This window comes from Siphateles boraxobius, unplaced genomic scaffold (genome assembly GCF_051911475.1).
Source record: "Siphateles boraxobius isolate OS27281-9 unplaced genomic scaffold, OSU_SipBor_1 9, whole genome shotgun sequence".
NCBI classification, from domain to species: Eukaryota; Metazoa; Chordata; class Actinopteri; order Cypriniformes; family Leuciscidae; genus Siphateles; species Siphateles boraxobius.
This window is the reverse complement of record NW_027509219.1, coordinates 24,413,874-24,535,769: the sequence shown is the minus strand read 5'-3', so window position 1 is coordinate 24,535,769 and position 121,896 is coordinate 24,413,874. Positions and strand designations below refer to the sequence as shown.

At 39.2% G+C, this 121,896-nt stretch overlaps 6 protein-coding genes across 16 annotated transcripts; 5 read left to right on the top strand and 1 right to left on the bottom strand.

The window, feature by feature from the left end:
• The first annotated feature begins 670 nt into the window (after positions 1 to 670).
• Positions 671 to 37,557, top strand: itpr3 (inositol 1,4,5-trisphosphate receptor, type 3). 5 transcript variants are annotated; one of them, XM_077222993.1, is made up of 58 exons: positions 671 to 1,086; positions 2,217 to 2,287; positions 3,249 to 3,370; positions 3,574 to 3,660; positions 8,207 to 8,365; positions 9,243 to 9,341; positions 9,611 to 9,694; positions 9,930 to 10,076; positions 10,547 to 10,642; positions 10,728 to 10,766; positions 10,882 to 11,021; positions 11,134 to 11,233; positions 11,882 to 12,042; positions 12,205 to 12,346; positions 12,464 to 12,625; positions 12,788 to 12,960; positions 16,912 to 17,031; positions 17,112 to 17,294; positions 17,499 to 17,750; positions 18,376 to 18,520; positions 18,763 to 18,907; positions 19,251 to 19,444; positions 19,523 to 19,643; positions 20,183 to 20,237; positions 20,338 to 20,503; positions 20,783 to 20,950; positions 21,037 to 21,114; positions 21,908 to 22,027; positions 22,124 to 22,246; positions 22,349 to 22,549; positions 22,839 to 23,090; positions 23,314 to 23,439; positions 23,523 to 23,648; positions 24,706 to 24,826; positions 25,013 to 25,194; positions 25,512 to 25,660; positions 25,776 to 25,884; positions 26,768 to 26,855; positions 27,075 to 27,250; positions 27,346 to 27,508; positions 27,610 to 27,758; positions 28,213 to 28,413; positions 29,493 to 29,603; positions 29,690 to 29,785; positions 29,867 to 29,968; positions 30,318 to 30,404; positions 30,510 to 30,590; positions 31,827 to 32,019; positions 32,136 to 32,258; positions 32,424 to 32,596; positions 32,689 to 32,853; positions 34,052 to 34,241; positions 34,403 to 34,483; positions 34,576 to 34,697; positions 34,784 to 34,949; positions 35,590 to 35,750; positions 35,953 to 36,114; positions 36,223 to 37,557. In XM_077222993.1, exons 1-58 carry the CDS (start codon positions 995 to 997, stop codon positions 36,343 to 36,345), a joined length of 7,923 nt encoding a protein of 2,640 aa, XP_077079108.1. In that variant the 5' UTR covers positions 671 to 994; the 3' UTR covers positions 36,346 to 37,557. The 5 variants fall into 5 exon arrangements, 4 of the variants coding, with proteins under 4 accessions (XP_077079108.1, XP_077079107.1, XP_077079106.1 ...); XM_077222992.1 differs by having other exon boundaries at positions 34,400 to 34,483; XM_077222991.1 differs by having other exon boundaries at positions 19,523 to 19,647; positions 20,175 to 20,237.
• A 183-nt stretch (positions 37,558 to 37,740) lies between these two features.
• alas2 (aminolevulinate, delta-, synthase 2) lies at positions 37,741 to 44,387 on the top strand. The gene is made up of 11 exons (XM_077222999.1): positions 37,741 to 37,916; positions 38,815 to 38,976; positions 39,145 to 39,315; positions 40,095 to 40,172; positions 40,542 to 40,764; positions 41,035 to 41,219; positions 41,407 to 41,586; positions 42,316 to 42,480; positions 42,603 to 42,871; positions 43,007 to 43,169; positions 43,702 to 44,387. The coding sequence occupies exons 2-11, from the start codon at positions 38,826 to 38,828 to the stop codon at positions 43,866 to 43,868; spliced, it is 1,752 nt and encodes a 583-aa protein (XP_077079114.1). The 5' UTR covers positions 37,741 to 37,916; positions 38,815 to 38,825; the 3' UTR covers positions 43,869 to 44,387.
• Positions 44,388 to 44,709: 322 nt separating this feature from the next.
• Positions 44,710 to 47,791, bottom strand: ela2l (elastase 2 like). The gene is made up of 8 exons (XM_077223002.1): positions 47,647 to 47,791; positions 47,327 to 47,415; positions 46,661 to 46,758; positions 46,139 to 46,261; positions 45,915 to 46,051; positions 45,653 to 45,798; positions 44,937 to 45,089; positions 44,710 to 44,814 (listed from the first exon to the last, which is right to left on the bottom strand). Exons 1-8 carry the CDS (start codon positions 47,681 to 47,683, stop codon positions 44,797 to 44,799), a joined length of 801 nt encoding a protein of 266 aa, XP_077079117.1. The 5' UTR covers positions 47,684 to 47,791; the 3' UTR covers positions 44,710 to 44,796.
• Positions 47,792 to 52,036: 4,245 nt separating this feature from the next.
• ela2 (elastase 2) lies at positions 52,037 to 54,645 on the top strand. Its single transcript, XM_077223001.1, has 8 exons — positions 52,037 to 52,158; positions 52,278 to 52,366; positions 52,530 to 52,627; positions 52,771 to 52,893; positions 53,810 to 53,946; positions 54,034 to 54,179; positions 54,314 to 54,466; positions 54,586 to 54,645. Exons 1-8 carry the CDS (start codon positions 52,086 to 52,088, stop codon positions 54,601 to 54,603), a joined length of 837 nt encoding a protein of 278 aa, XP_077079116.1. The 5' UTR covers positions 52,037 to 52,085; the 3' UTR covers positions 54,604 to 54,645.
• A 1,008-nt stretch (positions 54,646 to 55,653) lies between these two features.
• fhad1 (forkhead-associated (FHA) phosphopeptide binding domain 1) lies at positions 55,654 to 68,575 on the top strand. Of its 7 annotated transcripts, none has more exons than XM_077222997.1 (28): positions 55,654 to 56,214; positions 56,367 to 56,468; positions 56,652 to 56,858; positions 57,114 to 57,273; positions 57,374 to 57,468; positions 57,563 to 57,793; positions 58,488 to 58,611; positions 59,295 to 59,425; positions 59,533 to 59,601; positions 60,067 to 60,174; positions 60,249 to 60,314; positions 60,878 to 61,030; positions 61,146 to 61,341; positions 61,501 to 61,571; positions 61,661 to 61,753; positions 62,027 to 62,116; positions 62,557 to 62,908; positions 63,240 to 63,339; positions 64,267 to 64,373; positions 64,450 to 64,609; positions 64,782 to 64,875; positions 65,605 to 65,755; positions 65,876 to 65,958; positions 66,187 to 66,282; positions 66,418 to 66,644; positions 67,207 to 67,346; positions 67,719 to 67,798; positions 68,290 to 68,575. In XM_077222997.1, exons 2-28 carry the CDS (start codon positions 56,373 to 56,375, stop codon positions 68,467 to 68,469), a joined length of 3,660 nt encoding a protein of 1,219 aa, XP_077079112.1. In that variant the 5' UTR covers positions 55,654 to 56,214; positions 56,367 to 56,372; the 3' UTR covers positions 68,470 to 68,575. The 7 variants fall into 7 exon arrangements, 4 of the variants coding, with proteins under 4 accessions (XP_077079112.1, XP_077079111.1, XP_077079110.1 ...); XM_077222996.1 differs by having other exon boundaries at positions 67,207 to 67,354; positions 67,718 to 67,798; XM_077222995.1 differs by having other exon boundaries at positions 67,207 to 67,375; positions 67,718 to 67,798.
• An 11,392-nt stretch (positions 68,576 to 79,967) lies between these two features.
• Positions 79,968 to 85,440, top strand: LOC143732054 (transmembrane protein 26). Its single transcript, XM_077222730.1, has 3 exons — positions 79,968 to 80,161; positions 83,570 to 83,714; positions 84,778 to 85,440. Exons 1-3 carry the CDS (start codon positions 79,968 to 79,970, stop codon positions 85,438 to 85,440), a joined length of 1,002 nt encoding a protein of 333 aa, XP_077078845.1.
• The last annotated feature ends 36,456 nt before the right edge of the window (positions 85,441 to 121,896 follow it).

Genomic DNA, 121,896 nt, shown 5'->3' with positions numbered 1-121,896 from the left:
GAACATCTCCGGGTAGAGCATCACATGTTGCCAACCTGCCAACTCTCATAATTAAGGTTATGACATGGCGTGAACGCAGCATAAGCTCATTGTTTTGGTTCAGTAGGAACTATAAAAGGCGACTGCTGTTTGTTTTTGGCGCTCGGTGGCTGGCTGTCTGTCTGCATACGGAATGTGCTGATGACATGTGATGAAATTCACATGTTGACAGACAGGTAGGGCATCCTATCGGACCGAATGCAATGATTGGATGAACATTGTTTTGGTCCTGAGACATACACAGAAGATATATGTAGGTGGCAAAATGTTTTAAAATTTACACCATTGCTATCAGGATGTGAATAGTTTCAACCAGTATAACAAAAAAGTGTTTATAAGATAAATTGCCTACCCTACCTAAGTCTGTGCTTCAAAGCATTAAAGATTTAAACAGTTTAAATGTTGGAAATGTCATTTTCAGGTCTATATCAAAAAGTGGTTGGCTGCGAACAATAATGACAATAATAAGCTATTAATAAATTGATATATAATAAAGTTCTCTACATAGCAATCTCATTCATTGTTTTATTTCGGAGCTTTCTCTTTCTGTCAAGTCGCTCGCTTGCAGTGCCGAGAGGGTGTTAGCGAGTCTCGCTCTTCCACGCAGTGCCCTCCCCTACAGGCGTGTTTTGACTTGACAAAGTTGCGCGTGCTTCCTGGTTTGAAGCACTATGACCTCGTCCTCAGGTACGCTGCAAAACTCCAAAACAACTCACTTCTACTTGTCGGACTTCTGTGCTCTACATTCCCAGTGGCACATCCAACCAGGGATTAAACTTTTGCAGTTTTTTTTCCTTTGCTTGTTTCTCAACTCTACCGAGATGCATTTATACTTCAACTGTGGGTGAAGCTCGTGCCTACACCCGCTGTATCAGGAAGAGTCTGTAAGAAAAGTGTCCGGCTTCTTAAGATCAAACTGAAGCATCCATACTGCAGCGTGCTTTAAATAGCAAAGATGTCTGATTCAGCGTCCAGTTTTCTGCATATAGGGGACATTGTCTCGCTGTATGCAGAAGGAACTGTCAATGGTTTTATAAGTACACTGGGGTAAGTGTATTTCATTGACGTCTCTGTCTTCCTGCCTGCCTTCACCTCAGCCCAAGACCCTGCACCAAACACAGTTTATATGTTCATCTATAATGCAGTAAACCATAGCCAACAATTAGAAATTTAATTTCACGTCAATCTATTTGTTTGTTAAATATAATTGTGTTTCTAGTCTTGAGATTGCAAGCTTTGTTCTTTTTCTCTGCTAGTTGGTTGTAGTGTGGCTTACTTTTACACTTCGCTTTGATGTGTTTGAGTTTATGGTTTGCAAAGAGAAAGAGCTGCACACAGGTGTACAGTTAAGTTACAGAGTAAGTTAACAGCCTAGATTGTGAATCATATATTCAATTCAATTCAAATTTATTTGAATAGCGCTTTTCACAAATCATATTGTTTCAAAGCAGCTTCACAGAAAGTGCATCACCTATATATATAAGCACAATTTTGAATTTAAATATACAATGAAGCCTGTTAGCCATGGAAAGGAAAACACCTTGTTTAGTGTTATTCTCATTGTATGAACTTTTCAGCCCAAACCTTTACTGTTGTTTTAATGTCAGGGGAAAATACCACCCCTGTTTTGGATACAAGCCAGATGCAAAAAACAAATAGATGGAGACAGAATGGAGCAGATTAAATAGATGGAGCAAATGTTATGCAGGAATGGCTCTTTGAAACCGCATTCAGAGGCGTCCAGGGTTTTTCCTTGGGCTATTTCAGCCATTCTGTTTGATAGGCTCACTGAGTGTCTTATTGAACTGGCCTGGCAACCTAAACATGTTTTAGCCTGTTTCTTTTTAACCCTCAAAGGCTGCTATAGTTACAGTAGATGCAGGTTACCCTTGGGATATTGCCAAATTTAATGGATATATAATATAATTAGACCTTTAAAGCAACTTGGCAGAGCGTTTGGACTTTATAATTTAAAATATTTAGCAGGATGTCTTCCACAAGTGTCTAGAAACAAGGACATTCACACTCCAGGACAGGAATGAAGCTTTTTTAGAATTTGTGATCCATAATTCTTTATGACCACTGATACTGACGTGCCTCATAAAGGCTTTTGAAGTATTGTTTTATTGAGATGACTCTCTCTCTGTGTGTGTGTGTGTGTTTGTTTACCTTCCCAGGCTGGTGGATGACCGTTGTGTCGTGGAGCCAGCTAGTGGAGATCTAGACAACCCTCCCAAAAAATTCAGAGGTATTTTATAATTTTTTTAAATAATCGTTCACACAGCTTAATGTACCTCTAGAAAAATTATTGCATAGCTCTTTGGAAGTCTTGATTCTGATTGGTCAGTTGCACATACTACCATTGATTGATAGCTAGAAGTTTGAGCCTTTGAGGTGTCTCCTGAGAGACATTAAAAAGAGTAAGACATGTTTTTTTTTAGCTAAATATGCTAGCCAACTTGTATCTATAAAAAATTAGATTGCAGAATATTAATAATAATGATATATAAAGGAATATTGTAATATTATTGCAGTGTTTTTCAACTCAAATCAATATTTATGTACATGTTTTATTTTGATACAATTTATAATGTACTTATATTATTATATAGTTTAGTAAAAATTTGAATAAGCTTTTATTTTTATATTTTAAATTTGGTTTAATTTTTTGTAATTTTATGTTCTATTTCACTTAAATTTATTTGTATTTTAGGTTTAATAATTTTTGTAACTCAATTTATATTTATTAATTTCAGTTAGCTGCCAAAGAAACATTTCAGTCATTGTAGATTATGAACATTGCAGTCAGTCATTTTGTGAAATAAACCTCTTTGGTGTGATAGAAGTTGTTTAGCAAGCTTCTATTTATACTGTATGTTGTACTATGTGGGTCAATGATGCAGAGAGATAACCTCTAACCATAAACCCCCCCCCAAACCCTTAAACCACCGTTGATCTGATCTGCAGGTGATTCAAAATTTTAGTTGAGATCAAATATGAATGAATACAAAATATTTTTTTCTCTGTTTCCTGTGAAAGTAAAATTTCAATACTCCTCTTGTTACTTTCCCAAAATTCTTCCCACAAGAACAGTGTCTACAAAGTGTTTTTGCAGATTGAATCACATTCTCCCAAAACAGCCACATTACACATAAGAAATTAATTGGCTGATACAAATGTTATTTAATTGTTCTTTTTTTAAAATCTAGATTGCCTCTTTAAGGTTTATCCCATGAACCGATATTCTGCCCAGAAACAGTTCTGGAAGGCTAAACAGGCAAAGCATGAGAAGGATAAGATTGGAGATATGGTGCTGCTTCAGAAATTGCAAGTAAGTTACAAACAATTCTAATGAATTTAGATCATGGAGCAGAACCTGCCTTTGGTTTTTAATTACAGCTGTAAGCAAAGAAGAATCTGATGTATTCAGTAGGTTTGCTTGGACGCAATATATATTTTGATATTTGAGCCCTAAAGGTGCTTGCAGTTCCTTGTTATTAATTTTTTTCATTTATTGTTTTTGCTCATACAAAGCATGCAGCTAATTTGGAACAAAAACAGAATGAGGCTGAGAACAAGAAGGTTCATGGGGACGTGGTAAAATACGGCAGCGTCATTCAGGTAGGAACTCACATTTGGTAAAATTATACCTGTTAATTATCAGTCAGTGTGTAAAAATTGTAAAAGTTTGAAGGTATGTTTTTCTCCATACATGGATACATTTCTTCAGGACACCATTACCCCATTTAATTATTATGGTAAAACTTTCAAAACCAGGAGATAAGTTCTATCAAACAGCAGTGTAGTCCAGATTGACCTAAGCTTAAAACCATTTAAGACCTTTTATAGAGGGGTAGAATGTCAGAATTGTGCAATTATGTGCCATAAACCTTGTTTCTAGAAACAAAAGATTAGGAGTTATCCTAGTTACCCAAAGTAATCAGGGATTTCATTCAAGATTCAAGGCGCACCACCAACTATGGACTCTAAAAAGAGTTATGTGACCTTGTAACTAAAACCCCCCCAAAGGTTCAAGTCCAGATGCTTATGTGATATGTTGCATTTTACAGTGGAAATAAGTACAGCTGGATTTAAATGTATGTATTGGGAATTGACTGGATCTTGAAAAGTGGTGGTCTGGATAAGAATGGGTCAGTGTATTTGTCTGGACATGGTACTATATGTATACAAGAGGAGCTGGGTTGGTAACGTCAGCTGAAAATGAAAGTCGTTTTGATGAAAGATTTGTTTCTTCGCAATAACATGCATCAATGAATTTTGCACAGTATGTGTATTAATTAACTTAAAGGTCACTTTCGATTTTATGTTGACTTTTAAAGGCAGAAAAAGTCAAACTAACATGCCGAGTTTGTTAATGGAGTCACAACTATACACACACATCTTTATCTGAGTCAGAAAAGGCAAAAAGAAATGTGTTTCCTCCCTGTTAGTGACGTCAGTTACAGATAATGTGCCTACAGTTATGCCGCACTGTAGGAAACAGGCCCTTCTCCTGATACTATAGGGTATCCTAAAATAAAAAAGAGCTTCCCATGCCCTGTGATTCCTGTGGGTTACAGCTTCTGCTTAGAAATCCAGCCAACACTCTTGTTTGCATAAATTGGCCATAAAAAAACTTTGCCGCTTTTGTAAAAAAAAAATCTTTGTATTTTTTTGTATTTTTGTAAATAAATATGGTACTAGATTATCCTATTCAAATCAATTTGATAAATAAGTTTAGTAAAAAGTAATCTAAAAGTTAGGGTAGATTACTTACAAATCGTAATCAATTACTGATTCAAAATAACATGAGAAAAATTGTAGTTAATAAAGTAATTCATTTCATTACACATTTAAGATAACTTTAGGTAACTTTTAGATTACTTTTGACCAAACGCATTTATTATATTGAGCTATCTTAGAGGATACAAACAATGAGTTCTGTCAGGACCACTATCGTCAAATACGATTGACCATTAGCATATAGTTTGGATTGGCGGTATGGTTCTGTTCTGGGCGAGAACTCCTTGCGCATCCATGCAGCCTAGCAATGATAAGAGCAGGGAGAGCAGCAATAACCCCCCTTAGGGTAAACAGAACAGAATCAACATGAATGTATGCAGATATCATTAATTCAAGATTTTAAAGTACAATAAAATAATCTATTCTGATTCAATGGGAAATCCAAATCCTGAGTGGGTGAGAGGAGGAGCTGGGGATGGAGGAGGGTAATTAGCTCCTGAGAAACGTGATAGCTGCTGATAATACTGAAGGAGCTTATATATGTATACAGTGATAGGCGTCGTATTCCTATAGGTAGACGTGGATCATCTGAGAGTCAGCTGATACGAGCTTGACTAACGTGACCTGCCAGAACTGACACTACGCTTGATTTCTGTCAGGACCACTATCGTCAAATACGATGGACAATTAGCATACAGTTAGGATTGGCGGTATGGTTCTGTTCTGGGCTAGAACTCCCTGCGCATCCATGCAGCCTAGCATGGATAAGAGCAGGGAGAGCAGCAATAACCCCCCAAAACAAAACCATTTGCCAATATCCCCTAAACCCAACTGACAGCGTAATTCTGGATGCTTCTGCAGTTACCTTAGTGAGCCAAGGCAACAAGCATGTTGCCAATACCTGAAAAGCTTGAGCAACAGCATGTTACCAACAATATGGAAAACAACAAGTATGTTGCCCTTACCTTGATGACCTAAACAAGTATGTTGCCAATACCTGCATCAGCCATAGCAACAAGCATGTTGTCAATACCCGAAATGCTTAAGCAGTAAACATGCATATTGCCATGAATGATATGCCATATGAAATGCAGAAGTAAAAATTGAGATATCAAAATGAATCAGCTGCTTGCTTGTAGTTGTATATCCTGAGTCCAGTTCCAGTTTCTTTTGAGTGATTACTGTAAGCTAGAGATGAGAGATGGAAATTTCCTTTTCAATTATCCTCATCATTGGAAATATGTCACAATACTGAGTAATGTTGGTGGAAACTTTCAGTTCACGCAGGATAAAGCAACACATGTCATTAATACAGCTGGATGGTTAAATGCAGCAAGCGTGAATCTGATACTTAGATATATTTAGGCACAAATATGTAGATTTGCAAAAACTGCGTACACCGACACCTGTCGATGTCATAACCTGGTTATACTTAGTTGTAGTTTACTTCTGTAGAAACCAAGAAAATACTTTTTTTTTCATACACTACCCCCAACACGACTGAGGCTGATAGAATGTTAATACATCCTGATGTTAACGGCATATGTTGAGCACTATAGATCTTATTTAATGGGGGCAGCATCAGCCCAGCTGGAGCAAGCAAGGACACATTGCAACAAGCATGTTGCTGTAGCCAATTTACCAATTGTATGGGATCTATTGGGGGAAGCTTACACCCGTAGTGGCAGCAAAATCTGATACAACAAGCATGTTGTATAATCACGGAACTATTGCTTAAACTAGTGTAATTTGGCAGGGTAAGCATACACCTACAGCAGTAGCTCTGACTAGCGGCAACAAAACTGATACAACAAGCATGTTGTATAATGACAGAACTATTGTAGTCCGGTCGGGGAAGCATGCACCCTAGCTCTGAGTCATATACAGTGCGCAGCTAGCAATGAAGTAGGCTACAGTGTGCTACCTCATTCAAGTATGTTACCTATAATCTAGATAAGCTTTAGCCACAAGCATGTGCTAACTTTATTACTACAGCGTGTTGCTTAGGACAGTATGCGCAATAATACTAGTAGCTTAAGTAACAAGCATATACAATAACATTTCCACTAGCAACCACCAGTACAGTACTGAGAGCAAGTTGCTAAAACAACAGAATATTGCTGATACCTAATAAGCTTATCACCAGATAGAGGCCTAAAACACAGCCATGTTCCAAATAACGACTGGGCTAAATAACCTTAAAACAACCATGTTTCCAGTAGCAACAAACAGCTTTTAGAGCAAGATGTTTTCAATAGAAACTAGATAGAATTTAGAACACGCAGTGTTTTTAGAGCAAGCATATTTTAATACACTATAGCTTTAAGAATACTGTGTTTCCAAGAACTAGATAGACCAAGCGAGTCCGATACCCGGCAGAATAAACGCCGAACTGACTCAACTGAATAGTGACTGTTTACTGTCTTTTTAGAGCTGTGCCACAGCAGAAATTATTCAGTTTGCACCATGAATTGTTATTTCCTACCTATCAGCGCAAGAATCTGTTGAATCTGTGCTGCATAGTGCTAAAAGAACAGCATGTGCAACGCAAGCAGTTGCCAATGACAGCAGATAAGTAACGCACAATCTCAAAATAGATTCAAGTTAATATAATAACCCGATAGCTGCTGATAATACTCAAGGAGCTTATAAATGTATACAGTGATAGGCGTCGCGTCGTATTCCTATAGGTAGACATGGATCATCTGAGAGTCAGCTGATCCGAGCTTGACTAACGTGACCTGCCAGAACTGACGCTACGCTTGATGTTTTTCAGATTTTTCATTGAGGTGCTCTCTCCATATTTCCGAGTCTTTGCTGCCATTAGCCACTTTCTACAACACTTTTGGATCCTTCACTGGAGTCTGAATATAACTCAATCCCGCCAAACATTTACTCTTTGAATTCTTGCACCTGGGAACTAAACATGTTGACATTGTGATTAAAAGTTTGCTAAGAAGGATTTCCTACTTAAGCAACAAGGTGGTATTTTACGCTGGTCAAGAGTATCCGTAGCTGACTGGGAGTGGCCTTGGACGGCAACATACCCAGTACATTCTGGGTGTTGAAGTTTTACTACCCATTTCCTACTTATTTGGCAAAAGGAAAGACAACAGCCCCTTTTCTCGGTTTTATATATTTAGGTAGCACAGATTTCATTTTTTTTCTGGCTTTTTACCGCATAGGCAGCCACGTTTTATTAAAGTAATTCAGTGGTGAATTACTCCTTTAAGAATGAAATACCTCTGTAGTCATCAGAAAGTGTTGAGTAGTTTAAAGTAGTCAGTTTTATTATTTATTTTTTTACTGCCATCCAGAAGGCCCACAGCAGCAGATGGAAATCTTTAACTGTCCATTTTGTATTTAATAAAAAGAGTATACAGAATAGAAATATTTATTCTAATAAATGTCTATGTGTTTTCAGCTCCTACACATGAAGAGTAACAAGTATTTGACGGTGAATAAGCGTCTCCCAGCGTTGCTGGAGAAGAACGCTATGCGTGTCACTCTTGATGGGACGGGGAATGAGGGCTCCTGGCTTTTTATTCAGCCTTTCTGGAAACTCAGAGCTAATGGAGACAATGTAATGAACACATACATATACAATCTACTCAACAGTCACACAATGTTAACAAGCTATACGGGTGAATCTCATGAAACTTGTCAAGAACATCTCGGTCATATTTTACCACAAAATCTCATTAAAAAACCAAGACATTTGCATAAAGTTGAAGACTGTGTTTAGATCCATTAATATTTTTGCATTATGACATTATTTCCATTACAATTAAGCCATACCCACCACCGCTGTCTTGACTGTAATGCAAAACATTTTACATATAAATTAATATACCACTTTAAAAATATATGAATTATTTAATTTAAGCATTTACAGTGTTTGGACAATAAAACTGAAACCCTTGCCAATACAGTGTTGGAGGTTTCACACCTATATATTCGCGGCCTGGTGACCAATCTTCACTGATTTTACCTTCCATCAGTAAGAGCGGAGTGTGAAGGTTGAATTAGCAGAGCAATAGCACAGCTGTACATACAATATTGCAATCCACTCAACTTTTTTTAATATTGTTTTTGGGTGCAATATAACCATGACAAGCTTTTATAAGATTCACCTTTATACCTATATACACAAACACCTATATTCTTTAAAGGCATTTACATTTACCTGCACACCTAATTACATATCATAGTCTATACAAATATTGACACAAATATCCATGCACATAGCCCACATTCAAACTCACAAAGTTAGGTAAATGCATGCAAATGATCCTCTTACACATTTAAAACAGGTTTACCGGGCTAATCCGTGTTTAAATGTTTGTAGATTGCTTCCCCCTTGTGTAAACTGATAGAGATGTACATATTTGCTTTTCAGATATCTGTGGCCATGGCAGTCATATTAAGTCCCTTACATAATTGTTTGTACTCCATTTCAGGTGGTAGTTGGAGATAAGGTGATCATGAATCCTGTAAACGCTGGACAGCCTCTCCATGCCAGTAGTTATGAGCTTCCTGATCACCCAGGGTGCAAAGAGGTGGGCATGTTCAAGAAAATGTGATCAGTTTGCCTTTGTTTGTCTACATGACTGTGAAGTAGGCCGGGGGATTATGGGTGATTGTAAGCAGTCCAGATGATTCTTAGAAACATTCCCTTAACTTGAGACATGCTGTTGCAGCCATCTCCAACATGTATATGTTGTCTGAGATTATTGATGGCTCTGTAAAGAAAAGTAAGAAAAATGAATTAGCTGAAATGAGTGCTGTGTGCCATTGTATTTTTATAATGTAAGACTGCCACCTACAGATCAACTCAGTGAACAGCAACACCAGCTGGAAGATCAATCTGTTTATGATGTTCAGTGACCACAAAGATGAAGTCCTTAAGGGAGTAAGTCCAACAGACACATACAAACCTGTGCTGTAGTTAACACTAACAAATCCACGCTGTTATTTTGCTGCTTTTAAAATAATTGCTATTGCATGTTCACACTTGTGGGACCTTCAACTTTTGCATACATCGTAGCCACATTTTTATCAAATTTTATGCTATATATTCAAAGCCAAGCCATTTATGTTGACATTTCATAATAAGAGTCACGGATGACTGTTCTGTTCATGCATAGGGAGATGTGGTGAGACTCTTCCACGCAGAACAGGAGAAGTTTCTGACCTGTGATGAGTACAAGGCAAAGCTCCATGTGTTCCTGCGCACAACTCTGCGTCAGTCTGCTACTTCAGCCACCAGCTCCAATGCATTATGGGAGGTGGAGGTAAGAGTAACCTCATTCATTAATTTAGTAGATTTTCTGCATTTAGTGTGTAGGGGCAGACACTCAAAATAGCCCATATATATATATATATATATATATATATATATGTATGTATGTATGTATGTATGTATGTGTATATATATATATATATACATACAAATGTATTTGTGTTATATTCAGTAATGTATTCAAAATAGATTCAAGTTAATATAATAACTGCGTGAATATTATTTTCTTATACAGTACTTTTATGTATGTATAATATAGCATGCAATGTGTTGGAATAAGTTACGTGTAGACGTTGCAACATATTATGTATTACGTTGCAATTCCTTACGTGTAGAAGTCTGTTGTCTCAATTTTTTTTATAATATGAAGGATTAATTATTTAAAAAAAATATATATATATTGTGAGGTGGAAAGGTGCTTTCATAATGACATAATGATTATTGTTTGCTTTTTTGTTGTAGGTGGTTCATCATGATCCATGTCGTGGAGGAGCAGGACACTGGAACAGCCTCTACCGATTCAAACACTTGGCCACAGGAAATTATCTTGCCGCTGAGGTAAAACCCTTCACATTTATAGAAATCTGATATATGGTTTACAAATATAAAAATGATTTATATATTTGATTTATTTGTGTTGCAGGAGAACCCAGGCTACAAAGAAAACATCAATGATATAGAGGTTGGTAAATGGCATTTTTTGTACGACTTGTTGCTATATGGCATGATGGCACTTTAAATGAAACTTTAATCAGGAGTTGTTTAAAATGAGTGTGTCACTTGTACCTTGTTCATAGGTGGACAGTAGCCGTATCAAGAGAAGCCTTGGAGAAAGGATAAAATACAAGCTCGTAGCAGTGCCTCATGGGAATGACATTGCCTCTCTGTTTGAGCTGGATCCCACCACACTGCAGAAGACTGATTCATTTGTGCCAAGGTATTTAATTATATGCTTTACTTTCTCTCTCTATTTGTCTTGTTGCATTCTGTGGGTAGAAGGACTTCTCTTGATTTACCCCTTAAATATTCTTCTTCTCGACTGCCAACAGAAATTCTTATGTTCGATTCCGTCATCTGTGCACAAACACTTGGATCCAAAGCACCAACATTCCCATTGATATCGATGAGGAGAGGCCCATTCGATTAATGGTGAAAAACTATCTCAGTACCTACAGTACAATCTGTTTGACCATAACTACTTCATGTCAAGAATTCTGTATATCTGAAACATTTAATTCTGACTTCATTCATTAACTCAATTCTAAAATGGGTAGAATTGAAACATAAATCATTTGCTTTTACTACAGCTTTCATTTTTAGTCATTTATTAATTTATTTATGAACGTTTTTTACGCTGCATTTGGTAACTGTGCTATATCACATAATTTGTTATTTTATTCATTTTATTACACTAAAGTTTAAAAGTTTGTTGTCAGTTTAAAATTTTTTTATTAATATATTTTAAAATGTAATTTATACATTTGTGACTTCAAAGGTAAATTTTCAGCAGCCATTACTCCAGTCTTCAGTGTCACATGATCCTTCAGAAATCATTCTAATATGCTAATAATTTGGTGCTCAAGTTAAATTTCTTCTTATTTTTATTGTAGAAAAGATTTGTGCTGCTTAATATTTTTTTGCAAACCGTATTACATTTTTCACAGGATTCTTAAATGAATGGAAATTTTAAAAGAACAGCACTTATTTGCAATAGAAACCTTGTGCAGCATTGTAAATTTAGTTACTGTCTGAATCCAAGAATGCATATATATACTGTATGTCCTCTCCTCCTGTTAGCTGGGCACCTGCCCCACTAAAGAGGACAAAGAAGCCTTTGCCATCGTCTCTGTGCCAGTCATGGAGATTAGAGATCTAGACTTTGCGAATGATGCCAGCCTCATGTTGAGCACCGTAGTTGACAAGTTCAACTCTGCTTTTCCCAGTCCTAATGACAGAAGGTAGAGTTGACATGACACATACTGTAAGCACCAAACCAGAGTCTCAGCCTGAGATTTTTTACTTTGTTCTGGATCCTTAATGGCTGTGGATTTTGGATTAACTTTTTTAAACGCTTGTAAAGTAAACCTGTTGTCAGAGATTTGTGTGTCCTCTGTGCACAGGTATGCCATTAAACTGCTGGAGGATGTGGTTTTCTTTGTCGTCGATCAGTCTAATAATGGCCAGCCTGCCCTGGAAGTGACGATGAACAAGGCCAACCGAGAGAGACAGAAACTTATGAGAGAGCAGAACATTCTTAAACAGGTCTGCTTTTCAACTATTTGAAATATATGGTGTGTCTACAGTTGAAACGTCTTGTTTAGTAAATTATCTAATGTTCATACTCTTCAAACCAATCTTGCTGTCTATTTTTCTGCTTAGATATTTGGGATTATTAAAGCACCATTTAAACAGAGGGGTGCTGAGCCTCCTCTGCTGAGATTAGAGGAGTTGTCTGACCAGAAATACGCCCCCTATCAGTACATGCTCAGACTGTGCTACAGGGTGCTGCGTCACTCACAGGAAGACTATCGTAAGAATCAGGTACTCCAGCCCATACTAACAAAGGGGTTGTAACACATGGTTAAATGGCATTCAGACTTTGTCACACAAGAAAAAGCCACTAGACACAAATCAAAGATGGGGATTTGATCAGCTGATATCTTTTCCTCATTTTATAAGCCATTTTTATCTTGTGCCTTATAGGAGCACATAGCCAAGCAGTTTGGAATGATGCAGTCACAGATTGGCTATGATATATTGGCTGAGGACACCATTACAGCCCTGCTACACAACAACCGCAAACTGCTGGAAAAACACATCACTAAAACCGAGGTGGAGACTTTTGTCAGTCTGGTCCGTAAGAACAGGGAGCCCAGGTTAGTGTTTACATCAGATGAACCTTCTTTGTGAGCAATTACTGATTGATGACACTGATTAAACACAGATTGCCACAAAATTCACCTTCTTTAAAACCCCCCATTCAGGCACACTGAGGTAAGGGAAAGAATTGAAGAGAAAGGATAAAAATGTCCATGAGAAACTAAATTATGACACTTTTATTGGTATTTACCAAGGCAGTACATAATGGTACGTTCAATAAATAGTAAAAATTACAGATCGTCTCAAATGAAACCTTTCGACAGCCCTCCCACTCAAAATTCCAAAATACCATAAAACCAGTTTCCCACACCCTACTTTCAAGGGGGAAAGGGAAAATAAACAAAAAAACAAATAATTACATATACAATCCCTCTCCCCAATATGTGTCTTTCATCTTCCCATTAGGTACAGAAAAAACTTTTTTAATTAACAATATATGATATTACACTTTTACATTTTTCGACATTTTCACCCTATTATGCTTTTATCGAATATTAACTTTCATGTAGTGTGTAATATAGCTGTTTGTAAATGTAAAAGATCAAAGTCCACGACAAATAAAGTTATTATCTCCTAAAAGAAAAATTTATTGTGAACTGCCAAAATGAGTCGTCAGTAATACCAGTTTTACTTTGTGTTACATACCTACGTACCAATGTAACAGATTCGCCAGGCTATGGCCTTCATTGGCTGTGTTGTAAACTTTTTCTTTGCCTTAGAAGCAAAGACCAGGAGACGTTGGGATATCTTTCAAGCAGAAGTTACTCTTTATTAAGAAGTCGCTGTGCGTCGCTGTAGTCATCCAAGTCTAACTAAGGCAGTGTACATAGTGTAGTTTATATACCTTTCAAGGGGGAGGGATTTATTTAGAGGTGGAGACACTCTGAAACAAAGCATGTAAATGAAGTACAGGATCCAGCTCGTTACCAGAAATTCCCCAGCCCTGATCTCATCAGCATAACAGTGTGATTCAAATGCATAGATACTAATCCAATCAGCCGGACAATTCAACGACTGGGACAGGGGCTCCGAGAGCCATTAAAGACAAAGGGTGAGGGTCTCAGTAATCTGATTCATTTAACTTACAATAGAGAGAACACGACTGGCAGGAATCTTTTGCTGGAAACTCTGCTTAACAGCTGATATCATCATCATAACCTTAAAGGGGTCATGACAGGGTTTTGTTTTTTGTTTTATTATGTTCCTTTAGGTCCAATTATAGTATTACATTAGTTTTTTGGACAAAAAACTTTTAAAATTGAGTGATCTCAATTGAGATGACCTTTTCCCACCCTGTTTCCCATCCTCTGATTCAAACAGTCTGTTGTGTGGGTTTTTCCCCTTTAAGAGTTCAGTGTTAACGCCCACTGTTATGATTGGCTAACGTCAGTGCTTACACATAAATTATTAATGCCCCTTAGACAGAACATGTGCGGATTCTGCGGAACTGTTTACATTAGTAGCGGGTGCTGCCGATGATGCGTGCGAGGCGACGGCTCTTGCAATGATACAACACTATATGTTTGATCTGGAATCCGATCAGGAATCAGAAGAAAATTAACCATCACCACAACAACTAAGAATGGATCAGCCCGTGTCCACATGGATAGTGTGAAACTATTTTGAATTAATATGTCATTTGTAACCCGAGACACTTGAAAACGGGTTATTGTTGAATAATCATCCTATAATTTGCAACCAGTTGAACATTATTTTGTCTGAGTGGGCTGGTCAGTTTGACATCCTACATCTTTTAATACAGGCCTGAACATGACGGACTCTGAATCAATATGCAAGTAAACTAAGTAAAAACCATGTGATTATTCATAATGAATGAAACTGCAATTAACGTTTCAAAAAGTAGTTTTAAGATGAAATACATTACTTACAGTGTGCAGCGTCGTTGTTGGGCCTAGTCGGCACGGTCTGATCATTAAGCAAAAGTTTTCTGGCAAAGCCAGCATCATACTGTTCTCAAAACAGTCATCCTTGAAATGTAGAGAAGACCGCTTAAATGAACACTCCCGTGACTGGGACGTCCGCAAAAAATAAACTGCAACCATTTTCCCCTGATGTCTGGATCTTTCGGCAGTGTATTCAAACATGTTGTTTGTCCACAGCCAGGAACAGCACGTCTGTGTGGCATCGCAATATCCTTGTAAACAGACCCACCTGCTGCACGTCGACTGAACACAGCTGTGGGCGCGACAACGATGCGATGATGCGAAATGAGGCGTAGTTGTCTCGCGCTTGAGGCGGTCATATGCAAACGACGGGTACGTCACTTCGTACCGTGACGTCACTTCGTACCATCGATCCACAACGAGGTGTATTTAGAGCTTGATTAAATAAATTGTTTGTTTATATAGGGGAGGACGTCTTAAGCTATGAAACTTGCAGGAAGTTTAATGGTACAAAGACCTGTTATATACCAAAAGATCAAGGCAAATTTGGTTTCTCATGTCATGACCCCTTTAAATGGTAAATTCAGTGTACTCTACCTGAGTTTTTCATGTTATGTTATGTAAGGACATAAGATCAGCAGATCTTAAACAGATTCTTAAATTTGTAATCCCACAACTGCCTGCGAAACAACGTCTACTTTGACCCTCCCTCAGACATTTTAGTTGTAGCTGAGGCCTAGACGAGTTTGGTTCGTGTTGTCGACATGTCCAGAAGACACTGTTTTCTGTGCTGCGAATCCACTTACAGAAAAAAACTGTGCTTTGTACATAAGCGCTGAGGAAACCCCTGGAGCTGAAATTCAGATTTGGTAATAGACGTTTTGTTTCCGATCTGCACTGTAAGCAGTAGACCAATCACAAACTGAGCCGTCTGACCAATCAAAGCAGAGTAGACTGGCGGAAACCTTTAATGCCTTTAATGTAATCTATTGTAGGAGACCTCCTAAACAAAAATATGAACCTTTAACCCTTTATGCCCTGAAGGCATTTTTAGTGTTGTTTTTTTCTGAGTGACATACACAAAAGTGACTCATAACTATTTTAGGGAAAAATAATTAATTACATTTGGACATTCTCATGATGAGCAACTGCTGATAAAAGAAAAACTAAAATTGTTTATTATAATGTTACATATCTTTCTTATTTGACATGCAATAACTCAGGAAGGAAATAAGGTAGGAGGACAAATCTTTTTTGGTAAAGTTCCCCAACATGTGAACTGTATCTGGATTAAATTTTGTGGTGATAGCATGAATGTAATCAAAAATGAATTAGGACTAATTTTAATCTTGTTAATCTGCTGTAAATAATGACGTGCATTTTTCCAAGATAGGATGATTTTTCATAAATTTACGAGTGAAACCGTGTCATAAAAGCCACATCTGTATATTATTTAGATATGGGTCTTGCGGAGCTCCAAGTACAAAAACTCGCTCAAATTTAGTTATGCAATTATGCTTGTTTTATTCTACCCCGTAAGACCTTTCAAATGACATCTGAGCTCTATGATGTTTTGACATATTACATATTACAAAAAAAGTATTTCATAAATTATGAAAACATTTTTTAACTTTATTTATCAACAAATAACTCTGCACTACTTAGGAGTTAATCCAATTGGCTGCATGCAATGTAGAGTTCAGACTCTAAGCTTTTAAATTACACCTGTTTTGTGTTGATCAAGGTAGATCAAGTAGTTTTGAAAAATATGATTTAAAAAAAATTTCACAGCTAGGTGGCGTTTTAGAGGAACTACTCAATACTAAGAGTTGATCAAAATGGTAGATGCATGTTTGATGCTATTTTGTCTGATTTCATTCAGTGGTTGCTTAGTAATTTGATTACAAATATTTGGGGGGTGGGAGCACTTTGGGTTTAAGGGTTAAAATAGCATAATTGGAGGCACATGGATGACAAAATCTGGATGACAAGATCTGATTGTCTGTAAATGCCTGTTGCATGTTTTTTTGTTTTGGTTTCCAGATTTCTGGACTATCTGTCAGACTTGTGTGTGTCCAATAATGTAGCGATCCCAGTTACTCAAGAGCTGATCTGTAAATGCGTGCTGGATGGCAAGAACCAGGATATTCTCATGAAAACTGAGTAAGTCTACAAAAAACCTCGACGTGTGTCTGTCTTGGGTTATGTGCTTGTGTGAATACTTTTTGTATGTGTTTATGAAGGCGTCGAGCCGCTAAGGACACACAGCATAGCTCTGAGTACATGGAAGAATTTGGAGAGGAGGATGAAGTTTGGCTGATCTGGTCTCAGAAGGAAAATGAGATCAATGAGAAAAGCATTCGACAGCTTGCCCAAGAGGCCCGCCAAGGGAATGCGCATGACGAAAATGTGCTGACATATTACAGGTACTTGAGAAGGGAAATAACTACTGCTGTCAATAAAACATATTAAAACATTCTTTAACTGATTGTACTATATAAAAATTGACAGCTATGGAAATAACAGAAAAATATTTTTAATTATAGCAACATTGCTGGACAATTATTGTAAAAAAATATATCTTCTGCTTACATCCATACAAATTTTTTTTTAATGGTTTTTTTCCCCAGGTATCAGCTCAAACTATTTGCACGAATGTGTTTCGATCGTCAGTATCTGGCCATAGATGAGATCTCAAAGCAGCTGGATGTGGAGCTGATTTCCCTCTGTATGATGGATGAGGCTCTTCCGTTTGACCTACGAGCGTCTTTCTGTAGACTCATGCTACATGCACACGTCGACCGTGACCCTCAGGAGCTTGTGACACCCATCAAGTTTGCTCGCTTGTGGGCCGAGATCCCCACCTCTATCAGCATTAAAGAGTGTGTTCACATACTCAACAATTACATTACATATGACTTGCGATTGTGTATTTTTTTAAAGCATACTTTTAGTCTCTTATGCTTACCAAGATTGCATTTATTTGATCAAAATGACAGTAAAAACAGTAATATTGTAAAAATTTTTACACTGTTTTATTACAGTTTAAAATAACTGTTTTGTTTTTTAATGTTTTAAAATGTAATTTATTCCTGTGATGGTGATTTTTTTTCAGCATCATTACTCCAGTCTTCAGTGTCACATGATGCTTCAGAAATCGTTATAATATGCTGATTTGGTGCTTATTATCTTATTATTCTTATTACTAATGAAAACAGTAGTCCTGCTTAATATTTTAGTGGAAACTGTGATACATTTTTTTTCAGGAATTTTAAATGAATAGAAAGTTCAAAAGAACAGCATGTATTTGAAATGGAAATCTTTTGTAACAATGTTAGTCTTTATTGTCACTTTTGAGCAATTGAATGCATCCTTGCGGAATAAATGTATCAATTTCTTTTAAACTTTTGAACGGTAGGGTATGCAAAGACATTTTTGTTGTATTGCATTATTCATTATTTAAACAATGAAAGGTGTAATCATGGTGTTTGCTGTTTTATGTTATAGTTATGACTCTCACCTGGACTACTCACGAGACAATAAAAAGAACAAGTTTGCCAATACAATGGCTTTTATGGAAGAGTACCTCAACAATGTTCTCATTGATGACCTGCCTTTTGCCAACGAGGAGAAAAACAAGCTAACATATGAGGTACAGTTGCAATTGTTATTAAAATGATTTGTCAAGATTACACAAGTGGTGTTTACCTCACTGCAAACCAAAATGACATCCAGCTCCCCCTCTCTGAATGTAATGGACGTCCAGAGAGGGGAAGCTGGATGTCAAGCGCCTTGCAGATGATAAACTGTCCGTTAAACATGTATATGTTACATATTTGACACTAATATTGCCAAATCACATTCACATATTTCCTTTATTTACATTGTTTGTAGGTGGTGAGCTTGGCAAGACATCTCATCTACTTTGGGTTCTACAGTTTTTTTGAGCTCCTGAGGTTAACTCGTACTCTTCTGGGAATCATAGACTGCACTCCAAGTAATGCTACTACCAACCCACTGTTTAGTGATGATGGCAGTGGTTAGTATTCAAGAACAAGAAAACAATTCAATATCTTGTGTGGTTCAGATGAACCCAAGGCTCCAGAAGACGACTAAAATTGTCACTTTTTTTTTTAAATGTTGAAAATAAAAAAATAATATATATTTGTAATTATTTTACAAAACAATTACTAGAACAATGATTATTAGCTAAAGTGCATTATTGAAGTTATATAATTTGTCTCCTAAAGTTAAATTTTAAGCTCCATATTCTTTTTTCTTTTTCTTTTAGTGAATAAATTCATCATTTGTGTTGTATTCACAATGACAGAATTAAACTTGCTAGAATTCCAGTGTCAAAACTCTTGAATCATTCTTCCTAGGTAAGAACGTCAGGCGCTCTATTCATGGCATGGGTCAGATGATGTCCACCATGGTGCTAAACAGGAAGCCGTCCATTTTCTCCGCCCCTGGTCGCCCTGGTGGTCTAGACAGCCAGGCTGGCAGTAAAGATAGCATTGACACACAGGACATAACTGTCATGGACACCAAACTGAAGATCTTGGAGATATTACAGGTAGATGCTGTCAAAGAAGGTGGCAACAGCTTTGTGCTGTCAGTGTTGGCAAGACCTAAAACTTCTGCTTTTGTGCAGTTTATCCTCAGCGTGCGCCTGGACTATCGGCTTTCCTTTCTACTCTCTGTCTTCAAGAAGGAGTTTGTGGATGTCTATCCAATGGGTGATGCGGATGCGACACATCATACGGAGCACGAGGGTAACTTATGTTTAGACAAATGTACCAAATAAAACTGTTGGATGAATGTCAGAACCTACCTGCTAATCAAATAACATATAATATAATCAATTAACAATTTATAAAATAACATTATAATCAATTAACAACATAGAAACAATTCTTCCATTCTTCTTTGAACTAATCCCTCTATTCTATTTTTCATTGTTGTTTTTGTCTCAGAGCTTCGTTCTGGTGAGAGTGGCAATGTTTCATAATTTCTTGATTCTCAAAATGAGTTCCTTAAAAATGAAGTGTGGCATTGTTTTTTGATGATAAAATACTTTCTCCTGTCACTTAATATGCAAGACATCTATTAGTTTGTATTTTGGAAAAATTATTTGACATTTGTAGTTCCATTTGTAAGTGCTAGTGGCGCAGCAATAACACACTTCACCTTTAATGGAAGACCATTTTAAATAGTACTAAATTTAGATTAGTAGAAGTCATACTAGTAGTATTAGTTTGCTTTCTAATTGTGCGTTCTAATTATTTATTTATTTTTTAAAATACTTTAACAGCTTCCATCAACCTCCAGCACATTGGAGAGCAGGCAGAGGCAATGTTTGGAATTGGGTGTGTTAATGAACAGTTAATTATATTTCCACATTACAGTTCATCAAAGTTAATACAGTGCTTGTGACCTATGACCTCTCATTGACCTCTGACCATACAGTAAAGGAAACAGCATTCTGGAAGTGGACGATGAAGGGGGGCGAATGTTTCTGCGTGTTCTGATCCACCTCATTATGCACGACTACCCCCCGTTGGTTTCTGGGGCCTTGCAGTTGCTCTTCAAGCATTTCAGTCAAAGACAAGAAGTCCTCCACACCTTTAAACAGGTAGAGTGTACAGCCCACTCAAACATATACAAACAACTTGCTTTTATTGGTAAAAAGATGTGCCTAGATACCCTCAGGTCAAACATCTGCAGGTAAACCTATTCCCAGATGTGCAACCATCAGTACCATACAATTCACATTTTATGTGCCAATTACAATTCCAGTGCCACAAAAGTAAAAAAAATAAAAAATAAAAACCTTTTTAAAGTGGTTGAAACACAATCGGGTTTTAAAATTACTGATATCAGTTCTTTATCCTGCTATGTTTGTTCTCTTCAGGTCCAGCTCCTCATTTCAACTCAGGATGTTGACAACTACAAACACATAAAACGAGATCTGGATCTTCTGCGCACCATGGTGGAGAAGTCTGAGCTTTGGGTCATTAAAAAAGGTAGTTCTGGGGGAGATGGGAAGAAAGACAAGAAAGACAAAAAAGAGGCTGCACCGGTGAGTTATACACTGAGGTATGTGGGATTGTGTATAATAGAATAATTAGGTGAAAGAAGCTCATTTTTCTTTTCTTTTTCATGCAGGTGTCTCCAGACGAGGAGGCAGATACTAAGAAACAGAAGGTTGAAAAGAGCAATGAAAGCTACCAGAATGTCAAAGAGGTAATGTTCTCAGTTTATTTCTCTGTTGATCAATAATATATTATATTAATTACAGTGGGAACCAACAGTCTGAAACGTCATATTATACCACCATTCAAAAGTTTGGGGTCAGTAAAACAAAATTTGTTTGGAAAGAAATTAATACTTTTATTCAGCAAGGATGCATTAAATTGATCAAAAGTAACAGTTAAGCCATTTATAATATTACAAAAGAGTTCTATCACAAATAAATGCTGTTCTTTTAAACTTTTTATTCATTAAAGAATCCTTAAAAAACTGATCATGATTTCCACAAAAATATTAAGCAGTTTCTGTTTTTAAACCGTTTCCAACATTGATAATAATAAGCATATTATAACAATTTCAGACGGATCATGTGACACTAAAGACTGGAGTAATGGCAGCTTAAAATTTATCTTAAATTTAGAATAAATCACATTTAAAACTATGTAAAAAAAAAAATTTTATTTTACAATATTAATATATATATATATATATATATATATATATATATATATATATATATATATATATATATATTTTTTTTTTACTAATCAAATAAATGCAGCCTTTGTCAGGATAAGAGACTTCTTTCATAAACATTGGAATAATTTACTTACCCCAAACTTTATATTATATTATTAAAGACTTTTGTATTCACAATTATATGTTTTATATATATTTTGTATTTAATATACTGTATATATAAATGTGTATGCAAAATAATGGCATAGATGGATAGAAACTTGTTAAATGAACAAACCAATATTTAAATCTTCTATCTGATCTCCAGATTCTAGAGCGTTTGAATAAAATGTGCAGTTCAGGTGTATTTAAGAAGCAACAAAGGCTGTTGAAGAACATGGGCGCCCACAAAGTTATGCTGGACTTGTTGCAGATCTCTTATGATCGGGTTTGTGGTCTTTTTTTAAAGCAGATAAAATCTGTTGTAGATTTTAAGCAAGGTCTTGATCTTGTCCCTAAAAACGATTTTTTTTTCTGTTAAAAGAATGACACCAAAATGCAGGAGATCATCAGGTACACGCATCTGTTCCTGCAGAAGTTCTGCCAAGGGAATCTGGAGAATCAGACTCTCCTCCATAAACACCTCAACCTCTTTCTCACACCTGGGGTGAGTGAAAAGCATGGAGGATAAAAAAAACCCCATCTTGAAATAGCCAAAGATGTTTATCATGTTTGTTCATTGTGCTCTCATCTCTGTTTTTTGTTTTAGCTCCTAGAGGCAGAAACAATGCAGCACATTTTCAGTAATAATTTCCAGCTCTGTTCTGAGATCAGTGAGTCTGTGCTGCATCATTTTATCCATTGCCTCGCCACACATGGCCGGCACATTCAGTACCTCAACTTTCTGCACACCATCATTAAGGCCGAGGGAAAATATGTGAAGAAATGTCAAGACATGATCATGACTGAGGTTTGTGATTGTGACTAAAATAAAGCAACCTTGAATTATTGTACAGCATGTATTAATTTTAACCATGTGCTGAATTAAAATGGATTATTTAGGAGACCATTTGTTGTAGGGGTTTTAAAATAATTTATTTGATGGGTTGGTATGTTATACAAGGTGCTTGCTGTTTTTTTTAAAATTATGATTCACAATGTATTTTGTTAGATTTTTCATTTTAATAATGATTTTAAAGCAATGTCAATTCAGTCCAACTGGTGGTAGATAGTCAGATGACATCTCTTTTCACCATTAGCTTACAAGTGCAGGCGATGATGTGGTCGTCTTCTACAACGATGACTCATCATTCGACACCATGGTGGATCTGATGACACAGTCGCGGGAAGGGGTGAAGGACGACAGCCCTCTACGGTACCATATTTCTCTGGTTGAGCTGCTGGCTGCATGCGCGGAGGGTAAAAACGTCTACACCGAGATCAAGTGCACATCTCTGCTTCCCCTAGAGGACATGGTGAAAGTAATCACACATGACGACTGTATCACAGAGGTAATCACATGATGACAGACATGAAATGAAAGCTCTTCTTTAAAAAAAATGTCATTTCTTGTCTGGAAGGATTATTTTCAACCTCCCAGTTTTTGTTTGCTGTGTTGCAAGTCAATTAATTGATTACATTAGAATTTATAGCATAAACATTTTTGCAAACAATAGCAAAGCCTGTTGCATGTTATGAATCAGAAAAATCGTGAATCTCCTCTGTGTTGTGCAGGTGAAAATCGCCTATGTAAACTTTGTGAACCACTGCTATGTAGACACAGAAGTGGAGATGAAAGAGATCTACACCAGCAACCACATCTGGAAGCTGTTTAACAGCTTCACTGTAGATATGGCCAGGGTGAGTCCATTGTACCACTGATGCTGGATAAGATGTGCTTTACTGAGTGGCGTTCATTTAACTTGGTTTAATTTAAACCCCAGGTGTGCTCCAACCGTGAGAAACGCATGTCGGACCCTGTGCTGGAGAAGTACGTGATTCAGGTGGTTTTAGACACTGTAACTGCCTTCTTCAGCTCTCCCTTCTCAGAGAACAGCACCAGCACAGAGGTGAGGCATCATCTGCCTTTCATAGTCTTATTTCTGTTCTCTGCCACATCTGCTTTTATTCATTGTGAGTACGACAGATTATTAGGGCCCAAACACATACCGTTAAACTTCAAATAATAGCCCCGGCTTTTATTTTCCCAAATCGTCGAACTGCACCGGCTTGTATTTGAGACGGGCGTCTATATGAGACAGGCCTTTATAATTTAGTGTTGAGATGTTGTTCATTGAGATGTTGTTCCTAGAGTCTCTAATCTCTAAAAATCTCCAAATGCTCCATGAAACTGCGGTCTTCCGACCTTTTACTATCGTGTCAATTGATTTTGATTAATAAATATGTGCGAGGGAGAGAGAGCAAGACAGCGCTTGTGTTGTTTGAAGACGTGAGAGTGCGCGCGCGCGGCCGGGGCGCTCTCTCTGCTCGTTTGCGCCCTGTCAAGTGCAGCAGTCATTCTATTCTACATCACTCACCGATCAAAAAAGGCTTTGGCGGGACACAAATTTGCTTTGGCGGCCGCCAAAAAGCGGACGATCTGACGGGTTTTAGAAGATTACCGGTAAATACAACCCGAAACTAAAAAACTGACCCGGCCACCATTTGAGACCGGCCTTTATTTACCCAAACCTGTCACCACACCAGGCGTGTTAAAGAGACAGGCGTCTATTTGGGACTCGGCTATTATTTGAAGTTTTACGGTAAATTTATTTACTGTCACTTTTGATCATTTTAATGCTTCCTTGCTGAATAAAAGTATTCATTTCTTTAAAAAACAAAACAGTACGGTAAATCTGACTGTATCAGAGTTATTTTTGTCTTGTTTTTTATGACTGTCATTAATTAAGGTGTCATTGAGTGTTTTGAGAGGCACCTCTAAATAAAATGCATGATTATTAGTATAGATAACTTTGCAGAAGGAATAATAAGATAAATATGACAACAGATATATTACCGGTATGTTTATTGATATATTATGGTGTCACATAAAAAATGATTTTCCGGCATTTCATCAGGTCACATTTAATTCTCCTAATTTCTTTCTCTTTCTTTTGTCTCATTCAGGCTCATCACACCACTGTAAAACAGCTGCTGCAGTCTACTATGCGTCTGTTAGATTGTCCCTGGCTGCAGCCACAACAAAAAGTCCAAGTAGAGTCATGCATCCGAACTTTGGCAGTGACGAGTAGGTCAACCTGATTTATAAGACAATATTTAAATTTTAAGGGATAAAAACAACCAAGAAAATGATTTTAAAAAGGATTTTACAAACCTAAATTGTGGCAGGAGTTTCAGTTCTCATATACAGTAAAGGTTTTTAAAGTATGACGAGACAATTTAATTGTTTACCTGACCATTGTTGTCCATACAGCAAAGAGTCGCTCCATCCCTCTGCCAGTGGAGTTGGAGGCTCATGTCAACATAATGTTGAGTCACAGTAACGCCCTCACTCTGTCCCGCTCCAGCCAAAACAGCAAAAGCCTGTCACGCCTCACACGGGCTGCTGTTCCCACCAACCCCTGGGACTACAAAAACATAATTGAGAAACTACAGGTGTGTGTGTGTGTGTGTCTGAAAAAGAAGCATCATGCCCATTCAAACTACTTCAGATTTTGGAGACATGTGACTTCCAAAATAAATAATTTGTATCTTTCACAAGTCAAGTTGCTTGGTAGGTGTTTGTATAAAGAAAATACTGTTGCCATCTTACACTACGCTCTTGCCTAAAGTTACTTCAAAAAAGGTGCATGACACCCCTGGACTGTAAAGCATTCAACACAATTCAAGCTTGAATAGTTTGTTTGGGTCTTATTTCTATCAATAATAGTGTATGTATACATGTATTAATGTTTCTGTAACGCTGCTGTCAGGATATCATTAACACACTGGAGGAGCGTGTGATGCCGTTGGTTAATGCAGAGCTGTCAGTGTTGGTGGATGTGCTGCACCAGCCTGAGCTGTTGTTCCTGGAAGGCACAGATGCTCGAGCTCGCTGTGAATCAGGAGGCTTCATATCTAAGTGAGTCTAAACTGTTATGGATCAGTCAAATAAACAAAGATTATACTGCATCATGCAATATTACTGTTTATGAGTGTGTGTGCCGTCATCATCTCACTCCTTTAACTCTGTGCAGATTGATCCAACACACAAAGGCCCTCATGAATTCAGATGAGAAGCTTTGTATCAAAGTCCTCAGAACTCTACAGGAAATGCTCATTCGTGATCTGAACTTTGACGAGAAGGTGAGATTAGATAATAAGGTTGCATTTTACAATGAGGTTTCATTTGTTAACATTAGTTAACTGCATCAGTTACGAACTGCATCAATACGAACAATACTTCTACATGACATTTTTTATTAACTAACATTATCAAAGTTTAATAAATGTTGTAAGAATGTATTGCTTATTTCTAGTTTGTTTAATGCATTAACTAATGTTAACAAATGAGACCTTATCATAAAATGTTACTGATAATAATACTGATTATATCACAATGTAATCTCATAATTTCTCATTCAAATGTAAATGATCAAATTAACTAATATGAACTTCATGAATAAAATAGATCATTTATAAATTATTTTTATTAAAATTTTTAACGTATCGTATTTTAAAAATTAAAACAAAATATATATTCTTAATTTTACTTAGTATAAAGTAGATTATAAGGTCATTCTATTACATTTAATGAATAAAATATATCATTAGAATGTTAAGTAAAATAAGATTTAAGGTATTTTCGTAAATAATCAGTACTATTTAGAGACATGAAATTGTTACAGCACATTTTACTTGGAGAAAACCGTCCCCTACAGGAATTGCATAACTTGAAGTTCATCTTTTGATTTTGCAAATTAAGGAATGGGTGGAAATTATTTTCTGCAGATGCTGTGGACCGTTCTTAACCAAGAATGTTCATTTGTGCTATCTCCAGAGGTTAGCAAAAAAACAAAAAAAAAACAAAAACAAAACCTTCGGGTTTATTTTTGGGCTAGAATTTGTTTTCTATAGTGATTGTAATTAGTTTAATTTCACAATGAATGTCAAAAGGAAGCCCGTGTTTAGATGGGTAAGGGTGTGTGTGAACAGTGAGCATCTATTAAATCAATGCTGTCTTTTGCAGGGCTTCGCCTTAAGAAAGGTGTTACTCCAGAATTACCTCTACAACAACAAAAAGAACATAAAAGCAGAGCTTGTTGAACACGGAGGAGGTAATTTTTTAAAAATAGTTTAAAAGTTTACATTTATATTGTAAACTTTAAATTTACAATTAAATATTAAAGAAACTAAATGAATGAAAAATGAATAGAATTAAGAAATATCACACGAGCAAGAGTGCTGACTTTTGACTGGTAGTGAAATCAGCACAAAACATTCTTTGTGGACTTGCATATGTCTTGTGTAATATGGTGGTGTCTGTGTATGTGAAGGTGGAGAGGTAGAGAGAGACTGGCTGGCAGTCGCAGCATTACAGTGTCGTCTGGACAAAGAAGGTGGCACCAAACTTTTCACAGACCTCGTAACCAGCAGTAAGAACGAGAAGATCTTCCAGGAGAGCATTCAGCTCGCCATCTGTCTGCTAGAAGGAGGCAACACAGAGATTCAGGTAGGAAAGCCGCTGTCATAAAAATATTTAGCTATTGTCATAAATATTGTACCCATTATTCTATCTAAATTGTTTCCTGTGCATATTTATAACAGAACTCTTTCTACAAACTCATGATGGGAGACAACAAGTCAGAGAAGTTTTTTAAAGTGCTGAATGACCGCATGAAGAATGCTCAGCTGGACGTCAAATCCTCCATCTCTGTCAATGTGGGGGAAATGACCAATAAAGCCAAAGATGACAAAGATCAAGAGACAGGTCATTTCAAAAAATAAAATTTTAATGATTTATTCAATATGCATTTCTAATAAATGAAACAAGTGACATTCATTGCTGGTTCTAACAGTGGTTTCCTTCAGGTGTAGTACCTTCCTTTGGCCAATCAGAGCAGCTATATCAACCTGAGCAGCAGGAAGTAGAAACAGAAATGGGCCCCTCTGTCACCATCATGAAACCCATCCTGCGCTTTCTACAGCTGCTCTGTGAGAACCACAATCAGGACCTTCAGGTCTGAACAACCTCAGATTAACAATCAATTTAGAATCAGATCCGGTGATCATGTCATTAGGATGATTAGAGAATGATCCAAAGAGGGTCTTGTGCTTCAGTGGAATCTGGAAATCGGACCTTTAGAGCAAAGTACTGTAGTTCACATGCTCAGTGTCACAAATTGTTTAGTTACCTAGAAATGGTGAATCATTTTTAATATTTCTTAATCTTGTACCACAATGTCCTATACCTTTGTTTATTCCCAGATTTGGATAAAAAAAAAAATCCCAAATGTACAGTGTAGTCTCAGGCTTTTGGACCCAACTGTACATTAATGATTAGACTTTTTAGTATTTAGTATTACTTAATAAATAGTTAAAATAATACATAATTTAGTATTGTTTTACTATTATTTTACATGCCATTTAATTATACTGTTTGTCCAATTAAAAATTGCCTAATTTTTGCTCTAGAATTTTCTTCGCTGTCAGAACAATAAAACAAACTATAACCTGGTGTGTGAGACGCTCCAATTTCTGGACATCATGTGTGGCAGTACAACAGGAGGGCTGGGTCTGCTGGGCCTTTACATCAATGAGAACAACGTGGAGCTGATCACACAGACCCTGGAGACCCTCACAGAGTATTGCCAGGGACCATGCCAAGAGAACCAGGTCAATTGCTAATACTGGATTTATTTTATGTAAAAACATTTTTGGCCATATATGCTTTTATTAATCCATGGCTCAGAAGTTGCTTAATTAGTACTTAAAAAGGATAGTTCAACCTAAAACGAAAATTAAGTCGTCATTTACCCGCCCTGGTTTAGTTCTAATGCCATATGCCCTTCTTTCTTTTTTGGCCCACAAAAGGAGAATAAAAATAGCACAAAAAATGGCAGAGAATAGAAACCAGCATCTTTATAAAAGCAAGAGTATCAAAGAATGGTCTGATGTGACGAGTCTTATATTCAAAGTATTCAGGGGTATACGATAGGGTTTGGTAAAAAACAAACTGAAATTTAATTTATTATTGAACGAAAACTCAGACTAAGACTTACCCAGAAAAAGCACAAAAGTTGTGAGAAATCAAGTCTAAGAAAAACTTAGAAAAATACAATCTATGTACGTACTTCTCTGCCGTGAATATATCCGTTGTGTTCGTCGGACCAAGTTCATTCTCATCTGTCAACTGTCATTCTGATTGATATCTGACAACCGGATTTCTGGTCTGGAAATATTCAATTTAGTGAAGAAAATACACGGATACTTTTTTTGAGATTTCTATGCATCGTATTTCATGTCGTGTTTTATCAAACTTGGTTTGGTGAGTCGGAGTGCTCTGTGGTTCTAATGAATGCGCAGTAGGATCATTCTGATACTTTGGCATCTTTTTTAATAAGCTTGATGCTGGTCACTATTCACTGACATTATATAGATGAGTGCGAGCAGGGATAAAAAAAAAAAAATTCTTTTGTAATCCAAAAAAGAAAGAGGGATATACGGCATGAAAATGAAAATTATGCATTTAAGTACTTAATTATAAAATGAATCCTTAACATGCAAAACAGAAAACGGAGCTACGAAAGATCTTTACTGACCATGCATTAAAACACACACAAGCTGATATTTATTAAGGAAGCAAAGCTTTTTTTTTTGTTATTATTTTTGTTGACTGAGACAAATTATCTAGCAAAACATTGTTTTGAATTCTGTAAAAAATTTCATGAAACCTCTTTTTTGTGTCTCTAAAGACATGCATTGTCTCTCACGAGTGCAACGGCATTGACATCATCACAGCCTTGATTCTAAACGATATCAGTCCTCTCTGTCGTTACCGTATGGAGTTGGTGCTGCAGCTCAAGGTGAAGATGAGGCAAACTCACTCTCTGCTTTAATCATAAAAATAATTTTCATAACTCTTTATAACTAAATATGCGATTGTTGTCAGGACAATGCCTCTAAGCTACTCCTCGCTTTGATGGAAAGTCGTCATGACAGTGAGAATGCAGAGAGGATCCTGTTTAACCTTCGACCCCGAGAACTGGTCAGTCTGGCTATGTCATGTGTATTAAGTGTATGAAGGGAAGAAATAATATTTTAACAGTTCTGTGTTGTATGTCTTTAGGTGGAGGTGATAAAAAAGGCTTACCAGCAAGAGATTGAATGTGAGGAAGGAGAAGTGTCCCCACGGGAAGTTGGACACAACATCTACATCCTGGCACTACAGGTGGACGACTGCATCATGATGCCATACTGTTGTATTTTTAGAATTGTTTTTTAACTGATACCGCTACTGATTATTTTTGTTATTTATTCCATACCTGATATGCAGAGCTGATTTTTAATGTATATGTATGTGTTTGAGTTTTAAATATTTTTGTAAATATCGTTGTTTTTAATAATAATGCATGTTTTATTTTTTTATTATATATAATTGATCCTATATTATATTTTATATATCTATAATAACAACATTTTTAAAATCAAATTGTGAAATGTAATTATTTATTTATTAATAATTTAATATTACTTTGACTGGTAAAAACCATAAAGTTTCAATGTTGCTTTATTTGCAGCTTGCACGACACAACAAATCACTCATCACACTGCTTAAACCACCAAAGAAGACAAAAGAGGAAGAAGAGGAAAGCATCTCCTCTATGGTAACTTATGGACTGTACTTTTATGAAGCAATTTTTTCATATTTTCTAGAAAATGCATTTGTTTGTAATTTTCTGTTTTTGAGTTTTTGCTTGTTTTTATTGCAGCTCAACTTGAGCAAGCAGCAGCAGGAGGAGCAACAGGAGGATCCATTAGAGCACTATGACCATCAAACTGCTCAGATTGAGGTAATTCAAAAAAATGACGTATATGTATATACACATGGTTTTTATCACAAATAAATGACGTTTTTCAAGTAGGTCTAACAGTAGTTTTCAGGTACAGAAATCGAATAAAGTAATAAAATGTAAAATAAAACTGCATATAATTTCACTGTATAAATTAAATAAAGATTAACTCTTATTAAAGTTACAAAAGTTATTCAGTCAAAAATGATTTGTTGTTTTATTAACATTAAAAACAGACAGCAGCAGGACAATGCATTGATCCCAATACTGAATATTACTGTACAGTACAAATACTGTACACATGCATACTGTACACATGCAAGGGCACACAAATCTTCTGATAAAGCGTGCTCAAGTTTCTCGTCCTCTTAACCTTGAATGTTTCAATTGGCTAGGCTTAAAAACACGCAAATGATAAACCCAGTGTCCCAAGCGTCTTTTAAGCTAGCCTCGGGCCACCAGGCAGTCTTTATTGACAAACTCTACTCAGTGCTTTTGTTATTGTTTTGTGTCTGTCCGAATTAACACTGAGTGTCTGTTTAAAAACAGAAGGCAATGTGTGCTGTTTCAGTCTTACCTGTGCTCGCTCACATCCTGCGCAATCAATGGTGATGATGGCGTAAATCACTGGTCATATTGGAGCATACGGCACTCGCATCAGACAAAGTTTACAAAGAGTGACTGTTTTGTCCCTGTTAGTTACCCATTGGGAAGCCAGAATGTTCCCATACAGAAGTGTATATGATGCAGGTGACGGCTCTATCAGCGACTTGTCTCCTTCGCTTGCCATGCTGAACTGCAACACAACAACACATGAAGGATCTGTGATGTCAACAACAGATTTCACGCTAACAGTTAATTGATCAGCTACTCTCACGTGAAACGCATACGGATTTATTGACAGAAACGCACATTAGCGCAACTCTGTCTTTTTTACGCATTTTTTTACTTTCTTTCAACAAACCATGGTATAGATGCGTCGTCAAGTGCGTGTAAGTGTGTGCCGAACTGTGGGTGGAGAACGGTATGGTTAGAATATTTTACTGAGAACCGTTACACCCCTAATATATATACACATTTCTCTTTGTGTGTTGTAATCATTGCTCTTATTGTAATTTGTGCTCTACTAATATCACCAATTACATTTTATGGTACTGGTTAACCTTTAATGTGATCATAATGAATCTGTAATTTTGAGAAGTTGTGAAATAATTATCATTGGTATGTCACTTGCAGATTGTGCGGGAGGACCGCAGCATGGAGCAGATAGTGTTTCCTGTTCACCCTATCTGCGAATTTCTGACGGAGGATTCAAAGTTCCGTGTGTTTACCACCACAGAGCAGGATGAGCAAGGCAGCAAGGTCACACACTTCTTCGAGCAGACCTCCTTCCTGCACAACGAGATGGAATGGCAGAAAAAACTTCGCAGTAAGTATTGGGCCTGAGGTGTGCTGTGGCTTAGTGTCTAAAGACCTGACACCCAAATAATGGTAGTACAAATTTCTACAAATATCCAGGTTTAGTGTGATGCTTGTGTGTTTTAGGCATGCCAGTGCTGTACTGGTTCTCTCGCCGAATGTCTCTCTGGGGCACCATATCATTCAACCTGGCTGTGTTCATCAATCTTATTATCGCTTTGTTCTACCCACATGACTCTGGTCGTCCTGGTATGTTTATGTGTGCATTACCTGTTGGTAGCTATAAAATATTGATTGTTTTATATCAATGAACGCTACATTTTGAATCAGTTTCAAAGCAAACAACTATTGGACCAACAGTTGGCTTTGTAAGTTGCTTTTCCATGTAGTTTTAACAGTCTCTTGTGCCTCCAGGTAGCATAGACTCTTCGTTGCTGATTATGCTGTTCTGGTGTTTCGCTGGATTGGCTGTTTTGGGCCTGTTATCCAGGCGCTATGGGTTCCAGTCCCTCACTGTCGCCATCACCCTGCGCTGCATCTATCACTTCGGCATCGGGCCAACTCTCATCCTGTTGGGCGCTCTAAATGTAAGTCTTAGAAAAACATTATACTGTATGTTCGCTTAAATCAAAGTGAATTGATTTCATTAAAAAATGTGTCTCTTTCTCTTTTTAACCAGCTCATCAATAAAATAGTGTTTGTGGTGAGCTTTGTGGGAAACAATGGCACCTTCATCATGGGCTACAAAGCCATGGTAATGGATGTAGAGTTCCTGTACCACTTGGCCTATGTGTTAACCAGCACACTGGGGCTGTTTGTCAACGAGCTCTTCTACAGCATATTGGTGGGTGTCAACTTATTTTACCACCATTCAAATGTTTCGGGTCAGTAAGAATTTTATTTTATTTTTCGAAGAAAATAATACTTTCATTTTGCAAGGACACATTAAATTGATCAAAAGCTTGATAAAATTTTTCCTTTCAAATATATGTTGTTGAGGACTGAGGATTCATCAAAGAATCCTGGGGGGAAAGTATGATTTCCACAAAAATATTACACAGCACATTTGTTTTCAGCTGTGATACTGTAATAATAATAAATGATTCTTGGGCACCAAATCAGCTTATTAGAATGACTCCTGAAGAATCATGTAACACTGAAGACTGGATGCTGAATGGCGGATGAAAATTCAGCTTTACCATTAAAGGAATAATTGGCATTATAAAAAACAGCTATTTTTAAATGGTAGTAATATTTCACAATATAACAGTTTTTTTTTGTGATCAGATAAATGCAACCTTGCTAAGCTAAGCTTTACCCAACCCTAAGCTTTTGAAAGGTAGTATAAACTAGCTTCTTTTATTTGTTTGCTTTTTGCATTGCTGATTGCCCAAAAAATCTTTCCAAATACAAGTAAAATTACTTTTGGTGAATAAATAAACCTGAGATGCTGAACAAATTGTGAAACTGTGGCGTAACATGATTGTTTACGACTAAAGCCCGGGACACACCAAACCGACACCAAAGAACTAGCGCTGATGAAAGCCGACTGTGTTGTCGCCTTGCGTCGCCTTCATCAGGGGAAAAAGCTGCACTTGAACACACAGAGAGAACTACATGCGACTGTCAGCTAGAATGCACGTTTAGCGCCTGCGTTTAAATGGGACAACTGTCTATTTCTGCAGATATATTCATCTATATTCGTCATTCAAAAAGGGAAGCCAACGCTGCAGATACATAAACCATAAACAAAGCATTTGGTTCTTACCGTTTTGAATATCAATTTTATTTGCCAAGGAACAATCAGGTAAGATGACGTAACATTAGACCACCCTTCTATCTGTACCGTTTTGACTGCTCGCTGTTTTGCTATTATTCTCGTGCGCTGACCCGTTCACTAAACTGAACCACCGACGGCCCGACGCCGATTCAACATATTGTGCTTGGTGTGCCCTGGCTTGGTGTGTCCCGGGGTTAAAAGACATTCTAAATAATCTACTAATCCTCTTCTTCACCTCGTGTTCCTCTTTTACCTCCTTCAGTTGTTTGATCTGATCTACCGTGAGGAGACTCTGTTTAACGTCATCAAGAGTGTGACACGTAACGGCCGCTCTATTCTCCTCACTGCTGTCTTGGCCATCATCCTGGTCTATCTGTTCTCCATCGTAGGCTTTCTCTTCCTCAGGAATGACTTCATCATGGAAGTGGACAGGCTTGCTAGCCCAGATACAGGTAAATTGCATACACCTCCATCCGAATAGTTTTTGGCCAAACAGTTGTTGCAGAAAAGGATCAAATCCAGCATTTATGATGAATTTGAACTAAAATATACCATTTCTTATTCATTGATGCCACTTTAACAGGCTTTATGGTGTAATTTGTCCTCTAAGCAGGTAGAGATAACTCTATGAGCAGCTGCAGTGCAGACGGATTGGACTGCACAGAGGAAACTGGGATGATTGCACCATCAGAGGGTGAGTAGAACATTAATAACAAAACAATATTTAATCATTATTGTACTGGCATCAGAACTAGGCTGTGATGATTTATTTTTATGGCTTTACAGAAGACGAAGACAACACAGAGAGAGCGTGCGACACTCTTCTCATGTGTATCGTTACGGTGCTGAATCATGGGCTGAGGAATGGAGGAGGTGTAGGAGATGTTCTGCGCAAACCCTCTAAGAATGTATGGAGACCCACAACCATGATTAAATATGTGCCCATTTGAATACAAAATCTAAACCAACTGATGCTATGTTGTTCATCTTCCAGGAGCCTTTGTTCCCTGCTCGTGTAGTGTATGACCTTCTCTTCTACTTCATTGTCATTATTATTGTTCTCAACTTGATATTTGGTGTGATTATTGACACCTTCGCTGACCTGCGTAGTGAAAAACAGAAGAAAGAGGAGATACTGAAGACCACCTGTTTCATTTGTGGTAAGACATCAATGGATAAATACATGTTATTGCTACAGCCTGATAATGTGACTGCTTGTCTGAGAGAGAAAAATCCATTAAAATTGTATATATATATATATATATATATCATTATTTTATTTTATTTATTATTATTTTTTACATCAAATTTTAATTTATTCCTGTAATTGCAAAGCTGAATTTTCAGCATAATTACTCCAGTCTTTAGTGTACCATGATCCTTCAGAAATCATTCTAATATATTGATTCTGTTTCTTATTATTATCAATGTTGAAAACAATTGTGTTATTAAATAAATAAATCTTACTGACCCCAAACTTTTGAATAGTAGTATAGTATAACATTTTTTGAAGCCTATTTTTATGACCTTAAAGATTTTTTCTCTATTTTTATAAAAATTAAGCACATTTCACCCCATTTTTGAATAATTACTGATGATATGGATTTAGGGGGTAAAATATGCTAAACTGTCCTGAAATGAATGTCATGATGCACTAAATACCTCAATGTTTCTTGTATAAAATATAATTTCTTTATTTTTTTATTTTTACATGACCCAAGTATTACTTGACTGGCTTTATAAATGTCACCCAAATATAAAGCAATTTAAAGCAGTTGCTCTATATTTGTATTTCAACAGGTCTTGAGAGGGACAAGTTTGATAACAAGACTGTGTCGTTCGAGGAACACATTAAATTGGAGCACAACATCTGGAACTACCTCTATTTCATTGTGCTGGTACGGGAGAAAAACAAAACCGATTACACTGGCCCGGAGAGCTACGTGGCTCATATGATAAAGGTACATTTAAAAAATGGAAGGCTCCAGCTAATTGGATACTGCTCACACTCAATGTATTATTACCAGTGTCATTTTAGTATTATTTTAGTATCATTTTAGTATTATACTATTATAGTATTTATTAAGACTTGGATTTTTATTTTTATATTTTTCTTGCTTCATGCAATAGTTTTGATTCAGACTTGTTGTCACCTCTTGTTAGAATAAGAACCTGGATTGGTTCCCTCGCATGCAGGCCATGTCTCTAGTTGTAACGGAGGGAGATGGAGAACAGAATGAGATGAGGAACCTGCAGGATCGGCTCACCTCCACCATGAAAGTGGTCACAAACCTCACAAGCCAGTTAACAGAGTTAAAAGAACAGGTATATTTCTCAATGTAGCTTCAGTCAGCACTATATAATGAGCTTTTAATTTCTCAGATTCAGTATTCTCAAGCATATAAAATAATGGTTGTGTATGGGTTGATTTAGATGACAGAGCAGAGGAAGAGAAGGCAGCGGATGGGTTTTGTGGATGTTCAGTCTGGCTCAAACCCTGGGATGCCTCTGCCTCCTAGTGCTGCTGGAGGAAATCATCAGGTCTACAAACCCTAATTCATCCGTCTAACCTTGTAGTGACTTTATAGCAGCAATAATGTAATCGTGATGCTGGTGTACTTCTCAATGTGGAAAAGTTGCGTTCAACTGTTGAAATGGATTGACGGATTGGATCCACACACCCACAAAAGCACTACTTGACTCAATAGTCATTCTTTGAGGGGCTGGTCTGATTACCTAAAGATCTTAGTATGCACACATTTTATATATTTAAAGTATGTGAAGTTTTTATTTCATTTTCTTTTTTTAAGAGCATTTTTTTCCAAGATATTTGATAGCTTATCTTCAAAAACATTGTTGGATGTATGGATAAATGTTGCATTACTGTAATTGAGGCTTTTAGATCATTTTAGATCATGAATAATTGCATGTTAATATCGTCAAATGGTTCATTATAAGATGCACTGATGATAGTGCACATGATGTATTTATAGGGATGAGCTTCATGCGCCTTGCTTGATATGTACTGTATATGAGATGATTTTGGTAATATCATGATCTGTCTTAACCACATTATGATGTATGCTAACATGTTAATATAGATATATCTGTGTTGTATAAATGGAATACTGTATAGAACCATGGTCACATTTTATACAGCTTTAATTTTAAAAGTCACAAGTGCCTAAAAATGACTTAAAAAAACAACTTTTGCTCAGGAAAAGAGCAAATTCTTATTTATCAGTTTTCGGGACATCCTAATGGTATTAATAGACATAATGCATGTAGTGTATATCTATGTATGTGTCCATTTAATCATTGTGCAACCAAGGGCCTGTTGCACAAACTGTTAAGACTAGTCATAGTTAGTCATCAATTATTTTTCTTTAAGAGTGTTTATAACTTGAAGTCAGTTACATAAAAATGTAGATTGGTCTAATTTGATACCCAAAGTAAGACTGGTTACTCCTAATTTACTCCTAGTTGTTCATTCTAGCTCTTAAGACTCAGTTTTAACATAATGGTTATGTTTATGCTACTATACCCAGACTAAGACTTATAAATCAAGTGAATTTTTATGGCCACAAAAAGAATGCTGGAACATACTTGTATTTTGACCTTATTATTAACAGCCAGTGTGTAATTAATCGGTTGTAATATTGATTCCAAATAATTCTCAATTTATTGCTTATAGCCTATTGTTTATGTTGATATGAAGAGCTTCACCAAGTTTGCACAAAATACAAAATAAAACATTCGGCCATTTCACCTCTTGTTTCTCAAGATAATTAAACAGTAAAGGACAGTAAGATGAACTAATTATAGTTCTAAATTATAGAACTAAAAATAGCCTTCTACGATTTTTCTAGAGTAGCCAACATTGTTACAAAAATCAATAGAAACACTGTTCGCAATTTTTTATTATTATTATTCTTTTCGCAAAGTAAAAGTAGTCGGTAATTAGTGCAGTGGTGTCCATTGACTTGACTTGTGTGAGATTACATCCTTCTGTCATCACAGTTCACAGTATTAGAGTGTGAGTAGAGTGACTGACGGGTTTAATTCCTTCGCTGTTCCTTTGAGCGTCGGGCGCCGTTCAGAAGTTCGTCCTCAGTGCAGGTCAACAGGTAGGCTAATGTTTTCCTCAATATTAACTCAATATTTAAAATGGAAACAATCTGTATCGCATAATTTTACTACAAAAGGTTTACAAGTAAAACGTCACCTTCTGGAAATTAAAATTTTGCAAATTACATTATTTTAAAATATGACCAAATAAGGCTAAAGTTAATTGTCAAGTCTTAATTTATAAAAATATTGAAAGTGTTTATTTTCTGATCCATTGATGCTCAAGGGATTTTGAATGTTACCTCAGACCACAGGAATATTAAACAAAGAAACTACATTTTTGGTCTTTCAACAAAAACTAGTCTACCGAAAGAAAAATGGGTAAAAGGAATTGTGTGTCTGGTTTTACAATATATTATAATATTATATCACGTAATAAAATTAAGTTGTTAATATTATTGTTATTAGCCTAGTATTATGCTGATTATCATTATATTTGAACAACAAGGTCATTATTATTATTATTATTATAAGTAATAATTTAATATGAGTGAAATAAGTTTGTGTACAATTTTTCTTTGTTGTTGTTTTGGGCCATTGTAATAATAGTTCGGTTTATATGGTTGACACTTCTCGGTAAATATGATCTAGCCTTTATCAATATATATGACGTCAGTTTTTAACTTTTAGAACAGCGTGCTGTGGAAAGCGCGAGTCTGCGCGCTCCAGATAAGGAGCGCTATCGGCCGCGCCCAGGTGCCCGGCGCGCCCACACATCCATTGCTCGAAATTTGGAATAGGGTCACTTGAGGGTCTTTAAGGCACTTACATATTAATATTATATAGCCTAATCATTATTTTTAGCTGGCCCTCTTTCCTTTTGAATTCCTTACAATATGGAAAAGTAATTTTGAAAATATTCGTCCCTCTTACCAACATCTTTTCCATTGTTTACAGCTGTTAAAACCATGTCTGCTTTTCTGCATCACTGCCCATTCCTGAAGTCCACTCCAGGCCCTTCTCTAAGGAATGTGGCAGCTTACCTCGGCTTGGCTGACCGATGTCCGATAATTGTCCGCCAGATCTCTGTAAAAGCCACCCAATCCTCTGAGGGAAATGGTAGCTGTTGTTTTCTATATTTTCTATAGTGTGTCATTGTAATGTTTATTATACCAGAGACAATAATGACAATAATATTCCATATTTATAATATTCTGTAATTCAAATTTGATGACCAAGTAGGCCTATAAATCAGTAGTCACACATTCATGTACTTATTGTGTTCAGGCCTGCTCCCTCAAAAGGAGCCAAAGCGACAGCTGGCGACCACAGCGACTCAGGTGGCGATCTCCATGTCCCAAAGCTGTCCTTTCGTTTCCTCGAAGATTGGACTCGTCAAAGCAAGTCCTCAAGTACAAGAGGATGTTCAGTCTAATCTAGAGAATCAAGACACCACAGGTAAAAAAGAACTCTGTGTGAAAAAATTCATAGACTGACTGACTGACTGATTGATTGATGTCTTTTAGCATCTTATTTGCCTGCATGTCTCTTTTTGCCACCACATATAATGAGTCACTGCTGAAGAGGCTCTTTTGTCTGAGTGGTATCATGCAGCGGTTGGATGCATTTTACATAATAGCATGCAGCTTGGAGAGCATTCTCCTCTCTGCAATTTCCACCATTTAAATCCAATTTGAGAGACTCCTCAGCTGTGAATAGTAAGCAGATGATGACTCAGACTGCTGATGTAACAAAAGCTAGTCTTCAGACAATCACATTACAGATTAAACTTCACACAGCCACATGTGTACTAGAAAATAATACCTTCTGTAATTGGAAAATTGTAGTTTTTGGTTTTTGAAGCACTGCGCATAGTTCATACCGCATAGCCTGTAATTTAAAGAAAAGACTAGATTTAAACAGTGACATTAAATACAAAACACATAGGTCTGGTTTCACAGACCGGGCTTAGATTAAGCCAGGATTAGGCTTTAGTTCAATTAGGACAGTAAAGTAATAACATTACTGGTATGCATCTTGGGACAAAACAATGGCACTGATATATTTAATATTATGTCAGTGCAAGTTGCTTTCAGTTAAAACAGCTTAAACATGCATTTTAGTCTGGGACTACACTTTACATGTTAAAGTGATTTCAGTGTGAAAACAGAACAAAGAAACCGGATTTTGTGTTTGTTTGATGAATTTCTGACAAATTGATGCCTTGTTTTCTTCAGGTTTAATGAGCTCGATGTTCAGTGGTTTGCAAAGTCACCAGTCCACTGGTCCTACACACCTTCTTCAGGACAATTTTAGTGAGTCTGGCCACATTTTCCTTAATGATTTACAGTACAATGGTATACTACTAAATCTGCAGTATTATATTCAACATCAACTTTTTGTTTCATAATTTGATTGTACTGCCAAAACACTTTTTTTTGTTGAACATATCTCTTTTTATAACTAAACTAATGGAACAATGGAATAATAATATGACCATAATGTGGAATAATGAATGGTGAGTAAAAGGCAAGTTAACAAATTGATTCAAGACTTTCAAAGAAGTTGTTTAATATAGTATACACTGTATATTCTGCATCTCTTAGTGTATCTTCTTTCATTCCTGCCTTTCTTCCTCACTTATTGACTATGATAATTTCCTGTCTACTCTTTAAATAATTCAGCCACAGCCAGTTTCAACTACGATGACTTCTTCACTCAGAAGATTGTGGAAAAGATGAATGACCATACCTACCGCATCTTTAAGACGGTGAACCGTTTTGCAGAGGTTTTCCCTTTTGCTGAGGACTACTCCATCCCTGGACGCTTGGGTTCCCAGGTGTCTGTATGGTGCAGTAATGATTACCTGGGCATGAGCCGACATCCCAGAGTTGTCAAGGCCATAAGGTCAGTACATAAAACAGACAGTGAAACAAATGTTTGCCCTCTGTTATTATACGTAAAGAAAGAACAAATGAAGGTGCAGCAAAGAACGCAAACTTAAACTATACATTTTCAAATATACTGTGGGATTGTAGTTTTGCTTATGATGCAAAAAAAAAAAAAAAAAAAATTGATAAAACTATGAAGTTTCTAATTGTTTGCTTTTGGATATACATATAGCCTAGTATGGCTGCTAAAGCTAACTGGTTGATCACAACTTTCATTTTATCTTAGAGAGGCTTTGGAGAGGCATGGTGCAGGAGCAGGTGGAACCCGAAATATCTCTGGGACGAGTAACTATCACGTGGCCCTGGAGAGTGAGCTGGCCCGTTTACACCTGAAAGATGGAGCGCTGGTCTTTTCTTCCTGCTTTGTAGCCAATGATTCCACCCTCTTTACTTTGGCTAAAATGCTCCCAGGTATCAAACAAAACAGAATGAACTGCCTTTGCTTAATGAATGTGTGAATTAATTGAGGAATTTAGGTTTTATATTGACTATATTTCAATAATAATAGTAATAATAAAAAAAAATCGTACTGACTCCAAACTTTTAAACGGTAGTGTATCTTCTGAAATTCCTCTAAAAATGTCTTTTGTCTGCAAAGGTTGTGAGATTTACTCAGACATGGGGAATCACGCCTCCATGATCCAGGGCATCCGGAACAGTGGGGCTAAACGTTTCATTTTCCGACACAATGATGCCAGTCACCTGGAGGAACTACTCAGCCGCTCAGATCCACTCACACCCAAAATCGTGGCTTTTGAGACTGTACATTCAATGGATGGTAAGTTGAAGAAATCACACAATTGATTCAAAAGAGTTTCCTAGTAACAAAATAGCTGAACACAACTCTGTTAATGTTTCTTGTCCCGTCACAATCAATTATGAATTCTGCATGAATCACGAAAAATATAGACTATAATTCCAATTCAAAATAGCAAAATCTGACAAAAAAACCAACACCAATTTCATAGGTTCGATTCCCATGGAAAACGTACTGATACGGTGTAAAAGTGGAATACAATTTAAGTTGCTTTGGATAAAACCATCTTCCAAATGCAGAAATGTAAAATGAAGCATCTATAATAAACTGGTTGGTTACTTGTGTATCATTAATTAGTGATAAAAAAGTACATTCATTGAAAAAAGTGCACTCAGAATTTTCTTTCCTTATTAAAGATAAATGGTATAGTATCATGTTCACTCACATAAAATGAAGATCCCTCTCATCAGTAGCCTTATATATGCTGTTTTATTTTACGTGGAGCCTTATTGGGGCGGCCATTTTGAGATCACATGACCAGCCAAATGCTACTCACTTTTTCTTGGCATCCACCCTTTTTTCAGACACTTTGGCTCATGGAATAAATGAATCATGGCAAACTGCTTATAGTGCATTTCTACTCTGCATCTGTAACCGAAAACTATTGCTTTTGCCTGATGCTGCATCAGTCAATAATTCTGATTCAACTAAATACAGCTGAATGAATGACAATCTCAATTTGTTTCTCAGGTGCAATTTGCCCTCTAGAAGAACTGTGTGACGTAGCACACAAATATGGTGCTCTGACTTTTGTGGATGAAGTCCATGCTGTCGGACTGTATGGGGCCCATGGAGCAGGTGTCGGAGAGAGAGACAACATCATGCACAAGATCGATATTGTCTCTGGAACTCTAGGTAAGACAGATACGGTCAATGGCAAGTGCATGATTTTATCCAGTACTAGACAATGTCATTCACCTGTGTTCTTGCCCTATTCCTTTTCATCAAGATGGTTATATTGTTTGCAATATCTGTAGGCAAGGCATTTGGATGTGTGGGAGGGTACATAGCCAGCACTGCCGCCCTGGTGGACACTGTGCGCTCGTACGCCGCCGGGTTTATCTTCACTACCTCCTTGCCTCCCATGGTGCTGGCGGGGGCTCTGGAATCGGTGCGAGTGCTGAAGAGCGCAGAAGGCCAGGCCTTGCGTAGAGCCCATCAGAGAAACGTCAAACTCATGAGACAGCTGCTGCTGGACGCTGGGCTGCCTGTGGTCAACTGCCCCAGCCACATCATTCCTATACGGGTCAGTGTTTGCAATTGTAGACTTAACAATTATGGGCTGTAAATACTCAAGTTATTTAATTGTATATCTATAAACCACCCCTCAGACTTGGTGTGCGCAAGTATAAATGTTTGAACTTTAAATCTAATATTTCAGGTTGGAAATGCAGCGAAAAACTCCAAGGTGTGCGACGTTCTGTTGGAGAAACACAACATCTATGTGCAGGCCATAAATTACCCAACTGTGCCTCGTGGGGAGGAGCTACTGCGGTTGGCTCCTTCTCCTTTCCACAACCCCATTATGATGAACTACTTTGTAGGTGAGTGGTCATGCGATAGACCTTATTCAGAACAGTGCCATCTTTGATTTTTAACGGAAATGAGAGTGAGGCTGTGAAGGATAGACATACATCTCTTCAATGGGTTGTACTGTTATTTAATGCGTTTTTGGATTGTTCTGCTGACTTTTCAAGAAATTTCAGCTGACAAAAAACTACAGGCAATATGAGCTGTCTAAAATAAAGTGATCTCAGAGCTTTATACAGCTTTTACACTGGGATGCCACTGAAAACATGGCAAGTCTATCCCTCAAAACCTCGCTTTCAAACCTGTCATGGTGCTGCTCTGAATAAGGTCTATTTGGCAAACTCTTATTACTTTACATTACTTTGTAATGCTAGCGGAATACAGAATAGCAGTTTAGTTTTCAAACAGGTTTTTGTAACACTCTGATTTTAATTTAATTTGTTACACGACATCTGGCATTGCCGTAGGGATGTCCCCAGACGTGGTTACATTTGACACCAAATATGATTCATATATGTATTTTTAATAGTATTTTATGTTGGACAGAGAAACTGTTGGATGTCTGGCAGGAGGTTGGACTACCGCTGAATGGACCGGCTATGGCCTCATGCACCTTCTGTGATCGGCCTCTCCATTTTGACCTCATGAGCGAGTGGGAGAAGTCCTACTTTGGTAATATGGAGCCGAGGTACATCACTGTGGCTGCACAGTGAATGAGTTTTAACAGACCAAGATGAAGATCTGATTTAGCAGATTTGATTGAATCTTCAAAAAAAAAAAAATATTTTCATGGTATCTAAGATAAATGTAGAGGGTGCTTAAAGCAATGTTTGTGGCAAAAGTAGTGTTTCTGTATTGTTTGCTGTGACTGTTAATGATGCAAGAAGAATTTGTTTTCACATATTCATATAAGTGTACCACTAAAATTAGATATTAAGATATGGCTGAATTCCACATTAATTGTGTGTCCCCTCTGCATGACAGCAAACCTGCACACGGCCACTTTTTGGTAGTTTACTATTATTGAATATATGAATCTCAAACATGGTTTTCAATAATACCCCAAGATGTTATTATATGTTGGCTATACATACGCATGAAAGATCATTTTTACTAACAGCTTACACCGAGACTATGCAACATGCCCCCTTTCTTGTTTTGGACCGTTTTATTCTCTTGCACTCAAATTCATGAATTTAAAAATTCAATAAATATGGTCAGTTCCAACAAAATGCCTCTGATAACTACTTAAAACAACTTGGTTACAAATACCAACAAAAGCAGTAGATATTTGTGCTGTGAATTTGATGTATTTAATTTTACAGACATAAAATTGTCTTGGATGATGGGACCCTATCAAAATAAAACACCACACTGCCACCTGCCAGACTCTATTGGAAATGTGACTAACTGAGCTACGAGGTTTCATCATTTTGACAAAAACCACTAACAAGAACTTCGGACTAAAATGACTAAATCATATGCATCATAAGTGCATTTCATTTGTGTATTTATAATCTTATAAATAATGAAAAAAGTAACATATTGTGCAAATACATTTACACAACTTTCTTATGTGTCTTTTAATATTTTTATTGTTCAAGGCATCGATGATACAAAACCCATTTTTCAGTTTGATCTTTAATAGCTGGCCATGTTCTGTAAGAGATTAAAAAGGGAAAAGACTTTCAATTGTATCACAGTATTTTCCATAATGACAAACACTATCCAGAATGACATTTGCAGGTTATTTAGTGTGTTTGTTAATGTAAAACACTTACCTTGCTGATCCAGTCAATGTAGCCGCTCACACGAGTGAAAACGGTGGGCTTCTTGGAATAGTTGCAGCTCAGGCCTGAGCCAAAGCTCACAATACCATGAACCTCCCAAGCGCCGTCGCTACCGGCACAGTTCAGGGGGCCACCAGAGTCGCCCTGTTGTGTGACAATTGTTTCCATCATAGTTTTTGTCTTTTGACGAAAATATCCCTTACATTTATTTAACATTTTGTCACGTCTTTCACTTTTTATATGAAATTAAAGGTTGCAATACACTACATGACTTTTGCTCAGATTTTTGCCCTGATTTACAGTCTGGACGAATCGACGTTAGTTGCCGAAAGTCAGAGCCAATGCAGATTTGAGTTGACCGTTTTAATAGAAAATCGCGTAGTGTATTACGGGCAAAGACTCTGATTTCATTTTTTTTTAGCTTCACACTGATTCTATCCGGACGTAGAATATCAAAACATTGGCCGAATTCAAAACACATCTGCCATTTATCTCCTAGCCAGGAGGCTCATGTTTCTGCATGACTATGTTCGGAACGGCCTGAAAGTCTTGTAGGGTGTGATCCTCAGTCTGTCAGTTTTTCTCATTACAAAGTCAGCAAGTGATGATGCCTAGCGTTTTAAAAAATGTGTTCAGATTTCATGTAGTGTATTCCAGCTTTAACGTGTGTACTGCACTGTATATGTAAGTCACTAGGATCTCCTTACATTACATCCAGCAACAACACCATCTCCACCAGCGCAGACCATGTTTTGTGTGACCTGAGAGCCCCACCAGTCAGACTTCGAGCAGGTGGCGTGATCCACCACAGGCAGGAGAGCCTGCTGCAGGATATCAGCAAGAGGTCCATTGGCTAGAGAAGAAAACAATTCTAAAATGTGAAAATCTCCAAATTTTCTGCGATCGTGTTTTCTGTCTCAGTCAGTTGAGTTCAACACAACATGATCCATATCCATCAGCGTTACTTACTGTAGAGACGTCCCCAACCAGTGACGTAGCAGGGAGCATTGTGGGGCAGAACAAGGCCATCCGTAGGAAGACATGCAGGTGTGATAGTTTCACTGGTGCTGACAGGACTCTCCAGTTTGATCAGGGCGATGTCATTACTGCGGTCCAGAGACAACATTAAAACTAAATCTCATTGCACAATTGTTTAAATCTGTTCTTCGTGACGAGTTGTTTGGCCCAAGTACCGGATTGTGAACGAATTCCAGCCCTCATGGACAATGATCTTGCTAGGGGAAATGGCGAGAGATCCGTTGTCCTCCTCCTTCAGGTTATGTTTTCCCAGAAACACCCTGTAAGTTCTGCTACTGCTGCATGGCCACAAGAAAAAGACAAAGCATTTCAGAAACAAATGGTAAGTAATACCATGGTACTTTGATATATACCATGTAACTTAATTTTATAGTAATATTAAAATAGTACTTTTGTTAACACGTCCAGCTGCTTATTAGCATGCACATGATATTGGCTGTTTATTAGTACTTAAAGCACATATTAATATACATAATAATAATATTTATTCTGCACGACCATATTCTACATCCCTTAATCCTATCCAGTACTTAAACTTAACAACTACCTTACTAACTATTAATAAGCAGTATATAGGAGTTTATTGAGTCAAAAGTCGTAGTTAATAAAGAATATTGGACCCTAAACTAAAGTGTGACCAACTCGGGCTGCGTTTTATTTAAGATCCTCAGACTAACCTGATGCAGTGAGCAGCAGTCAGAACCCACTCACTGGAAATAAGGCTGCCTCCACAAGTGTGGTACCAGCTACTACCACTCTTGTACTGGAGGGAGACCTGGGTGAAGAACAGAACAGGGGTCAGTTGACTTCCTTGTGTCCTTTTGTTTGTAAGTTGGCAAATATGAACCCTGTACATTTCTAAGACCTCTAAATGATCAACATGATCACAACTTTGCTGAAAAATCTGTTGGACACAATATACTACATACAATTCTCTTGTCTGATTGATAGTTTATACTTTTTTTTAGCAAGCAAAAACATTTAGCAAATTTAGTAAAATTCTAAAAACGGCCCTCTTCAGGTCAAGTAAATAACTTTTATATTGTTAGTAATATTTCAAGATGAACACTCACTGGACTGAAGCAACTTAGATTTACTTGATTATCCATACATAATTTAAAAAACAATTATGTTAAAATGTATCAAATATGATATTTCAGGCTTTTGAGGAATGTTTATTCGTTCATATATATATATATATATATATATATATATATATATATATATATATATGATTTTTTGTGGGAACAAGTGTGCTGATTTTGGTTTGCACTCAAAATTTTTTTTTTTACAAAAAAAACAGTAAACATTTCAATAAAAAAATGAATTGAATGTGCATCTACCTGCCAGGGCCAGCTGTGAGGACGGACATCCACACCCCCCACAACCCTCGTCACAATAGGTGGGTAGGTGGGCAGCCCACATCCATAAGCTGAGGTAAAACATAACACCATGCGTTTTTGATAACAATAAATATTATTATGCATTTTAAAAGTAATATTATTGTTTACACATATTTTTTAATATTATAAAAAAATAAAATGTCAAAAAATATTACGTTTTAAGCATCTGAATAAAAATTAAGAATGATGCTGCATGGCATTACCAGACCTTAAAAATAGTCAGTACTACTATATATGATCAGTTTTTAAAGGATTCTTACCTCCAACAACCAGAACAGCAAAGACCAGAAACTTCATTGTGGCTGTATCTTCAACGTTTGCCCTCTCTGCTGTGACTTATATACTGGCCACATCACTTTCAGTGTCATGTATGACCACAGTTAAGCAATCATTTGGAACGAATGTCCTTGACTGCTTTAGGAAAAACAAATAAAATAGCCACACTTGGTACACTTTGACCTTGATATTTCACAGCAAATAATCAAATTATTTAAAGTATTTTTTGCTATTGATTAACACCTTGAACATTTGTTATGTTCTCACATTTCATTTCAGAACCACCTTTTATATAGTTTCCCCCTTTTATTTTCACCAATTCTTTGGATAAATGTATTTAACTGAAGACCAAATCGAAAAGACATGATATTATTTACCGTTAATTTATTTATATAGGCCTCTATTTTTGTCACAAGTTCTGGTTAATAGTTAATTTCCTCTCACAAGATTCAACAAAAAAATTCAGATATGTTATGAAACGTATAGTTTGTTAGGCACAGGCTTTGTGCACAAGGTGTTATTGTTTATATCAGGATGTCATCTGTGCATTTCACAGGCCACAAACATGCAGTACCACAAGATAACTGATATTTTGGGATGTTAAAAGGTTATGAAAATACTAGGGGTGTAACGATACCCTCATGTCACGATTCGATACATATCACGATACTGAACTCACGAAACGATATTATTGCGATACTCCAAGACATATGGTAAAAGGTTAACAAAAAATGTACTGTTGAGTAAAATGCTAAATTTGATATTACATTGTGGGTTTAAATGAATAGGCTTGGACTTGGTGCTTGTAGCCCAAGGACAATGGTGACACCAGAATAACGATTCATGAGTTATTGTAGATGAATATGCTTGCACGCTTTCACTGACTAGATATATTTAAAATAATGTCTGCCACTTTTTATTGGTAACATCAGACATTTGGCATTATCAGGACCCACAAATATTCCCCCATTGCATTATTACACATTATAATCAACATTATATATAGTAGTTTAATGAAGTACTTACACTAAAACTCTGAAAACTTGGATTTTTTCTCACACATGAATTTTTATTTTGGGGGGACTATCCACAATACATATTGTCACTATCCACGATACGTATTGTTGCATTTTTGTATTGCAATATATTGTGGCACGATATATTGTTACACCCCTAGAAAATACTGTCCGTCAGAGGTGTGTACAGACCTCCGCTGGGGCAGGGGTAAAGTCGCATTTCGGGGGCCAATGCAAAACAACCGAAAGGGCACTATACTATTAGCGATATAGAGGCACACAGGGAGCATTGTGGGGCAGAATATACCCATCCGCAGGAAGACATGCAGTGTTACTTGGGGTGACGGGACTCTTAGATCCTAAAGTAATAGCCAGTTACTTCATAAAAACAGTTACTAGAGGGTGTCCAGTTATTACACTGGTGTCCAGTGACAGTTATTATTCTGTAATAATTAGCTAAATTTGATAGTATTTCTTACTGAAAGAAAGTCTAAAATATAGCTTGACTAATCCAACTCTGCAATGTCCTCTATACAGTGTTGGGGAGTAACGGAATACATGTACCGGCGTTACGTATTCAGAATACAAATTATGAGTAACTGTATTCCGTTACAGTTACAATTTAAATAGTTGGTGTTTAGAATACAGTTACATTGTTGAAATCAATGGATTACAAGACGATACTTTTCTGTTTCATGAGTTTATTCACTCCATGCATTTCCCAGAAGCCCCAATATGAAAACAAAAAAATGCGCGGTTTGCGTGATCAGTCACAATGGAGTCGGAAGAGGAGCAGTAGGAGCTAGATGTAGAGATGGAGCCGGAACAACAGAGCCAGGGCAAGAATGCGTTTCTATCTTGGAAATTCAAACAGCATTTCACATTAAAGAAAGAGAAGGGAGAACAAATATAACTGTGCAGTGCAACCTCTGCTTGCAAGCAACCATCCTCCTTTCAGCGTCCAAAGACTCCACCTCCAACCTGAAGAAGCATCCTAAAGTTTTTTTTTTTTTAAATTAGCCAGGGGTAGTCGTCTGCTGTAGTTTTACTGGTCACCTTGCTATTTTATAGTTGTATCAAGTAGGCTACTAGCTACAGGGCTGTAACAATATGCGATATGAAACCGAAATCGCGACACTCAGATCCACGAAGCTGTATCGCATGCGAGAAGGCAAAATTGCGACACACCCCTTCCAACTCCCAGTTATCCTTCCCGTCCAGATCCAATGCTACCAAATCTTTAAATTACTGTTAGTATTATTTGAAGTTAAGATTATAAAATACGTAGACATACACCACAAAACTAGTTGCAGAATAATTATTTAAAATTTAGCAATTGCGTTACGGACATGCATTTTCTGAGAATTTATATTTCAAGTTTTGACTGCAAGTGTCATTTAATACCAATATATCGAAACGTCTGTTTGTATTTCCATACTCCCTTAAAGGAGTCCAGACATAAGAAAAATATCTGTCTACACATGCGTTTTATATTTAATATGGGGGAAATAAACTTGCGTGACACAAAAAATATTTAACTTTTAGGCCAAATATTTTTTAGTACTTCTGTGAATTAGGCTACACGGCGCAAACCAAAAGTAATAGCTACCCACCGGATGAAGAAGGGTTGGCTCTCCACAGAACATAAAATATTCATTTTATTTTATTTTTCTTGTTCGCATTTATGAGGAAAAAACAATGTTACGTGACCACTCTGAAAGCGGCACTAAAAGACTGCTTTAAAACTTTCACAGAGACATCAAACAGATGCACAAAGCCTTTCTTTAAAGTGAATTTCCATTTGTATTAATTGTATCTTAATTTTAATCAATGTTTCATCAACCAAATTGGCTGGAATTAATAAATAAGTAGTAAATATAGCCAGGGGCGTGGTAGCGGGGGGAAAAAGGGCACCGAGTACCCAGGGCCCGAGGCAGGGGGGGGGGGGGGGCCCTTAGAAGACGCCGAGCTGAAGTCAAAAGTCCGTTTATTTAGACTTTTTTCTCGAAATTTAACGAGTTTTTCAAACGAGAAACACAACGACTTTATTCTTGATATTTAATGAGTTTATAGTCAAGATTGTATTTCGAGTTAATTTCTCAAAATTTAACGAGTTTAATTTCGCATTACAATGACTTTAATCATTTCTTTTTTTATTATTGCTTGGCCCTAATCCTCTTCCGTATTAAATTGAAACATTTCAAGAAATTTTTTTTTTCATAGAATGAGTACATTTCTATGAACTTGACACATTTTCTACACAAGATTTTAGTTTAAAATCTCCTTTGAAAAGATTCTTAATTTTCTTAATTATGAACACTTTGTCATTGACCCCAAAGCATTTTGCATGATAATTAATATATACTACTCTCCTTGTGGTTACCATAAATGGAAACTATAATTATCAGTCTTTAAGACTTCTTGCCTCCAGAAAAGCTAGAAAACTAGAAAAGCCAAGAGAACAAACTTACTATTTTGGCATGAATGATTGCTTTACAGAAAAACTATTCAGAAGTAGTTCTCTGGTACACCTTGAACTTAATATTTCACAAGATATAATCTGATCAGTTAAATATAAATTTGCAGTTGATTAACATGTTGACAGTTTGTTCTCACATTTAGTCTGACTGCAGAATAATCTTTTTATAGTTTTTTCCCTCTTCCTTGAATTCTTATGACTTCAGATCAAGACCCAATCCAAAAGACATGACCCTTTACATTTTTAGTTTTTGTCACAAATATATATTAATAGTAAAAAAAAAAAAAAACTTTTTGTGAAGCAAAAAAAGCCACCTGGCTTTGGCAAGGGATTTCTATTTGTATCACATCTGTACATTTCACAGGCCGCATTCATAAAACCTGTAAGATAACTGATATTTTGGGATGTTTATCTACAAGGTTAAATGATACTGGAAATGCTATCGGTGCATTGCTGCAGGAATTGTAACTAGCCTTTTTTTCTGTCCAGGTTAGTTGCTGTCAGGGTTGCCAGGTCTGTGTGATAAAACTAGTATAATAGCCAATACAACGTAGCCCAAAACAAGCCCAATGATCCTACCCCAAATATTAAAACTATGCCACTACCATCCCTAAAATGTATACTTTACAGTCACTATATGCATTATACACAATTCAACTTAAATCATTATATAGTAGGAATCATAAACAGTCTGTTTTCATAAAGGAGCTCCCAACCAGTGCGCTTCCACACAAAACTCATATATAGTTGTATCATTGTTAGAATGTAAAATGGGTAAAATATCTCAATACAAGCATTTCAGTCAAATAAACCTTTAACCCACAAGGGAGAAAAGATCAACCTGTGGCAACAGATTAAAAGTAGCCCAATTCCATGGGAAAACTGTGGAACTGGGCTATCTGGCAACCCTGGTTACTGTATATAAGTGATGGGTGTTCGTTTGTTGCCACTAAAATCAGGCATTATGAGACTTCTGATCTTGGCTCTGTTCATTGCTGGCGGTAAGATTTCTCTTGGGTTCCTAAGCATCGGAAAAAGCAGGGATATCTTTCACAATTCACATTCAGCTAATGAACCTGAGCAGACATGTAACTTATCATTGTGTGTTGTCTTGAAACAGCCTATGGATGTGGGCAGCCCACCTATAAACCTCTCGTCTCGAAGGTGGTGGGTGGAACTGATGTTAAACCGAACAGCTGGCCATGGCAGGTATTGTGAATGCTACAGTTCATCAATCTCATCCTAAAATGTTTAACCATAAAATGGTAATTATAAACACAGCAATGCTATTTTTTTAAATAATTTTGACTGTATGACTAAATGCACTGAAATAAGCTCCGGTTCAACACTCATTACCTCCTCAATATTTCAGGTGTCTCTCCAGTACCAGAGTGGCTCCAGCTTTTATCACACCTGTGGTGGCACCCTGATCTCCAAGGAGTGGGTCTTGACGGCTGCTCACTGCATTGGGTACACTGCTCCTTCTGTCACAATAGGCAACATGAAACAAAATGCTGCACCGCTCTAGCTGGCATTTAAGGAATGCCATGAATATTTCCTTAATTTGCATTGTGAGAAGGACTAAAACTGTGTCTTAAACTTTTGCCAAGCAGCAGCCGAACTTACAGAGTCTACCTGGGCAAGCACAACCTGGCACTCGGCAGCGAGTCTGGCTCTCTCGCCATCTCTCCTGCCAGGATTATCGTGCATGAGAACTGGGATTCCTACAATATCCGGTTGGTCCTTATCTAATTTTAATGTACACTACAGGTCAAAATTTTTTTTTTATGTTTTTGAAGGAAGTCTCTTATATGCTCACAAAGGCTGTATTCATTTTATCAACAACACAGTATAAACTGTAATATTGTGAAATATTATTACAATTTAAAATAACTCTTTCCTGTTTGAATATATTTTAAAATGTAACTTATTCTTTTGATGTCAAATCTGAAGTTTCAGCAGCCATTACTCCAGTCTTCAGTGTCACATGATCCTTCAGAAATCATTTTTAAATGCTGATTTGGTACTCGTTTATTAATAATCATTCTTATTATAAATGTTGTTTTTGCTACTTAATTTTTTTTTTGTGGAATACATTTTTCATTAATACATCATGATACATTTTTCAGGATTCTTCAAAAGAACAGCATTTATTTAAAATCTTTTGCAACATTATACATGTTTTTACTGTCACTTTTGATACATGTGTGTCCTTGCTGAATAAAATTATTAATTTCTTTCTTACCCCAAACTTTCAATTGTAGTGTAGGCTATCACAGTTTCCACAAAAATATTAAGCAGCAAAAACTGTTTTCAACATTGATAATAATAATAAATGTTTCTTGAGCACCAAATCAACATATTATAATGATTTCTGAAGGATCATGTGACACTGAAGACTGGAGTAATGATGCTGAATATTCAGCTTTGCCATCACAGGAATAATTTACATTTTAAAATAATAAAATACATCTTAAACGGTAATATTTCACAATATCACAGTTTTTACTGTATTTTTGATCTAATAATTGCAGCATTGGTGAGCATAAGAGACTTCTTTCAACAACATTAAAAATCGTAATTATTCTCAACTTTTGACCAGGAAGATATGTCTAAATTAGAGTGTTTTTGATGCATTTGTGTGTTTTTCAGCAATGACATTGCCCTGATCAAGCTGTCGACTCCAGTGACTTTCAGCGACAAGATCTCACCTGCTTGCCTGCCTACTTCTGGCAGCATCCTGCCTCACAACTTCTCCTGTTACGTCACTGGCTGGGGACGCCTCTGGAGTATGTGCCTTTCCACTGCAATGCTATTTTCTTATTTTTCAAGCCGAAAAAAAACAAAAACACGTTTTGCTTTCTCTTTTTTTTCAGCCAATGGTCCCATTGCTGATGTCATGCAGCAGGCTATGCTCCCAGTTGTGGACTACGCTACCTGCACGAGGTCTGACTGGTGGGGTAACCTTGTGACCAACCTCATGGTGTGCGCTGGTGGAGATGGAGTTGTGTCCAGCTGCAATGTGGGTTTTATGCACACTTTATTTATTTATTTATAGACGTTGTCATTGTCCCTAATAATGAGTGTTTAAATTTTAATATTTCATTATAACCAGTATGTGTGAAAATGGTAAACTTTTTTTACTCACTCATGCAGGGTGATTCTGGTGGCCCTCTGAACTGCCAGAGAAGTGACGGCACCTGGGATGTTCACGGCATTGTGAGTTTTGGCTCCAGCTTGGGCTGCAACTACCGCAATAAGCCCTCCGTCTTCACCCGGGTGTCTGGCTACAGTTCCTGGATCAGTAATGTGAGTACACTACAAAACTGTTGGTCTTTTTCTGAGCACACACCATCTTTGTTTTTTACATATCCTGTTGACATAAATTTAAGACATATTAGATATTTAAATGGCCTCTTATTTTTCAGGTGATGACCTCTTATTAAAGCGTGGAAGGTGTGGTTACTTCAAAATCATCATCATCATCATCAAAAACAAGAACAAAAAGTTCATTCAAAACTCTTGTCTAATTTCCTTTAAAGAAATAAAAAAAAATTAAAAAAAGCAATATTTATTCCTCTTCTTGTTGTGGTTATGTTTTTATTGGCCTAATCAATATATGTTTCCAATTAAATATCTGATTTAGATAATTCATCGGCTAAAGGGCTGTGGGTTAAGGGTGTGTTAGTTACACATGCCGAGGTAAACATTGCTCTAGCGCTTTGCCTGCTATACAGATTCTTTACTGTCTATGTACAGACTGTGCGATTTCGGCAATCCTTTATCCGTAGCCTAGGTAAAAAAACTCTGGCGACCGCAAGGTGGAGTTGCTGTCCACTGACAACGCTGATCAATAGCACGATGGGAAACGCGTTGCTGGCGACACAGCTTAATGCTCATTTGTTTAAACAACCGTGATGTTTGTTCTCTTTACAAATGTTTGATTTTAAAACTGTGATATCATGTTTTTATGTGTATAAATTATGTGTGAATATTCCCAACCTCTCTGACAGTCCGATCTCTATATGGGTTATTTGATTGTTTTCATATTTATAAAAAATATAAACATGTCTGTAATTAAAGTAAAATGATAAACAGGTCTTTCGATTGGAAATAAATATAGTACTTTGGTGTCTTAATCATTATATTTATTAATATTTTCATATAAAAGCAACAGAACTTAAATTACGTCCAGTTTATTATTTCCCCCGTATCAGAACAGACCTGCGACCCTCCAGTTCACATTAGTTTAAACCCCCCTCACTGTAAATCATCAACACGGTGCATGAGCGTGAATCCCGCGACGTCCGCCTATGATCTCGCAGGTGTCTCAGATCCACTACGAGAAGAGAACTGTCCGTTGCCGATTATTGGAGATGCCGGTGTTGTGCCGCCTACTCTCGCATACGGTACATTTCAGGCGAGGCTGAAATTTCTCGCATACGGTACATTTCTCGCATACGGTACATTTCAGACACTGTCAGAAAATTATTGCCGCCTATCTTTGGTTGCAAGACCGTGACAACGGCCGTCTCTGAAGCTCTCTCACTGTACAACGTAGGCTACTATGACTAGGACCACAAACCGCCTGGGACCGTTGACAGTCCAGTCGCACTTTATCACTTAGGTTTACAATTCACAAATTATGTATTTTGTTTAAAACATGTGTTTAGGCTACCTTGCACCGCCAAAATACATTCGCTTTCGCGCGACAGAAAATTAGCTAGGCTACTGACAAAATATTATTTAGTCGAACCAACCTGATAGCCAATAAAAAGAGCCAATAAAAAGTAATTAAATGAAGGACTTAAATACAAAATTCTATTTATTTTGACATCGTTCAAGCACCAGCGCCAGCGCGTCTCGAAAGTTTCCAAGGTGGAAGATTGACGTGACGTCTCAGACAGAACGGACTGCACGCTGTGTTAAAGGCGGGGCTCTAAACTTTTGACGTTACCATGACACTCGAAAACAACCTATTTAGAAACGGCAAAAACATGCCCATGAGCAGCAGGGTCGTACACAGTTTGGACGAATGCAGATGAAAACTCGTACTGGTGAGTTGTCAAGACACAATCATTGCAATCTACAGTATAAAAAAATGCTGGTGCCTATATGTTCTGCAAGTAACCTAGGTTTTAAAAAAGACAGATACATAGAAATTCAGTAAGGGTTGAATGCCAGTTTAATACTTCTCTCTGGACTTCAGGTTGAAATGAGGGGTTACCTCAAAACTCTAAACTGGGTATTTAAACTCCAGCCTAAAAGAACTACTATAGGAAGACACAAAGACTCTGACCTCTGTCTGCAGGTACTGTATTAAACTTTTTCTTTCCCAGGTGTGTCCACTTATGTCAGTTCACAGGTTATTCATTCAACATTTAATTATATATCCTGATGAGATGATGATCTGATAGTGGATATGACATTCTGACTCCTACGAGACACGTCACTAGAATATTTTTTTTAAGTGTGTATCATCTCATCTCCTCAGAATAGTGGGGTGGATGAGTGTCATGCCACTATTGACTGGTGTGAAGCGGACAGCTGCTATGTTATTCGTGACTTGAACTCTGCCCACGGGACCTACGTCAATGACTGCCGGATACACAATGCCACTGTGCGCCTCTCTCCGGGAGACCAGCTTCACTTTGGTTATGGAGGATCAACCTATGAGCTTTCCACTGACAGCGAGAAATCAGTAACATTTTTGATGTGTTTGAACGGATAAGAGAAATGACATTGTGTATTTTTGTTTATGTTTATGTGTCTTTTTATATCCGTTTTGTTTCAGTAGCATTTTATATAGACTTAAGTTCAAGTTAAAAGACACAGAAAATTCATTATCATAAATAAAACCTGTAATGTACTGATTCAAGTTTATATTAAATAATGATATAATAAACAACAATATAATATTTGTGTAATATACTTTTTTTGCCTTACTCCCAAACAGTTTCCTCTTCTGGCTGCCCAGTCTCCCATTCCCCAGGCCTGGGTACGAGCTCGGACCCCTTCTGTTTCACCCCACCCTCCCACCAGACCTCGTCCCATGAGCGCTGGGTCGAAACGGGGTCCAAATACACCTGATCGTAAAACCCAGTCCATCAGACCAGGTAGCAGTTAATGTCTTTTTCAGCACACAAGTGAAAAAATTAAGGGTTACCTAGTTTATTTCAAACTGAATAAATTTATTTTATTTATTTATTTACGCAGGAAGCTGGAGTGGTAATACAGGAAAAGGATGTTATATAAGAAGTAAGACACAACCTCACAATTCTCAAAGCATTAACTCCTTGCCAATGGAGGAGGTGAGTGTAACATCCTGTTAAAAAAAAACTTAGAAAGCCATCTCACAGGGCTAAAAGGCTTAAACAATACCCTGATAACTGTGATCTTTCTTAGGAGGAGAGGTTGCATTGGCCCGGAGAGGGACACTTTCGTGTGTCTGTGTGCTTTGAAGATGAGTCCCAAAGGAAGGATGATGTGATCATGGCCCTGAAGGAGGAAGTGTCAGCTCTGAAGCTCCAGCTGTCTCAGAAGAAGCAGGGTGATCCAGATGTCACACACAGACTTCGCTGCCTGGAGAGTGACATCAAAGAGAAGAAAGATCAGATACAGCTGCTAAAGGAGCAGGTGTCTGGTTTGTTACATTTCACTTTACATTATTTACTGTTTTGTGACTGTTTTATGTAATGGATGAAGCATCAGCCTCAGGAACAGGGGATTGTGACTTCAAGTCTCACCTATTTTGAAGGAGTTCAAGAATAGTACTAACTTAAATTATATCAGTCTTCTGTAACTAATTGCTAGCAGCAGATTCATAGTCATATACATATACAAAGGCTGCAGGTTGGATTTCATGATGCAACAAAAATAAAGTGCCCTTTTTCATGCCATTTGAGTAACAACTTAATTCATATGGCAGTACAGTAAAAATTTACATTGGGTAAATCTGGGATTAAGAGCCCCAATTATGCTACAAGAATGCAATCACAGAAAACTGCATGCATTGTCTCCATCTCAAAAAAGAAACCTCTTAGAAAGACAGCAATGACCCTGGTGGGACTTACAATCTCCAGTGCCATATGCTGATGTCTTATCTAGAAGGCCACTCGTCCATGAGAAAGCATCCACTCTGTTGCAAAAATGCCCATTATTGACTGTAATGTTTCAAGTTTCATTATTTATTTTTTTGTTTCAAGATTCAATTTAAGAGAGACACATTTATTTGATAAAGCTATTTATTCTCGCTCGAAAATCTTTCATGTGCTATTTAATAATTAACTGCCGTGCATTTTTGTAAGCTTTATCTCTTCAATGGATGTAGATGCTGGAACTTCAGGGACGTTCTGGAGAGATGCTCGGACAGGCTATTACAGAGAGAGATCAGAAGATACGTAGTCTATCAGAACAGATGAATAAACTGAGGAAAGAAAATAATTCCTCTACAGGTATGATGATGATATTATAGGGGTGATATGTGGGTCATTCATATTACTGTAATGTGAAAAGTTTCATGATATATTGTTTTTTATGATATGATTGATTATATTATAATATATTATTATTATTATATATCCATTTGTATAAAAGTACAAAGTATTTTTATTCTGCCCTTGATATACACACACTACTGTTCTATGCTGTTCTTTTGAGCTTTCTATTCATCAAAGAATCCTGAAAAAGTGTATCACAGTTTAAGCAGCAGAACTGTTTTCAACATTAATAATAATAAAAAAATGTGAGCACCAGATCATCATAATTGAAACATTTCTGAAAGATCATGTGACATTGAAGACTGGAGTAATGGCTGCTGAAAATTCAGCTTTGCCATCACAGAAATAAATTCAAATAAAAAAAGCAGTTATTTTCAATTTAAATAATATTTGATAATATTACTGTAGTTTTGATGTCAATTTTTGATTGAATAAATGCAGCCTTGGTGAGCATAAAGACTTCTTTCAAGTACTTCTTTTAAAAAATCTTAATGACCCCTAGCCTTTGGGCATTTGTGTAATATTAAGATACACTTGTTGTAGTGCAATTATCAATAACACAATTGTTACATACAGGGACCATCCTGTTAGATCTGAGCAGTTATTTACTCCGTGTTTTATTTAAATTTTTGATTCAGCATTGATTAGCAGTTTGCAGAGAGATGTGTCTGCTCGAGAGAAACAGGCTCTTAAACTAGCAGCTGAGGTGGACAAACTCAGACAAGATGTGAGACACAAAGAAGCCAAGCTCACAAGCATGATGGACAAGGTTCCTGCATCAGCACTTATGTTTTAAGTTTTAGTTAATGATGCTGTTTTTATGTTTTATCAAAAAAATAAAATAAAGGTTTCTCTTGTTTGGTGTGGTTTTAAAAGTTGAAAGACTCCCAGAAGCATCAGATTGAGATACTTGCCAGGAAGAGTGAGGCAGAATCCCTCAAAAAAGTGAGTTTTCGGTTTCACTCACACCCAGTCCTGATCTCCACACAGTGAGATTAGTGACTTTTCAGACCCCTGTAGCAACTTTTTTTTTAGCTAGCAACAAATCTAGCAACTTTTTGGATTGCTGGTTAACATGTAGTCAGTAACTATATCATAATCATTGTGTTGTCTGACAGAACATATGGAAATGAGAACAGCTTTATTGGACATTCAGCTATATATTATATTAAAATTACAGTATGTGGGCAAGGATTAGGAGAGAAAAAAGATGTAAACTGCCCGCAATTGGTGCATTATGTCATCTAGTGATATTTAACTATTTTAGAGCAGATTTTAGCACCTTTCCATTGAAAATATTTGGCAACACTGCTCCACAGACTGATGTCTTATCCATTAGGCCACTGGGCCAGGTGATGTCAGCCTATGAAATCTGATGTCATGAATGTTCATGTGTGATGTGCGCTGTAGGAACAGGCTTCTCTGCTGGCAGAGATGGACGGACTGAAGCAGTTTCATGAGCAGACGCAGCAAAGAGAACAGAGAGTTCTAACTGAACTCAAACACACACAGTCAAGGGTAAGTGAACTCAAGACAGGAACAGCAGTCTGTAAAGTGTCTATTACTCTAACTTATCTGAAATTTCTTCAAAGTTTGACAGTTTTCGTAACCAGATCGTCAAGACTGTGCATGTTTCTGACAAAGAATCAGATCAAAAGGTAAGAAAATATTTCAAGCTAATCAGAAGTTCAGGCTTATTTGTTCATTAATGATGTAATCAGGGACTCGACTTTCATCACATAAATGTCGACTTTAAAAATTCTGAAGTCGTTAAGCCTTACTACTATTACACTTAAAGTATATTTAAAAGTATACTTTTATACACTATAAAGTGAGTCGATTTAGTCCCAAGCAGTATTGAAACAGTACACTTACAAGTATACTTCTAGTACATTGATATTAGTATATTTACTACATAAAGTATACTTAATAAAATTATCTTGAAATGAAATATAGAAATAGAAAGAAGGATATAGTTGAGAAATGGATATAGTCGAGTAGACCACATTTATGATTTTACACTTTTATTCACATTTTTATTATAATTTATGATACATATATACTGTCATTATGTTGAAAAGAGTGGCCAGGATTTTAAAAAATGTGTCTGTGTTCCACGGGAGAAAGAAAGTTATGCAGATTTGGACAGTCATGAGGGTGAGAAAACTGGCAGAATTTTTTTGTTGTTGTGAAATTCTTTCTTTTTGTTTCGATTTTGGAGGTTTTGGACTGTTTATCAGAGCTAATGGAACAGATGGAGATGTACAAAACCAAAGTGCATGACTTTGAAATGAAATTCAAAGAGGAAGCTCACACGCAGAGTAAAATGTTGGATGAGACCCAGATATTTAGAGCCAGACTGCAAGAATGTCAGGTATTAGTAGGTGGAAACATTGATTATGCCAAGTAATATTGTACAGTATGTTTGCGTTACAGCAATACACAACATGTTGCACAGCTATATAAGATCTCTTTGCGTTTGTATACAGAGTCGAGTACAGGAAGCATGCATTGCAGACACAGTGAAGATGAAAATATCTGGGCTGCAGGACATGAATTTGAGTCCTGCGCTCAGCTGGGTTCAGGAGCATTCACTATTTTTACTGAACCTCCTGATCACAGTACTGCAAAATGCTGCTCATATGTTAAAGACAGCAGGGGTTGATGTCTCTTTGAAGACTGGAGGTAAGAAACAGAATGTTTAAGAAGATTCAAGCAGGACTATAACAAGCTAAGTGATGTTGAAATCCCTATAGTATTACAAAATATTAAATTGTTATTGAATATCAGTGCATTTTTTACAGAACCTTAGTCTGAAATATTGTTATCATTTGTTTTGTCTAGGAGTAACAGGTGCCTTACAGATTTTATGCCAGGACCACAAGGACATCCAATCAGAGCTCAGGAAACTAAAGGTATTGCAGTAAAATCAGTTAAAGAATCAGAAAACGAGCAATTTCATGTTTCATTAGAAACATGACTGTCTTTCTTTCCTGTGCTGAAGTCAGAGATGCTTCAGGAGACAGAGATGCATGGCAGAGATCTTCACAGGAAGCTGGAGTTCATGCAAAAGCAGTTTGAGCTGGAGAAACTTCAGGTGTTGCTGCCTCTCTCAAAAACACCAAATTTAGTCTCTGAGACATAGACCTATTGAGGGATGTTCTCAATTACTGTAGATTGTCATTTAGTTTTTTCAGTTATAATTAGAAGTGAAACTCATCTCAGTTCCAATGGAAGTTCATATATTGTTGAAAGTGTTTCAGAGAATTGACTCCAAGCTAATAGACTAGATTAATTTAATGAATTGAATTTACTATCAAATTTTGTTTCACTGAAGTTTCTCTTGACCTTTGACCTTTTAATGATGCAGGCAGCCGAGGGACACAGAGAGATGAAGAACACACTAATGCGACAGCTGGAAGAGGTTAAGGATGACCTTCAGTTAGTGAGACAAACTGAGGTGGGTTAAAATTAAGAATTGAATTTATTCCCTAATATGAAATAAAACTGACCTCAACTCTCAACATGTGCTGCATCGCTATATTCTGGTTTTTGAGTTTTTGAGAGTCTAGTTTCCCAAGTATTTATCCACATGTGTTAGTTCCCAACATATAGCCGTATTGGTTATTTGCTCCTACCTTTGACACATATTGAAGCCCATTTCCACCACATAAAAAATATCATAATGATATAAATATTGCTGCATCATAATAACAAATAACATAATTTATTTACTTTTTAAATTCATAATTATGTTTTTTATTTATTTATAATTTTGACTTTTTAATGTCATAATTCATAATTACGATTTACCAAAGCGTACGTTTTCTTATGTGATGGAAATGGGCTTTTATGTGACATAGAAAAAACTCCATGACTATAACTTTATTGTCTTCCAAGAGTGCCTTGCACAAGGAGATAGAGACACACAAGACTGAGTGGCAAACCAAATTTGAAGAAGCCAAGATACGAGAAGCTGAGTTGAAAGAAACACTGCGTGAATTCCATCTCAAAGAGGAGAGGAACAAGAAGATGAAGCAGTGTGAGGAAAGAGAGACGAAGGCCCTGCAGAGAAAAGCCGAAGAGGAGAGAGAGAAACACAGGGTCGAGGTAGAGGAGTACAGGGAGCAGGTGCGACAGCACGCATACACCATTGTTGCTATGGAAACACGAATAAACAAAGCCCAGCAGAGTGAGGAAAGATGGAGAGAGATTGAGGAGGAGAGGGACTCACTGAAGGACCAACTCAAAGGTGAGCACAGCCTCTGATTCATAAACACGACCGAAAAATATTAATAATTTCATTGAAACTCACTTAAAATAAATTAAAAACAAATAAACATTGTGATCATTATCTAAAATAAGCAAATTTGTTGCATTTGGACTGTACTGTTTGCCTTAACTCATGCTCACAGAAACATGTTTGTTTTACATTGGTTTGAAATGCTGCAGTTTTATGTGTTACACATAGAGGGCAGCTTCTCAAAAGCATTAGCTAATTAAAACTAATTTGTGTTACAGATTTGATGTGTCCTACATATGTGTTCATGATCTTGTTTACCCTTTTTGTACTTGTCTCACAGAGGCGCTCGATAGACTGGAGGGCTTTGAAAGCAACAGCACGTCTTTCACATCAGAAAAACAGGAAAATTCGGAACTGGATCCAACAATAAAATCCCTCCGGTATCACAGCATTACCCATCATACAAAAACTATGTTGTATATTATTATTATTATAAGTATTTAGCCATTAGGACTGCCCCGAAACCAGATGCAACAGCTCTGCGTAAGCTTGTAGCTAAGCGATTTATATATTGCACGTTACTTTGTAAACAGATTTCCTTCTCTGTCGTCACATTCACCGTGAGCAGAATAATATACATACAGTGTGCTCTTGTTAATGCATAATGCATGGCTTATTCATGCATTATTTATGAAACTCTTGCTCAATAACTAATTACACAGTCCATGCCTCTCTCTTTAAATCATTTCATAGATCAGGCACTGTTAAATTGTACCTGCAAATATGTCTCTTCTTGGTTTCAGTCAATATCCTAAAATCTTTTAAATTATTTAAAATTATAATGATAACCAAAGACCATGTATTCATCATTTATTGTTATTTATTTATAAAAGATCAGAAGTGTTTATTCTGTTAATGGAATTCTTATTTTTTTGTGGAATATTGCAGAAGTTATTATGAATGATTTATCCGTGCAAATCAGTATTATTATTTTTTAAATTCATGTGCCCCTGTAGTCTTTAATCAAAATAACTTCCCTCCCTCCTGCAACGACATCTCTTCTCTGATGATGTGTTTATCAGCGTGAGGGCGCGACAACCTGTCACTCTCTTACCATCTCAGCAATATAGCAAACCACAACGATCCAATCAAATCCCAATGGACAAAATCCTACTTTTTTTCGTGTTTGAGAGGCCATTTCACTCGGATATGCATCACAGTAGGGAAGAAAAGACTATAGCACTTTTGTCCGTTTCATGCCTACTTCAACCAATCTATACTTTATGCTATACTCATCATCATACTAAATCTACTGTTTTCAGAATATATTCTTGTATCGTTAATGCAGAATCTAATTTGTCCTGCAGGGCATCTCTGGTCTCATCCCAACAGGAAGTGGTCAGTCAGAGTCAGATCATCGATGCCTTAAGTCGTGACCTGGCCCAGGCTCATGCTCGGCTCTCTGACATGACAGGTCAGACACAAAGCAACACAAACGAGTACAACTGCATTCTGTTTGTCTTTATGTTTCTGACCGAGTGTCTGTGCAGGACAACTAAGTGAACAGCAGAAGTTGGAGTTGGAGAGTCATAAAGCTTTAGTTGTAGACCAGAAGATTCAACTGAGCATGCTCACACAGAAGCTTACCATGATGTCACAACTAGTGGAACAGAAAGATGAAGAAACAAGGAAGCTGGAAGAAAAACTGAGGTACGACCAAAAAAAATGACTCATACAATGGCCTTCAAACTTATCTTTGCATTATAAAACGATTTATCAAACAAAGTAGTATTGTTTTTTTTTTTTGAAGATGACTTGTCTGCTAAATGAATCCACAACATGTGAATGTGTTTCTGAGTAGATATTGTTCCATTTTTGTTAGACAAACTGAGGAGGACCTGAAAATTAAAGCAGCAGAATACAGAGTGATGGAGAACACAAGCCTTGTTCCACTTCAGACCTTAAGAAACACTAAAGTGAGATCTGCAACAAACTGGACAAACATTAATAAAACTGAAATGACCTATATTTAGACCATATTTTATGAAAAATCGAGACAAATTAAGATAAAGAAAAAAAATAAGCTCTGTTTGAATTTTTTCTGAATAGAATAATAATAGTATTTTGAAACATAGTGGCTGAATTAGTCACATTAAGGCACATAATATCCCTTTTATTAGCCTAAAAAACACATCTGTATATATGCATAACCATTCAAAGGTTTGCGGTCAGTAAGATTTAAAAAAAAGAAAAAAAAACGAAGAAAGAAATTAATGCTTTAATTCAACAAGGATGCATTAAATTGATCAAACATGACAGTAAAGACATCTTTAATGTTATAAAAAAATTATATTTTAATTATGTAACACTGAAAACTGGAGTTATGGCAGATGAAAATCCAGCTTTGCCTTTACATGAATAAATTACATTTTAAAATGTATTAAAATAGCGAACTGTTATTTTAAATTGTAGTAATATTTCACAATATTCCCCTTTTAATTAATTTTTAAAATTAAATAATTGCAGCCTTGGTGAGCACAGGAGACATATTTTAAAAATATTTAAAAATCTTACCGACCCCAAACTTTTGAATGGTAAGGTACATTCACCAAAAAAAAAAAAAGGAGAATAAGGGGTCACAAACACGGACTCACATAGATCAAACATGGACACTGCTAACTGTTATATGGATGTTGTTTTCTCAGGATGTGGCACTTATGACAGCTCCTAATGATGTCATCAATCAGGGGTCAAAACACAAAGGTCATCATGGTGAGGAAGCGATACTTCAACAGCAGGAAGGTTTGCGTGACATGAGGGAGCGAATCAGAGCTCTAGAACTGAAGTGGCCTAGCAGTATGTCTTGCAATCCTTTTTAACTAATGATCAAACTTTTGGATGTGGTGATCCTGATCTGATCTAATTTCTGGCATACAATAACCTAACATGATCAATTTTCTTCTGTGCGGTTTACAGAGCGTCTGAGCCAGCAGGGGGAGCCAGAGAAGCAGAGTTTTATGAAGAGATCTGCTGCTCAGAGAGGATCCATCAGTTCTGTGGTAGTAGCTTCACTTATTCCATATATTTTTATTTTGCACGAAACGTTCCATTCCATTCCATTCCATTGAAGCGAAGGTGCTCTTTGGATCATTCTCAAATCATGCTGGAGAAGGAGTTCATGTAGTTCAAGTGCTCCTGTCATTAAAGCAGAATAGGGACACATTCTGACATTTGTGTTCATTTTTGTGTGTTTTGAGTGTTTAAGTGTGCTTATTTTACACATGTAGAGTGCTTTTGCGTTCCCTGAAGCTTTGACCGAGGCAGCACGAGAGCGTACAGCCAGACTGGACATGTCTGATGCTCTGGAGCTCAGTGAGAGAACAGTGAGTGACACATGGCACATACAAATTTCAACTAAATTGTGTGAAAAGAGAATCTGTGGCCCTGAGATTGTGCTCTGTTTTGAGTTTGTGTTGGTAAATCATTATTTAAATCGTTATTTTTCGTCTTTTGTTTAGTACCTAGAGCTAGTGCAAGTTCTGCGTGAGGCTCTGGAGCTAAGTGATGGTGAGATGTCAGGTTGTGCTAGTTTAAAGCACATACCTCCTAATGAGAGACAGCACATAGTCTCTGTGAGACAAACAGACCGTGAGTTTGTGAGAACCCGCTTAGAAATACAGAACAGCCAGAGCCAACAGCAACAACTACTGCTGCAGGAGAACCAGAGAGAAATACACACACTCAGGTGCAAACAACAGAAAAACACACTCATTACAAATAATTCTCTCCCTCTCTTTCTCAGTGTATTTTTAATACATTTAGTAAAAGTTTAATTTCAAAATAAAATAAACTAATGTGTGTAATAAATGCTATATGTAAATTGCACTACCGTTCAAAATTTTGGGCTCATATTTTTTTTCTTCAAATAAATTACATTTAACATTTACGTTGATGCAATTAATACTTTTATTCAGTGAGGATGCATTACATTGATCAAAAGCTTTCTATTTTAAATGTATGTTGTTCTTCTGAGCTTTCTATTCATTAAAAACATATAGAAACGTTTCATGGTTTCCACAAAATTAAGTAGCTTATTAAAACGTATTTATTATTGATAATAGTAAATGTCTTTTTGAGTACCAAATCAGCATACTAGAATGATTTGACTGGAGTAATGGCAGCTGAAACTTAAAATTACATTTGTAAATATATTAAAAAAGATATTTTATATTATATTATATTAAAAAAACTGTAAATTAAAGTTTTTTTGCTCTGTTTTGTCCGTCTGTACTTTGTCTTTCTCTCAGAGAGAGACAGGTGCTGGGTTACGAGACACAGGCCGAGCTTGAGAGTGTGAAGGCAGAACTGGAGGTTCAGAGACAAGAGACAGACCAGCTTCGCCAGGCTCTACAGGAAAGCATCAACCAGCTGCAGAGAAACCAGCAGGAAAGCAGTGTAACCAACAGAAATAATAGGGTATCATAGTGAGAAAGTCTGACTGATGCTAACTCTGTGATAGAGAGAAAAAAATGAAACAAGTCAGAAAGTTGCTTTACACCGAACTTACATGTAGTTTGCTGATGATTACCTCAGAAAACAGTTCAGATTCTTTCCTAAGTTTGTAAAAACAAACAATCCAACAAATGCATTGCCGGTTAGAAAGTCTATGGTTGCCTATTTTGATGGAGAAGTCATACCTTAAAATAGACATTTTCAACATCTCAGACACACCATCTCTCTGTCTCTCTATAGAGAGCCACCTTTAAGTGGCTTCATAGCTTACCCAAGTGCCATCTATAATAAATGCTTTCTCTACAGGGCCTTAGTGCAGAGAGAACGGGCAGAATCAGTAGAAGAGTGGGCCATCACAACTGTATACCAAATGAAAACTATGAAAAGGTACACTCAAAGGCAACAGTGGATTAGAATCATTAACGTGATAAGTAGTGTGTGTGTGTGTGTTTGTTTGATCTTCAGAACATATGTACGGTCTAAATCCATGCTGTTTGCCACAGGCTGCCTTGGGCTTTACAAAGAAACTCCACACTGTGCAATTAATAGATTTTTAGCAGCACCAACAAATTTGTTCTTTCCCGAGCTCATAATCTCAGTGCTATAAATGGAGCATGAATCTGTCCCTGTTTGTTTGATGTTAGACCTATTAAAAAAAATGCAGAAAAAATACTAGAATACATCTATTTAATACTTTCGACTCCCACAATAATGTAATGCCTCTTCATTTGAGTTTCTTTGCAAATATTTACATACTATATGTATACTATATAGGGGCCTGTCCTTTCCCCTGATATATATCAGGCATATTGTGTAATTATGTGATTAAGATGTAATCATTATTTGACAGCCCTAGATTTTACTGTGTGTGTTCACAGGCCCCAGCAGTGAAGAAACGGATCTCACAGATGAAGCTGAAAAAGAGAGAGAGTGAGGCGAATAATCTGAATAAAGAAATGGGGCAGAAACGGCAGATCTGTTCAGTAGTGTCTGATTTGGCCAGTCCTCTGCAAGCCCCAGAGAGCTCCCAAATCCCCCTGCTCACTGAGGCCCACTGACATGGACACAACTTAAGACCACCTACAATTATGTATTGTGTATTATTCTCACTTGGGTACAGTGATCAACATTTTTAATATTAAATGATGTTATAATATTTCTTAATGGTGTCATTTGATTATAATATGTGTGTTTAAACCAGTTCGTTCACAAATACTTATTCATTCGTGAATGAAACAGTCTCTTTTGGAAGGCTGCACCCTCCAGAGGTGGAGGACATTTGAGGATGTTCCATTTCAGAAAAGTTGTGTAAATTACTGTAATTTTTTTTCTTACTTTGGAATGTAATGGTTACTTTGCAGAAATGAGGCAGCCTCAAGTTGACGTATGCGACCTCCTGAGTGCAGCCATCCAATTGAAAGACAAAGGCTCTCATTGTCTGAAATCGAATACTCTCTTGAGTAGGTATTTATTTTGTAATTACTCTGCAACTGCTAAAAAGTATGTTCTTTAAAGTATGAATATGTGTAGTATGAATACAATATGGACGTACTACATTCACCATATTGTAATTATCATGTGACCAACCAGTGTCATTTGCGTCCCTTCCCTGTCATTCACAAATCCTCTCTTGTGACCACATGGGATAGTAAATTGTCCATCGTAAGCACACTTCAGAATCTCACCGGAAATAGTAGGTCATCTACTTTTTGCCTACTCTTTTATGAGTACTTTGAATTCGGATATACTTCTTTTGTGACATACTTTTTTGCGCCTACTATATGGAGAGCTAAAGAGTCATTGATTCATTTACTCAAGTGATTCGTTCAAAAACACATTTACTGAATAAATGTGTTTATAAATTGCCCTTGATGTGCAACACAAGTCTCACGTGACTTTACCTCAACAGATCGGATAACTTGACTCCGCCTTTGAACGTCATCTGTGCGTTTTGAGGCGCAAGTAATTTATGATATAAAAAGAGCCAAAAAGGCCTCCCCAATTACAGCAACATCCATTTTTATTACAGTTATTTGTTGCTAATTTCCCAGGAAGTGATGTTCTTTAACACATGAGATGGAAACGGTGCTTTATTCGCAATTGTTTTATGCGGTATTCCAATTCTGTTAATTTGTTTGGGAGTTTGAACCATTTTAGTTGGAGCAAAAACAGACAAGGTTGTTCTTAAAATGTTAACTTATTCTTTTATAAATACAAACACTTAAGTCTATATGGACAAGCAGTTAAACCGTACAAAACATTACAAGATGATTATATATATTTGTCAAACTGTTTCCATTCCAGACACCAAATAGTGCAAAGCTGGTCTGCACTGCACCCACTTCAAGATTCCAGTGTAACAAACATGGGACAGTTTCATTAAATAATTTTTGATCAAATATATTTATACCTACATCACATTTGCGGCACTTAAAACTGTGGTGGTTTGGCATTATATCAGTAATGTCACTGGAAATTTGGCATTTCAATAAGTAACTCTCTGCGTATCTCACTTTAAAGACATATAATATCTAAGGTATTAAAAGACTAAGTTATTAAAAGCCCTCAAATGAAAGAGAGCAAAAATCTGGTGTTTAACAATAAACATGCCTTTGGATTTAACTTTCTGTGGGATAATTTCCCAACTGTTCTCAACTCATAGTCTCTTCTCTCTGAGGAAGAATTACCTTAGTACTTTTTGTTCCTCACATCTGTTCCTCATTTACAGAGCCATCTGACAACAGGGTAGAGATTCAGAAAAAATGGTGCTGTATTACGTTAATTAAATACACTCAGTGCTGTGTAGACAGGCATCAAGGGTAAGTCTCCTCTCATCGTTTTGTCTGAATTACTGTCACACAACTTGCTTGTTGTGGGAGGAGAATAGAAGAACATAATGGACAGTTCTCAATAAAGGAAGGCTCCTAGAAGTGATCATTAAATTTCATTATACAAGCAGATAGTTTCACATTAAACATCTGAAGTACCCAATTTGCATTATCTATATTTGTTGACTTTTTTCTTTGAATGTAGAATCATATTATTAGAAAAATACCTGTGGACCCACATCATATTTGAAATGATCCTCATCTCTCTCATTAGTGCTGATCACTATATGAAGTGGGTGGATGAATTCCAGCTGGCATCTGCTCCATTCAGCATGCTGGCTTCAATCCAGCACATTAGAGGATCAAGAGAGAAAAATCAGTCCAAATATTGAAATAGGGTCCAATCTTTTGTTCATGGTAATTCAAATAGTTCAAGCAATGCTGAGCTCCCCAAACTGTCTCCTTCTATTAGAGACTGCTTCCCTGTGGCAAAATGTTGGTATTGCATTATCAGATGGTATTAGAGTCCATCCTTCATGCTCATACTGCCAACAAAAAAGCCCACAAATATAACATAATTAATGGCATTTTTATATTATATTCATATTTGAAGTCATTTTCTTTTTAAAAGGAAGAAAAAAAGATATTTGGACATATTCTGGTGGTCAAATATATTGAGACTCCGCTAGGCCATCTTGATAAAAGACTTTAAACATCCATAAAAATGAAATGATCTTGAGACTATGGTTAACAGTAATTTTTAAAATGGCCTGAAAAATTAGATTAAAGGTAAAGAACCATTTTTCAAAAGCCACTTGTTTGATATTTAGTTTTGAATCCAGTGCAATACTTAATTTTTGAGACTCGCTTAAATGTCTAAGTAGTTTTTGGGGTCACTTTATATGTAAATGTGTCCCATGTTTTAATTATATTAATACAATATATATTACATAACTGTCAGGGTGGGTTAAGAACTGGACCAATAATGATATTGTTTAATGTGTAATCTGTTTCTGTCATTGTTATTTGTTGTGAGCTGTGTGTCTTTGTATGGGTGCTTTGTGTATACATACATTCATGTACATACAAAAATCAAAACTCTGATCTGATATTTTTATCTCATAGCCTTACAGACACTGACAGCATTCTACATCACAGACAGCCTATGCTGTGGAGACTATAAAGGCAGCTGAGTGCTGATGGATCATTTCTTCAAAAGCTATTCTATCATTCACAGATATCCGGCGCTCCCCTGAGAGAGATCTAAAAGTGTAGGCATTTTCCCATCCTCTCCCTTTATGAAAATGCTGATGATTTCATGAAGGAGAATGACAGAAGCACTCTGAGAGGGTCCATAAATAGCAGTGGGTAGTGAGGATGATGGGCCTAGCTAGAAGTAAAGATGGATTTCTTAATGACCAAAATAAATAGCCACTCAATCCATCCACAAACACACTTTGTCTTCACCTGAACCCCCCATGAAAGCCTGTCCGCCCTAAACAAATGTTCACTTCTGATGTAGTGTGCCATGCTCTAGATTTATTGTGTGGTGTGATGGAAGTCAGTCTGTCATGTGATAGACATTTCATTCCTGTTGGTGGCATCATAACAAAGACTGACACTCTATAAAGAAAATGTAATGTTATCTGTCCCATTTCATATTAGTTAAGTTAATGTCTTTTCCAGGACAACTTAAATATTTTCATCAGAATGATATAGCCTACTCTTTCTGCAGGTTCCCTTTCAGTCGATAACGTCGGACGTAGTCGACTGTCGACTGAATTGGGATCACGCTAGGGAGCCTATCATCTTCGATTACTATTGAACGAGCCAATGGAATTTGGCGTGCGTGATTTGCATCACACACTCCGCCCCCGCGGCGCGGGTATAAATACGGAAGTGGATGCACGCACTAGTTGCCTTTCGCTTCGGAGCCGTTCGTCTTTGATGTCTCTGAAGAGTGCTGTTGTATTCAACAAGCGAGTGTGTCGGTGTTCTTACGGGAAGACCTCTCCAGTGTTGGTGTTCTACAGCGTGGTGCAGCGGTGATCGCGAGCTTCTCAGCTCTCAACTGCTGTTTTAACAGCATCAAATTTCTATTGTTTGTTTGTGTGTTGACGGTTGGTTAGAGGGCGAGAAGTGAGTGCTTCACTGTTGGTTGAAAGACTATTCAGTGTTTGCCGCGGTCATTCCCTGTGTGCTCCGGCACTGGTGACGGTCCCATTTCCTAAAAGAGCAACACGGGTGTGAGTGCGTCTTTTTCAAGATGCCATTCCATCCGTGCGTTTCTGGGTGCGGTCTGGCACTATCCCCCTCTGACGGTCACGAAAGTTGTGTCGCATGTTTGGGCTTACAGCATGCCGAGGCAGCTTTCGTGGATGAGTCATGTTCTCACTGCGGGAACATGACCATCTCGGTGTTGAGATCTAGACTCGCCTTCGTCAAAAGCGTTGGTGCAGTCCCCACCTCTGGGCCCCGCCCTTGTTCTTCCTCTGGGTTACCTTCCCAGAGAAAGACTGGGGTGCCGCCCAAGCTGGGTGATCTGAGGATCACAGTGAGGGGTAATCCGCCCGGCCAGGCCCCGTGGGTCCCTCACTCCTCTTTCACACCGCAACCGGTGGAGCTCCCCATTGATCCCGCTGGTCCCTCTGTAATGGACAGGCCAGCCGTGTCATTTGGGGCCCCTCCAGGGGATACGATGTCAATCGCAGCATCGGAGGGGGAGCTGAACTCTGGAGATGACGACTCGGCTGCACTGTCTCCCTCCGGGAGACCAGTGTTGCCCGAGCCAGATCCAGAAATGTCAGCTATGCTGAAAAAGGCCGCCGAGGCGGTAGGGCTCGTGTGGAACCCTCCACCGTGTCCCGAGCCGTCTCGGTTGGATGATTGGTATATCGGGGCGGGCCGGTTCCTTTCTTTCCTGAAGTGCATGAGGAGCTTACGAGGGCATGGATGGCACCTTTCTCTGCCAGAAACCGCCTGAGTAGCTCCTCCCCCCTCACTACCCTTGATGGGGGAGCGGTGAAGGGTTACGAGGCTATCCCTCCGGTGGAGCGGGCCGTTGCGATGCAGTTATGCCCAACGGCGGCCGCTTCCTGGAGAGGTGATCCTCGTCACCCCTCTAAAGCCTGTAAGTTCTCGTCCGCTCTTACGGGCAAGGCTTACAAATCTTGTGGGCAAGCCGCTTCCTCCTTGCATGCCATGGCGAAGCGGACAAGGTTCGGTTCCTGGACTCTCCCATTTCCCAGGTTGGGTTGTTCGGCGACGCTGTGGAGAACTTTGCCCAACAGTTCTCTACAGCTCAGAAACAGACGGAGGCCAACCGGCACATCCTGCCTCGGAAGGACGCTGCTGCATTCACAAAAAAAAAAAAACCGCAGAGGTCAGATCCTCCGCCTGTTCGTCGCCGAGGGCGTCCGCCTGCAGCCGCCTCAGCTCCCGCCGGACCATCGCAGCAGCCTTCACCCAGGTTCCGGCGTGGAGCCGGCCGCGGAAGGGGCGCCCAGCCTGCTCCAGGCGCTGCCAAGCCAGGTGGTAAGCATCAGCGCAAAAGAAAACGCTGAACCTGGACGGGCTCTCAGGGATGGAGGAGTTGCTCGTGGAGTGGTCGCCGATCCACTCCCTCTGGCTGGTTGGAGGGCCGGCTGGAGTTTTTTGTTATGTGTGTGTCTGTTCCGCCGCTGGCCCCTATAAAAACGGGGTCAGCGGTACCCACATATTCAGAAAAAGAGCAAATTTTCTATTCCTGAGTGTCCCAAGTGGACCAGTCTGGCGGGTGTGACCCTGTAATAGCCTTACATCCCCCAGCATCCCTTGGTCGCCAGTAGGCAGCTTGGGGCGTTCGAGGACCCGGTCATCCGCCTTCTCACGTCCCCCTGCCGCTAGTGGAGACAGGTAAGTGTTGCACTGCAAACTAACACCACTATCTCTACTTTGCTGCCCCACCTCAGGCTCGGCTACCCCGCTCAAGTCAGTGATAATCATCACATTAGGTGTTGAGCAGACGTGCTCCTGAAAATTCAGTGATGTTCATCACACTGAGTGTGGAGCAGTGCTCCTGACTTGTGCGTGCTTATCTTATCCTGCTGGCGAAGGATTTGATATAGCCGCTCCTCCAGCCGTTACGAAGGCCAGTTGCAAACTCGTTCTTCGTGCTACTAGGTGGTGAGTCGTGACCATCTTGGCCCAAGATTGGTCTGCAGCTCCGACCTGAAAGACATGTGCTTCAGATCTCTACCTTCCGCACCGCAGGCCATCCTGTGTGTTGCGTCTAAGGGTGGAGTATCAGTACAGTGTCCTTCCCTCGAGTGCTCCAGAGCCCGTTGGGTCTTCAGGTCAACTGGAAGAGAGTAATCTCGCCCACGGGCTGAGTATCTCTTTTTCAGTTTTGGAGAGGGACTCGGTCTAACACGTCTCTCCAATGAGAATGTGTTCAGCTGGTGTTGAAGTGAGAAAGGGTCCCACTGAAAGAAATTTCAGAGGCTCCTGGGGTATATGGTAGTCGCAGCCTTTGGCTTCCTCCATATGTGACCGCTTCAGCGCTAGCTTCATGATCGAGTCCCGAGGTGACCGTGGCAGAGCAGCTCACCCTGTGCGACTATAATTCATCCCGGTCTGCTGCCAAACCCTCTTCAACAGAGGGGCCATGTACAAAGGGCTTGTTTTAACGGGGGCCTGGGCGACCCCCGACTACACGGGCATTCGTGCCTCGAGTTGTTAGACATTGCGACCGTTGCGCAAGCTTCCCCTGCATGTCACAACTCACCCGTCACCTCCTCCTTGGAGTCAGACGCTTCTGAGGACGCTTTGTTCCACTCCTCCCGCTTTACTCAATCGTGCCGCCATCGAGCCTCACGACAGTTATAGCCAGGGCAAGTGGAGACTCCATCCCCTGGGTCCAGCTGGGTCATGACCATTCCAGGGCCGCTCAGTTGCCCCCCGGTTTCATCTTTCCGCCAGTGTTTGTGTAAACCGAGCGGACTACCCTTGGACAAACACTGGGTCTCAGCTGCCCCCGGGGCCCGCAGAAATGCGTTTAACCCCAGTGAGCATTCTAAAAGTGACTGCGACTCATGGTCGCCTTGCGCCTGCTCAAGTCAGTGAAATCATCACACTTCATGTTGAGCAGAATTGCTCCTGAAACTCAGTGAAGTTCATCGCACTCAGGTGTTGAGCAGCAATGCTCCTGTAGCTCAATGAGTTCATCACACTCAGGTGTTGAGCAGAAATGCTCCTGTAGCTCAGTGAATTCGTCACACGCAGTGCTGAGCAGAAATGCTCCTGGTGCTCAGTGAAGTTCTTCGCACTCAAGTGTTGAGCAGAAATGCTCCTGAAGCTCAGTGAGTTTATCACGCTCAGGTGTTGAGCAGGAATGCTCCTGAAGCTCAGTGAACTTGTCACACTCAAGTGCTGAGCAGAAATGCTCCTGGTGCTCAGTGAAGTTCTTCGCACTCAAGTGTTGAGCAGAAATGCTCCTGAAGCTCAGTGAGTTTATCACACTCAGGTGTTGAGCAGGAATGCTCCTGAAGCTCAGTGAACTTGTCACACTCAAGTGCTGAGCAGAAGATGCTCCTGAAGCCAAGTGATCTTCACATGTTGTGTTGAGCAATGCTCCTGTCTTTTTGCGCCCGTCGCTTGCACCTACGTGCTAAGTCAGGAGAGGAACAGGTCTTCATAGTTGCCCCTTATTGGCCCAACTAGACCTGGTTCCCATCGACAGCCTTCCTGACTTTCCCTGAAAACTCTTTCAGGGACGGGGCACGAGGGCACCTGCGTTCTTCCCCCGGAGATTCCGGGCGTTCTTACATCTGAACGCGGAGGTTCAGGTGGCTATCACAGGGCATGTGATAGTTACCATCACTTCTGCGAGCACCCCCTAGAAATGGGTAGCGTGCTTACGCCTTTAGAAGTGGAACCTAGTCGTTGAGTGCGTCTTCTCTCCAGAGGAGATCCTGAAAGCTTTCGATCACTTCAGTGCTCTCTTTCCTGCAAAATGGGTTGGAGTAGGCTGTTTTCCTTCACCCTCAAAATTATGTTGCCTCGGTGTTTAAACGACGCTCATCGTGTTGCAGAAGTGTGCAGAAGCACGTTCTGATCGTCAGGTTCCTGAGGAGCAAGGTCTTGTAAATCCTTGCGTCCCTCTTTATCCTCTTGGGCCTTGTCCTGGTGCGACTGCACTGCAGAGACCGCCCCTGAGCCGCTGCAGGCAGTGAGTTAAAAATTCTGTTATATCAGTTCTCCTGCTCGCGTGGTCTCTACTAGAGGGTAGGGACTTGCTCGCTTTCGGTCAACGTATTGTGCCTGGAGTCTGGGCCGGCTAACTCTCACAAGCTGAGACCCCGGCTCGGATTGTGCCCAAGGTTCCTACCCCTCCCGTAATAGGAGCAGGTGGTGAGCCTGCAAGCGCTGCCCTGGAGGAGGCAGATCCAGCCCTGGCTTCTCTGTCCGTTCGCTTGGACGTGTTCAGAACGCAAGCCATAGACCTCAGACCAGCTCTACAAATATCTGTTGGAATTCAGCAGAGAGGGGAGGCTGTTTCCATGCAAAGTTGCACTTAGTGCTTGCCTTCATTTCGGTAAAAATCCGAGATGCAACATGTCCACTTAGGTGTTGAGCTCCTCTATGATGAGTGTAAAGTGCTCCGCCTGGGCGTTGACGATATGCTTTGCTAAACAGATTCTAGAGTTGGGGGCTGGACGACACCTAGTTGTACCGCTGCTTCCCGTGGGCTCCCTTCTCATGAAGCCAGTTTCACCGTGAGACCGGTTCAAGTGTCGGCTTGCTGCGCCTTCCCCTCCTATGGACTGGCTACGTGCGCCTTTCTACTCCAGTTGAGTTCCCTTAAAATTGAACCCTGTTGAGTTCCTCCACACCCCTCCGACGTCGGACGTGCGGAACGTCTGGTGTAAGGCCTACCACTCGTAAGCTGTGTGGAACCTGTGTTAGGCTGGGTCCATATGTTGCGGTCCCTACGGCGACCCCATATGTGTATTCTTCCACGATACGGCTCCCTGGGGCGAGCCCGTGTCTTCCCTCGGCAGAGTCTCTCTGCCGTCACTGTCCGGTGTGTCTCCCCCGTCTTAGGCTGGAGCCACCCCAGTGACATTCCATATGTTAGACTGCCCGGTTTCCGCCCAGTTCATTTGTGTATTTTCCACCTTATCTCCCTCTGGGTTGGATGTGGCTTCCGCAGCGTCCCTTCCTTCCAATGTACGGGGAACGCTTTCCCAGTGGTCCTGTAGGAACAGCAGTGACTTCCCTGGCCTAAGCCCTGTCCTTCCCCGCCTTAAATTTGCGGGGGCATCAGGAGGCTTTGGTTTAGGCACTGGAAGGTGGCAGCGTTAGTGGCGTGTTCAAAGGGTGATCCCAATTCAGTCGACCGTCGACTACGTCCGACCTTATCGACTGAAAGGGAACGTCCTGGTTGCGTATGCAACCCACCGTTCCCTGAAGGAGGGAACGGAGGACGTAGTCCCCTTGCCACTACCGCTGGACCATCGCTGACCCCGGGTTACTCTCGGCTCCTCAGCGAAAAGCAACTAGTGCGTGCATCCACTTCCGTATTTATACCCGCGCCGCGGGGGCGGAGTGTGTGATGCAAATCACGCACGCCAAATTCCATTGGCTCATTCAATAGTAATCGAAGATGATAGGCTCCCTAGCGTGATCCCAATTCAGTCGACCGTCGACTACGTCCTCCGTTCCCTCCTTCAGGGAACGGTGGGTTGCATACGCAACCAGGACGTTCCATTGTTTCACCAGTAGGGGTGAAAAATTACCTCTTCATGAATGAGTCATTGAATCATTCATTCAACTGATTCATTCATGAACAAAGTAACTGGAGGGGTGCTTCTCAATTCTTATTTGTGCATCCTAGTTTTCTTTCCTCGCGTCTCAGCTCCACTCCATGTAGGATACGAGGGAAGGCTGCCAGCTAAAGAAAAGGAGGACGGAGGAATCGAATGAAAGCTTTTTTATACATTGGAATACTAGATCACTCGAGCATCATCAGCTGCGTTCTAAGGATCTTGCCTTATGTTGTTAAAGTTTGGTTAATTAAGAAATTCATAATAAATAACAATATACCAAGATACCCTGTTGAAAGATGTGATATGTGCGGTTTATATTAACTGCAAAGGTAAAGTATAAATTTAAATTATTGTGACAGATGTGAAGGGGGAGGAGAATTGATACGTGCGTATACGTTTACTCGATAAAAGGATCCACCCGTGTATCCTCGCCCATCATGATTCCTCTGGAAGCTCCTCAGTCCTCGATCATTTCCTCCTCGCAGTGCAATTAGAGAATTGAGATGTCCTTCAAGATGGCTGAGCTTGATCGGTTTTCGAGTCATAGGATGGAGGACGGAGGAGCGAAGAGACGAGGTATATTGAGAAGTACCCCATGAAGCACCCCAGAAGGAAATCTTATTCTTATTATCAAAAATACAAAATATTGGAATATTTTTGATCACTCGAGCATCACTTCTAATCGTCATCAGATGTGCTGAAAGGATCTGCCCTTATGTTAGTTGAGTTAAAGAATTTCATGATAAATAATAATAAAACAAGATGCCCTCTGTTGAAATATGTGAGATATATGGTTTATTTAAACTGCGGTAAAACATAAATTCATAAATTCAAATTATTGTGACAGATGTGAAGGGGGAGAAGAATTACAGCGTCAAGTTTTTCGACAAGAAAGACTTCTGCAAACACCTGTGCATCCTCACTCACAGATCCTCTGGAAGCTTCCTCACTTCTGATCCCTTGGCATCTGTAAAGGTTGCATTACTCATGTTTTTCTGTGGAGGTGTCTTATCACTGCCCGTGATTTTGGGTGGTATTCTATGGCATGGTGAAATCAGGGTGTGTATGTGTAAAATGTGTCTGAAAATGCCGGTTAAAGGACTTGCTCCTCATTTGAGATAACTTTGTTCTTGTGGCCCTTAAGGATGACATCATAATGGATGATCATACAGCAGCAGGAAGTGTTATCAGTGACATGTTCAGTCACAATAACCTCAAAACACACACACACACACACACACACACACACACACACACACACACACACACACACACACACACACACACACACACACACACACACACACACACACACACACACACACACACACACACACACACCCACACCCATTCACATCCTCTCACAGTCCCTGAAACCTCAGGGGGGATAAGTTGTGTTTGCACTTATAAAAGGACTGCCTCCAACTTAGGGGTAGACAGAAGGTTGTGGATATGGTAGAAGCTTTTGATTTGGTAATCTGTGAAAACAAGTGGAATATAGTTTCTAAAAGTCACTTCGCAGTATTTTAATCTGGATCCTTTGGCTGAACCCACTGAAAGTAAGTCTGATTTTATACTTACATTGACATTTAGAAAAGTCTTGATCAGGTAGGATAGACAACTTGTTAGAGTATGACTAAGCATTTGTTTACATATGGGTTTTAATGGTGTACAATTCTGATTAATTCAATTAGACACTAAGTTTTTATTTTTAAATTGATATAAGAACCATTCATTCAATGATTAAATGACAAATGAATGAATAATTCAAAATTGAATAAAGCCTCTATAAATAATGTTTTAGGTGCACATGTTTTTTTTTTAAATATTTCATTTATGGATTAAAAAGAAATGCATCATATAAATAAAATCTTTGTCCTTCAGTTCTGTCTGCATGGTTCGGACTGCATTGATTGGACAATGTGCCGGGTTCTGAACATCTTATTGGCTCTTCTGAGTCGCTTCCTGTTCGCGGTGCATGGCGTCCTGACGGTGTGGCGGGTGGTGGAGGTGACAGGAGAGTCCTCCTATTGGCTGCTGCTGACGGGGGTGGCACTGCTCGGGGTCGAGATGGCAATCACAATCAAATACACACGCAATGCAGAATGGAAATGGTGAGGTTACTGTTTGCCATCATAGTTCTAGACACAAATATAATGACCCTGATGTCCCTGAAATTCTTGCAGAGTAAAATAGAATTCTATCTTTTGCAACATTTGTTGACTGATTGTTTTTAAAAAAAGAACTCTTATAATATATAATATATAATATATATATATTTTTTTTAAATCAAAATGTAGCCCAGAAATACAGTACATTGTCATTCAAAAGTTTGGGGTCGGTAAGATTTTTTGAGAGAAGTCACTTATGGTTACAAATCTGTTTATTTGATCAAATATACAGTAAAAACAGTAATAATGTGAAATATTATTTAAATTGAAAATATCTGTTTATTTCAATATATTTTTAAATGTTATTTGTTCTTTTGATGGCAGAGCTGATTTTCAGCAGCCAATCATTCAGAAATCATTCTAATATGCTGATCTGATTTTCAAGAAGCATTTCTTATTATATTATTAATATTGGAAACAGTTGTGCGGAAGCCATGATACATTTTGTTCAGGATTCTTTGATGAACAGAACTGCATTTATTTGAAATAGAAATATTTTGTAACATTATAAATGTCTTTACTGTCACTTTTGATCAATTTACTGCATCCTTGATGAATACAAAATATGGATTTCTTTATTAAAATAAGCAACAACAAAAAAATCACACTGACCCCAAACTTTTGAAAAGTATACTCCAAAAAGAAAACATGTTCAGTGACATATTAACAGCAAGGCAGTCACTTTAGAATGATGTAAATGGATTTTTCAGGTCTCTGACCTGATCGACTATTAAAAAAAGGTAATTTACTGAACACTTTATAATAAATAAAGTAATAATAAATAAAGATTTATTCAGTTACTAAACACAAAACAGAATATATACAACAAATTCATTACAAACAAAGAAGGTAACCGAACAGGTGTAGGCTGAAGCCATGGCTTATTACGCCTACCCTATTTACATCATTTACATCAACATCTACCCATCAAAATTTGAACATAAACAATATACATGTATAAACATATGCAAACATACACTCATTCCTATACACATACTGCATACTCATATACATACATATATACATACATACAAACCTCTGCACTTGATTACAAATATTTATTTATTACTTATATTATTGAAATCTAAACACAACAATTATGCATAAACTTATCTTGGGCAATTTTTCTTAAGCATTCGAATATTTGTCAAAAATTAAGATTTTAAACTGTTTTTTAAAGTAATGAATGGAATTACTCCTCTTAATATCATCAGTGAGACCATTCCACAAGTCGACCCCTTTAACCGAGATGGTGTTCATTTTAAAGTTTGTTCTGACCATCTGTTTTTTAAACATGTTCTCTCCTCTTAAGTTCTATTTCTGTTCCCTGTTTTCAAACAAACATAGAATATTTTCAGGCACTATTTTCCTATTAACTTTGAACATAAAAACGGCAGTATTCAAACTGACTAAATCAGAAAATTTTATTGCTTTAAATTTACAGAATATAGCATTTGTCGGTTCATTATACGGTGAATGATTGACTATCCTTATAGCTTTTTTTTGTAAAATAAAAATGGGTTTTGTGTTTGTGGTGTAGGCATGCCCCCATATTTCAACACAGTAAGAAAAATATGGAACAATAAGAGAACAATACAGAATATACAAAGACGGCGTATTTAAAAAATACTTGGTTTTATGTAATATAGCTATTGTTTTAGACAGTTTTGATTGAACATGAGCGATGTGAGGTTTCCAGGATAGTTTATGGTCTAATATTATTCCAAGAAAATTGTTTTCATTTACCCTTTCTAGTTCCACATCATCAATCTTTAAGCTCATGCTGGTTTTAATTTGTCGATTACTAAATATAATATATTTGGTTTTACTTAAATTAAAAGATCAAACCATTGCTTAATTCTAGATAGTTCTCTAGTCACATCAGAAATTAATTGGTGAAGATTTTCCCCAGATACATACAGTGTTGTGTCATCTGCAAATAATACACATTTTAACAAATTGGATACCTTACAGATGTCATTAATATATAAAATAAACAACTTAGGACCAAGCAAAGAACCCTGGGGCACCCCACAAGTTACTTTACGCATTTCTGATTGATGCTCATTAAAATGAACATACTGGTGTCTATTGTCAAGATAGCTTTCTAACCAGGAGTAAGCACGGCCTCTAAAACCATACTGCTCTAGTTTATTCATTAACAATTTATGATCTATGGTATCAAAGGCTTTTTTGAGGTCGACAAAAACACCCAAAGTAGAATACTTTTTGTCTAATGCAGATGCTATATAATCAACTAATTTAATAACTGCCATTGAAGTCGATCGACCACTCCTGAATCCATATTGATCGTCACTTAATATCATGAATTTTTCTATGAAACTATCAAGCCTCTTCAAAAAAAGTTTTTCCAGTATTTTTGAAAATTGGGATAATAATGAAATTATTTCTTTATCATAGAAATAACATCTTTTGTCGAAGAACGAAAATATTATTAGTTCGGAACAACATGTGGGTAAATCTATCTATGAGTAAATGATGAGAGATTTTGTCTTTTTCTGGTGAACTATCCTATTAAGGACTCTTTCCACTGACTGTGTATGTTGTGTTTGGCAAAAATAGCCTTGCCAATTGTTTTGACACCCTCAGAAAAAAAAAGAGAATCGGTTCTGCCTTTTTAAAATAACTTTACTGAGTTACTCAAGACGTTTTGGTATAAAAAGACATGGGGCTAAGAAGCAGGGTGCCATGATTAACACTAATGGGAATGTGGGAAATTACTTTCTCGTTTCTTCAAGCTCGGCACTTCAGTCTGTCGTGCGGGGACGGGTGATAATAATAACCCTTTCTCTCAACACAGCAACGGAGAAAAACAACCTTTGCCTTCGCAACCTTTGCATTCACACGGAGCGGCACTTGGTCACGTTCAGTCAGACTTTAAGAATGTACATTGAGATTGCTGTGCTAGGAAATGTATTAATGAGACTCTTCCCTCCCACTGAAATGGACGGAGGACCTGCTGAGAATATCCTCCCTTCGTCTTTCTCATCATCCCCTTCACTCTACCATGATCTCCATCTCATCCTTTATAACTCTCTTTTTCTGCCGTACTACTTTTCTATGCATACTATCTCTCTCCTCCACACTACACTTTGAAGTCTCTGTGCTCTTTAGAGAGGCTTGCTTGTGTCAGTGGGGATTTGCATAGCTAATGGGAGTAATTTGCAGTCTACGTTGGGCTTGTGTGCCTACAGCACTGGACTCTGTAGTGTGACCCAGCTTTACCACCCAATCAGATGCATCTGACACACATAGAACTACTTGGTGGCTTTATAAGTTGAAAGTAAAGTATCCATCCATTAATGTGATGTTCCTTCCACTCTTCTGCAGGTTCTCACCTATGGTGTTTCTCTATCTGTGCACTGTGATTCCATCAGTCTGGTTCCTGGAGCTGAACCTCCTACAGTCCAATCTGCCCATCAACTCGAGCTCAAAGTCTGACCCACAATACTTCTCACAGATCCCGCTAACAATGGTGGGTGGAAAGCAATCGTTAACAATAAAACTCACCAGTAAAAAAATAAGTTCACCAGTAAAAAAATAAGTTCAGCTTTGAACCAAATCACTTAGAATCTCTCTCTCTCTCTCTCTCTCTCTCTCTCTCTCTCTCTCTCTCTCTCTCTCTCTCTCTCTCTCTCTCTCTCTCTCTCTCTCTCGCTCTCTCTCTCTCTCTCTCTCTCTCTCTCTCTCTCTCTCTCTCTTTCTCTCTCTGCTGTGTTGGATGTTTCAGTACTCATATTTCTGGGAAAGCAATAAACATAAAATGCTCGGATGGAAATTGATTTATGCCTGGAAAGCAGATTTTTTTCTGTTAACTCTGTGTGTGTGTGTGTGTGTGGGGGGGGGGGGGGGCTCAGTTTCACATTTGACTTGTGTGAATTGTACAAAAATCACAAACCCACACACTAATAATCCCAACACTACGGATCTGAACATGGCGGTTCCCTGTAACAATGACTCTTCTTGTCTAAAAAGAGTTATCAGGGCCTATAGGGAAAGATTCAGGCGCATATTTTTAAACGTCTTAACCACAAAACTTGACTCTAAAACTATAAAAACTAAAACAATAGCATCCTCCAGGATTATAATCCAGATTCAAATCTTTTAAAGTAGAAATTCTTTGCAAAAACATGCCATAATAATGAAGTAAAAGTTCTCAAATATTTTCTCACATCTTAATTTTTGTTTTAGAAATAAAATGACAAAAATAAAATAAAAATATCATCTCAGTTATCCTATTTCATTGTTAATCCTCCAATGGATCTTTTGTTCAGGTACTCCAATGAGTCAAAGCAATAATTTTTTTCTTATAAACTGTTTGAACCTTTTTAATCTGGTAGGCTATTACAATAACATCTTAGCAAAATTTTTGATTCATCCATTCAAATTATCACAGTCTCGATGTGTGCTCTCGCTGTCTGGTCTGTTACCATGGTGATTAACCTGTGTGTGTGTGTGTGTGTGTGTGTGTGTGTGTGTGTGTGTGTGTGTGTGTGTGTGTGTGTGTGTGTGTGTGTGTGTTTGTGTGTGTGAGACAGGGGTTGGCGGAACTTGATCCTGAGAACTGGGTGGAAGCTTTGGAGCAGACCATGTTGATCGTGTTGGTTCTGGGCCGCTGGCTGATGCCGAAGGGAGACATGTCACGTGACCAGCTATCTCAGCTCCTCATGGTTTACGTGGGGCTTGGAGCTGATATCCTGGACATCTTTGACACTTTTAAGGAGCCACAAGTGAAAACCAAGCAGGCCGTGATCATTGTTGGGCTAAGTTTGTTCTCCTGGGCCTTGATGCAGTTTCCTCTTGTTCTTACCCAGACCAGCACCCCCAAGGTCCAGGAGGAAGATCATCCAGAGGCCACCCAGCATGGCCGAGCTGGCTGGACCGTTTCCTGCTGCTCGAGTGAAGTCTGGAGCCTTCTGCTAACGGTGGGTCTGCAGGATGGACCTTTCCTAATTTACCGTATGTACCTCATGATACGTGAGAATGTTCTGAACCAGCTGATGATCTTCTTCACATGCAAGAACATACTCATTGTTTTGCTGGAGGTCTACAGGATTTGTGTTGTCCACTTTGAGCAGAGGAATCCGGGGGCCGGAAGTCAGTCATGTGACCCAGCTCATGGACACTCAGAATGGACTGATGGAGAGGCTATAGAACCCAGGACTGATGGAGAGGCTATAGAACCTGAACTACTAACTTAGATACTAACCTTAACCATCTATCTATCTATCTATCTATCTATCTATCTATCTATCTATCTATCTATCTATCTATCTATCTATCTATCTATCTATCTATCTATCTATCTATCTATCTATCTATCTATCTATCTATCTATCTATCTATCTATCTATCTATCTATATACAGTATCTGTCTGTCTGTCTTTCTGCCTGTCTATCTGTCTATATGTCTGTCTATATAGTAATACAAAAAAGTGCCTTGTAAGGTTTAATGTTTTGGAAGGTAAAACTTACTTAACATTCATCCTTATCATAAACATATTGATTCTGAGATTGCATTATTTCAGAATCTGACAGCCAGCAGTGACAGCACTGTACAGCACAATTGCTACCATTTGAGGCCAGCAGATGGTAGTGTGAGCAAACTCATTGTAGGAACAGAGCTATGATGAAATTTGGAAATTGCTTTGGAGATCGTGACGCCTCTTCAACTGTACCCTGACACACACCGTCTGCACACAGCAACCTGTGACATTTTAGCATCTAACATCAATAGGCCTAAGTAACAAATCAGTTCCTGAGTGCTTCCTGATGTTTGTGAACGATCTGTCCACGACTGTCTCATTACTCAAAGTTCAAGCCTTTCTCCTTGCTCAGAACTTTTGTATCTTTTTGACGATGACATATTAGATTGAAGTACTGTCATGAGGACCAAAATAGCATGCTAAAAAAATCAGTGAGATTAGGACACACAGCTCCTTTCAATCATGGGATTCGAATTTTAAAGCAGTAAAAACCCGACCTTTGCTTGTGGTTAATTAGAACGGCAGCTAATTAGGATATCAGTCAGAATAAAAACATGTATAGTCGTGATTATTGTCTGTTTTGACAGGTTCTCAGAGAGACCTGACAGACGTGAAGAAAAAAAGACAGAGGGAAACACCTCAAAGAGAGCTCTGTCATTAGTTCTGTTCTGTCACAAAATCTTTTATTCCTGTGAAGGCTGACAGTGCTTGTGACAAAAGAACTAGACAAAAACAGGGCAACAGACCCCCCCCCCCCCCCCCAAAAAAAAAGGTCTTTCTTTCGCTCTCTTTCGGTTCTGCATTTAAATAAATCAGAAACAATTAAAGTCCCCTGACAACAACGTAACACTATGAAACTGTTCTGCATCTTTTCCTGTCACCCCTCGGCTCCCCACAGTTCACATTCTCATTTTAAAAGTCCTTCCCCAATATCGAGTGCGCTGTGGAGACTGTAATGCACGGGATACGGCGAGGATCTAGAGTGAGAGAACGAGAAAGAAAAAGGTAAAGTAAGGAGAGTGAAGAGCAGATTGTTGGAGGAGAGAGATGAACTGCACGCTTTAATGAGATTTGAACTCGTGGGAGGAGACACGCAGTCAGCTGATCAAACGGTTAAACAACGACCTGCCCTAGATAGACAGAAGAAAAGAGGAAAGGAAAGCTACAGTTCTCTTTGGTTTGAAAAGGTTCACTTCCAAAAGGGAAGAAAGTGCAACACTTTGTGTCACAGCCCGCAAAGTACTGCGCAAGTAAAACGAATTTACAGCATTACTTTCGGTAGTAATTATAGTGTAGGCCTAACTATAAAGTAGGCTACGTAGTAGGCTACGTGTAGGTATAAGTTTGGAGAATAAAGGGGTAACAACCAGGAAAATTAACAAATTATTTATTCTGTAAGTATTTAGAACTAAGGGACCGTAGGCCTACTTATTCTACTATTATGATTGGCAACAATCTTACGTTTGGGAGCAATTTAGCGAGAAGGCTGCACAGCCTACCTATTTGTAATAGTGTACCAATGCATAAAGGCTTTTTTTTAAATTACAGGGTACATATCAGTGCATATATATATATATATATATATATATATATATATATATATATATATATATATATATATATATAAGATTTCCATTACACGAGAGTAGATGTTAAAACTTCATGCTGATTTGTACTCGGCTTTCGCCAAGATAAGCACCAACTAAGACGTAGCTTTACAGTAACCTATATGCTTCTCCATCCATTTACGCTTCTTTCCATCTGGTGACGTGAATCTCCTTCTATCTGGTGTTAATAGCTGTAGTGTATTTGCGCGTCAGCACACACAACGGCTGCAACCACAGTGCGGTCCCCCCATAACAACCCTCTGGATTGAGCGGAGTAGGGAACATCTCTAGGGTCTTCAAGTGGGCACCTTCCGTCCTCAGTGTTTCGTCGACTAGCCCACGACACCTCAAGAGGGCTCGGCAGTGACTCTGGCATCCCAGAGTCACCCCCCTCCGTCCCCCACTCAACTCAGCCCAGCTTACTGACCTCTACTTCCCTCTTGCTGCTGAGACCTAAACACAATCTCACAATCTCTCTGCAACCCAACCATACGCGCCAACCCGTTTGACTAAGGCTGTCGAGCCCCACTGGTGCGTTAATATGCAGTTTCAGTGGCAACTGTTCCGTATGGCATACCACCTACCGCAAAACACAATATCTGCCCAACCACCCGTCATTCACGCAATATAGACAGGAACGTAATGACTGTAAATACTATACAACCTATACAAATAAATCAACAGTGCTGCTGAGACCTAACCACAATCTCACAATCTCTCCGCAAGCCAACCATACGCGCCAACCCGTTTGACTAAGGCTGTCGAGCCCCACTGGTGCGTTAATATGCAGTTTCAGTGGCAACGGTTCCGTATGGCATACCACCTACCGCAAAACACAATATCTGCCCAACCACCCGTCATTCACGCAATATACACAGGAACGTAATGACTGTAAATACTATACAACCTCTACAAATAAACCAACAGTGCTGCTGAGACCTAACCACAATCTCACAATCTCTCCGCAACCCAACCATACGCGCCAACCCGTTTGACTAAGGCTGTCGAGCCCCACTGGTGCGTTAATATGCAGTTTCAGTGGCAACGGTTCCGTATGGCATACCACCTACCGCAAAACACAATATCTGCCCAACCACCCGTCATTCACGCAATATACACAGGAACGTAATGACTGTAAATACTATACAACCTATACAAATAAACCAACAGACTTTTCAAGTTTTCAAGAATTCTACGAAACCTTAGCATGGCGGCCTGTACTCAGCCAGCTAGAATCTTTCCGTCTCAACCACAGCCAGTTGCTGCTCCTTTCTGCTGCTTCAGATAAGTTCTTTACTGTGCGACGCAACTCTTGACCACTGAATCCGACGTCTCTGAGGTACCGGGTTGTAGAGTGTGCCACAAAACCTCGACAACCCACTTCCACTGGATAAACCTGGACTCTCCATCCTCGCTGTTCTGCTTCAGTGGCCAGATGAGCATACCGCAATTTCTTCCTCTCATATGCCTCATCTACCGCATCCTCCCATGGCACTGTTAACTCTATCAGTTGAACAATGCATGCTGATCCAGACCACAAAACAATATCTGGTCGTAGGTTAGTGGTGGCAATCTCAGGTGGAAAAATAAGCCGTTCATCAAGATCAGCCAGCATCTTCCAGTCCCTAGCAGCTTCTAGTTGTCCTGGGCGAGAATTGGTGTTAGCACCTTTTCTTGGTGGTTGCTCGCCTGGGCGGAGGAATATTGTCTTCTGCGTGTAATGTTTTGCTAGAACAGGCAGCAACTTATCGGTGCCTTAATGTGGCAGGTGATGAACACAAAGGACAAGAGGGATCCTCTCCTACCCAGAGGTTTAGGTTCTGCGGTGATGGGAGAACATCATATGTTGACCTAATAAGGAAACTGATCCTACTCTCTTCCATTGACCAAAGGTCTTGCCAGCCCATTTTTCGTTGTTCCACACTCTCCCATCTCATCCACTCTCCCTGCTTGGCCTGGGAAATGGCCTTTATACATCTCATCCTCTCCTCCTGCTTTCGCACCTCGTTGACTACCAGCTTCCTCCTTTGAGCTGGGCCTGCCTTGTGCCATTTAGGAGGAGCTAAACTGAGCCCAAAACCCCCTCTTCCATGCTGTACCTGTCCCACGATATCCCCAATTTGAAGGTCAGCCTTTGCCTCTACTACAGATTTCTTTGCTGACCACTTTCTACCAGTTTTTACCACAGGGGCTGCCTCCCTTACACATTTGTCGCGTGACTCTGCTAAAGTCATTTCCAGTCTGACCTTGGCACACTTAAACTCCTCGGTTAAAGCAGAGACTGGCAGCTGCAATACTCCTTTACTATAAAGTCCCACTCTGCTGAGGCAGCGTGGAACTCCCAACCATTTCCTGATGTATGAACTTATTAACGCTTCCAGCTTATCCACTGTTGTCAAAGAAACCTCGTACACAGTCAGTGGCCACAGCAACCTTGGCAGTAGACCAAACTGAAAGCACCAGAGTTTTAGTTTGCCTGGTAGAGCACAGCTGTTTATGCTCTTCAACCCTTCCACTGCTTGTCGTCTAACTTCTCCCACTCGAACTGTGTCCTTTAGATCCCCATCGTACCATCTCCCTAGACTCTTCACTGGCTTCTGAGAAACTGTTGGTATTGCCTCACCATTAATGAAGAATATTTTATCTACTACCTTGCCTTTAACTATTGAGATGCTCCTTGATTTAGAAGGCTTAAATTGCATTCGTGCCCATTCAATATTATCTGTTAACTTCCCCAATAACCGATTAGTGCAGGCTACCGTTGTAGTCATGGTTGTCATGTCATCCATGTATGCTCTGATTGGTGGTAGTCGCATCCCAGAAGCCAAGCACTCTCCTCCTACTACCCATTTTGATGCCCTAATGATTACTTCCATTGCCATGGTAAAAGCCAGTGGAGAGATGGTGCATCCTGCCATTATTCCAACCTCTAAGCATTGCCATGTAGTGCTGAATTCTGGAGTTGAGAAACTAAATTGCAAATCTCCAAAATAGGCTTTCACTAAATTTGTTATCGACATCGGTACCCTGAAAAAATCAAATGATGCCCAAAGAAGCTCATGTGGCACTGAACCATATGCATTAGCCAAATCCAGGAATGTCACGTGGAGCTCCTTCCTCTCCTTTTTAGCTGATTGAATTCGTTGCCAGATAACACTGATATGTTCTATATATATATATACAATGGTTATAATGTTACCCTCTTGTTCTATGTTGCCTTTTTCAGAATAGTAGAATAAGTACCCCTTTGTTCTAAAATACTTACTGTAATAATTTGTTAATTTTCCTGGTTGTTACCCCTTTATTCCCTAAACTTTACATATTGTTCCACCTACACATACTTACTTTATAGGTACACTATAATTACCAAAAGTTATGCTGTAAATTTGTTTTACTTAGGCAGTACTTGAAGGCTTTGATCAGAAGCTTAACCGAAGGAAAGGAAATTAAAGAAGCAATCATTTACACACTAACTTTACTTACCTGTATGACAGTGACATAGGCTACTGTCTCTTGCACAGTACAAAATAAGATATTTTGAAGGATGTTTTTTTTCTTCCATGAAGCATCCAAAATAACATTGGGCCCCATTAACTTCAACTGTAAGGTCAAAAATAACATTGAGACATTGTTCACAATATCTTCTTTTGTGTTGGCTAGATGAAAGATCTCATACAGGTTTGGAAAAACATAAGTGAGTAAATGATGAGAGTTTTTCACTTTAATAGAGAAATATAATAATAGAGAAAATGCAGACACCCACAAATAAATACTTGTGTGGATATATGAATTTTCTTTCAAGTAAAATACATATGTTTTGAACAGGTGCATATCTGTAGAACAGCTAACAAGAATTATATAGCAATTTCTTTCTCTGAATTCACACCACAGTCACAAGCAGCACATGTGAAAAAGCAGCTTTGAAACTTCAACAGCAGGCTCACACTGTGCCGTTAATGTAAACTAGGCCTACAAAAAATCCAGTCGCTGCCTCAAAACTCAATCTGTACTACAAGAGATTTGATCAGCTCCTGTGACTGTCATTTCTTTTTACCAAGATATAGAGCAATAGCACTTAACTTGATCTATTTTATGGCACATTTATGAATGATTGAAGGTGATTGTTTGTGACCGGGAGCACAAAGTACCAGAGTGGTGCAATGTGACAGCTATACATTACAATCTATATAGTAATCTGACAGTAAATGCCACTGTTTTGTTGTACATTTATAAAATACATTTATTACTCTCATATAAAATCAAATTCAACTTTCTGCATATTTTCTCCCTCAAGCTGATCTAAATCGTCTGTAGTCATCACACATGTATTTTGCATAATTTAAGGGCTCATACATCATGAGCTGTCCATCACTTTCCCTGGGGCTTTTTATCAGATGATTCACATATGATGGCATTCACTCTCTTTTTCCGCCCCCTCTGCTGCTCACCCACTGCACTACACTCACCCTCTGCCACCGCAATTGGCTAAAAATTAGCAGATACTTTTCACATTTATATACAAAAATTACCATATTTTTAAACAGACAACTCTCACTCTGGCAAGGCATGGGCAAACATATTAAATAGCCCATGGGCCTGTTCACACAGAATGCATTTTTGCATTCCACTGTGCTGTTTTCATATTGTTTTTCTGTGTAAAATCGTGCTAGAGACCATTGTTTGACCATTGCCCTTGAGTATTTTGCAGCATCTTGCGCATGACACAGCGTTCTTAAAATATGGCACTCAGAAGATGCATTTTAAAAACACTAGACCAGTCTTGAGGAAAGCTACTTTTTAAAGTATTGTGTTACTATATTGGGTTACTCCCTAAAAATGACTACTGTTACTAACTACTGTTACTTGAGTTAATTAGTTACTTTTTATGGAAAGTGTTGCATTGAGTTATATTTGCATTCGTTTTTCTGACCTGGGTTGGGCTTGCTTGTTTATGTTTTAATAATATTAATAAAAAAAGGTTTTGGCACATGTAAAGGCCTTTTCACACCAAAAGTGAAATTAATAAATGCAAATTTACGCCTCTACATTAGAAATGTGCAGCTCTGTAGCATTTTGGATTGCAGAAGAGGAAAGTTCAACACTCATTTTTTGCCATTTTTGCTTTTTTGGGGTTGAATTGGATCATCAAAGGTTATCAGCAAAGACTGGTTAATAAAGTAAGATTAAATAAATAAAGTATATTTGTATTATTTAACATTTAATTATTGCAGGTTTGCCGTTTACTGTGGTTATTAATTGAATCTGAATCTGTATTTGTGCAAGTGAGATGAGTAAATGCATGCTCACATTTAGTCTAAAACTATATGTTTAGAGAGCACACACAGCGCCTCTGCACCTTACTCCAAATTTCTCTCAACATGAAGACAGGGGAGTCAATAAATGGGAAAACAAAGTAACTTGCATTAGGGTTAGCTGAAAGAGTTACTCAGATATTTTGTTGTGAATTTTAAAAGTAATTCTTTACTTAGTTACTTGAAAAAGTGATCTGATTACATCACTCACATTACTTGTAATACATTACCCGCAAACACTGCTCTCTAGACCTTGCGTTTTTGTTCCACTGTTCTGCATGTCTCTTTTTTTTAACACAAAAACGCTATTGTGTGAATGGCCTCTGAGGGCCACATCAACAGTAAAAAATCCAAAGGAGATGTCTTTAATGTCTCAATTTCTTTAAAAGAGCTCTTAATTCTCGATTCTCTTGTTTCTCAGATTTTTCTCTTGAGAAAAATACCCCAGTGACCTTGCATGAGTTTTAGATAAGTCTGCAATCATCACTCAGAGATTGAACTCTCATCAAAAGAACCAGTGGAGGTCACACCGAACACCCTTTAATTTTTGATTGATATGAAAATTGAGAGGTCATCAAAGTCTCCTGAGATATGAAAGAACGTCCTCTGAGAAAATTTGCTTCGGGCATGCACTTTCACATTCAGCAAAAAGCATTTCCCCAAACTCCCACAGTCTTTCCACACATTTCCGTGGCTCAAGCTCATATGTCTAAGGTCTATAATTTCCGGGCAGAGGGCAGACTCGTGGGTGGACAGTTTCCTGAATCTTTTCGCATGATTTACTCAGAAAACACTGAGCATATTGAAGCCATCAACCCCATGACACTATAAGATCATCCAGGAATAATGATTAGATAAATTTACTCACTGTCACCGTAATTGACAAAACATATTTAGCAAAAATCACATGCGATCATAAGAATAAGAGCAAAATAACAGAAATCTCAATTCATGTTTATAAAGCCATTATTTCATAACTGCTGCAGTCTACTGTGAACAACTTCTCTCTGCATGTACTAGATATGAGTCTAGATACTGATTCTAGAAATATGTCTGACACATTTACTTGTTGGATCTATTATACTTGGCTTATTTACAGGTTCATCAGTTCTGAAGGCGAAAGAGGGCAGAGAGGTTTTTAATTTGAGCCAAAGTTGCACAGTGGAGCGTAATATCCTGTGATTCATTTGTGTAATTGCTCATCGATCCATGTACAGAGAGAGTTTGGAGTCGTTGACACTTTTTTGAAATGAGACACACTGAACTTCATGTTGGATTTTGAAGTTGAATGATTTGTCTTTTTATTTCCTTTAAGCAGTAGTCTGGTGAAACTTCACTAGCAGACAAAGTGCATATAGGAAAAAAAATACTATGGAAGTCCATGGGGTACATCACCTGTTTGGTTACCGACATTCTTCAAAATATCTTCCTTAGTGTTCAGCAGAAGAAAGAAATTCATACAGGTTTGAAATAACTTCAGGGTGAGTAAATGATGACAGAATTTTAATTTTTAAGTGAACTATTCCTTTAAATCTGTTATAATGGGAGAAAAAAAGGATAAATACTTTGTCAATGCATTTAACTTGTATGTAAATATAATATATATAATTTTTGTGTTTTATCAGTTGGCATCATAAGTTTAGTAAGGTTTTGCTTGTTTTCTTTAAAAGAAAATATTAGTTTTATTCAGTAAGGATGTAATAAAATGAATTAAACTGATCATATATAATGTTATAAAAGATTTCTATTTCAAATGCTGTTCTAATGAACTTTCTATTCATCAAAAAAAAAAAAAAAAAAAAAAAAAACCCTTGATTTCCACAAAAATATTTAACAGCTTTCAACTCATATACTGAAGACTGGAGTAATGGCTGCTGAAAATTCAGCTTTGTCATCACAGGAATAAATTACATTTTTAAATATATATTAAAATGAAAACAGTCATTTTAAATGATTTCTCAGTATTATTATTATTTTTACTGTATCTTTGATCAAATAAATGAGCATAAGAGAAACATTAAACATCATACAGACTTAATACAATAGAAGTGTACAATATAACATCTATCATGTAAATATGATTCATTAGTTGAATTAATTAAGTAGATTTTCTCAGCTCAATCCCTAATTGTGGTTCATTCTGTCACATTAAGAATCCAGTTGGAAAACAGCTTCATTTCCACTTCTCAAGAGTTACAGAGTGTGTGCAGCTCCTAAACTGAGAGAAGAAGTGTTATCTGCGCCCTGCACTCTGCCTCCAGACAGAGTCAGTCAGTCAGTCTCAGACTGAGGGCGGAAGGGCTTACCGAAGCCTTTTCAGGGGTGTCGAGACAGGGATGAAGCTATCTGTGAGCAGTGCTCTGGAGGAAGGAGTGCAGCTTGTGAGATATATATGCGTGCGTGCTCTCTCTCTCTCTCTCTCTCTCTCTCTCTCTCTCTCTCTCTCTCTCTCTCTCTCTCTCTCTCTCTCTCTCTCTCTCTCTCTCTCTCTCTCTCTCTCTCTCACACGCACAAACTTGCACACAAAGTTCAAATATCTTCACTGGCAAACGGGAAGATGTGTGTGATAATTTGACTTTAAAAGCATTCCGCTTCCAGAAACGAGTGGAACTATATGTGGCAGGCCTGAATCTGAGCTCTCAGAAGTATACAAGCTGCATTAATAAGCTCCTCTCGCCTGTGCAAATTTATACAGACCTACACAAACTACAAATAAGGACTCAATAATAGAAGTACCTATCATGCACACATAAACACACACATATGAGATGGATACAGGGTATTTGAAATACAGTATGTACAGTAGGCAGTTAGATCAGAGAAAGAATATTCTTTTGATATCATAGCTGCTTGGTAAAATATCATTGACATTTTTCAAGACTAAATATCATCTGTACGTGCCTTTAAACGTTTAAGACAAACTTTGAAAAAGTTTCCAGTTGCACTTTTGCAAGATTACAGAAAATATCAAGGCCACAATGCATCGCAAACGTCACACTGCAACCAATCTATATTTGTGCCCTGAAAAATATTCATCCCTGACAGTGAAGTTTGCTTGGTTGACATTAAGGGAAAACAACAGCACAAAAATGTAAGGTTATTTATCTTTAAACACAGCCTTAGTATGCAGGCAGCTTTTCCGAGATAGCTTGACCCCCCTGTCAAGACTGACAAGAATATCATAGAAGAAAGAAACAAACCTTTCAGTGTATACTTGAGTCTTCCTGCTCAACAAACTCCTATTTCCCAACTTGTCAGTTTACTGTTAGTGCTGAGCAGTATTTCCAGTGCAAGTACATTATGTTTCTGAAGAGAGACCTAGCAATCTGACCATTACTGACTCTGACAGAGAGCCTCTAAATTTCATTTTTATTTTAAAGGTGTAACATGAATTATATAGAATGGTGACTTACAGTACCAAAGAGCAGAATCAAAATAGCCTCATCCCCCCAAACTACCACTTCAATGTCACTGCCTACTTGCTTTTATCTTAGCTGGTACAGATTTCTCACACATGACCTGTGGTGACTTTTCTGATGTTTTTATGACGTTTTCCCATAATTATAAAAAATAAAAAATAAGGTTATGCTTAATTTTAAAGTGACAGTTGTAATTACTCTCCTATCTCATGATTATTCATCAAATATTTTGGACAGACTGATAGCATCCATTCATCTGAGCTGCATAATATAATTGAATTATGCATTTTCAAGTCACACCCGAGACAATCTGATAAAGACATTCAGATGCTCCCGCTGTCTCTCCACCATTACCAATTCATCATGTGGTCCACATGCACGCAAACAGTCACACTTGTTTTTCCATAAATTCAAACATAACTGGGCTCGTCAGTAGGATGAGATCTCCCGAGCCGACAATCAGAGGAGCAAATTCAATTATGAGCAGCATGGTGAAAAATCCCATTCTCGCTCTGACCCAGACAAGCTGTTGTGTTGCCGGGATGAACTTTACAGGATAACTTCAGCTGGTTTGATAATTGTTTTTTCAGCCATGAAAAATAAGGATGACATTTGTATTAGGGGCAGGAGATTGCGATTAAATGTGTTGGTATTTGCTTCATAGTAAATTCCACTGGGAAAAGTGGGATCTTTTAAATATTGCAAATGGAATAAAAAAATCACTTTTGGGTAATAAATAAATGAGTAAATAAAAATCAAGGCCTTCAGCCAATACATAAAATATGCTGAAAGTATTTCTGTCAGTTTTAGTTATAAATCAAATGTATGAACTGCTTATTTTCCCATTTCCTTACAGTGTGGTCCTGTCATCTGTAGGCAACAACATCAACAGTAGGCAAACATACCTGTATAACCTACTGTTTGCTGAGATTCCAACCTGATCTCACGGCAATTCATACAATTTTTACGAGGTGGCTAATTCGCACGAATTCATATACGACCTCACTCGTACAAATTAGTAAGATTTTTGCTAAATCGTCTAGAAATTTGTACGAATTGGTTGTGAGATAGCGTTGGAGATTTTGAAGTGAGATTCTATTATTCAAGGAAACAGGAGCTGATTATGTGTAATGTTGTTTGAGCTTGAAAATGGTCAGCAAAGTTACAAAACATACACGTCACAATATCCCTAATTTAAGTAATTCCTGTACAAATGTGCATATTCTTTTACTCCATCTAATTATTTGTTAGTGTGAACTTAAAAAGCACCTACATATTTTATTTTTGTAGTTCTTAGTCCATCAAAGGTCAAAGTAGATTGTCATACATGGCAGATATTGTATATCCAGGAATGTATTTATTCTACACACCTGCATACCAAACGTACTTCATCAATATTCGAGAAGCATCAAATTCAGAACAAGAATTTGGACACAGATAATGACACAAATAATGCTGTTTATTCATAAAAATTAATCTACTTCCTTTTACCATTAGCCCATTTCCTGAAATAGATCCTCCCCATTCACACTTGCAAGTGTTCCAAGGAGAGATATTGCTTCTGGCGGCCAGTGTCCTACATTATGCCATTATGTAAACTGAAAAGATGAGGAGGAGAGAAAACAGACTTAAATGAAAAAAAAAAAAAAATACATACTGGCGATTATACAAAACTCATAACTGACAGAAAAGCAAAGCACCTGATAAGGGCCCACACAGAAAGGATGTGATGTCACAGATGGGTTTAGGTTTCATGAATGCCAATGAACATTTGCAATCTGCCTTTGACAAAACCATACCTCAAAAGAAATTTCAATAATGGAATACTCATTTTAAATGTTCGGAAAAAACTTTAAAAACCCATCACTTATAGTCTGAATCAGATTTTGCATGACAACTGAATATTAACCATCATTTTTCAAAATCCAAACCTCCTCACAAAATGACGTTTGTGGTAATGTAGTGAACAGAGAAATGCATAAAATTTGTGCATTCGCAATGAATAGCCTACTACTCATTTTTTTGCTAAATAGATCAAATATAAATATTCATGAAGCCATCATTCGTCAACAGAAAATAATGCTGAAAATGAGCCATGAGAATGAGAGGCTCAGTGAGGCTAAGTATCTCATTCACTCACTCGGCTCATTTCCGCAAACCCTTCTCTGCCTCCCCTTCATGGTCCGGTAATTGAAAGTGAGAATTTTTTTTTTTTAAACATTTCTTTTACTGTTGACAGACAGATAATCTTTATATCTTTGTTGTAAATTAGTCCCAGTTCATCAAAATCATCTGCCAATTTCATGTTTCAGAGGTGATTGGAGACAATGTGTCCTGTCAATATATTAGAGTGGAGGTTTTGGGGCACAGATCAAACAGGATGAGGAATAATGTAGACTAATAAAGTCTGGAATCGCGTAAAGGATAAAACAATCAGCTGCCGCTGCTTGACTTATGTGTTCACTGTAAAAATAAGAAGTTTTATCAGCTTTCATAAAACATAATGAAGTCCTATAAACTCAAAAGTTATCATAATTTATTCTTGTGGATCCAAGTTCAGTAAGCTATCACTTTGATGTTAAAATGACTATTTATATTGCACATCATTGATATAGAAATTTCATATTCTGGAAGACTTTTCCACTAAAGTGTTTAAATTTACTTAACTTGTGTATCAGTTTGTGCAACTAACTCAGAAGGTCATCACATTTCTATGCACCAGCACCAAAACATGTGTTTATAATTTACACCATAAATTAAAGAAACTTGAACACAGGAAACATACCCTAATGGTGAATTAAAACAAAACAACTTTTTTAAAAAAAATCTAAATAAAGCTAAAACATCTAATTCTGAATATCAAATATTTGCACGTACTCATAGATCCACATACTTTTACCAAAACACACGATTCAAATTCAATGGATTATAGGTGAACAGTGATTAATTGTTTAGTTGTCATTGTTAGTTATTGCCGTTTAATATTTTAAGTTGGCCTAAAAGTTGACTTTATTTAATATTTTATATAATTTCAACCTTTTTTTACATTAGATCTGATTTTAAATCAGCTTTCAAAATAGAATTTGTTTAAAAAAATGGAAGTTGGATGTTGAAACATCAGTCTCATGACAGTGCGTATATATACCACGAATGTTATTTCTCGTGCCATTTATACGCCTAAAAGAGTTTTTGCGTGTATATGATACGCAGTTTGCGCGTGCATATGTTACGCACCTTATGGCGTGTAATACGCATTTACTAATGTTTACTAATGCATTTTCTACAGTTCAATAATACAGTCAATGATCTGTTCATACTTTCCACGTAACAGCCTCAGATGACATGCGTATTCAATGTGTTGAAAGTGTTGAAACTCACACCAGACATTTCTGGTCACATAGCACTGTCTTGGTCTCCTTATGCAGTTTAATGAGTTCGCAGTCTCTTTCCAAGATACAGTCAGGTTTATTGACATAGCAATTTGTGAAAAGACTCTATAGTTGGAAGGAAGATTAGAAGTAGAGAATTTGGCAGATAATTTAAACGAAAAGTTCTGTCATTATTTACTCACCCTCATGTCGTTCCAAACCCATATGATTTATTTCTTTTGTTCAACGTAAAGGGTGATTTTTTACAAGGGTGATTTGTGGACTACTTTATGGTACTTTTATGGCACATTTGTGTTCTTTCAGAAGTTTGAAAGCTCCAGTCGTCATTTAATGTAACTGCATGTAGGTATAAAAGTCTTTCCACAGAAGAAAAAAGTCGTTTAGAATGACATGAGGGAGAGAAATGATGACAAAATGCTTCATTAATGCCAAGATAATCTTTATAATTACAAAGAAATGTAACAGTTCTGTTCCTTCGATATTAGGTCCAGCCTTGTTAATACTTCTCTGTCTCAGAGATTCATGTGCAGCATTTTTATTAGCAGACAGTGACTATTGAATACTGCCGGACAAAACGATTAAAACTCAGTGCTGTGCATAAGCAGTTCTCATTAGAAGAACATTCATTTTGTAGTACAAACAAGGGGTCAAGGTTTGGCTGGTTAGCATGGCTTCGTTAGTCCCTGCTGGTAGAAAACTGTAACTAGCCTACACCATCTGACTGAAAATCTTTCTCCCTTGAAAGCGTTCAAAAATTTGTGAATTGGTAGGGATAAAAATAATAATAAATAATCTTTAATTAAAAAAATTATTAGTCACATGGCATGCTCTAGCCTATAGGTGACTGGCTCAAAAGAAGCAGAACTTGAGTATCCTGAGCAAAGAGGGCAGACTTTTTTTTTGGGTATGACACTAATGCTGAAAAAACAAGCCGATTCCTCTTGAAAGAACTGAAGAATTGGTAATAATGGACATGGCACCTGTTTCTTTGTTTCGGTCTCCTCCTCTGTCTTCATTAATTGCTTATTGACACGTGTGTGCTTTAGCATAAAATCTCCTAATAGGTTTATTGGGCTCGTTAGAAACACAATTTACCCACAATCCAAAGTGAAGTGGCTGTATTGACCCCAGCACTGAATCCAAACATCCATCATAAAATAACACATTGAACCTCAATATTTTGTCTTTTATCAGCATAATTTATGATGTATAATTAAAATACAGTTCTTATGATTTACAGATCAAAAGATTCATCTGTTTGCATGCGAGAAAAGTTACAGATAGATTTTTGCATACTTCAAGAGTACATAAATAAAGAAAAGCAACATCATTTTTATCCTTTAAATACTGACATTATGATCAACAGCTTTGATCTTTTCCCCACGGATAAAATATTTTGGCGTAAAATATTTTGATAGGATGATAGCATCTCAGAGCCGCAGAAGGATTTTGATGGGCTATCATGTAAATCGGTTAAACTGAGCTCAGTTTATCAGGGGTCACTGAGTCTGACTGTTGTGTATTATCAGTCTTCCTCCGTCTGTTCTAACAGCCGTTTAATTCTGTTCAGGACGTTGGATCTTATTGGATTCTCACCTGTGTGATCTGTCATGATCAATCACCACTGAAGCCGTAGGGATAATGAATATAGTTAATGATGGGGACGCCGGTGGAGAATACTGCCTGCCTGTTATCTTATCTAATTAAAACATTGCATCACCAGACAATTAGAACGGCAATGCTCTTTCTTTTCTCAGGCCAAAATCAGAGCGATTAAGGGTCTACGTCTAATTAAAAAAAAGTATTTTCTGCACCGTGGGGTGTCCTGCTGAGGTGAAAACACATAAAACACTATCGATCTGTCCTGTTTGCCCTTATTTATTTTTTTAAGTCACTGGATACAGAGACAAAGAAGGAAAGCAACTGACAGAAGGGACAATTTAAAAAGAGAAGAATGTAACAATTTGGAATAAAAGAAAGAGGCTCTTACAAACATTGAGAACTTTCACTATTGCTCTTGTATCGATTTTCTGTATTCATTTCACCTTTCAAAGTGGGAAACAATCAAAATAGCCAAAATTTAACCCAAAAGTTAAGTCCAACTTTCCAGTCTTATCTAAATTCTCTATTACTAAAGAGGTACTGAAGTAATGAAGGTTGATAAATTGTCTCCCCATGGCTTCTCATTACACACCTCTACACTGGCCTACAGTCAGTCTGCTGACACTATATTGTAAATGTTACATAGCCTTAGGTATATAAGGTTTTAATATATTAATAGAAAATTAAAAATTTAAGGTAAGTATTCACATTATAAAAATGAATGTATCCATTTTTACTTTTATTAAAGTGGGCTACTTGTAAGTAAACAATATCTGAACACAAGAAATGCTCCTGACAAAATTCATAATGTACCTTTTTATCTACATGCTGTCATGTGAACAACTAGTGTAACGTCTCGGTTACATATGTGGGGTTTCGCTTAGAAAGCCTGTCGACTTCGGATATTACAAAACGAGCCAATGGCAAAGAAATACCATGGGTCTGCGGAATTTGCCGTGGGAGGGCGCCCTCGGCGGTGGGCAGACTGAGGGATCTGAGCCGACGGCGGGGCAGCAGCGGGCCATCGGGGCAGAATATATGGACAGCCTCAGTCTGCTCCTGGGTGGTTGAGAACTGTTGGGCGAAGTCCCCAACCCGGTATAGGGAGCAGTCAATTTGCAACAGATCTCGTAGTGCGTTCGAGCCTTGAACTGAGTTTTGGAGCCAGCGCAGTCAATCCCGCAGCAGTATGACCATTTAAAATCTGATAAAAAAGGTTCAAACCATGGCTTATTCTATAGTTCTGAAATGTCAAGGCATTACTCAAAGATAGTGCAACACAGTGGTGAGTCCAGCCTGGAAGCCTGGTGTGGATCTTATAGGCTCTATTGTAGAGTCTCGCTACAGGTTCAAGGATCTCATTTGTTGTGAGTGACCAAACAGGTAAACAATACGATTAGGGATGGGCATGATTAATCGACGATCGATTATTGATCATTAAGAATTTCGTCGATCACGTTAATTTGTTATCGATTATCATTAAACTAATGCTGCTGCGTTGCGTAGTGTGAGTGGAAAGTGAACGTGTTCCCCGGGCCGGCAACTTCAGTCAAGTCAAGTCATCCTCATTTATATAGCGCTTTTAACAATGTAGATTGTTTCAAAGCAGCTTTACAGAGATAAACATATAATTTAAGGTAACAGAGATTGGTTTGGTTTTATAGTGGTTCTTGAAAAAAAAAATATTTCCAGCTAAAGTTAGTTTTGATTGATTCACTTCCGACTAAATGATCATTTGTTATTAAATTAGGGGCCGCTAAGACGACACCGTTCTCTCTAAACAGACTTTAAACGTGAACCTGTGATAGACGCTGATGGCGTTCAGATGCACATTAAGAATTGATTCTATAGTTATGTGCGTTTGAATATATGTGCGCAGGTTTGCAATTCCTTAAAAACCATGCCTAAACAAACTACTTGTCTTGTCTATAAATTTTGATGCAGAATTTTATTTTATCTTATCACTTTGGGTAGGTACGCGAACCGAAAAATTCCACAACGCTTTATCAGTAGAGTGGTATAGGGATCCTCCATAGGGAGAGGCAGGTTGGCACTTCAGCACTGCATTGTCATCAGGTCCAGGCGAAAGTCCTTCGTCAGATCTGGAAACGGCCTGGATCCGGCAGGCTGCGGGAAAACCTCGGGATAAACAAAGACACTAAAATTAGCGTAGATGCCATTCTTCTTATGATGTAACAAGTCCCCTCAGAGCGGTTTTTTCTGCGCCTGGACTGAAGTCTTGTTTACACTTGACACGTCCGCACGAGCGCGAAGGTCAGCGCGGCAAAAGTGACGTCATTGCGGTATTCGGTGTTTCACAGGCGAGCGCGTCGAGTATAAACGCCTCGTCTGTTTGGGGAGGTGCGCGCGCAGTCTGCGGAGACTCGAGCTGCAGAGCCAGGTGAAAGTGTAAACGAGGCTTGACGGTCAGGTTGCGGTCGCGTCTGACCCCAGATCATGTCATCAACAAGCTTATCTTTCTCAACAAAAATCAGTAGACTGGTGTAGAAGTTGTATGTGAGTTACTAGTTATTTTTTATGAGGCTTTGTTAAGTTGCCTAGCCTAATTGATTGTTACAGTAGGTAGGCTAATCTCTCTCACCCTCTTTCTCGACTCCGTTCTTGGATAGTTTTGAGATACATTTTGACAAAACCTGTCAGATCTAAGTATTATTATGTTTTTGGTTAAGTTATTCTTTAACATGATTTTTTAAATTATTTATTATTTTGGAACAAACGAGGCTCTCTGTTTAAGAACGCCAACTCGCAGCTGCAGGTTCCGTTGCTTTCGAGCACCGCAGCGCATATATATTCAAGTTTAGCCTAACTGAACGTCCAGTTTTACTGCCACAAGTTGATCATCTTGTCATAAAGATCTAATTGAGGAAAAACACGCTGTATTTTTGTATTTTCATTGCATTTTTAATTTATAAAAAGTTAAATAAATAATGAATTTGAATATAAAAATATTAATGATTAATCGATAGTCGATCGTTAATTCTGCCGACGATCGACTAAGAAAATTTAATCGAATGCCCATCCCTAAATACGATACAATATAGAGAAAACTGGGGTGTCTAGCCCGCAGGGTGGAATATTTCAACCCCAGGGGTGGCAAGGTGGCTTGCCAAGGGAAAGACATATGCTCAGAGAGGCTTACAGTGGAAAAACACATGTGGAGATCGCCCAGAGGGGGGGAGCATGCACAAGGAGGTACCTAGCCATCGCACAGGGATAGACACTGGCGTTGACGTCAGCAGTGCTGGAGGAACTCAGGGCTTTCGGGAAGCTCATCTGAGGAAATATCGCACGTATCCAGTCCGTGGAGTGGCGAGCAAGCAAAGACACCTGAGCGGGTCTTAGTACCGGCTGATTGAAGCGAGTACATTAGAGGATACTGGCTCCACTCGGAGATTGTAGAATCCGGGTGGAGTGCACTTTCACACCAAGGGGGCATGGTCGACCTTGTTGCTGGTATGCCAAAGCAATGGCATCCACTATCCAGTGAGACAACCTTTGCTTGGAGAGAGCCTTTCCCTTCAGCTTCCCACAATAACAAACAAAGAGCTGGTCTGAGGTCCTGAAACACTGCGTCCTGTCTACGTAGGCACGGAGGCCATGTACTGGACAGAGCAGTGCCAAGGTTGGGTCTGCCTCCTCCAGGGCCAGCACTTGCAGGTTCACCACCTGATCTCGGGGTCTCAGGATCACTTGAGAGTAGGCCGGCCCGAATTCCAGGTACGCTTCGTCAACGGAAAATGCCTGCAGGTCCCCTACCCTCTTGATTGAGGCCAATGCAACCAGGAGCACTGTCATAATTGACAGGAACTTAAGCTCCACTGATTGCAGAGGCTCAAAGGGAGCACTCTGCAGGGCAGTTAGAACCACTGAGAGGTCCCAAGAGGTAACGAGAGGAGGGCGAGGAGGATTCAGTCTCCTCGCTCCTCTCAGGAACCTGACGATCAGGTCGTGCTTTCCCACGGACTTACCATCAACTGTGTCGTAATGTGCAGTGATAGCAACAACGTACACTTTCAGGTTGGAGGTAGACAGCCTTCGCTCCAACCCATCTTGCAGGAAGGAAAGCACGACACTGATCGGGCATTTCCTGGGGTCTTCTCGGTGAGAAGAGCACCAGTTGACGAAGAGGTTCCACTTCAACGCGTAGGCATGTCTTGTGGACGATGCTCTAGCGGAAGTGATGATAGCCACCACCGCTGTTGGTAGGGTACTCATCTTGCCTCGTCACGTCCAGGAGCCACACGTGGAGGTTCCAAAGATTGGGACGAGGGTGCCAGAGGGTGCCTCGTCCCTGAGAAAGAAGGTCCTTCCTCAGAGGAATTGGCCAGGGAGTTGTGGTCGCAAGGAGTACAAGTTCGGAGAACCAGGTCCGGGTGGGCCAGTGAGGCGCAACCAAAATGACCTGCTTCTCGTCCTCCCTGATCTTGCAAAGGGTCTGTGCAAGAAGGCTCACTGGGGGAAACGAATACTTGTGGAGGCCCCGTGGCCAGCTGTACGCCAGCGCGTCCGTGCTGAATGTGCCCTCGTTTAGGGAGTAAAACAGGGCGCAATGGGTCGAGTCGTGGGAGGCAAACAGGTCTACCTGAGCTGAACCCAAATCAGCTGAACCTACTGGGGATGGAGTTGCCATTCTCCAGGGAGGGGCTGAAGCCATGAGAGCTTGTCGGCTGCACAATTCAGGGCTCCGAGAATATAAATGGCTTGAAGCGACCTCAGATGCTTCTGACTCCATAGGAGGAGGTGGCGGATGAGTTGCGACATACGGCAGGAGCGTAGAACACTTTTATTGTTGATGAACGCTACTGTAGCGGTATTGTCTGATGCGGTATTGCACACACTCGAAGATGCATTTGGCTGTGAGCATCTTGAACTGCAGTCTGTGAAGGGAGCGGTTCAAGACGCGCTGGTCCAGGACCTTGGCCGTAACCCACCGGATTTCTTCAGGACAATGAAATAGGGGCTGTAGAAACCGGACCTCATGACAGCTGGAAGGACAGTCTCGATTGCACCCTTCGCCAGTAGGGTAACAACCTCCGCTCTCATGATAGGGGCATTGCCACCGACCATAGGGGAGCTAACTCCCCTGAAGCGGGGAGGAGACCGTGCGAACTGAATCGCATAGTCGAGCCTGATGCTTCGTGCGACTCAGTGGGACAGGTTGGGGAGCTCTAACCAGGCTCCCAAGAACTGTGCCAGCAGGGTCATGCAAACCAAAGACGTCCCCTCGGTGGTGCAGCGAAGCGGAATGACCGGTCCGGACGTGGACGACATAGCGGCCCGTTGTGGGGGCACAGTCATTAACCGCATCTTGACAGAGGAAGCCAGGGGAGGACCAGCGTTCCACGGAGGCCTCCTCTACCAGGGGTCTGGCGACAGAGGGGGACAAGAGTGGCGATCTCTGTGGGCGGCGCGCACTGTCATCCGAGAACTCTGTGTGCTCAGAGACGGGAGAGTCAGTTCTTTCTGAGAATAAAGGATTCTCCCCCAGCCCTCCACCGGGAGAAGGAGTGAACCTGCTTCCACCTCCTGAAAAGAAGAACTGTTGGGCGAAGTCCTCAACTGCACCTCCGAAGAGGCCGGCCTGGGATATGGGGGTGTTGAGCAGACGAGTTGGGTCAGCACCCCGCACATCAGCCAGGTTCAGCCACAGATGTCGCTCCTGGACCACATTGGTGGACATGACCTGACCCAGGGAGTGGCTCTATAGGATCCCTGAAGAAGGCTCTATAGGATCTCGCGACAAGCATAGACGAGAACCTACAGGTGCTTAGGGTCGCCCCGAGAAGAAGCACTCTGAGGACACAGTTGCATCACAACAGAGCGTTCAACCGGGGAACCCCAGTGTACCCATGGGCAGCCGCCTCATCGAGGGGAGGAAAGTTGGAGGAGATCAACGAGGGATCACGGGAAGATATGGGGTTTTTCCAGGATTTAGAGATCTCCTCATGCACATCCAGGAAGAAAGGTATTGGGGTTGGACGCCGACGGGTGTCAGCGGCCGGACCCAAAAACCAATCGTCCAGCAGCGAGCGCTCAGAACAGGGTGGAGGGTTCCACTCTAATCCGATGCTCGCAGAGGCCCGGGAAAGCATGGCCGTCATCTCAGGATCTGACTCGACAAATGCCATATGCACCCCCAAAGGTGGCAGCACTGTCGAATCTTCACTTCCTGAAGATTCTTGCCCGCCCTGTGATGCTGCGATGGACATCAGATCCGATTCTGGAACGTCAAAGGAAACCCGCGGGGGGTCCGAAAGGGAACAAAAGGGAACTACGCTTACAGTTAGATGTAAGCTTTTGCGTCTGATTCACAGAAATTCAGAAAAACAACTGACTCATAAAAAGAGTTTATAAGAGTTGTTCGTTTGTGTAATGCCACGCCAGCAGAGGGAGCCCTCTCCTGAATATATTTAAGTTGTTAAAAAAGTTGTTAAACTTGTTGTTAATCTAAGTTGTTTTTTAAGTTGTTAAGTTGTTATATATATAGTTGTTATATAGTTGTTATATATATAGTTGTTATATATATAACAGTTACAACCAATTACAACAATCGTTAAGAGGAACTGAAACCAGAATAATTCAAATAATAAATTATTAATCCCATCCCTATACACAACACAAACCATTTCCTCTTGTGTATTTCCAATACAAAGGGATAGTTCACTCAAAAATGATTATCATTTACTCACCCTCATGTTATTCCAAACCTGTATGAGTTTCTTCTTTTGAACACAAAAAATATATTTTGAAGAATGTTGGTAACTACAGGATAGGTGATCCGTGAATGGCTGACCCATTTTGAAGTTGCCAGCTTTGGTGGTGATGTCTGACATGTAACTCACTTGAAGTTGAGGCTAGGCCTTCAGTGAATACTCTTAAATCATATTATGTATAACATGAATATAAGATGAAACAATACTATAGTTCCACATCGGCTTCTGCAGAAAATCTGTCACAGATGACTCTGGATACATTTGCAGAAAATAATCGCCTTTTGCCTAGCAGCTTTCCTGATATTGTAATATCTGCCAAAGATTCTAGTCAATCTCAGCAGCGTCATAGTTCCCACAACACTGCTAGAAAGTCTATATGAGAATGTCTGAGGTCAGTTGTAAGCCTCTTTCTACCACTCACCTACATGTTTACTGAGAGAAAATGACACATGTAAAGGCCCGCACTGTTTCCCTCAGATTCACCCGCAACCTGCAGGTGCATTATCACCATGGCAACTGCTGATGCGCTCGAGAAGGGCTCACTCCAACTTTTGTGTTACAACATGTCTATTTGATCCAGACAGAATGCGTCACAGATGTAACATCCGAATAACAATGACTTACAGGTGCATGAGGATCAAAGAACAGTCGACAGCTCCAAAATATTTGTGCTGACAGTGACAGGGTTTCATAAAGTTATCTAAGTGAAGCTTTGCTTGGAACCGGTTGTAATAATGCTAATGCTATTATGTATCCTTCCTGGAGGAACATTTACTTAATTTTTATCCATTTATATCCATGACAACAAGCATCCTTGTGATCCTTAATTGCTAAAACCAGTGTTTGTTTGCTTCAGAAATCTGAAGGATGTCTTAATCTGCTCCAGTTCACAGGATTAGAATTTAACAGCTCCCAGCCCACCTCCAAAAGTCATTAGGAAGAGAACCTGCCTTAAAAGAAAAAAAAACTACTCCCTATGTTAAAATCCAGCATTTTAAATATATAATGACCAGCTCAGATGGGGCAGACTCAATCTGTTTCACTGAGAGGAACATGTCATTACAGAGAAGTAATGAGAACTGCTTCATTTTTGCCTCCTCCTGCACTTTCTTGCATGGAGATGTTTTTTTTTACGGCATTTATGTAATTCTCCAAAGTGGCAGCACGCATCACTGGCATTTGATATGATTTCAAGCTCACGACGATAAAACATTCATGTCCCACATCCTCTTAGCTGGGGTAACAGGCAGACTGCTCACAGATTCATTACAAAAAATATTGTGCTTTAGAAAGTAACTTTGGGGTCTTTTGGGTCATCCTGCCATTAAATGTTGAATGGTGTCAAAAGGTTTTTTTTTCACATCTGACAAAATGCTTCCCATTGTTGACGCTTTTAGAGTTCTAATAATTTCACAGTCAATTAACTTTTCAAAGTTGATAAAACTTTAAATTCTTGTTTGATGTTACACATCTCTTTTAAAAATGTGAATGTCTATTAAAGTCCCCCTTTATTTGGCTTTTAGTATGAATATGTTAGCCTTACTGTTATCTATATAAGCTAGTGTGGTGTGTGTGGCACACAATGACAATGACAAAACAATGAAAACATTCGCATTTAGAAGATATAAGCGTTCAAAACTGCCAATATGGATCAATGATTTTGATGACATCACTGCACTTCTCATCATATTTTCTGACCAATCAAATGCTCTCTAGAATCTAACATCTCACACCCTACATTAAAAATTTACGCTGAAGTTGCGGCTAAAATCAGTCACTCTTCACACAATTACTCTTTTCTACATGTTGGATGGCACATAGTTCACTATATAGGGGATAGGGAACGATTCAGACAGTGTAAATATTAGAAGAGGGTTAGTCGACCAAAATTGGATTAGTTGGTTAGTCAAAGAAAAAAAAAAATACCTTGTGGCGAAGTCACAAAATCCGTGAGAGAGAGATCGTTAACTGTGGGTCGGGCAGGAAATCCAAATGTTTGCCTATCATTCATCGACCTTAAATATGGCTTTTCATTTGAAACATGTAAGTAGTAGCAACTTAACTTGGCTGCTCGCTCTAACGTTAACTTAGATAAATGTGAGCTAGCCTAATGTTAGGCACATATCCAAGTGTTTGGTGGAGTGTGGAAGCTATTAGCACGCTTAATGCATGACATGGAGGTGCCGGCGTGATCACTTGCATTCTTACATCAACATTAGCCTAATACATAATTTGAAACAGACAAATTTTATTTGTGTGTTCTCACAATAACTAAAATTGTGCTTTTGTAAAATAAAGAAAAAATCAGGATGCGCTTTCTGCTGTCTCTTTCTCCGTGAACTTGAGCGCGTCAAAAAACAATACGAAATTCAGCGTGAACTTTACTCACAGACATGTTAAATACATATATCGAAAGCTTGAAATGTATATTTTTAAATGAACCGATCAAATGGAAAATAATTATTCTAAGATTATGTTATGAAACGAGCATATAGATGCGTGCAAGTCAGCATCGTCACTGCTGCCAAAAACACTAGTTTATCAATGAATTATAAAAATTATTAAAAGGACAGTCTCCTTGCTGTTTTTTTGCGACATTTATAATCATTACTTTTGCCGGTGCGCTAGCAAGCTTTATGCGTGCACTTGAAAGATGATTAGGCTATGTATAGGCAATTAAAGGTTCATTATTATGAATTGGCTTATTAATATACACATGCGATTAGTCAACTAATCGCTTAAATTAACGACTAATAGTCGACTAGAAAAATCTTTAGTCGAGGGCACCCCTAGTAAATATGCTTTCCATTGGATTCACGATAGTATCATGCTAACAGTTGAACACAGTCTGCTCCGGTCCAGAAAAACGATAGCACAGAGAGGATTATATGCGCGAGTCGGCGCATACCAGAAAACGTATCGGATTTGAAAATCCGCATAGAATGCTATATTTTAAAGCATTTTGGAGAAGATTAGGAGGAGAAGCATTTAGAGATTAGGAGGAAACTGCGGCTTTACAGAGCTCAACAGCTCTGGCAGAGCTGTGATATAAATGAAACGCTATTGGTTATTTAAAAAAAAAGGGTTCGATATGTCTTCCTGTTTCAGTGGAAATTACATAAACAGATTGAATCAAGCTGTGGCCTCCAAGGCACTTCAGTGGCCCTTTACAAAGATAAATGAATGTCAGATTTTATCTTTCTTGCTTGACATGAAACAATTTTAGCGACGTCGGGATGGCAGAAAATATCAAAAACAGGTACGTGCGTTATGTTTTGATGTTCAGGAGATTGAGTTTATTATTCACACACTCTGATTTTTATGATTGATAAGTAGCACTGTGTGTCTCTGCATATTTCAATCTGCATATATTCAAAATAACCAGGCAGACACAGACAGAAAGAACAGCCAATAAAGAACACTTCGGGATCTGAAGAGTGTTAGATTGTGCGTGAAGGTCTAAGCTGGAGATCAGACTGAAATCACCAGCTGCCAATGAAACATTTTTTTCAAACTGCAGCTTTTAATCTTGTGACTGAAATAAATCACAACTATATTTTTTCTTGCTTTTCCACTGAGGAACAGGCATTGTCTGTGTCACGGTTCATGGATTCATTGACTCTCTCTCGCTATGTGTATGTGTGTTGAGTGAATGGGCGCGGCTCATCAGCTGGCTCGTTTTCCACTGATGAGCCGATCAGCGCCAGCTGTTCTGAATGAGGATGTCCTATATATTGTTTGCTCACTCGTCTTGTCTCTGTCAGATGGTTGTGGAGGTTCTCCTGGGTCTGTGCCTTGTTCCCGGTTCCAGTCCTGCTTCTTCGACGTTTTCCCGAGGTTCTTCTTCTCCACACTGATAGGCATTCCGTCCACTGAGTCCCTGCGTTGCCAAGCCTGCCTGAGGATTATCTGCCACTTCTACACTGAGTTCTGTGAACTGTCTACTATTATTCATTGAGCGATCCCTGTGGATGCTGCCGGTCTATTGAGTTTCTGTCCTTCTCTTCGTCTAATAAATACCTTTTCACTCGCATCTGAATCCTTGACTATTTTCCAGCGCTGCGTGACAGAACCATCTGACCATCTTCGCATGGATTCAGCGAGTGATCACGGCATTGAGCAGATGCTCGCCGGAAACCACGCCCGGATGGATCGCCAGGACGAGCAGATCGGAGCTTCGGGACGGGCGATACAGGCTTTGGTAACGCAGGTGTCCGAGCTCACCTCTCAAATCCAACGCCTGAGAGTTCCCACTGCGCCAGCACCGCCCCCGCCTGTTCCCCAAGGGATTTTCCATCATCCAGAGCCGCGTGCCCCCGCACCAGAACCGCGCATCCCAGCACCTGAGAGGTATTCGGGCGAGCCCAATCTTTGCAGAACGTTTCTAACTAAGTGCTCTATTTATTTTTCGCTTCAACCTGTGACATTTGCTTCTGAGGAGTCGAAGGTAGCCCTGGTGATGACCCTACTCTCTGGGCGCGCGGCTCAGTGGGGAACAGCGGTGTGGCAGAACAAACATCAGTGCTGCTCCTCGTTCCAAGCACTCGAACTAGAGATGACACGAGTGTTCGACCGCGCCGTCGCTGGACGCGAGGCGGCCCGCCAACTCGCCGACCTTCGCCAGGACGAACAGTCAGTCTCTGACTACTCCATAGAGTTCCGGACATTGGCGGCCGAGTGCAAGTGGAACGAGGAGGCGCAGTGGGATATGTTCCTACATGGGCTGGCTGACCGCGTTCAGAGGGAGATTTATACCCTGGAGCTGCCCAAGACACTAGATGGACTGATCGAGCTAGCATTACGAGTTGATGCTCGTCTCCGACAGAGAGAGAGCCGTCCGTACCGGATGCCCACGGCCGATTTTCCCATGAGTTCCAGCGCCCGGAGTATGAGCGCGGTCAGCCCCCCCAACGATCCTGAGCCCATGCAGGTAGGTCGAGCTCGGCTTTCCCGGGAGGAAAGAGAACACCTCCGCTCGAGGGGTCTATGTCTTTACTGCGGGGAGGCCGGCCATTTCATCAACTCCTGTCCTTTAAAAGGCCAAGCCCGGCGGTAGGACGGCGGCTACTGTCGGGCGGGCTCTCCATGATTGGACCCTCGAGCGCCACTCTCCTCCCGGTTAGACTCCAGTGGGCGGAACACTCCTTCAGCTGTCAAGCGTTGGTGGATTCGGGAGTGGAAGGTAACCTTATGGACTTCTCACTGGCACGCAAGCTTCACCTCCCCATCACTGCGTTAGAGAACACGATCACCATCAACGCACTCAATGGGCAAGAACTCCCGGGTATCACTCACTCCACTGGACTTATTACACTCATAACTTCGGGAAACCACACTGAAAGCACTTCACTCTACCTCACTCAGTCACCCCACGCTCCTGTTGTCCTGGGTCACCCGTGGCTGGTGAAGCACGGACCTAGGATAGAGTGGGGCCAAAATTCTGTCTCTGCTTGGAGTAATGATTGTTACGCCTCATGTCTTTTGTCTGCCGTTCCGTCTGTTTCTCGTTCTGTGTTGCAGGAGGAGTCAGTGAATCTGTCTAACGTGCCACCGGAGTACCGCGACCTGAAGGAGGTCTTCAGTAAGTCTCGGGCTGCTTCTCTTCCTCCTCATCGTCCCTATGACTGTGCCATAGATTTACTGCCAGGTACGTCTCCGCCTAAGGGCAAGTTATATTCACTTTCTGCTCCAGAAAGGGAGGCTATGGAGAAATATATTTCTGATTCTCTAGCTACCGGGTTCATCCGCCCTTCCTCTTCTCCAGCGGGGGCGGGATTCTTTTTTGTGGGGAAGAAGGATGGTTCTCTGCGACCTTGTATTGATTACCGGGGGTTGAACAACATCACGGTTAAGAATACTTATCCTTTGCCGTTGATGTCTTCAGCTTTCGAGAGGTTGCAGGGAGCATCTATCTTGACAAAATTGGATTTACGTAATGCATATCATTTGGTTCGCATCAGGAAGGGGGATGAGTGGAAGACCGCTTTCAATACTCCCAGGGGACACTTTGAATATTCGGTTATGCCATTCGGTTTATCAAACTCCCCAGCGGTATTCCAGGCACTCGTCAAAGATGTGTTGAGAGACATGGTTGATCAATTTCTATATGTTTACCTGGATGACATATTGATTTTTTCTTCGTCTCTCCAGGAGCACGTTCAACACGTCAGACGAGTGCTTCAGAGGTTGCTAGAGAATGGGCTTTTTGTCAAGGCGGAGAAATGCGCTTTTCATGCACAGTCTGTTCCTTTCCTAGGGTACATCATTTCGTCTGAGGGAGTACGCATCGATCCTGAGAAGGTTAAGGCTGTGGTGGAGTGGCCAAGTCCAGATTCCCGTAAGGCCCTACAGAGGTTTCTGGGGTTCGCCAACTTTTACCGGCGTTTCATTCGCAATTTCAGCCAACTAGCCGCGCCACTGACTGCCTTGACCTCCCCCCGAACTGTGTTCAGGTGGTCAGACACAGCTGAGGCTGTGTTTGCCAAACTAAAGAGCTGCTTTGTTTCAGCTCCCATCTTGAAGGCCCCTGGTTCTTCACGTCAGTTTGTGGTGGAGGTCGACGCATCAGAGGTGGGGGTAGGAGCAGTGCTTTCCCATCGTTCTCTCACGGACGACAAGATGCATCCCTGCGCGTTTTTGTCTCGTCGTTTATCGCCTGCCGAACGCAACTATGACATTGGTAACAGAGAGTTGTTGGCAGTGAAGTTAGCGTTGGAAGAATGGCGTCATTGGTTAGAAGGGTCGGGGGTACCTTTTATCGTCTGGACCGATCACAAGAACCTGGAATATATCAGAACCGCCAAGAGACTTAACTCCAGGCAGGCTCTGTGGGCACTTTTTTTCGGACGTTTTGATTTTTTCCTCTCGTACCGCCCGGGTTCCAAAAACACCAAACCCGATTCTTTATCGCGTATTTTTGACCGTTCCGAACGCCCGTCTACTCCCGAGTGCATTTTACCCGAGACCCTATTTGTCTCCACACTCACATGGGAGGTCGAATCGAAGGTCAAGACGGCCTTAGAAGGGGTAACGCCTCCGCCCGGTTGTCCACCGAATCGTTTATTTGTGCCGGAGGGATTACGGTCAGACGTCATTCAGTGGGGGCATTGTTCCAACGTAGCTTGCCATCCAGGAGTCAATCGCACCAGTTTTATGGTCAAGCAACGATTCTGGTGGCCACTTATGGCACGCGACATTCACAGTTTTGTTTTGGCTTGCTCTGTATGTGCCACTGGTAAGACTTCCAATCGACCCCCAGATGGGTTACTCCAACCGCTGCCTGTCCCTTCGAGACCCTGGTCCCACATTGCGCTAGATTTTATCACCGCCCTCCCACCCTCTCAAGGGCACACGGTAGTTTTGACCGTGGTGGACCGATTCTCGAAGGTGGCTCATTTTATTACCTTGCCCAAATTACCCTCAGCCAAGGAGACAGCGGTGATAGTTGTAGATCACGTCTTTCGCTTACATGGCCTCCCGATTGACGTGGTTTCCGACAGAGGACCCCAATTTGTGTCCAAATTTTGGCAAGAGTTTTGTAAATCACTGGGAGCGACCGTTAGTCTGTCCTCAGGGTTTCACCCCCAGAGCAATGGCCAGACCGAGAGAGCCAACCAGGATTTGGAGAGAGTGTTGCGTTGTTTGGCCGCCAGGAATCCTTCCTCTTGGAGCCAACATATCTCTATGGTGGAGTACGCCCACAATGCATTACCAGTGTCATCCACGGGCCTATCTCCGTTTGAATGTAGTTTAGGTTACCAGCCACCAATCTTTCCCAGTCTGGAATCCGAAGTCGCGGTCCCCTCCGCTCACGCGTTCGTCCAGAGGTGTCACCACACATGGACCAGAGCCCATGAGACTCTGCTCCAAGTGAGAGCACGCACCAAGACTAAGGCCGATCGCCACCGGTCGAGGCCACCCGTATACGTCGCTGGTCAAAAGGTGTGGCTTTCTACTAAGAACATTCCTCTCCGTTCCGTCTCTAATAAATTAGCTCCTAAATTCATTGGCCCGTTCACTATCACCAAGATTATTAGTCCGGTGACAGTCCGCCTTAACCTGCCTCTAGCGTACAAGAGAATTCATCCCGCATTTCATGTCTCCAAGATTAAACCCGTTTTTCGATCGCCTCTTAATCCGCCTACCCCGGTTCCCCCCCCCGCAGCGACTCGTAGTTGGGGAGCCTACTTATTCGGTTAACCGTATCCTGGACTCGAGACGGAGGGGACGCGGATTCCAGTACTTGGTGGACTGGGAAGGTTACGGTCCGGAGGAGAGAAGTTGGGTTCCTGCCAGGGACATCCTGGATCACTCCCTTATCGATGATTACAATCGACAGGTAAGGGTGTCTGGGAACGCCAGGCGGCGTTCCTAGGAAGGGGGGTACTGTCACGGTTCATGGATTCATTGACTCTCTCTCGCTATGTGTATGTGTGTTGAGTGAATGGGCGCGGCTCATCAGCTGGCTCGTTTTCCACTGATGAGCCGATCAGCGCCAGCTGTTCTGAATGAGGATGTCCTATATATTGTTTGCTCACTCGTCTTGTCTCTGTCAGATGGTTGTGGAGGTTCTCCTGGGTCTGTGCCTTGTTCCCGGTTCCAGTCCTGCTTCTTCGACGTTTTCCCGAGGTTCTTCTTCTCCACACTGATCGGCATTCCGTCCACTGTGTCCCTGCGTTGCCAAGCCTGCCTGAGGATTATCTGCCACTTCTACACTGAGTTCTGTGAACTGTCTACTATTATTCATTGAGCGATCCCTGTGGATGCTGCCGGTCTATTGAGTTTCTGTCCTTCTCTTCGTCTAATAAATACCTTTTCACTCGCATCTGAATCCTTGACTATTTTCCAGCGCCGCGTGACAGTCTGGGTTTAACTTTTATATGATGCATTTTATTTAATTTCGGCATGAAATGTAAGTTGCGATAGTCTTTTCTTCCCTATTGTAACATACTGGAAATTATCTTTAAAATATTACAGAAATCTCTGCACACAGAAAATTATTTTTGTGGTCAAGCAGAATTGGAGAGAGGGGTTGAACATGACAAGGAATCAAGGCAGGAATTGGACAGGAGTGGAGAGGAAGTGTGAAGTCATTGTTTCACTGTCTATGACCTCATAATACAACTGTCGCAAATTCACCCTCCTAATGGGAGTCTTATGAAATGTTTGTTGTGAAGACGCCATGTTTCCGTTAATGCCTTCAGTAATGGAGCACAACAATTGAAAAGGACTGACCTTTTGATCAGACATCCACAGAGGGTCAAAAATTCATTGGAAATGAATGATTTCGCCTGTCGTTTGTCAGTGAAAAGGCCTGTTAAATAATGAGTGGAGGATGAGAATGAGATTTAGCAGAGTGAAAAAGGACAGTGGAAGGAGTGGATAGAAAGTGATATGGAGAATTATACTTTTTTGCTGTTGCATTCTTTAATGTTTAATAGTTCAGTGTTTCTTGAATCTCTCTCGACTATGGTAGCTGTCCTCAAATTACTGTTCAGTTTTGTAAATCCGTTCATGCGTGTGTGACACGCCTGCTGTGTGCGAGACTGCAATATGGTAGCATTGTTCGTTTATTTTGATTTCGTCTCAGGTCTAAGGAAGAAAAATATGCAAATTACATATGGAAATCATAACATCCCACTTTTGCCAGCCACCTATGAGGTCGTGTGATATCAGAGCCCCTCCTCACCTTTGCATGCTTTCTGACATTTTGTCAGCCTGATTTAAAAAATTGTTTTTATGTTATTTAATACAGATGAGGCTCAATTTTTAATCAAACCCAACAAACAGGAATACCTATTCATGTTTTGCAAGAACATAATCAAATTTACCAATTTTTCACACATTTTTTTGTGAGCCAAAAATCATTCATCACTGCTTGTGCGTTTGAGGAATTCTGGACTGTTGGAGTGGCTATTCCAGTACATGCTGAGATTTTTACAGTCTCCCTAAGTGCTGAGTGGAAATTGTGGGCTGTCAGAAAGGAAATGTCAATAATTCACTCGCAAACAAATGTCTTACAGAGTCAGCACAGAGAACAGGACTAAATTCAGATTTTCAATTGAGATGGCACAGAGTGTATGGTTTGAGCTTGCAGCTACATATTTTGTTTGTAGAAAACAATTTGGAAAAATTGTCTGCATTCACTAACTGTACAGTGTCCTGTTAAGAAACCAGCTCATAGTCAATAACCGCGTAACTAAAACCTAGATTTCTCTCATATAAGAGAGATAAGATTTCTCTTCCGCATAAAAAGCCCCTGGTTATAAAAATGTATAAACTAAATGTAAGATAATACTACCCTTTTGGACAAGTCACTGGCCCTAAATTCTGTCACCTGAGTCTGAGCTCCTCTGTCAGATAATATACCTGTTTTAATATTCAGCCTGCAGCTGACCATAACCTCAGTGTCACGAATACGGCTCAGGTTATTTTAATTTCTTTGTCGCTCACATTAATTAGATTTCCTGCTCGTTTTTTACAGCGGCGGCTTTTGAATGGTGCTTTGAACTTGGCTCCTCTCTGAGGTGGTACAGGGAGGCGAAACAATAAGAAAGGAAAACCGTTGGATGGTTAAAGAGAACTTCCTCGTGGAGGCAAGCCTTTTTGGAGATTAGGATCTAAGATGAGCCCTGCCTGTCTCTCTCTCCCTCAAAAAAACGTAAGGTCTCATGTGTTGTAAAGTATTATATTGTGTGAGTTCCTGTGTGCTCAGTTTCTTCATCAGATAATTATCTAAACTGTTTGCATACACAGTAGATCCTAGATGAAGACAAAGAACAGACCGACTCCAGCCACATCCATTTCCTCCTTACGTGCTACATTAAAATAAACAGATCAATATGTTACACATTTCCCATATTTGTCATTATTCAGTGTTCTCTGGATTTATCAGTATTAGATTTGAAACTCGAAATATTATTCAAATGTTCTCCCACCCCCGTCTACTTGTCTGTCTTTATCCATTTTGTCTCTCTCTCTCTCTCCCTTGACATCTCTCTCTCAGTCTTTCTCTTTCTCTCTGGCTCTTGCGAACTTCACAGACCATAAAATCAGCTGTTTCATTGCTAGGCAACTAGCATTTGCAAGAAGCAGGATGAAGTGGAAGCTTCTCAGTGCTGTTTCAAATGCAGAATATGATCATGATTGTTAATGAGACGCACAACATATTCAATTGGAATAAACTGTTCATCTGGCATGCAAAAGTCTCGACTTTACACAATGGGAGTTTTATATTACTGTAGACATAACCCTGGAGTCTTTATGTGTTTCTGTGTTCTAGAAAAAGTATCTAAAATCTCTTTTGTGTTTAATGCTGAGCAGACCAGTGTCACGGATGACAATGTGCATATAGAAAATGTTCACAGTATAACCACAGGGCGGCTTTTAAAAAATAACTTTAGAATACTGTTCAGTCATTAATGAACAACTACACAGGAACAACTGAGTAACTTGTAACTACTAACTAACAAGAAACTCTGATTGACAAATTAGTGAGTATATAGTGCTTATCGAATATAGTGAGTCGAATGAGGTAGTTCACTGTTAGCTATTCAGCTTTTTCATATCTCCCAGATGACTACTGAAAACTACTATACAGGTTCATAATTAACATGAATAATGCATAATCTGTAATTAACTGTAAAGTAAAAGTCATAGTAACCCACTAGTAATGACTCAAGTGTTACCAAATACATTAGAAGCCAATACTATTCAAAAGCTTCCAAAAAACTCATTACTAGAGAGTTATTATGTTTTTCAATTTAGAATACTGATCCAAATCATTAGTAATTCCTTCTAATGGATTTGATAATACTTGAGTCATTACTATGGGTTATCATGATCTTCCCTTTAGAATGAATTAAACATTATGCATTATTAATGTTAATTATGAACCTGTATATAGTAGTAAAAGTAGTTCTCTGAGAGGTATGAAAAAATATTGATTAGCTCATAGTGAACTACCTCATTCAACTAAGCACTATTACTTACTAATTTGTTAATCAGAGTTTCTTGTTAATAAATAGTAGTTACTAGAGTGTTAATAATGCGTTACTCATTTGTTTCTGTGTAGTTATTCATTATTAATGACGGAACAGTATTCTAAAGTGTTACAATTACATTTTGAACTTTGCGGCCAAAATCTGTTATCAACCTGAGGCTACTTACACACTCAGGGCAGCCGATGAAAATATAGCATTATCTGACTGGGTTGGTAATGTTTTCATCACATCCTCGTGTTTTTGAACTCTAGAAAAGTTCCCAGGTACATAAGTTGAACTCAAAATTCACTTATTTTGTTACTGTCCTCACAGACCCTCAATTTTGTATGCGTTTTGGAAAGTATTAAAGGACAAACTAAATAATCAGGGAATTTAGGTGATGAGAAAAAACACATACCCTTTGTGTGAAATAATGCAATAACCCATAAGAACCCGGACCAATTTCCCCTTATAGGAAAATTATGGGGCATATAAAACAGACTAAATGGACCACTTAAAACATTTTTCTGCCGTTGTTTTTTTTAAATACAACCACTGCTTGTCAAAGATCTGTAATGTTACATATATGTCACATTGGGCGTTTATGATAAATTTTTAATGTTACATGTCACATTGGGCTTTTATTTCTCATTTGAAAAAAAAAAGTTTTTTGTCAGTTTTCTTGCTAAATAACAGTTTTTTCTGTTTATTTTCTTTCCCACAAAATTTTATAACAATTATAACTTTTCTGGGAAGATAAATTAAAAAAAAACTTTTTCAGAAGTAATAGTTTTTGGGTTGTATTTGCTTTGCCACATATTTCAAAACCACATAACTGTGACCATAACTGTGACCTTTTCAGGTATACGGTTTAATCAGAAATTAATTTTTAGATCATTTTTTCACAACTTTAAAATGTGAAAACTGAATAAAAATAAATATGGTGTTTTATACCATATGTGGCATACCTGTTTTAGTTACAGGTATGCAAAATATTTTCAAAATACATTTCATGAAAAGGTAAACCCTAAACCAATTTTTTTTAGTTAATGATCTGTAAGACTGGGGCTTTATTATTGCTGTTCATTGATTCAAGTAATTTTTTGGAATATTTGGGTATAAAGTGTTTTAATTCTACAATATATTATCACGATCAAAAACGAGGAAGCAAGGATGCAAGTAACTCTATATATATTTATTGAAAGGTCAGAAAACACAAGAACACTGGTGACGCAGGGACTAGATGATCAGGCGTCCGGTTGTTGAGTGGTGATGATCAGGTGTCCGGTTGTTGAGTGGTGAGGTGATGAGTGCCGAGTGGTGAAGTAATCCAAGGAACACGAAGACAGGAACAGGACACGAACTGAAACTCCGACAAGACCAGGACCAACACGCACGAGAGACATCACACAACGATCTGACAATGAGAGGAGAATGTGGTGAGATTAAGTAGGCGAGTGAATGGGCTGCAGCTGGAGAGTTGAGTACGCTCAGCTGGATCACTGATCAGTGAATGGAGTGGCAACGCCCATTCCCACACACCCACACATATAACAACAGAAACACGAGACAAAAAAGAAACAGTGAATTTATAAACCGTGACAGTACCCCTCCTCCTAGGAACGCCTCTTGGCGTTCCCAGACTCCCTTACCTGTCGATTGTAATCATCAATAAGGGAGTGATCCAGGATGTCTCTAGCAGGTACCCAACTTCCCTCCTCCGGACCGTAACCTTCCCAGTCCACCAAGTACTGGAATCCGCGTCCCCTTCGCCTAGAGTCCAGAATACGATTTACCGAATAAGTTGGTTCCCCTTCTACGAGTCGCGGCGGAGGAGGAACCGGGACTGGCGGGTTAATGCGAGAATGAAATACGGGCTTAATTTTGGATACATGAAAGACAGAATGAATCCTCCTGTACACTGGAGGCAAGTTGAGGCGGACTGCCACCGGACCAATGATTTTGGCGACAGTAAACGGGCCAATGAATTTGGGAGCTAGTTTATTAGAAACGGAGCGGAGAGGAATGTTCCTGGTAGAAAGCCACAGCTTTTGGCCAACGACGTATACGGGAGGCTTTGACCGGTGGCGATCGGCCTTAGCCTTGGTGCGCGCCCCCACCTGGAGT

What these genes read in the sequence shown, in the direction of transcription:
- ela2l (XM_077223002.1), bottom strand. Translation starts at nt 47,683, where the DNA reads ATGAAGTTTCTGGTCTTTGCTGTTCTGGTTGTTGGAG. An exon ending in CTCACAGCTGGCCCTGGCAG is followed by an intron (nt 46,759 to 47,326) that starts GTAGATGCACAT and finishes TTCTTCACCCAG; the next exon opens with GTCTCCCTCCAGTACAAGAG. An exon ending in TGGTTGGGGACGTCTCTACA is followed by an intron (nt 45,799 to 45,914) that starts GTAAGTAACGCT and finishes TTTCTTCTCTAG; the next exon opens with CCAATGGACCTCTTGCTGAT.
- fhad1 (XM_077222995.1), top strand. Translation starts at nt 56,373, where the DNA reads ATGAGGGGTTACCTCAAAACTCTAAACTGGGTATTTAAACTCCAGCCT. An exon ending in AACCCAGTCCATCAGACCAG is followed by an intron (nt 57,274 to 57,373) that starts GTAGCAGTTAAT and finishes TTATTTACGCAG; the next exon opens with GAAGCTGGAGTGGTAATACA. An exon ending in AGAAAATAATTCCTCTACAG is followed by an intron (nt 58,612 to 59,294) that starts GTATGATGATGA and finishes TTTTTGATTCAG; the next exon opens with CATTGATTAGCAGTTTGCAG.
- itpr3 (XM_077222990.1), top strand. Translation starts at nt 995, where the DNA reads ATGTCTGATTCAGCGTCCAGTTTTCTGCATATAGGGGACATTGTCTCG. An exon ending in GCTACCAGAATGTCAAAGAG is followed by an intron (nt 21,115 to 21,907) that starts GTAATGTTCTCA and finishes TCTGATCTCCAG; the next exon opens with ATTCTAGAGCGTTTGAATAA. An exon ending in GATGATTGCACCATCAGAGG is followed by an intron (nt 34,484 to 34,575) that starts GTGAGTAGAACA and finishes ATGGCTTTACAG; the next exon opens with AAGACGAAGACAACACAGAG.
- LOC143732054 (XM_077222730.1), top strand. Translation starts at nt 79,968, where the DNA reads ATGTGCCGGGTTCTGAACATCTTATTGGCTCTTCTGAGTCGCTTCCTG. An exon ending in CGCAATGCAGAATGGAAATG is followed by an intron (nt 80,162 to 83,569) that starts GTGAGGTTACTG and finishes ACTCTTCTGCAG; the next exon opens with GTTCTCACCTATGGTGTTTC. An exon ending in CACAGATCCCGCTAACAATG is followed by an intron (nt 83,715 to 84,777) that starts GTGGGTGGAAAG and finishes TGTGTGAGACAG; the next exon opens with GGGTTGGCGGAACTTGATCC.
- alas2 (XM_077222999.1), top strand. Translation starts at nt 38,826, where the DNA reads ATGTCTGCTTTTCTGCATCACTGCCCATTCCTGAAGTCCACTCCAGGC. An exon ending in GACTGTACATTCAATGGATG is followed by an intron (nt 41,587 to 42,315) that starts GTAAGTTGAAGA and finishes TTTGTTTCTCAG; the next exon opens with GTGCAATTTGCCCTCTAGAA. An exon ending in TATTGTCTCTGGAACTCTAG is followed by an intron (nt 42,481 to 42,602) that starts GTAAGACAGATA and finishes CAATATCTGTAG; the next exon opens with GCAAGGCATTTGGATGTGTG.
- ela2 (XM_077223001.1), top strand. Translation starts at nt 52,086, where the DNA reads ATGGGTGTTCGTTTGTTGCCACTAAAATCAGGCATTATGAGACTTCTG. An exon ending in GGCTCTGTTCATTGCTGGCG is followed by an intron (nt 52,159 to 52,277) that starts GTAAGATTTCTC and finishes GTCTTGAAACAG; the next exon opens with CCTATGGATGTGGGCAGCCC. An exon ending in ACGGCTGCTCACTGCATTGG is followed by an intron (nt 52,628 to 52,770) that starts GTACACTGCTCC and finishes TTTGCCAAGCAG; the next exon opens with CAGCCGAACTTACAGAGTCT.